Source organism: Salvelinus namaycush, unplaced genomic scaffold (genome assembly GCF_016432855.1).
Source record: "Salvelinus namaycush isolate Seneca unplaced genomic scaffold, SaNama_1.0 Scaffold219, whole genome shotgun sequence".
NCBI lineage: Eukaryota > Metazoa > Chordata > Actinopteri > Salmoniformes > Salmonidae > Salvelinus > Salvelinus namaycush.
This window is the reverse complement of record NW_024058997.1, coordinates 141,065-285,243: the sequence shown is the minus strand read 5'-3', so window position 1 is coordinate 285,243 and position 144,179 is coordinate 141,065. Positions and strand designations below refer to the sequence as shown.

At 46.6% G+C, this 144,179-nt stretch overlaps 1 protein-coding gene across 1 annotated transcript; it reads right to left on the bottom strand.

Annotated features, from left to right (window-relative positions):
* Positions 1 to 30,177: 30,177 nt before the first annotated feature.
* On the bottom strand, positions 30,178 to 135,172 carry mapkap1 (MAPK associated protein 1). The gene is made up of 12 exons (XM_038984162.1): positions 134,993 to 135,172; positions 123,136 to 123,649; positions 118,089 to 118,178; positions 117,548 to 117,696; positions 103,065 to 103,237; positions 92,941 to 93,117; positions 83,163 to 83,272; positions 64,796 to 64,903; positions 63,999 to 64,139; positions 52,804 to 52,941; positions 34,236 to 34,333; positions 30,178 to 31,807 (listed from the first exon to the last, which is right to left on the bottom strand). Exons 2-12 carry the CDS (start codon positions 123,413 to 123,415, stop codon positions 31,694 to 31,696), a joined length of 1,578 nt encoding a protein of 525 aa, XP_038840090.1. The 5' UTR covers positions 123,416 to 123,649; positions 134,993 to 135,172; the 3' UTR covers positions 30,178 to 31,693.
* Positions 135,173 to 144,179: the final 9,007 nt, after the last annotated feature.

Below are 144,179 nucleotides of genomic sequence, written 5' to 3'. Positions count from 1 at the left end.
TGTTACCCTAGTCTCAACCCTGTTACCCTAGTCTCAACCCTGTTACCTAGTCTCAACCCTGTTACCCTAGTCTCAACCCTGTTACCCTAATCTCAACCCTGTTACCTAGTCTCAACCCTGTTACCTAGTCTCAACCCTGTTACCCTAGTCTCAACCCTGTTACCATCTTCAACCCTGTTACCCTAGTATCAACCCTGTTACCCTAATCTCAACCCTGTTACCCTAATCTCAACCCTGTTACCCTAGTCTCAACCCTGTTCCGACCTGGGCCGGATGTTATGTACTGTAGATATGAGGTTTGGTTTGGGCCAGGTGGTATGTAGGTATGAGGTTGGTTTTGGCTAGGTGGTATGTAGATATGAGTTGGGCTGGGTGGTATGTAGGTATGAGGTTGGTTTGGGCTGGGTGGTATGTAGATATGAGTTGGGCTGGGTGGTATGTAGGTATGAGGTTGGTTTGGGCTGGGCGGTATGTATGTATGAGGTTGGTTTGGGCTGGGTGGTATGTAGGTACGAGGTTGGTTTGGGCTAGGTGATATGTAGGTATGAGGTTGGTTTTGGTTAAGTGGTATGTATCAAATCAAATCAATTGTCATTGGTCACATACACATGGTTAGCAGATGTTAATGCGAGTGTAGCGAAATGCAAGTAATCTAACAATTTCACAACTACCTTATACACACACACACAAGTGTAAATGACTGAATAAGAATATGTACATATAAATATATGGATGAGCGATGGCTGTGTGGCATAGGCAAGATGCAGTAGATGGTATAGAGTACAGTATATACATATGAGATGAGTAATGTAGGGTATGTAAACATTATATAAAGTGGCATTGTTTAAAGTGACTAGTGATACATTTATTACTTCTAATTTTTAATTATTAAAGCGGCTAGAGATTTGAGTCAGTACATTGGCAGCAGCCACTCAATGGTTTGGGCTAGGTGGTATGTAGGTATGAGGTTGGTTTGGACTAGGTGGTATGTACTGTAGGTATGAGGTTGGGCTGGGCGGTATGTAGGTATGAGGTTGGTTTGGGCTGGGTGGTATGTAGGTATGAGGTTGTTTGGGCTGGGCGGTATGTAGGTATGAGGTTGGTTTGGGCTGGGCGGTATGTAGGTATGAGGTTGGTTTGGTTTGGGCTGGGTGGTATGTAGGTATGAGGTTGGTTTGGGCTGGGTGGTATGTAGGTATGAAGTTGGTTTGGGCTAGGCGGTATGTACTGTAGGTATGAGGTTGGGCTGGGTGGTATGTAGGTATGAGGTTGGTTTGGGCTAGGTGGTATGTAGGTATGAGGATGGTTTGGGCTAGGTGGTATGTACTGTAGGTATGAGGTTGGGCTGGGCGGTATGTAGGTATGAGGTTGGTTTGGGCTAGGTGGTATGTAGGTATGAGGTTGGTTTGGGCTGGGTGGTATGTAGGTATGAGGTTGTTTTGGGCTAGGTGGTATGTAGGTATGAGGTTGGTTTGGGCTAGGTGGTATGTAGGTATGAGGTTGGTTTGGGCTAGGTGGTATGTAGGTATGAGGTTGGTTTGGGCTAGGTGGTATGTAGGTATGAGGTTGGTTTGGGCTGGGTGGTATGTAGGTATGAGGTTGGTTTGGGCTAGGTGGTATGTAGGTATGAGGTTGGTTTGGGATAGGTGGTATGTAGGTATGAGGTTGGTTTGGGATAGGTGGTATGTAGGTATGAGGTTGGTTTGGGATAGGTGGTATGTAGGTATGAGGTTGGTTTGGGCTAGGTGGTATGTAGATATGAGGTTGGTTTGGGCTAGGTGGTATGTAGGTATGAGGTTGGTTTGGGCTAGGTGGTATGTAGATATGAGGTTGGTTTGGGCTAGGTGGTATGTAGGTATGAGGTTGGTTTGGGATAGGTGGTATGTAGGTATGAGGTTGGTTTGGGCTAGGTGGTATGTAGCTATGAGGTTGGTTTGGGCTAGGTGGTATGTAGGTATGAGGTTTTAGGGTCTTGTGGGTGGATGTTATTGGTATTCTTTACACCATTTCACTTCAATTGAGGAAGACAAATGTTTTGTGTTGTAAATACATTTTTGTAGAGGAAATATAATTTCAAGCTTCTCTCATATTTACACTCTCACACCAACGTCAATCACAGCACTCTTGCTAAGACATTTTACTTGCCTCAGAACTATTCAAACTGGTCTCATTTCTTCTTGTGGTGCGGTTGAAGCACACATCAGGGAGACAGTCTTTAATGTTTACAAAGGAACAAAGAGTAGCACAGCAAGCGGTTACCTTCAGACTTCTCAGATGGACCGCGGCCCACGAGTCGATGTTTGAATTAACAGCTTGGGCCCTTCACAAAGACAAGGGGTTATTAGACAAGGGGCTGTTAGACATGGATCTACACCAACGAGCCCAGGTCATTTCCATAACCCTTTGTGTGACGGAGATGATTTCATATGGTCTATTGCGACAATCTTTCAGGGCTAGAGACTTCGAGCTGATTAGTTCACTCTTAGAATAAAGGGTTCCAAAAGGGTTCTTCAGCTGTCCCCATTGGAGACAGGGTTCTACCTGGAACCAAAAAGGGTTCTTCAGCTGTCCCCATTGGAGACAGGGTTCTACCTGGAACCAAAAAGGGTTCTTCAGCTGTCCCCATTGGAGACAGGGTTCTACCTGGAACCAAAAAGGGTTCTTCAGCCGTCCCCATTGGAGACAGGGTTCTACCTGGAACCAAACAGGGTTCTTCAAAAGGTTCTGCTATGGGGACAGCCATATAACCATGTTTTTCTATGAGTGTTGAAGGTATTAGAGAGACTGTGGAAGGTGCAGCCCACTGGAGCGACTTGGCTCAAGAACCATCAATTTCAACTTTAGGGGTTATGGAGGTGATGACTAAGGTGACTACACGATGTGGAAATCAGAAGTTTAGGCCTAGTTTAAATCCGTATTGCGGAAGATTTAAAGGCAACGCTCCCGCGTTCCTGGAAACTGCATTCACTGTAAGCGCTGCATGTCGGCTCATTCGGACATTACCTTTAAATTGCGCTAATAACGCAAATATTCTGTGATACGGACTGAATCTAGTCTTTAATGTGTAATGGTTTGGTTTGGGAGAAAAGTAAGGCCTATTGCACCATCAGTGCCAGTTTGAAAAAAAGTTGACTTTTATCCCCTAGATGGCAGGCTTGCTATTCGTGAACATAGGAATGTATTCATGAACAATGCTCTGATACAGTATGAGAAAATGTTTTGTTTTAATAGCAAAGATATTTTCACAGGAATCAGTAAATAGTAGTGTACTGTTGGGCATCACTGTAATAGTGTTCAACTGAAATGGAACAATGACATCAACAGATGTGGAAACATGCAAGCTACAGTCTGATCTGGGAAGCTATTTCAAAGGGGCAATCTGCAGTTCAAACAATAACAAAACGGACAACCTGCCACTTTTTTTTTTTTTGTTGGTAAACAGCCGAGTGAAACGTAATCACTCAAACTCATAGACAGAGTTGTGGATGCAAGGATTGACCACCAATGATACAGAAATTAGACCTAGATTCAATCAGATCAGCGTTATCTTGCGGTAACCGTCAACGGCATAGGATATTGTTTTTGTTTAGGCAACGAGGAAGACGTTACTGCGTTGGAGCTGTCAAATCCATCCGTTATACCATTACCACTGAACGCACAGAGTCACATGAATAGAAATCCCATGCAGCTGTGTTACGAGTTTGAACACCAGCATGTGTGATGTAATCTACACCTCAGGCTGATAGAATTCCTTATTATTTAGTTCCCCAGCCCCATCCCAAAGCTGTATACCTGGTCTGCCATTTTGCAACAACAAAATAGATCTTTAATGTTATTTTTAATGTCAGTTCAATGTCAGTCAAAATGGACCTCAGTAGGAAGTGGTGCTTTGGAACATTACGAATGGAGCCACATTTCTGGAATTCACTTTGAATGTCTCTTGATTCGCAACAAGTGAATAATGATTTGGCGTTCACTATTCATCAATGGTGGCTCGCCATCAAAGGTGGCTCCCCATTTTGGAATGTCTACATGGTAATTAATAGTGACGCTGACAATATACAGTGTGAATGTACAAAACTGACATAGTACCGAGTAGAATCCTGTGTTAAAGCTGAACTGACATTGTGGCACTGAGAATGTGTACCAACACCTAACTGACATGGCCTGGAGAATGTACGTGGTAGCTTAGAATGAGTGTGTGAACAGTGTGTTTGCTATGACAGAGCTGGTTTGCCAGAGGTGACGAGAGATGTTAGCAATGATAAGACAACAGATGGAACCTGAGAACAAGAGAACATGAGAACAAGAGAACAAGAGAAACTGAGAACAAGAGAACCTGAGAACAAGAGAACCTGAGAACAAGAGAATAAGAGAAACTGAGAACAAGAGAAACTGAGAACAAGAGAACAAGAGAACCTGAGAACAAGAGAAACTGAGAACAAGAGAACCTGAGAACAAGACAACAAGAGAACCTGAGAACAAGAGAACAAGACAACCTGAGAACCTGAGAAACTGAGAACAAGAGAACCTGAGAACAAGAGAACCTGAGAACAAGAGAACCTGAGAACAAGACAACAAGAGAACCTGAGAACAAGAGAACAAGACAACAAGAGAACCTGAGAACAAGAGAACCTGAGGACAAGAGAACCTGAGGACAAGAGAACCTGAGAACAAGAGAACCTGAGAACAAGAGAAACTGAGAACAGGAGACAGAATATTTTTGGTGTTACACTGGGATGAGAGAAAAACTGTCCTTTTTCTAGATCCATGAGTTGTCATTGTGCATTACTGTAACGGTCTGAGGACATTTCAGGGATATTTTCAACTGTGCTCTGCGTCTGTCTTACAATAGAACATAAGACCTTAACTCATCCAAAGGGTTCACATCCAAACCAATGTTAAGCTGTATTAAATAAAACATCACATTTCATCATATTGTATCCTATCATTGTGGTATGATGGAACACTTTCTGTTATTATGGGAGTAGTCCAACGACCAGAAGAGATGGCAACCCACGCTTTGGGTTTGCATACAAAATAACGGCAGCATGGACTAAACTGTCTGCCAATAATAATCACCTCACAGTGACAAAAATCTGCGCTCCCTTACACATTCGCAAATGATAATCCACATCAAAGCTTTTATTTTGTGATTTTTGCAGTTTAACCGGTTAATTCATACAACTACAGAGATGACAGGGATGTGGATAAAGCCCAGCAGAGGAGGAAAAATACCTATTCTCCTCTCTTTCCCTCCTCCTCTGCAGGTATTTCACATGTTAACACTCCTTTCCACTGCACTGCTGCCCACTGAACCTTACCAACCTCACACCGAACCTTTCCAGCTTTACAAGGAACATTACCAGCCATACGCCGAACCTTACCAACCTCACGCCGAACCTTACCAACCTCACGCCGAACCTTACCAGGCGCACGCCGAACCTTACCAGCCTCACGCCGAACCTTACCAACCTCACGCCGAACCTTACCAACCTCACGCCGAACCTTACCAACCTCACACCGAACCTTACCAGCCTCACACCGAACCTTACCAACCTCACACCGAACCTTACCAGCCACACACCGAACCTTACCAGCCTCACACCGAACCTTACCAGCCTCACACCGAACCTTACCAGCCTCACACCGAACCTTACCAGCCTCACGCCGAACCTTACCAGCCTCACGCCGAACCTTACCAGCCTCACGCCGAACCTTACCAGCCTCACGCCGAACCTTACCAACCTCACGCCGAACCTTACCAGCCTCACGCCGAACCTTACCAGCCTCACGCCGAACCTTACCAGCCTCACGCCGAACCTTACCAGCCTCACGCCGAACCTTACCAGCCTCACGCCGAACCTTACCAACCTCACACCGAACCTTACCAGCCTCACACCGAACCTTACCAACATCACACCGAACCTTACCAACCTTACCAACCTCACGCCGAACCTTACCAACCTCACGCCGAACCTTACCAACCTCACGCCGAACCTTACCAACCTCACGCCGAACCTTACCAACCTCACGCCGAACCTTACCAACCTCACGCCGAACCTTACCAGCCTCACGCCGAACCTTACCAACCTCACGCCGAACCTTACCAACCTCACGCCGAACCTTACCAACCTCACGCCGAACCTTACCAACCTCACGCCGAACCTTACCAACCTCACGCCGAACCTTACCAACCTCACGCCGAACCTTACCAACCTCACGCCGAACCTTACCAGCCTCCCGCCGAACCTTACCAACCTCACGCCGAACCTTACCAACCTCACGCCGAACCTTACCAACCTCACGCCGAACCTTACCAACCTCACGCCGAACCTTACCAACCTCACGCCGAACCTTACCAACCTCACGCCGAACCTTACCAACCTCACGCCGAACCTTACCAACCTCACGCCGAACCTTACCAACCTCACGCCGAACCTTACCAACCTCACGCCGAACCTTACCAACCTCACGCCGAACCTTACCAACCTCACGCCGAACCTTACCAACCTCACGCCGAACCTTACCAACCTCACGCCGAACCTTACCAACCTCACGCCGAACCTTACCAACCTCACGCCGAACCTTACCAACCTCACGCCGAACCTTACCAACCTCACGCCGAACCTTACCAACCTCACGCCGAACCTTACCAACCTCACGCCGAACCTTACCAACCTCACGCCGAACCTTACCAACCTCACGCCGAACCTTACCAACCTCACGCCGAACCTTACCAACCTCACGCCGAACCTTACCAACCTCACGCCGAACCTTACCAACCTCACGCCGAACCTTACCAACCTCACGCCGAACCTTACCAACCTCACGCCGAACCTTACCAACCTCACGCCGAACCTTACCAGCCTCCCGCCGAACCTTACCAACCTCACGCCGGACCTTACCAGCCGCACGCCGAACGTTACCAACCTCACGCCGAACCTTACCAACCTCACGCCGAACCTTACCAACCTCACGCCGAACCTTACCAACCTCACGCCGAACCTTACCAACCTCACGCCGAACCTTACCAACCTCACGCCGAACCTTACCAACCTCACGCCGAACCTTACCAACCTCACGCCGAACCTTACCAACCTCACGCCGAAACCTTACCAGCCTCACGCCGAACCTTACCAACCTCACGCCGAACCTTACCAACCTCACGCCGAACCTAACCAACCTCACGCCGAACCTTACCAACCTCACGCCGAACCTTACCAACCTCACGCCGAACCTAACCAACCTCACGCCGAACCTTACCAACCTCACGCCGAACCTTACCAACCTCACGCCGAACCTAACCAACCTCACGCCGAACCTTACGAACCTCACGCCGAACCTTACCAGCCTCACGCCGAACCTTACCAACCTCACGCCGAACCTAACCAACCTCACGCCGAACCTAACCAACCTCACGCCGAACCTTACCAACCTCACGCCGAACCTTACCAACCTCACGCCGAACCTTACGAACCTCACGCCGAACCTTACCAACCTCACGCCGAACCTTACCAGCCTCACTCCGAACCTTACCAGCCTCACACCGAACCTTACCAACCTCACACCGAACCTTACCAGCCTCACGCCGAACCTTACCAACCTCACGCCGAACCTTACCAACCTCACGCCGAACCTTACCAACCTCACGCCGAACCTTACCAACCTCACGCCGAACCTTACCAACCTCACGCCGAACCTTACCAACCTCACGCCGAACCTTACCAACCTCACGCCGAACCTTACCAACCTCACGCCGAACCTAACCAACCTCACGCCGAACCTTACCAACCTCACGCCGAACCTTACCAACCTCACGCCGAACCTAACCAACCTCACGCCGAACCTTACCAACCTCACGCCGAACCTTACCAACCTCACGCCGAACCTAACCAACCTCACGCCGAACCTTACCAACCTCACGCCGAACCTTACCAGCCTCACGCCGAACCTTACCAACCTCACGCCGAACCTAACCAACCTCACGCCGAACCTAACCAACCTCACGCCGAACCTTACCAACCTCACGCCGAACCTTACCAACCTCACGCCGAACCTTACGAACCTCACGCCGAACCTTACCAACCTCACACCGAACCTTACCAGCCTCACACCGAACCTTACCAGCCTCACACCGAACCTTACCAACCTCACACCGAACCTTACCAGCCTCACACCGAACCTTACCAACCGAACCTTACCAACCTCACACCGAACATTACCAGCCTCACACCGAACCTTACCAGCCTCACACCGAACCTTACCAGCCTCACGCCGAACCTTACCAACCTCACGCCGAACCTTACCAACCTCACGCCGAACCTTACCAACCTCACGCCGAACCTTACCAACCTCACGCCGAACCTTACCAACCTCACGCCGAACCTTACCAACCTCACGCCGAACCTTACCAACCTCACGCCGAACCTTACCAGCCTCACGCCGAACCTTACCAACCTCACACCGAACCTTACCAGCCTCACACCGAACCTTACCAACCTCACACCGAACCTTACCAGCCACACACCGAACCTTACCAGCCTCACACCGAACCTTACCAGCCTCACACCGAACCTTACCAGCCTCACACCGAACCTTACCAGCCTCACACCGAACCTTACCAGCCTCACACCGAACCTTACCAGCCTCACACCGAACCTTACCAGCCTCACACCGAACCTTACCAGCCTCACACCGAACCTTACCAGCCTCACACCGAACCTTACCAACCTCACACCGAACCTTACCAGCCTCACACTGAACCTTACCAACCTCACACCGAACCTTACCAACCTCACACCGAACCTTACCAACCTCACACCGAACCTTTACCAGCCTCACACCGAACCTTACCAGCCTCACGCCGAACCTTACCAGCCTCACGCCGAACCTTACCAACCTCACGCCGAACCTAACCAACCTCACGCCGAACCTTACCAACCTCACGCCGAACCTTACCAACCTCACGCCGAACCTTACCAACCTCACGCCGAACCTTACCAACCTCACGCCGAACCTTACCAACCTCACGCCGAACCTTACCAGCCTCCCGCCGAACCTTACCAGCCGCACGCCGGACCTTACCAGCCGCACGCCGAACCTTACCAGCCGCACGCCGAACCTTACCAACCTCACGCCGAACCTTACCAACCACACGCCGAACCTTACCAACCTCACGCCGAACCTTACCAACCTCACGCCGGACCTTACCAGCCGCACGCCGAACCTTACCAACCTCACGCCGAACCTTACCAACCTCACGCCGAACCTTACCAACCTCACGCCGAACATTACCAGCCTCACACCGAACCTTACCAGCCTCACACCGAACCTTACCAACCTCACACCGAACATTACCAGCCTCACACCGAACCTTACCAGCCTCACACCGAACCTTACCAGCCTCACACCGAACCTTACCAGCCTCACGCCGAACCTTACCAACCTCACGCCGAACCTTACCAACCTCACGCCGAACCTTACCAACCTCACGCCGAACCTTACCAACCTCACGCCGAACCTTACCAACCTCACGCCGAACCTTACCAACCTCACGCCGAACCTTACCAGCCTCACACCGAACCTTACCAGCCTCACACCGAACCTTACCAACCTCACACCGAACCTTACCAGCCTCACACCGAACCTTACCAACCTCACACCGAACCTTACCAGCCACACACCGAACCTTACCAGCCTCACACCGAACCTTACCAGCCTCACACCGAACCTTACCAGCCTCACACCGAACCTTACCAGCCTCACACCGAACCTTACCAGCCTCACACCGAACCTTACCAGCCTCACACCGAACCTTACCAGCCTCACACCGAACCTTACCAACCTCACACCGAACCTTACCAGCCTCACACTGAACCTTACCAACCTCACACCGAACCTTACCAACCTCACACCGAACCTTACCAACCTTACCAACCTCACACCGAACCTTTACTAGCCTCACACCGAACCTTACCAGCCTCACGCCGAACCTTACCAGCCTCACGCCGAACCTTACCAACCTCACGCCGAACCTAACCAACCTCACGCCGAACCTTACCAACCTCACGCCGAACCTTACCAACCTCACGCCGAACCTTACCAACCTCACGCCGAACCTTACCAACCTCACGCCGAACCTTACCAACCTCACGCCGAACCTTACCAGCCTCCCGCCGAACCTTACCAGCCGCACGCCGGACCTTACCAGCCGCACGCCGAACCTTACCAGCCGCACGCCGAACCTTACCAACCTCACGCCGAACCTTACCAACCACACGCCGAACCTTACCAACCTCACGCCGAACCTTACCAACCTCACGCCGGACCTTACCAGCCGCACGCCGAACCTTACCAACCTCACGCCGAACCTTACCAACCTCACGCCGAACCTTACCAACCTCACGCCGAACCTTACCAACCTCACGCCGAACCTCACCAACCTCACGCCGAACCTCACACCGAACCTTACCAGCCTCACGCCGAACCTTACCAACCTCACGCCGAACCTTACCAACCTCACGCCGAACCTAACCAACCTCACGCCGAACCTAACCAACCTCACGCCGAACCTTACCAACCTCACGCCGAACCTTACCAACCTCACGCCGAACCTTACCAACCTCACGCCGAACCTTACCAACCTCACGCCGAACCTCACACCGAACCTTACCAGCCTCACGCCGAACCTTACCAGCCTCACGCCGAACCTTACCAACCTCACGCCGAACCTAACCAACCTCACGCCGAACCTTACCAACCTCACGCCGAACCTTACCAACCTCACGCCGAACCTTACCAACCTCACGCCGAACCTTACCAACCTCACGCCGAACCTTACCAACCTCACGCCGAACCTTACCAACCTCACGCCGAACCTTACCAGCCTCCCGCCGAACCTTACCAGCCGCACGCCGGACCTTACCAGCCGCACGCCGAACCTTACCAGCCGCACGCCGAACCTTACCAACCTCACGCCGAACCTTACCAACCACACGCCGAACCTTACCAACCTCACGCCGAACCTTACCAACCTCACGCCGGACCTTACCAGCCGCACGCCGAACCTTACCAACCTCACGCCGAACCTTACCAACCTCACGCCGAACCTTACCAACCTCACGCCGAACCTTACCAACCTCACGCCGAACCTCACCAACCTCACGCCGAACCTTACCAACCTCACACCGAACCTTTACCAGCCTCACACCGAACCTTACCAGCCTCACGCCGAACCTTACCAGCCTCACGCCGAACCTTACCAACCTCACGCCGAACCTAACCAACCTCACGCCGAACCTTACCAACCTCACGCCGAACCTTACCAACCTCACGCCGAACCTTACCAACCTCACGCCGAACCTTACCAACCTCACGCCGAACCTTACCAGCCTCCCGCCGAACCTTACCAGCCGCACGCCGGACCTTACCAGCCGCACGCCGAACCTTACCAGCCGCACGCCGAACCTTACCAACCTCACGCCGAACCTTACCAACCACACGCCGAACCTTACCAACCTCACGCCGAACCTTACCAACCTCACGCCGGACCTTACCAGCCGCACGCCGAACCTTACCAACCTCACGCCGAACCTTACCAACCTCACGCCGAACCTTACCAACCTCACACCGAACATTACCAGCCTCACACCGAACCTTACCAGCCTCACACCGAACCTTACCAACCTCACACCGAACATTACCAGCCTCACACCGAACCTTACCAGCCTCACACCGAACCTTACCAGCCTCACACCGAACCTTACCAGCCTCACGCCGAACCTTACCAACCTCACGCCGAACCTTACCAACCTCACGCCGAACCTTACCAACCTCACGCCGAACCTTACCAACCTCACGCCGAACCTTACCAACCTCACGCCGAACCTTACCAACCTCACGCCGAACCTTACCAGCCTCACACCGAACCTTACCAGCCTCACACCGAACCTTACCAACCTCACACCGAACCTTACCAGCCTCACACCGAACCTTACCAACCTCACACCGAACCTTACCAGCCACACACCGAACCTTACCAGCCTCACACCGAACCTTACCAGCCTCACACCGAACCTTACCAGCCTCACACCGAACCTTACCAGCCTCACACCGAACCTTACCAGCCTCACACCGAACCTTACCAGCCTCACACCGAACCTTACCAGCCTCACACCGAACCTTACCAACCTCACACCGAACCTTACCAGCCTCACACTGAACCTTACCAACCTCACACCGAACCTTACCAACCTCACACCGAACCTTACCAACCTTACCAACCTCACACCGAACCTTTACTAGCCTCACACCGAACCTTACCAGCCTCACGCCGAACCTTACCAGCCTCACGCCGAACCTTACCAACCTCACGCCGAACCTAACCAACCTCACGCCGAACCTTACCAACCTCACGCCGAACCTTACCAACCTCACGCCGAACCTTACCAACCTCACGCCGAACCTTACCAACCTCACGCCGAACCTTACCAACCTCACGCCGAACCTTACCAGCCTCCCGCCGAACCTTACCAGCCGCACGCCGGACCTTACCAGCCGCACGCCGAACCTTACCAGCCGCACGCCGAACCTTACCAACCTCACGCCGAACCTTACCAACCACACGCCGAACCTTACCAACCTCACGCCGAACCTTACCAACCTCACGCCGGACCTTACCAGCCGCACGCCGAACCTTACCAACCTCACGCCGAACCTTACCAACCTCACGCCGAACCTTACCAACCTCACGCCGAACCTTACCAACCTCACGCCGAACCTCACCAACCTCACGCCGAACCTCACACCGAACCTTACCAGCCTCACGCCGAACCTTACCAACCTCACGCCGAACCTTACCAACCTCACGCCGAACCTAACCAACCTCACGCCGAACCTTACCAACCTCACGCCGAACCTTACCAACCTCACGCCGAACCTTACCAACCTCACGCCGAACCTTACCAACCTCACGCCGAACCTCACACCGAACCTTACCAGCCTCACGCCGAACCTTACCAGCCTCACGCCGAACCTTACCAACCTCACGCCGAACCTAACCAACCTCACGCCGAACCTTACCAACCTCACGCCGAACCTTACCAACCTCACGCCGAACCTTACCAACCTCACGCCGAACCTTACCAACCTCACGCCGAACCTTACCAACCTCACGCCGAACCTTACCAACCTCACGCCGAACCTTACCAGCCTCCCGCCGAACCTTACCAGCCGCACGCCGGACCTTACCAGCCGCACGCCGAACCTTACCAGCCGCACGCCGAACCTTACCAACCTCACGCCGAACCTTACCAACCACACGCCGAACCTTACCAACCTCACGCCGAACCTTACCAACCTCACGCCGGACCTTACCAGCCGCACGCCGAACCTTACCAACCTCACGCCGAACCTTACCAACCTCACGCCGAACCTTACCAACCTCACGCCGAACCTTACCAACCTCACGCCGAACCTCACCAACCTCACGCCGAACCTCACACCGAACCTTACCAGCCTCACGCCGAACCTTACCAACCTCACGCCGAACCTTACCAACCTCACGCCGAACCTTACCAACCTCACGCCGAACCTTACCAACCTCACGCCGAACCTTACCAACCTCACGCCGAACCTTACCAACCTCACGCCGAACCTTACCAACCTCACGCCGAACCTTACCAACCTCACGCCGAACCTTACCAACATCACACCGAACCATACCAACCTCACACCGAACCTTACCAACCTCACACCGAACCTTACCAACCTCACACCGAACCTGACCAACCTCACGCCGAACCTTACCAACCTCACACCGAACCTTACCAACATCACACCGAACCTTACCAACATCACACCGAACCTTACCAACATCACACCGAACCTTACCAACCTCACACCGAACCTTACCAGCCTCACACCGAACCTTACCAACCTCACACCGAACCTTACCAACCTCACACCGAACTTTACCAACGTCACACCGAACCTTACCAACCTCACACCGAACCTTACCAACCTCACACCGAACCTTACCAACCTTACCAACCTCACACCGAACCTTTACCAGCCTCACACCGAACCTTACCAGCCTCACACCAAACCTTACCAACCTCACACCGAACCCAACCAGCCACACACCGAACCTTACCAGCCTCACACCGAACCTTACCAGCCGTACACCGAACCTTACCAGCCTCACACCGAACCTTACCAGCCTCACACCGAACCTTACCAGCCTCACACCGAACCTTACCAGCCTCACACCGAACCTTACCAGCCTCACACCGAACCTTACCAGCCTCACACCGAACCTTACCAACCTCACACCGAACCTTACCAGCCTCACACCGAACCTTACCAGCCTCACACCGAACCTTACCAGCCTCACACCGAACCTTACCAGCCTCACACCAAACCTTACCAGCCTCACACCGAACCTTACCAACCTCACACCGAACCTTACCAGCCTCACACCGAACCTTACCAGCCTCACACCGAACCTTACCAACCTCACACCGAACCTTACCAGCCTCACACCGAACCTTACCAGCCTCACACCGAACCTTACCAACCTCACACCGAACCTTACCAGCCTCACACCGAACCTTACCAACCTCACACCGAACCTTACCAACCTCACACCGAACCTTACCAACCTTACCAACCTCACACCGAACCTTTACTAGCCTCACACCGAACCTTACCAGCCTCACGCCGAACCTTACCAGCCTCACGCCGAACCTTACCAACCTCACGCCGAACCTAACCAACCTCACGCCGAACCTTACCAACCTCACGCCGAACCTTACCAACCTCACGCCGAACCTTACCAACCTCACGCCGAACCTTACCAACCTCACGCCGAACCTTACCAACCTCACGCCGAACCTTACCAACCTCACGCCGAACCTTACCAGCCTCCCGCCGAACCTTACCAGCCGCACGCCGGACCTTACCAGCCGCACGCCGAACCTTACCAACCTCACGCCGAACCTTACCAACCTCACGCCGAACCTTACCAACCTCACGCCGAACCTTACCAACCTCACGCCGAACCTTACCAACCTCACGCCGGACCTTACCAGCCGCACGCCGAACCTTACCAACCTCACGCCGAACCTTACCAACCTCACGCCGAACCTTACCAACCTCACGCCGAACCTTACCAACCTCACGCCGAACCTCACACCGAACCTTACCAACCTCACGCCGAACCTCACACCGAACCTTACCAGCCTCACGCCGAACCTTACCAACCTCACGCCGAACCTTACCAACCTCACGCCGAACCTTACCAACCTCACGCCGAACCTTACCAACCTCACGCCGAACCTTACCAACCTCACGCCGAACCTTACCAACCTCACGCCGAACCTTACCAACCTCACGCCGAACCTTACCAACATCACGCCGAACCATACCAACCTCACACCGAACCTTACCAACCTCACACCGAACCTTACCAACCTCACACCGAACCTGACCAACCTCACGCCGAACCTTACCAACCTCACACCGAACCTTACCAACATCACACCGAACCTTACCATCACACCGAACCTTACCAACATCACACCGAACCTTACCAACATCACACCGAACCTTACCAACCTCACACCGAACCTTACCAGCCTCACACCGAACCTTACCAACCTCACACCGAACCTTACCAACCTCACACCGAACTTTACCAACGTCACACCGAACCTTACCAACCTCACACCGAACCTTACCAACCTCACACCGAACCTTACCAACCTCACACCGAACCTTTACCAGCCTCACACCGAACCTTACCAGCCTCACACCAAACCTTACCAACCTCACACCGAACCCAACCAGCCACACACCGAACCTTACCAGCCTCACACCGAACCTTACCAGCCGTACACCGAACCTTACCAGCCTCACACCGAACCTTACCAGCCTCACACCGAACCTTACCAGCCTCACACCGAACCTTACCAGCCTCACACCGAACCTTACCAGCCTCACACTGAACCTTACCAACCTCACACTGAACCTTACCAACGTCACACCGAACCTTACCAACCTCACACGAACCTTACCAACCTTACCAACCTCACACCGAACCTTACCAACCTTACCAACCTCACACCGAACCTTTACCAGCCTCACACCGAACCTTACCAGCCTCACACCGAACCTTACCAGCCTCACGCCGAACCTTACCAGCCTCACGCCGAACCTTACCAGCCTCACGCCGAACCTTACCAACCTCACGCCGAACCTTACCAACCTCACGCCGAACCTTACCAACCTCACGCCGAACCTTACCAACCTCACACCGAACCTTACCAACCTCACACCGAACCTTACCAGCCTCACGCCGAACCTTACCAACCTCACGCCGAACCTTACCAACCTCACACCGAACCTTACCAACCTCACGCCGAACCTTACCAGCCTCACGCCGAACCTTACCAGCCTCACGCCGAACCTTACCAACCTCACGCCGAACCTTACCAACATCACACCGAACCATACCAACCTCACACCGAACCTTACCAACCTCACACCGAACCTTACCAACCTCACGCCGAACCTGACCAACCTCACGCCGAACCTTACCAACCTTACCAACCTCACACTGAACCTTACCAACCTCACGCCGAACCTTACCAACCTCACACCGAACCTTACCAACATCACACCGAACCTTACCAGCCTCACGCCGAACCTTACCAACCTCACACCGAACCTTACCAACATCACACCGAACCTTACCAACCTCACACCGAACCTTACCAGCCTCACACCGAACCTTACCAACCTCACACCGAACCTTACCAGCCTCACACCGAACCTTACCAACCTCACACCGAACCTTACCAGCCTCACACCGAACCTTACCAGCCTCACACCGAACCTTACCAGCCTCACACCGAACCTTACCAACCTCACAACGAACCTTACCAGCCTCACACCGAACCTTACCAACCTCACACCGAACCCAACCAGCCACACACCGAACCTTACCAGCCTCACACCGAACCTTACCAGCCGTACACCGAACCTTACCAGCCTCACACCAAACCTTACCAGCCTCACACCAAACCTTACCAACCTCACACCGAACCTTACCAACCTTACCAACCTCACACTGAACCTTACCAGCCTCACACCTTACCAACCTCACACCGAACCTTACCAACCTTACCAACCTCACACTGAACTTTACCAACGTCACACCGAACCTTACCAACCTCACACCGAACCTTACCAACCTCACACCGAACCTTACCAACCTTACCAACCTCACACCGAACCTTTACCAGCCTCACACCGAACCTTACCAGCCTCACACCGAACCTTACCAGCCTCACACCGAACCTTACCAACCTTACACCGAACCTTACCAACCTCACACCAAACCTTACCAACCTCACACCGAACCTTACCAGCCTCACACCGAACCTTACCAACCTTACCAGCCTCACACCGAACCTTAACAGCCTCACACCGAACCTTACCAACCTTACACCGAACCTTACCAGCCTCACACCAAACCTTACCAACCTCACACCGAACCTTACCAACCTTACACCGAACCTTACCAACCTCACACCAAACCTTACCAGCCTCACACCGAACCTTACCAACCTTACCAACCTCACACCGAACCTGACCAACCTCACGCCGAACCTTACCAACCTCACACCGAACCTTACCAACATCACACCGAACCTTACCAACATCACACCGAACCTTACCAACATCACACCGAACCTTACCAACCTCACACCGAACCTTACCAGCCTCACACCGAACCTTACCAACCTCACACCGAACCTTACCAACCTCACACCGAACTTTACCAACGTCACACCGAACCTTACCAACCTCACACCGAACCTTACCAACCTCACACCGAACCTTACCAACCTTACCAACCTCACACCGAACCTTTACCAGCCTCACACCGAACCTTACCAGCCTCACACCAAACCTTACCAACCTCACACCGAACCCAACCAGCCACACACCGAACCTTACCAGCCTCACACCGAACCTTACCAGCCGTACACCGAACCTTACCAGCCTCACACCGAACCTTACCAGCCTCACACCGAACCTTACCAGCCTCACACCGAACCTTACCAGCCTCACACCGAACCTTACCAGCCTCACACCGAACCTTACCAGCCTCACACCGAACCTTACCAGCCTCACACCGAACCTTACCAACCTCACACCGAACCTTACCAGCCTCACACCGAACCTTACCAGCCTCACACCGAACCTTACCAGCCTCACACCGAACCTTACCAGCCTCACACCGAACCTTACCAGCCTCACACCAAACCTTACCAGCCTCACACCGAACCTTACCAACCTCACACCGAACCTTACCAGCCTCACACCGAACCTTACCAGCCTCACACCGAACCTTACCAACCTCACACCGAACCTTACCAGCCTCACACCGAACCTTACCAGCCTCACACCGAACCTTACCAACCTCACACCGAACCTTACCAGCCTCACACCGAACCTTACCAACCTCACACCGAACCTTACCAACCTCACACCGAACCTTACCAACCTTACCAACCTCACACCGAACCTTTACTAGCCTCACACCGAACCTTACCAGCCTCACGCCGAACCTTACCAGCCTCACGCCGAACCTTACCAACCTCACGCCGAACCTAACCAACCTCACGCCGAACCTTACCAACCTCACGCCGAACCTTACCAACCTCACGCCGAACCTTACCAACCTCACGCCGAACCTTACCAACCTCACGCCGAACCTTACCAACCTCACGCCGAACCTTACCAGCCTCCCGCCGAACCTTACCAGCCGCACGCCGGACCTTACCAGCCGCACGCCGAACCTTACCAACCTCACGCCGAACCTTACCAACCTCACGCCGAACCTTACCAACCTCACGCCGAACCTTACCAACCTCACGCCGAACCTTACCAACCTCACGCCGGACCTTACCAGCCGCACGCCGAACCTTACCAACCTCACGCCGAACCTTACCAACCTCACGCCGAACCTTACCAACCTCACGCCGAACCTTACCAACCTCACGCCGAACCTCACACCGAACCTTACCAACCTCACGCCGAACCTCACACCGAACCTTACCAGCCTCACGCCGAACCTTACCAACCTCACGCCGAACCTTACCAACCTCACGCCGAACCTTACCAACCTCACGCCGAACCTTACCAACCTCACGCCGAACCTTACCAACCTCACGCCGAACCTTACCAACCTCACGCCGAACCTTACCAACCTCACGCCGAACCTTACCAACATCACGCCGAACCATACCAACCTCACACCGAACCTTACCAACCTCACACCGAACCTTACCAACCTCACACCGAACCTGACCAACCTCACGCCGAACCTTACCAACCTCACACCGAACCTTACCAACATCACACCGAACCTTACCAACATCACACCGAACCTTACCAACATCACACCGAACCTTACCAACATCACACCGAACCTTACCAACCTCACACCGAACCTTACCAGCCTCACACCGAACCTTACCAACCTCACACCGAACCTTACCAACCTCACACCGAACTTTACCAACGTCACACCGAACCTTACCAACCTCACACCGAACCTTACCAACCTCACACCGAACCTTACCAACCTCACACCGAACCTTTACCAGCCTCACACCGAACCTTACCAGCCTCACACCAAACCTTACCAACCTCACACCGAACCCAACCAGCCACACACCGAACCTTACCAGCCTCACACCGAACCTTACCAGCCGTACACCGAACCTTACCAGCCTCACACCGAACCTTACCAGCCTCACACCGAACCTTACCAGCCTCACACCGAACCTTACCAGCCTCACACCGAACCTTACCAGCCTCACACTGAACCTTACCAACCTCACACTGAACCTTACCAACGTCACACCGAACCTTACCAACCTCACACGAACCTTACCAACCTTACCAACCTCACACCGAACCTTACCAACCTTACCAACCTCACACCGAACCTTTACCAGCCTCACACCGAACCTTACCAGCCTCACACCGAACCTTACCAGCCTCACACCGAACCTTACCAGCCTCACGCCGAACCTTACCAGCCTCACGCCGAACCTTACCAACCTCACGCCGAACCTTACCAACCTCACGCCGAACCTTACCAACCTCACGCCGAACCTTACCAACCTCACACCGAACCTTACCAACCTCACACCGAACCTTACCAGCCTCACGCCGAACCTTACCAACCTCACGCCGAACCTTACCAACCTCACACCGAACCTTACCAACCTCACGCCGAACCTTACCAGCCTCACGCCGAACCTTACCAGCCTCACGCCGAACCTTACCAACCTCACGCCGAACCTTACCAACATCACACCGAACCATACCAACCTCACACCGAACCTTACCAACCTCACACCGAACCTTACCAACCTCACGCCGAACCTGACCAACCTCACGCCGAACCTTACCAACCTTACCAACCTCACACTGAACCTTACCAACCTCACGCCGAACCTTACCAACCTCACACCGAACCTTACCAACATCACACCGAACCTTACCAGCCTCACGCCGAACCTTACCAACCTCACACCGAACCTTACCAACATCACACCGAACCTTACCAACCTCACACCGAACCTTACCAGCCTCACACCGAACCTTACCAACCTCACACCGAACCTTACCAGCCTCACACCGAACCTTACCAACCTCACACCGAACCTTACCAGCCTCACACCGAACCTTACCAGCCTCACACCGAACCTTACCAGCCTCACACCGAACCTTACCAACCTCACAACGAACCTTACCAGCCTCACACCGAACCTTACCAACCTCACACCGAACCCAACCAGCCACACACCGAACCTTACCAGCCTCACACCGAACCTTACCAGCCGTACACCGAACCTTACCAGCCTCACACCAAACCTTACCAGCCTCACACCAAACCTTACCAACCTCACACCGAACCTTACCAACCTTACCAACCTCACACTGAACCTTACCAGCCTCACACCTTACCAACCTCACACCGAACCTTACCAACCTTACCAACCTCACACTGAACTTTACCAACGTCACACCGAACCTTACCAACCTCACACCGAACCTTACCAACCTCACACCGAACCTTACCAACCTTACCAACCTCACACCGAACCTTTACCAGCCTCACACCGAACCTTACCAGCCTCACACCGAACCTTACCAGCCTCACACCGAACCTTACCAACCTTACACCGAACCTTACCAACCTCACACCAAACCTTACCAACCTCACACCGAACCTTACCAGCCTCACACCGAACCTTACCAACCTTACCAGCCTCACACCGAACCTTAACAGCCTCACACCGAACCTTACCAACCTTACACCGAACCTTACCAACCTCACACCAAACCTTACCAACCTCACACCGAACCTTACCAGCCTCACACCGAACCTTACCAGCCTCACACCGAACCTTACCAGCCGCACACCGAACCTTACCAACATCACACCGAACCTTACCAGCCGTACACCGAACCCTACCAACCGCACACCGAACGTTACCAGCCGCACACTCACAGGGCCAAGGAATTCTGCCTGTCAATGTTCTCCTGGGTGAGGATAGTAGTAGTAGAGTGATTCATTTAGGGTCAAGCCCATTACATGTCCAGACAGTATGCCATCAGGGACTACATGTGAATGTGTGTTCTCACTTTCCGGTATTTTTGTATTGCATAGCGTACTGGGTGTTGTTTTGTATGTTGACCTCAAACTAATATATTTCTCTGAAAATGGACAATAACGTTAACGTATTGTGATTGAGTCCCTAATAGGGGTGAACCACATGACTCTAGTGGGTTAAGGTTAGGGATCCATTTGAAATGGATCTACTGTGCTGACCTGTGTGTGAACTGGACTTGAGCAGTGCCACCCTTGTTCTGTTATTGCATTAGGTCTGACATTACAGACCTGTGATAAAGCTCTATGCAGGCATGCTGTAGAATCTCAATCTCCCCACCTTTCTAGTGTGCATGTACGATTACCAGTTAATATAGATTACCAGTAAATTTAGATAACTGGTAATCTGTATTGATTCATAATCTAGATTTACCAGTAAATATACACTACCAGCTACTATACAGTGCATTTGGAAAGCATTCAGACCCCTTGACTTTTTCAACATTTTGCTACGTTAAAGCCTTATTGTAAAATTGATTAAATCGTTTTTCCCCCCTCATCAATCTACACACAATGACAAAGGAAAAACTTGTTTTTAGATTTTTTGCAAATTTATAAAAAAATAAATACTGAAATATCACATTTACATAAGTATTCAGACATTTTACTCAGTACTTTGTTGAAGCACCTTTGGGAGTGATTACAGCCTCGATACTTTTTGGGTATGACGCTACAAGCTTTGCACACCTGTATTTGGGGAGTTTCTCCCATTCTTCTCTGCAGATCCTCTCAAGCTCTGTCAGGTTGTGTGGGGAGCGTTGCTGCACAGCTATTTTCAGGTCTCTCCAGAGATGTTCGACTGGGTTCAAGTCCGAGCTCTGGCTGGAATACTCAAGGACATTCAGAGACTTCAGAGCCACTCCTGCGTTGTCTTGGCTGTGTGCTTAGGGTCGTTGTCCTGTTGGAAGGTGAACCTTCAACCCAGTCGGAGGTCTTGAGCACTCTGGAGCAGGTTTTCATCAAGGACCTCTCTATACGTTGCGCCATTCATCTTTGCCTCGATCCTGACATGTCGCCCAGTCCCTTGCCGTGTGAAAAACGCCCCCACAGCATGATGCTGCCACCACCATGCTTCACCGTAGGGATGGTGCCAGGTTTCCTCCAGATGTGACGCTTGGCATTCAGGCCAAAGAGTTCAATCTTGCTTTCATCAGACCAGAGAATCTTGTTTCTTTTGGTAAACTCCAAGCGGGCTGTCATGTGCCTTTTACTGAGGAGTGGCTTCCGTCTGGCCACTCTACCATAAAGGCCTGATTGGTGGAGTGCTGCAGAGATGGGTGTCCTTCTGGAAGTTTCTAGCAATCTCCACTCTGGAGTTCTGTCAGAGTGACCATCAGGTTCTTGGTCACCTCCCTGACTAAGGCCCTTCTCCCCTGATTGCTCAGTTTGGCCAGGTGGCCAGCTCTAGGAAGAGTCTTGGTGGTTCCAAACTTCTTCCATTTAAGATTGATGGAGGCCACTGTGTTCTTGGGGACCTTCAATGCTGTATACTTTTTTGGTACCATTCCCCAGAATTGTGCCTCGACACAATCCTGTCTCTGAGCTCTACGGACAATTCCTTTGACCTCATGGCTTGGTTTTTGCTCTGACATGCACTGTCAACATTTTACATTTACATTTAAGTCATTTAGCAGACGCTCTTATCCAGAGCGACTTACAAATTGGTGCATTCACCTTATGATATCCAGTGGAACAACCACTTTACAATAGTGCATCTAAATCTTTTAAGGGGGGGGGGGGTTAGAAGGATTACTTTATCCTATCCTAGGTATTCCTTAAAGAGGTGGGGTTTCAGGTGTCTCCGGAAGGTGGTGATTGACTCCGCTGACCTGGCGTCGTGAGGGAGTTTGTTCCACCATTGGGGTGCCAGAGCAGCGAACAGTTTTGACTGGGCTGAGCGGGAACTGTACTTCCTCAGAGGTAGGGAGGCGAGCAGGCCAGAGGTGGATGAACGCAGTGCCCTTGTTTGGGTGTAGGGCCTGATCAGAGCCTGAAGGTACGGAGGTGCCATTCCCCTCACAGCTCCGTAGGCAAGCACCATGGTCTTGTAGCGGATGCGAGCTTCAACTGGAAGCCAGTGGAGAGAGCGGAGGAGCGGGGTGACGTGAGAGAACTTGGGAAGGTTGAACACCAGACGGGCTGTGGCGTTCTGGATGAGTTGTAGGGGTTTAATGGCACAGGCAGGGAGCCCAGCCAACAGCGAGTTGCAGTAATCCAGACGGGAGATGACAAGTGCCTGGATTAGGACCTGCGCCGCTTCCTGTGTGAGGCAGGGTCGTACTCTGCGAATGTTGTAGAGCATGAACCTACAGGAACGGGTCACCGCCTTGATGTTAGTTGAGAACGACAGGGTGTTGTCCAGGATCACGCCAAGGTTCTTAGCACTCTGGGAGGAGGACACAATGGAGTTGTCGACCGTGATGGCGAGATCATGGAACGGGCAGTCCTTCCCCGGGAGGAAGAGCAGCTCCGTCTTGCCGAGGTTCAGCTTGAGGTGGTGATCCGTCATCCACACTGATATGTCTGCCAGACATGCAGAGATGTGATTCGCCACCTGGTTATCAGAAGGGGGAAAGGAGAAGATTAATTGTGTGTCGTCTGCATAGCAATGATAGGAGAGACCATGTGAGGATATGACAGAGCCAAGTGACTTGGTGTATAGCGAGAATAGGAGAGAGCCTAGAACAGAGCCCTGGGGGACACCAGTGGTGAGAGCACGTGGTGCGGAGACAGATTCTCGCCACGCCACCTGGTAGGAGCGACCTGTCAGGTAGGACGCAATCCAAGCGTGGGCCGCGCCGGAGATGCCCAACTCGGAGAGGGTGGAGAGGAGGATCTGATGGTTCACAGTATCAAAGGCAGCCGATAGGTCTAGAAGGATGAGAGCAGAGGAGAGAGAGTTAGCTTTAGCAGTGCGGAGCGCCTCCGTGACACAGAGAAGAGCAGTCTCAGTTGAATGACTAGTCTTGAAACCTGACTGATTTGGATCAAGAAGGTCATTCTGAGAGAGATAGCAGGAGAGCTGGCCAAGGACGGCACGTTCAAGAGTTTTGGAGAGAAAAGAAAGAAGGGATACTGGTCTGTAGTTGTTGACATCGGAGGGATCGAGTGTAGGTTTTTTCAGAAGGGGTGCAACTCTCGCTCTCTTGAAGACGGAAGGGACGTAGCCAGCGGTCAAGGATGAGTTGATGAGCAAGGTCAGGTAAGGGAGGAGGTCTCCGGAAATGGTCTGGAGAAGAGAGGAGGGGATAGGGTCAAGCGGGCAGGTTGTTGGGCGGCCGGCCGTCACAAGACGCGAGATTTCATCTGGAGAGAGAGGGGAGAAAGAGGTCAAAGCACAGGGTAGGGCAGTGTGAGCAGAACCAGCGGTGTCGTTTGACTTAGCAAACGAGGATCGGATGTCGTCGACCTTATTTTCAAAATGGTTGACGAAGTCAACTGTGGGACCTTATATAGACAGGTGTGTGCTTTTCCAAATCATGTCCAATCAATTGAATTTACCACAGGTGGACTCCAATCAAGTTGTAGAAACATCTCAAGGATGATCAATGGAAACAGGATGCACCTGAGCTCAATTTTGAGTCTCATAGCAAAGGGTCTCAATACTTATGTAAATAAGGTATCTATTTTTTTACTTTTAATACATTTGCAAGAATTATTCTAAAAAACTGTTTTTGCTTTGTCATTATGGGGTATTGTGATGTCACTATGTGGTATTGTGATGTCACTATGGGGTATTGTGATGTCACTATGGGGTATTGTGTGTAGATTGATGAGGAAAAAATGAATTTAACAAATTTTTGAATAAGGCTGTAATGTAACGAAATGTGGAAAAAGTCAAGAGGTCTGAATACTTTCCGAAGGCACTGTAAATTACCAGTAAATGGAGACTACAAGTAAATACAGATTACCAGTAAATATAGATTACCAGTAAATAGAGATTACCAGTAAATAGCGATTGCCAGTAAATAGATTACCAGTAAATAGAGATTACCAGTAAATATAGTTTACCAGTAAATAGAGATTACCAGTAAATATAGATTACCAGTAAATAGAGGTTGCCACTAAATAGAGATTGCCACTAAATAGAGATTACCAGTAAATAGAGATTGCCAATAAATAGAGATTACCAGTAAATATAGATTACCAGTAAATATAGATTACCAGTAAATAGAGATTGCCAGTAAATAGAGATTGCCAGTAAATAGAGATTACCAGTAAATATAGATTACCAGTAAATAGAGATTGCCACTAAATAGAGATTACCAGTAAATAGAGATGACCAGTAAATAGAGATTGCCAATAAATATAATTGACCAGTAAATAGAGATTACCAGTAAATAGAGATTACCAGTAAATAGAGATTGCCAGTAAATAGAGATTACCAGTAAATAGAGATTACCAGTAAATACAGCTGAAGTCGGAAGTTTACATACACTTATTGAGGTTGGAGTCATTAAAACTAAATTTTCAACCACTCCACAAATTTCTTGTTAATTAATACTTTTGGCAAATTGGTTAGGATTTATGCATGACACAAGTAACAAGTAACTGTTTACAGACAGATTATTTCACTTATAATTCACTGTATCACAATTCCAGTGGGACAGAAGTTTACAAACACTAAATTGACTGTGCCTTTAAACAGCTTGGAAAATTCCAGAAAATTATGTAATGGCTTTAGAAGCTTCTGATAGGCTAATTGACATCATTTGAGTCTATTGGAGGTGTACCTGTGGATGTGTTTCAAGGCCTACCTTCAAACTCAGTGCCTCTTTGCTTGACATCATGGGAAAATCAAAAGAAATCAGCCAAGAAAAAAAAATGTAGACCTCCACAAGTCTGGTTCATCCTTGGAGCAATTTCCAAACGCCTGACGGTACCACGTTCATCTGTACAAACAATAATACGCAAGTATAAACACCATGGGACCATGCAGCCTTCATACCACACAGACAGTGTCACCAGCAAAGCACCCCACACCGTAACACCACCTCCTCCATGCTTTACGGTGGGAAATACAAATGCGGAAATCATCTGTTCACCCACACTGTGTCTCTTACGAACCAAAAATGTCCAATTTGGACTCCAGACCAAAGGACACATTTCCACTGGTCTAATGTCAATTGCTCGTGTTTCTTGGTCCAAGCAAGTCTCTTCTTCTTATTGGTGTCCTTTAGTAGTGGTTTCTTTGCAGCAGTTCGACCATGAAGGCCTGATTTCACACAGTCTCCTCTGAACAGTTGATGTTGAGATGTGTCTGTTACTTGAACTCTGTGAAGCATTTATTTGGGCTGCAATTTCTGAGGCTGGTAACTCTAATGAACTTATCCTCTGCAGCAGAGGTAACTCTGGGTCTTCCTTTCCTGTGGTGGTCCCCATGAGAGTCAGCTTCATCATAGCGCTTGATGGTTTTTGCGACTGCACTTGAAGAAACTTCTTGAAATTTTCTGTATTTACTGACCTTCATGTCTTAAAGTAATGATGGACTGTCATTTCTCTTTGCTTATTTGAGCTGTTCTTGCCATAATATGGACTTGATCTTTTACCAAATATGGCTATCTTCTGTATACCACCCCTACCTTGTCACAATACAACTGATTGGCTCAAACGCATTAAGGAAAGGAATTCCACAAATTAACTTAAGGCACACCTGTTAATTAAAATGCATTCCAGGTGACTACCTCATGAAGCTGGTTGAGAGAATTGCAAGAGTGTCCAAAGCTGTCATCAAGGCAAAGGGTGGCTATTTGAAGAATCTCATATCTTTAGATTTGTTTAACACTTTTTTGGTTACTACATGATTCCATATGTGTTATTTCATAGTTTTGATGTCTTCACTATTATTCTACAATGTAGAAAATAGTAAAAATAAAGACAAACCATTGAATGAGTAGGTGTTCTAAAACTTTTGCCCAGTAGTGTAGATTACCAGTTAACTAGTAAATAAGAGATTACCAGTAAACAGAGATTACCAGTAAATATATATTACCAGTAAACAGAGATGACCAGTTAACAAGTAAATAGACATTACCAGTTAATAGAGATTACCAGTAAACAGAGATTACCAGTAAATGGAGACTTCCAGTAAATATAGATGACCAATTAATAGATTAGTAGTAAATATAGATTACCAGTTAATACAGATTTACAGTAAATATAGATTACCAGTTAATACAGATGACTAGTAAATATAGATTACCAGTTAATACAGATTTACAGTAAATATAGATGACCAATTAATAGATTACTAGTAAATATAGATGACCAGTTAATACAGATTTACAGTAAATATAGATTACCAGTTAATACAGATGACTAGTAAATATAGATTACCAGTTAACTGCTGTATTTTCACATATTTCCCATCCTATGTCTCAAAACGTTGGATCCCCTTAACATTATTTTGTTCCTTTCTACCAATAACCAGTAGTGTTGTGCGAAGTGGATTTGCTCACCATGACAACTATACAGCATTACCCATCTGACTCCAAAAATAAAATGGACATAGCCATTTTTGTCACGCTGCTTCATACAGTGCCCAGTGTGATGGCAATTTGGTGCTCTGTGGAACATTTGGTTGCCCTCTAGCCTAAGAGTCACTTCCTGGAGAGAGAGAGTTGATCAGAATTGATCAGAGTGACATGGAGGATTTGTGGGACTGGGCATCACCCGAAAACCGCCTCAGGTGAAATGTTAGCCGCTGCTCCTGGTCTACACGAGAAAAAAACACACACACACACACCTATATGTGGGCCCCGTGTGGCTCAGTTGGTAGAGCATGGCGCTTGCAATGCCAGGGTTGTGGGTTCGATTCCCACGGGGGGCCAGTACAAAAAAAGTATGAATGTATGTACTTGTAAGTCGCTCTGGATAAGAGCGTCTGCTAAATGACTTAAATGTAAATGTTAAATGTATATAAGTCACAGGTCGCTAGAAATTTGTTTTTCATAAATGACACCAACTGTATTTTGTTTTCATGGTCGAATTAAAAGCAAACCAATAATTCTCCTGTCTGTTAGCAACAGCAAATGACACGGTATGTACAATAACTAATGTTTCAAATACCTTCTCCATATCTGGTAAATTGTATTTATTCTGCGTAAAGAGACAGTTCAGACCTTTTTAGAAATGTGTTTTCTTTTCAGATTGCTCTTGCCAATGGAATAGTCCCAAAAGTGCAAACCGTACCCATCTTGCATTACAAGGCAGGCTTAATCAAAAGCTCAAAAGTAAAATGTCAAATTCTACTTAAACCAAAGTCTGGTAGGGATAGCGAGAGGCGTTCCAGCTGGACTGTGTTGACCTCCTGTGATCCTGGCTGGGAGCATCAGCTGTGACCTCCGAATCCCCAGGGGTCTGACAATCACATAACATAGCTATCTTAAACCAAACAATAAACAACATTATATAAACAGCAACTGCTATCATTCTTTTCCTGTCAGGCGCATGCGGAGCAACTTCAAGCAAAGTGACCCTACAAAAAGCTATGGTAAATTTATTTTGAGAGGAAAAATGTTTGCAACCCTCATACAATTCAATTCCAATATGTTGTTAAAGCCACAATCTATAAAAAATGTTAATATACACATATGTAGAAGTTTTAGAAATTACTAGAAATCTAGACTGTGACTAAATAAGATCAATATTTGGACTACTCGGGTAAGTTAATCAAGGATCTGTCTGTCCACAAAATATATTAATGAGAAAAGGACAAGATAGGCCTAACACTAGTACAATAGGCAACACTTAAAACTCCAAGATATTCTGAGCCGGACAACTTGCAACTTCATCAACATTGGGAGTTTATCCTCGGTGGAGGGTGGGGAGGGACGGGGGACAGATTTACTGTTGCAGCCACTTCAGGAGCCACTGAGTCATCAGCTTCGTACCGCATATTTCCTGGGCTGGAAAGTGACAGGCCGGTTTGTGTTAGAGCCCCCAGGAGCCCCATTCATTAAACATCACTTATACACCATGCCGAGAGGAGAGAGAAACCCGACACCTGGCCCCATCCTCCACATCGCCTCCCATGAAAAAGGGACAGATTTGTGGTTTGCTTTAAGATGGGAGGTTGGGACTGAATATGTTGAGAAGACAGCTTGAAGCTTGCCACACAACAACTCCAGTGTATGATGGGAAGTCTCCTTTTTCTCCCCATGTGATATTTTGGTATTTTTTATACCCTGCACCGGTGAGATCTGATGCTTACACCACATGACCGAATTGTGCCTTGTGGATTATTAAAGTTGTATTGAATTTGAATTTAGAATGGGTGGAAAGCTCTGCTATACACTTCTAGCAGCAACGTTGCCCTGCTTTGTGTCTTCTGATCGTATCCCAGAGGCACTTCACGCCGTTCTGTTGCAGATGACGCTATAAGACACGTGGTTAAAAAAGGGGAGAGAAAGACGACAAAGGCAACAACATATGAGCAGAATTTATATAATGTCATTGTATTAACAACATCAACAAAATGCTGTAAAAAGTCATACATTCCCTATGTGCCTCACATCGGGACAGTCTGAACAAACATGATCTGTTCAACAGACAGTGCTTCATTAATTATTTTACAGTCCATAGATACAACGCAGAAAGAAAAAATTTTTGTATAGGGTCACAGTAAAAAGTACAGGTAATAATTACATTTTTTTTGTTTGTTTGAAATCATAAAAATCTGTCAGGTCGTACCCCTTCCTAACCCCTTGCTACCTTAGTACACAAGAAGTAGTTTTGAGAGTTTTCTTTCAGACTCAAAAGTATGGAAATGCCTTCCTTATGTACTCGTCTTGCTCGTGTTTTTAAAAACCCTCACAGCACCTCAGCAGCACTGGCATTGATTGGTAGTGAGCCACTATTTTAAAGGTTTCAGGCACTGAATGTACTATGGCCAAAGCAGGTTTCATCATATCATTTAATTAACCCTGAATGTAATCGTTATCTATATACAAATAAAAATGTAAGGATGTTCCCTTTACATACCAATGTACAACATAAGTCTGATTAAGTTTACATCTTCATACATAGAGAAGAAGCGGGGGATTTAGTATTTTCATTGTCCTGATGGCTTCGGTTTTCACTCGAGCCATCGGTATGCATTCAACTCTCAAATGTAGAATTGATTTGTAGGCAGTGGATGAACAAGGTTTCGTTGATTGACACTGGTGTTAAAGCAACACCGTGGTCCTCTGATCCATCCAGAGTTCATGGGATTGACAATAACAGGGGGGTGAGTTGTATTCCTTCATCTCCTTCAGAATAGGGATTACAAGTCCCGCCTTTTCTTGTTTTCTATGTCTGTGTATTCCTAAAAGGACAAAGGGCAGGCAGAGAACTTTAGCTCTGATATGGCTGACGAGTGGAGACCCTTCTGTGAAGACATGGGAGTTTAGGAGGCAGCTCTTAATTATCTAGGATCAAGATGCATCTCCCTCATAGCCGCGAGAAGTAAGGGTGTCGAGGGTGCTACAGCGCCCCCTGATGAATCTAAATAAAATATATTTTTCCCACAAAATTTGTTAACTAGGCCTTTACTGTATGAGCAGAGAACAAAAAAACATCTTCCTGCGGCCTTGATCTCCCTCTCTTTTTATTTCTCATCATCTCTGACTCTTATTATATTGCTGACTGTGACACTCTTCACTCTCTCTCCATCCCTCTCTCCCTTGGCCCTCTGCTGTGAGAGTGAAGTCAGTCAGGGTCCAGACAGTGGCTCCACGGTCCGGGCTTCAGACAGTGGCTCCACGGTCCGGGCTTCAGACAGTGGCTCCACGGTCCGGGCTTCAGACAGTGGCTCCACGGTCCGGGCTTCAGACAGTGACTCCAGGGTCCAGACAGTGGCTCCAGGGTCCAGACAGTGGCTCCAGGGTCCAGACAGTGGCTCCAGGGTCCAGACAGTGGCTCCAGGGTCTAGACAGTGGCTCCAGGGTCTATCCTCTACTTCTTCTCCTTCTGGAAGCTGAAACTGGTGCGCCGGCTCAGTTTACGCTGCTTCTGGGCAAAGTAGTCCGCCCGCGACGTGCTGGCCCGAGACTCCAGGATGTAGTTCACCTGAGAATGAAAAACAAGGGATTGTGGGAAGTGTTTCAATCACAATATGTAGAAACATATGTATACTACGCTACATAGCTTGTACAACTGGTTATTTTGTCACAGAGAAAAAAACATATTGCTGTTGAAATTTCAACTAGTCACAATTAATAAACAATTAGAAAATCCAATAGCAGGACATATTGCTTTTTCAAGTGGCATGGGAAACCAGATGACTGACAGTCAGAATGACACACTCATGTCTCGTTACATCCAGTAGATGTCACTAAACGGGAACATATGTTACTTTAAGGAGAAACATGGACAGACGTAAGAGCAGGGACGGCGGAGGTGATGATAACGTTGATCATTTTAATGGAGGTTTAATGCCTAGACCTGAGATATAAAAAGCTAAGCCTTTGGCCTTAAAGAGAGAAGGGATACTTAAAAAAACTAGTTTTAAAGACAGAATTACCACGCCCTGTGGGATCCTCCTCATCCATGCTGTTTTATGGGTAAAGGCATAAACATGCTGTCAATAATTTCATGGCTAGTAAAATCCTTGGCATTCACATGGAAACCCTGTGCTTTGACCAAAACATTCACACTCAGGTTTTTTTTTTTTATATGGTCTGGTGTTTGGTTATAATGTGCCTCAAGGGCACAGCTGTGATGTGTGTGTGTGTGACTACAACTTTTATGATGACGGGAAGCGAGGCGGCCTACTCAAACGAGAGAGGTATGAGTTTGGATCAGATGAACATTCAAAATAGAGAATAGAGAAATATTGTTGCTGTAAATATATCAACCATTTAAAAAAAAATGTAAGTACCATGTTTGTTTCCCTCACCTAATGTCCTCTCCTCATCTGCTTTATACAGAGGTATAAATATATTTATAAATATATTGCCCTTCTTTTTCGACCCCCCCAAGCCACATTGGCTTGTAGTAATGAAAGCATTATTCCCTGCAATGTGTGATCACGCTCAAGAGGAATACCCCAGGGGTCAACTCTGGGCCCACTGAAATTTCGAGATGGAATCATCAGGATAAGGACACTCATGGTTCACAACTGCCAACCCCGGTTGACATGCCTCCACCGAGCCACACCGATGACACGCTACTTAAAGCCCTGTCCCCTGAGAGTAGGGGACTAGAGTCCTCGCAATTACCTGCAATTTCACCCTACCTTCTCTGGCCTTCAACCTTCACCTCACCTGCCCTGGCCTTCAACCTTCACCCCACCTGCACTTCAACCTTCACCCCACCTGCCCTTCAACCTTCACCTCACCTGCCCTTCACCCCACCTGCCCTGGCCTTCAACCTTCACCCCACCTGCCCTGGCCTTCAACCTTCACCTCACCTGCCCTTCAACCTTCACCTCACCTGCCCTTCAACCTTCACCTCACCTGCCCTTCAACCTTCACCTCACCTGCCCTTCAACCTTCACCCCACCTGCCCTGGCCTTCAACCTTCACCCCACCTGCCCTGGCCTTCAACCTTCACCCCACCTGCCCTGGCCTTCAACCTTCACCCTACCTGCCCTGGCCTTCAACCTTCACCCTACCTGCCCTGGCCTTCAACCTTCACCCCACCTGCCCTGGCCTTCAACTTTCACCCCACCCGCCCTTCAACCTTCACCCCACCTGCCCTGGCCTTCAACCTTCACCCCACCTGCCCTGGCCTTCAACCTTCACCCCACCTGCCCTTCAACCTTCACCCCACCTGCCCTGGCCTTCAACCTTCACCCCACCTGCCCTGGCCTTCAACTTTCACCCCACCCGCCCTTCAACCTTCACCCCACCTGCCCTGGCCTTCAACCTTCACCCCACCTGCCCTGCCCTTCAACCTTCACCCCACCTGCCCTGCACTTCAACCTTCACCCCACCTGCCCTGGCCTTCAACCTTCACCCCACCTGCCCTGGCCTTCAACCTTCACCCCACCTGCCCTGGCCTTCAACCTTCACCCCACCTGCCCTGCCCTTCAACCTTCACCCCACCTGCCCTGCACTTCAACCTTCACCCCACCTGCCCTGGCCTTCAGGAGATGCTTTCCCATGCTCCACTTTCAAGACTTATTACGGAAAGGTCCTTAAAAGTAAATTAATCATCATTAATGCTAATTAAAGAGAGTATCATTATCTTCCGTATTTTAATGGTTACAGTTGAATTATCATACGCCGATGTGGTAAAAATGCCTCACGGCCTTAATCTACATTTTTAATAGGATATTTCATATTTGCATCTCTGAGTGCACATACAATTAGGTTTTTAACCCTACGGGTATGTGGGAGACTGCATAATAATATAGTCAAACTGTCAATATCTGTCAATAGTGACTTGTACCCTGCAGACCTGACTTTGTAAAGTAGATGAAGTGGCTGCTAAAACAACATATTTCCATGTGATACGGAGGCAAAAGGGTACATGGACCCACCCTATTACTCACCTTAAGCACGATCTCATTGACAGTAGCAGCATCAGACTCAAAGTACAGGGGCTTGTAGTCGTGGTTGCTGAGGTATGTGAGCTTGAATATTGCATGACCTGCAACACAAAGGAGGAAGAGGAAGTTAAATACAAGACAGTAAAACAAGGAATTTACACAAACCAAGAGACTGTAAAATCATTGTCCCCAAAGCTGAGATAAGGCTCACCTTTATATTACAGTCAAGGGACAGGGCCTAGACCTTTATATAAGTATTCAGACCCCTTGACTTTGTCCACATTTTGTTACGTTATTCTAAAATGGATTCAATTGTTTTCCCCCCCATAATGACAAAGCAAAAACAGCTTTTTTTTTTTTTTTTTTTGCAAATGTATTAAAAATCAAATATTTAAATATCACATTTAAATAGGTATTCAGACCCTTTACTCAGTACTTTGTTGAAGCACCTTTGGCAGCGATTACAGCCTTGAATCTTCTTGGGTATGACGCTACATGCTTGGCACACCTGTATTTGGGGAGGTTCTCCCATTCTTCTCTGCAGAATCTGTCAGGTTGAATGGGGAGAGCCACTGCACAGCTATTTTCAGGTCTCTCCAGAAATGCTAGATCGGGTTCAAGTCCGGGGATGGCTGAGCCACTCAAGGAGAGTGAGACTTGTCCCGAAGCCACTCCTGCGTTGTCTTGGCTGTGTGCTTAGGGTCGTTGTCCAGTTGGAAGGTGAACTACCCCAGTCTGAGATCCTCAGCGCTCTGGAGCAGGTTTTCATCAAGGATCATTCATCTTTCCCTGGATCCTGACTAGTCTCCCAGTCCCTGACGCTAAAAAACATCCCCACAGCACGATGCTGCCACCACCATGCTTCACCGTAGGGATGGTGCCAAGTTTCCTCCAGACGTGACACTTGACATTCAGGCTAAAGAGTTCAATCTTGGTTTCATCAGACCAGAGAATCTTGTTTCATGATCTGAGTCCCTTGGGTGCCTTTTGGCAAACTTCAAGAGGTCTGTCATGTGCCTTTTATTAAGGAGTGGCTTCCGTCTGGCCACTCTACCATAAAAGGCCTGATTGGTGGAGGGCTGCAGAGATGATTGTTCTTCTGGAAGGTTCTCCCATCTCCACAGAGGAACTCTGGAGTTCTGTCAGAGTGACCATCGGGTTCTTGGTCACCTTCCTGACCAAGGCCCTTCTCCACCGATTGCTCAGTTTGGCCAGGCGGCCAGCTCTAGTAAGAGTCTTAGTGGTTCCAAACATGTTACATTTAAGAATGATGGAGGCCAATGTGTTCTTGGGGACCTGCAATGCTACAGAAATGTTTCGGTACCCTTCCCCAGATCTGTGCCTCGACACAATCGTGTTTCGGCGCTCAACGGACAATTCCTTCAACCTCATGGCTTGGTTTTTGCTTTGACATGTACTGTCAATTGTGGGACTTATATAGACAGGTGTGCCTTTCCAAATCATGTCCAATCAATTGAATTTACCACAGGTGGACTCCAATCAAGTTGTAGAAACATCTCATGGATGATCAATGGAAACATTATGCACCTGAGCTCAATGTCGAGTCTCATGACAAAGGGTCTGAAACCTTATGTAAATAAGGTAATTCTGTTCTAAAAAAAATGTTATTGCTTTTTCTTTATGGGGTATTGTGATGTCACTATGGGGTATTGTGATGTCACTATGGGGTATTGTGATGTCACTATGGGGTATTGTGTGTAGATTGATGAGGAAACATTTATATTTAATCCATTTTAGAATAAAGCTGTAACGTAACAAAATGTGGAAAAAGTCAAGGGGTCTGTACACTTTCCGAATGCAATGTGTCACTGGAGAGTGGACGCTGCTGTTCACTTGAATTAGAACGCCATGTTTTTAAAAATCGTTATAGTTACCGTCCTTGATGTGGACGGCCCTTTAGGGTCCTTCTAACAATGGTTTCAGACAATAAAGAACATTTTCATTTTGTAGAGGCTATCCCTGAGGTAAACTGATTGGGTGTCTGTCCGCACCCAGACCTGGTTAAATAAAGGTGAAATAAAAATAAGAAACATGAGAAAGGCCTACGCGTTGTTTTTTGTGTGTACCAAAAGTTTATGGCAAATTCTTAGGTTATAATGAAGAAAAAGACCTCGAGAACCTCAAATGTGATCTATTATTGATATCACAAGATTTATTTTTATTGTCTTTTGTGAAGTTTATAAATTAGGCTACACTTTCAATGTTTATTTCAAAACAAGTTGCTGAAAAATACATTATTACTTTGATCAGTGCATATATTGCATATTTCTACTTTGCGTAGCTAGCCTATAAATTCTTGCTACATCATCATGAAGATAATGACATTCATATCCATAATTAGGCTTTCCGAATGCACTGTATTACAGTCAAGGGACAGGGCCTAGACCTTTATATTACAGTCAAGAGACAGGGCCTAGACCTTTATATTAGTCAAGGGACAGGGCCTAGACCTTTATATTAGTCAAGGGACAGGGCCTAGACCTTTATATTACAGTCAAGGGACAGGGCCTAGACCTTTATATTACAGCCAAGGGACAGGGCCTAGACCTTTATATTACAGTCAAGGGACAGGGCCTAGACCTTTATATTACAGTCAAGGGACAGGGCCTAGACCTTTATATTACAGCCAAGGGACAGGGCCTAGACCTTTATATTACAGTCAAGGGACAGGGCCTAGACCTTTATATTACAGTCAAGGGACAGGGCCTAGACCTTTATATTACAGCCAAGGGACAGGGCCTAGACCTTTATATTACAGTCAAGGGACAGGGCCTAGACTGTGGGAGCACTACAGAGTACCACATCTATTAATGGGAAAAGTGCTTTTAGTCAAATAAAAGCCAAGGTGAAGCAGTAAACCCCCAAGGTGAAGCAGTAAACCCCCAAGGTGAAGCAGTAAACCCCCAAGGTGAAGCAGTAAACCCCCAAGGTGAAGCAGTAAACCCCCAAGGTGAAGCAGTAAACCCCCAAGGTGAAGCAGTAAACCCCCAAGGTGAAGCAGTAAACCCCCAACGTGAAGCAGTAAACCCCCAACGTGAAGCAGTAAACCCCCAAGGTGAAGCAGTAAACCCCCAAGGTGAAGCAGTAAACCCCCAAGGTGAAGCAGTAAACCCCCAAGGTGAAGCAGTAAACCCCCAAGGTGAAGCAGTAAACCCCCAACGTGAAGCAGTAATCCCAACGCACAAATCAATAACATCTACTGGTAGTTCAATGTGCGTATGATAAATAAATAAAAAGGGGATGGCTACACACAGTACTGTACACACAAACATCAGATTCTACTACACACGTTGTCCAAGAGTGAACGGTAGAGGTTCCTCATTTAAGGAACATTACTATGGTAATGCTTTCATGCTATGTCGTTACTGATTGATGGAGGGGGGGGGGGCTTTTAATTCAGCTTCCTTGAGCATATCTGTGCAATCCACAACAATGAAAGTTTACATCAACTGAGTGAATTCTGTTGGATGTTCTCCTGCTTGGCTACGTTACCTCGTCTCTACCCCTCCCTTGTCTTTTGGTCTCTCCTGTAGGCGTTTCTGATTTCATGGCTAACCTTGTGCTCTGAACAACCCATTCATTACTGTTAATGCATTGCCATCTCATGTAAATCAACCAGGGGGCTCAATAAGCAAGTGAAGGCTAACATATGCAGATGTACAATTCCCAAAAGTATCACCCCCCCCCCCCCCCCCCAACTCCATATATCTGAGAGTCTAGCCAATTAGCCACAATCAATTCTGGGGGATTTAAGTGGCTGGTATTAATTCATTTTTCTGCCCGCAACTTTCCTCAAAAAGAGGTCTGGTCTACGAAGAACAGGACACTAGAATCATGCATCTTGGGCAATAAAAATCTGTGCAAAGACAGCATGTCAAAGCTGGGGAAAAATGGCTCTTGCTAATGGATTCTCAACAGAAAATAGCTTTTAAGTAATCAATCTTTAAGTTTTTTTTATTCAAGAAAAAAACAAATTTTTCTCATTAAAGGAGCTGGGTGTCATGGCCTCTTTGTGGCTATATGGCGTAATGAAGACGGCATTACCATTGATCACAATTATAAGGGCTCATGCTGATATCCCGTCGATTACCACACCACTTCCTTGTTTCACTAACAAATACGTAAACAGATTAATTTCAACTCCCTTGCAAGCCACTCTGAAATACACATTTTGAATTATACCCAAGATAGGAAAAAGAACGATTAACATACACTGAACAAAAATATAAATGCACCATGCAACAATTTCAACAATTTCAAAGTTCATATTAGGAAATCGGTCAATTTGAATAAATTCATTAGGCCCTAATCTATGGCTTTCACGTGACTGGGCAGGGGCGCAGCCATGGGTGAGACTGGGAGGACATAGGCCCACCCACTTGGGAGCTATGCCCAACCAATCAGAATTCGTTTTTCCCCACAAAAGGGCTTTTTTTACAGACAGAAATAGTTTCTGTTTCATCAACTGTCCAGGTGGCTGGTCTCAGACGATCCCGCAGGTGGAAGGATGCGTAGGTCCTGGGCTGTCGTGGTTACACGTGGTTTGTGGTTGTGAGGCTGGTTGGACTTACTGACAGATTCTAAGGTGGCTTATGGTAGAGAAATTAACATTCAAATGTCTGGCAACAGCTATGGAGAACATTCCTGCAGCCAGCATGCCAATTGGACGCTCCCTCAAAACTTGAGACATCTGTGGCATTGTGTTGTGTGACAAAACTGCACATTTTAGAATGGCCGTTTATTGTCCCCAGCACAAGGTTCATCTGTGTAATGACCATGCTGTTTAATCAGTTTCTTGATATGCAACACCTGTCAGGTGGATGGACTATCTTGGTAAAGATAAGCTTTCTGTGCGTATAGAACATTTCTGGGATCTTTTATTTCAGCTCATGAAACATGGGACCAACACTTTACATGTTGCGTTTATATTATTGTTCAGTATAGTAATCATTTAAATAATTTTATCCTTTTAAGACGCATTTAGAAATTATACTTCTCATTGTGAGAAGAGTGGTCGACCCCCACGCGTCAAAGAGATGTCAAGAGGTTAATCTGTAACTATTGAGGATTATTCTAGTCAGGCATCAAAGAGATGTCAAGTGGTTAATCTGTATCACCCTCAATGCCATTGGTAGACACTGCATGTAGTGTTCGCACATCGCTATGTCCCAACACCAGAATCTCTTCTATATAAAAAGGAAAGTGACTCGGCCTCCTATCAGACACCAGTACTCTACCAGAGACTATTATCTAGTGGAACCGGTGACGTGGAACAAATGTCTCGCCCAAAGTGAGGACGGCAGTGCAGGGAGGAAGACAATGGAGGAGGCGCACTGTGGCTTTCTTCCCTCGACGTGTGTCTGCAGACAGGAGCAAGGCCTTCATTAACTCTGACATCGGCTCTTAAGTATCCCTTTATTCGGGGGGGTAAGAATAGAGACTCTTATGTATCCCTTTATTTGAGGGGCTGTTCATTGACTACAGCTCAGCATTCAACACTATAGTACCCTCCAAACTCATCCTTAAGCTTGAGACCCTGAGTCTCGACCACGCCCTGTGCAACTGGGTCCTGGACTTTCTGGCCGGCCGCGCCCAGGTGGTGAGGGTAGGAAACAACATCTCCACCCCGCTGATCCTCAACACTGGAGCCCCACAAGGGTGCGTTCTCAGCCCTCTCCTGTAGTCCCTGTTCACTCTTGACTATGTCGCCATGCACGCCTCCAACTCAATGATCACGTTTGCAGACGACACTACAGTGGTAGGCTTGATTACCAACAACAACGAGACAGCCTACAGGGAGGTGGTGAGAGCCCTCGGAGATTGGTGGACTTCAGGAAACAGCCGAGGGAGCCCCCAAATATCCACCGACGGGACAGTAGTGGAGAAGGTGGAAAGTAGAGGTCGACCAATTAATCAGCATGGCTAACAATGGGTAATCGGCCTTTTTGGATGCCGATTATGGTCGATTACATTGCAATCCACGAGGAGACTGCGTGGCAGGCTGACCACCTGTTACGCGAGTGCAGCATCAGAAGGACCTTGTGGCTGCAAGGAGACAAGGTAAGTTGCTAGCTAGCATTAAACTTATCTTATAAAAAACTATCAATCTTCACATAATCACTAGTTAATTAACACATGGTTGATGATATTACTAGGTTAACTAGATTGTCCTGAGTTGCATATAATCAATGCGGTGCCTCAAATCACAGCCTACTTCAACTTCGCCAAACAGGTGATGATTTAACAAAAGCGCATTCGCAAAAAAACACAATCGTTGCACAAATGTACCTAACCATAAACATCAATGCCTTTCTTAAAATCAATACACAGAAGTATATTTCTTGAAACCTGCATATTTAGTTAAAATAATGTTAGTACAATATTAACTTGGGAAATTATGTCACGTCTCTAGCGTTCAGTGCAAGCAGAGTCAGGGTATATGCAGCAGTTTGGGCCGCCTGGCTCGTTGCGGACTGTGTGAAGACCATTCCTAACAAAGACCGTAATTAATTTACCAGAATTGTACATAATTATGACATAACATTTAAGGTTTTGCAATGTAACAGCAATATTTAGACTTAGTGTTGCCACCCATTCGATAAAATATTCACTGAAAGAATAAACATTTTGTTTTCGAAATTATAGTTTCCGGATTTGACCATATTAATGAACTAAGGCTTGTATTTCTGTGTGTTTATTATATTATAATTAAGTCTATGATTTGATATTTGATAGAGCAGTCTGACTGAGCGGTGGTAGGCAGCAGCAGGCTCGTAAGCATTCATTAAAACAGCACTTTACTGCGTTTGCCAGCAGCTCTCAGCAATGCTTGAAGCACAGCGCTGTTTATGACTTCAAACCTATCAACTCCCGAGATTAGACTGGCAATACTATAGTGCCTATAAGAACATCCAATAGTCAAAGGTATATGAAATACAAATGGTTTAGAGGGAAATAGTTGACGCGTCATAAATCCTATAATAACTACAACCTAAAATTTCCTAACTGGGAATATTGAAGACTCATGTTAAAAGGAATCACCAGCTTTCATATGTTCTCATGTTCTGAGCAAGGAACTTAAACATTAGCTTTTTTACACCGCACATATTACACTTCTACTTTCTTCCCCAACACTGTGTTTTTGCATTATTTAAACCAAATTGAACATGTTTCGTTATTTATTTGAGACTAAATTGATTTTATTTATATTAAGTTAAAATAAAAGTGTACATTGTTCATTCAGTAGTGTTGTAATTGTCATTATTACAAATATATATATAAAAATCTGCCGATTAATCGGTATCGGCTTTTTTTGGTCCTCCAATAATCAGTATCGGTGTTAAAAAAATCATATTCGGTCGACCTCTAGTGGAAAGTTTAAAGTTCCTCGGCGTACACATCATGGGCAAACTGAAATGGTCCACCCACACAGACAGCGTGGTGAAGAAGGTGCAACAGCGCCTCTTCAACCTCAGGAGGCTTAAGAAATGTGGCTTGTCACCTAAAACCCTCACAAACTTTTACAGATGCACAATTGAGAGCATCCTGTCGGGCTGTATCACCGCCTGGTACGGCAACTGCACCGCCCTCAACTGCAAGGCTCTCCAGAGGGTAGTGCAGTCTGCACAACGCATCACTGGAGGCAAACTACCTGCCCTCCAGGACACCTACACCACCCGATGTCACAGGAAGGCCAAAAAGATAATCAAGGACAACAACCACCCGAGCCACTGCCTGTTCACCCCACTATCATCTAGAAGGTGAGGTCAGTACAGGTGCATCAAAGCTGGGACAGAGTCCCCGAAAAACAGCTTCTATCTTAAGGTCATCAGACTGTTAAAACAGCCATCACTAACATAGAGAGGCTGCTGCCAACATACAGACTCAAATTACTGGCCACTTAAATAAATGGATTTAATAAAGGTATCCCTAGTCACTTTAAATAATCCCACTTTAATAATGTCTACATATCCTACATTACTCATCTCATATGTATATACTGTATTCTATTCTATACCATCTACTGCATCTTGCCTATGCCGCACAGCCATCGCTCATCCATATATTTATATGTACATATTCTTATTCCATCCCCTTACATTTGTGTGTATGGTAGTCGTTGTGAATTTGTTAGATATTACTGCACTGCCGGAACTAGAAGTACAAGCATTTCTCTACACTCGCATTAACATCTGCTAACCATGTGTATGTGACCAATAACATTTGATTAGAACAATATAGACTCTTTTGTATCCCTTCATTAGGGGTGTAAGAATAGAGACTTATGTATCCCTTCATTAGGGGGGTATGAATAGAGACTTATGTATCCCTTCATTGGGGGGGGTAAGAATAGAGACTTATGTAATCCCTTCATTAGGGGGGTAAGAATAGAGACTTATGTATCCCTTCATTAGGGGGGTAAGAATAGAGACTTATGTATCCCTTCATTAGGGGGGGTAAGAATAGAGACTTATGTAATCCCTTCATTGGGGGGGGGGGGGGGGGGGGGGGTAAGAATAGAGATTTATGTATCCCTTCATTAGGGGGGGTAAGAATAGAGACTTATGTAATCCCTTCATTGGGGGGGGGGGGGGGGGGGGTAAGAATAGAGACTTATGTATCCCTTCATTAGGGGGGGTAAGAATAGAGACTTATGTATCCCTTCATTAGGGGGGTAAGAATAGAGACTTATGTATCCCTTCATTGGGGGGGGGGGGGGGGGGGGTAAGAATAGAGACTTATGTATCCCTTCATTGGGGGGTAAGAATAGAGACTTATGTATCCCTTCATTAGGGGGGGTAAGAATAGAGACTTATGTAATCCCTTCATTAGGGGGGTAAGAATAGAGACTTATGTATCCCTTCATTAGGGGGGGGTAAGAATAGAGACTTATGTATCCCTTCATTGGGGGGGGTAAGAATAGAGACTTATGTATCCCTTCATGGGGGGGGGGGGGGGGGGGGGGGGTAAGAATAGAGACTTATGTATCCCTTCATTGGGGGGGGGGGGGGGGGTAAGAATAGAGACTTATGTATCCCTTCATTAGGGGGGGGTAAGAATAGAGACTTATGTATCCCTTCATTAGGGGGGTAAGAATAGAGACTTATGTATCCCTTCATTGGGGGGGGGGGGGGTAAGAATAGAGACTTATGTAATCCCTTCATTAGGGGGGGGGGGGTAAGAATAGAGACTTATGTATCCCTTCATTAGGGGGGTAAGAATAGAGACTTATGTATCCCTTCATTGGGGGGGGGGGGGGGGGGGGGTAAGAATAGAGACTTATGTAATCCCTTCATTAGGGGGGTAAGAATAGAGACTTATGTATCCCTTCATGGGGGGGGGGGGGGGGGGGGGGTAAGAATAGAGACTTATGTATCCCTTCATTGGGGGGGGGGGTAAGAATAGAGACTTAAGTATCCCTTCATTAGGGGGGGTAAGAATAGAGATTTATGTAATCCCTTCATTGAATAGAGAATAGAGATTTATGTAATCCCTTCATTGAATAGAGAATAGAGACGTATGTAATCCCTTCATTGAATAGAGAATAGAGATTTATGTAATCCCTTCATTAGGGGGGTAAGAATAGAGACTTATGTAATCCCTTCATTGGGGGGTAAGAATAGAGACTTATGTATCCCTTCATTGAATAGAGAATAGAGACTTATGTAATCCCTTCATTGAATAGAGAATAGAGACTTATGTATCCCTTCATTGAATAGAGAATAGAGATTTATGTAATCCCTTCATTAGGGGGGTAAGAATAGAGACTTATGTAATCCCTTCATTAGGGGGGTAAGAATAGAGATTTATGTAATCCCTTCATTGAATAGAGAATAGAGATTTATGTAATCCCTTCATTAGGGGGGTAAGAATAGAGACTTATGTAATCCCTTCATTAGGGGGGTAAGAATAGAGACTTATGTAATCCCTTCATTGAATAGAGAATAGAGACTTATGTAATCCCTTCATTAGGGGGGTAAGAATAGAGACTTATGTAATCCCTTCATTGGGGGGTAAGAATAGAGATTTATGTAATCCCTTCATTGAATAGAGAATAGAGATTTATGTAATCCCTTCATTGAATAGAGAATAGAGACTTATGTAATCCCTTCATTGAATAGAGAATAGAGACTTATGTAATCCCTTCATTGGGGGGGGTAAGAATAGAGACTTATGTAATCCCTTCATTGAATAGAGAATAGAGACTTATGTAATCCCTTCATTGAATAGAGAATAGAGACTTATGTATCCCTTCCTTGGGGGGTAAGAATAGAGACTTATGTAATCCCTTCATTGGGGGGTAAGAATAGAGATTTATGTAATCCCTTCATTGGGGGGTAAGAATAGAGACTTATGTAATCCCTTCATTGGGGGGTAAGAATAGAGACTTATGTAATCCCTTCATTGGGGGGTAAGAATAGAGACTTATGTATCCCTTCATTGAATAGAGAATAGAGATTTATGTAATCCCTTCATTGAATAGAGAATAGAGACTTATGTAATCCCTTCATTGGGGGGTAAGAATAGAGATTTATGTAATCCCTTCATTGAATAGAGAATAGAGATTTATGTAATCCCTTCATTGAATAGAGAATAGAGACTTATGTAATCCCTTCATTGAATAGAGAATAGAGATTTATGTAATCCCTTCATTAGGGGGGGTAAGAATAGAGACTTATGTAATCCCTTCATTGGGGGGTAAGAATAGAGACTTATGTATCCCTTCATTAGGGGGGGGGGTAAGAATAGAGACTTATGTATCCCTTCATTAGGGGGGGGGGGTAAGAATAGAGACTTATGTATCCCTTCATTAGGGGGGGTAAGAATAGAGACTTATGTAATCCCTTCATTGAATAGAGAATAGAGACTTATGTAATCCCTTCATTGAATAGAGAATAGAGATTTATGTAATCCTTTCATTAGGGGGGTAGGAATAGAGACTTATGTAATCCCTTCATTGGGGGGTAAGAAGAGACTTTTGTATCCCTTCATTAGGGGGGGGGGTAAGAATAGAGACTTATGTATCCCTTCATTAGGGGGGTATGAATAGAGACTTATGTATCCCTTCGTTGGGGGGGTAAGAATAGAGACCTATGTAATCCCTTCATTGAATAGAGAATAGAGACTTATGTAATCCCTTCATTGGGGGGTAAGAATAGAGACTTATGTATCCCTTCATTGGGGGGGGGGGTAAGAATAGAGACTTATGTATCCCTTCGTTGGGGGGGTAAGAATAGAGACTTATGTAATCCCTTCATTGGGGGGGTAAGAATAGAGACTTATGTATCCCTTCATTGGGGGGGGGGGGGGGGGGGGTAAGAATAGAGACTTATGTATCCCTTCATTGGGGGGGGGGGGGGGGGGTAAGAAAAGAGACTTATGTATCCCTTCATTGGGGGGGGTAAGAATAGAGACGTATGTATCCCTTCATTAGGGGGGTAAGAATAGAGACTTATGTATTCCTTCATTGGGGGGGGTAAGAATAGAGACGTATGTATCCCTTCATTAGGGGGGTAAGAATAGAGACTTATGTATCCCTTCATTGGGGGGGGGTAAGAATAGAGACGTATGTATCCCTTCATTGGGGGGGTAAGAATAGAGACTTATGTATCCCTTCATTAGGGGGGTAAGAATAGAGACGTATGTATCCCTTCATTAGGGGGGTAAGAATAGAGACTTATGTATCCCTTCATTGGGGGGGGGTAAGAATAGAGACGTATGTATCCCTTCATTAGGGGGGTAAGAATAGAGACTTATGTATCCCTTCATTGGGGGGGGTAAGAATAGAGACGTATGTATCCCTTCATTAGGGGGGTAAGAATAGAGACTTATGTATCGCTTCATTGGGGGGGGTAAGAATAGAGACGTATGTATCCCTTCATTGGGGGGGGGGGGGGGGTAAGAATAGAGACTTATGTATCCCTTCATTGGGGGGGGGGGGGGTAAGAATAGAGACTTATGTATCCCTTCATTAGGGGGGTAAGAATAGAGACTTATGTATCCCTTCATTAGGGGGGTAAGAATAGAGACTTATGTATCCCTTCATTGGGGGGGTAAGATTAACTCTGACACCGGCAAGAATAGAGTCTGGTTCCAAAGAGTGGGTCGCTAAGCCGTAACTGACGCAGCCGTGTGGAAAATCTTTGTGGGAGTGTGTCATGACACTATTCTGCACACCCCTTAGTTCCATCCTATCAGAAATCAGTCAATTTTACCACAGAACGAACTCCTTTATACTTGCTAAGTTGAATGCAGGAAAACTGAAATCTGTTTTACCTAATTTCGTCCAGCATGTCACCTGTGCAATTAGAGGTGTAAAAAAAAATCTAAATTACTTTTACTCCACATGCAGAGACTTATAAAAAGCAAAAACACACAAATTACCAGTGACGTGCTTAATTTGGATGTGGTCCGATGAAGTGTAACATAAACCCACAGGACTGTTTTGCTAGCACTTCCTGGAATATGTTCCAGGATTAATCTGATAACAATGAGGAGTATTTACCTTAATAACATGTATTGTTCATTTACCACATCAGTCACCAGCTTCATTAATAAGTGCATCGTCGTCCCAACAGTGACCGTACGTACATATCCCAACCAGAAGCCATGGATTACAGGCAACATCCGCACTGAGCTAAAGGTTAGAGCTGCCACTTTCAAGGAGCGAAACACTAACCCAAACGCTTATAAGAAATCCCACTACGCCCTCCGACGAACCATCAAACAGGCAAAGCTTAACACAGGACTAAGATCGAATCCTGCTACACCGGCTCTGACGCTCGTCAGATGTGTCAGGGCTTGCAAACTATCATGGATTACAAAAGGAAACCCAGTGACACAAGCCTACCAGACGAGCAAAATGCCTTCTATGCTCGCTTCGAGGCAAGGAACACTGAGCCATGCGTGAGAACACCAGCTGTTCAGGACGACTGTGTGATCACGCTCTCCGTAGCCGCTGTAAGACCTTTAAACAGGTTAACATTCACAAGGCCGCAGACAGATTACCACTATGCGTACTTAGATCATGCGCTGATCTGGATCCTGGACTTCCTAACGGGCCGCCCCCATGTGATGAGGGTAGGCAGCACACATCCGCCACAACACATCCTCAACACGGGGCTCCTCAGGGGTGGGTGCTGAGTCCTGTCCTGTACTCCCTGTTGACCTAGGACTGCATGGCCGGCGCACGACTCTCAAAATCATCATTGAGTTTGCCGACGACTTGACGGTGGTCGGCCTGATCACCGATGAGACAGCCTATAGGGAGGAGGTCAGAGACCATGTGGTGCCAGGATAACAACCTCTCCCTAAACATTAGCAAGACAAAGGAGCTGACCGTGAACTACAGGAAACGGAGGGCCGAGCACGCCCCCATTCACAGGGCTGTAGTGGAGTGGTTATTTTGTCTTGCCCGTTCACCCTCTGAATGGCACACATACACAATCTATGTCTCAAGGCTTAAAATCATTCTTTAACCTGTCTCCTCCCCTTCATCTACACTGACTGAAGTGGATTTAAAAAGTATTCCGAAATGCATTTGGGGAATTTGTTCAGTTAAAATCAACTGGCACTGCGTGAAAATATACTATAAAGTGGCGACGACACCATATAAAACTGGACATGGCTTCTGGTGTCTTTTATCACAAACCTAATCAAACCTGCACGAGACCTTAGTTGCACTCTTATTCCCCAGAGGCTCTGGAGTACCTCAGGGCTCAAAACCAAGACCTCCTGAAATGACCCAGGATATCTCCGCCTCCCTCCCCCTTCTACTCCCCCTCCCTGGAGAGGGACCCAGGCGGTCGACCCCCCCCCCCCATTTTGAGGAGCAGTTGATGAATAGATCAGAGGAGCGATGAGCACCTCTTGCGACGCTCGCCAACCGCGACTCCCTTTCACCGTCTGCACCTCATTAATCACGCTATTGTCTGATTTGAAAGGCAAGCCATGTAAGTGTCATATCCACTCAAAGCCGAGGAGAGGCCTAGCCGAGGGGATGCGTACACCATCCAAATAGACAAAATCTTCAATATAAACCAGACATAGGTCCTTAGTTACTAAAAGGTCTAGGGATTGGTTCGTTAATGAGCCGAGGTAAAGCTGTACCATCTAATTGGGCAAAATAAGCTGTCAGAATTTATTTTTCATTTAATAGGTTAAAGTGGGGAAAAATATATAAATATTATTCAATTTCTGCACTTTATTTTTTATAACTACGATTGCATAGCACCAGGCCAACATCAGCATAAACTGGTGTTGATAACATGCTTTCTGCCGTACTTGTGGACTGGGAAAAAACAAAAAAAAACAGAATGTCATATTTGTACTTCCCTGCAGGCGAAATAGGCTATCCTTGTCAGGTGCCACAGAGTGCACACAAAAACATATGCACGGGTTACGTTTGTCAAGAGACTTGGAGGAAAAAAAGTGATTGAGTGGGGTGGGCAGCAGAGGTGGGGGGGGGGGGGGGGCTGGCTGCTTGTTTGGTGTGATACTGATTATGGGAACATGATACTTTTGGGGTCTTTCATAGCCACACATGCTTCCCATTTAAAGTCAATAACTCCATTCTTCCCCCCTGCTTGGCGATGTGACAGTGAACGCTTGTCCCAAGTTCAAGGTTCATTGTAATCATTTACACACTCCCTCCCCTGCAAAACCCCCTTTTCAAATGAAGAGAAAAGTCTACTTTGGTCACTGCTGTTCTCGTCCATCCGTCCCCCCCCCCCCCCCACATGTGCACACACACACATACCCAACCCCCCCCCACACACACACACCCAACCCCCCACACACAGACCCAACCCCCTCCCACACACACACACCCAACCCAACCACCCCCCACACACACACACACATACCCAACCACCCCCCACAAACACACATACCCAACCACCCCCCACAAACACACAGACCCAACCCCCTCCCACACACACACATACCCAACCCCCCCCCCCCACACACCCAACCCCCCACACACACACCCAACCCCCCACACACACCCAACCCCCCACACACACATATCCAACCACCCCCCACAAACACACAGACCCAACCCCCTCCCACACACCCTAACCCCCCACACACCCTAACCCCCACACACACCCAACCCACCCCCCACACACACCCAACCCCCCACACACACACCCAACCCCCCACACACACCCAACCCCCCACACACACACCCAACCCCAACCCCACACACACCCAACCCCAACCCCACACACACACCCAACCCCAACCCCACACACACACCCAACCCCAACCCCACACACACACCCAACCCCACACACACACACAACCCGGTGAGTGAACGTGACACAAAGACTCCTTTACTACACTGTTCCCCACGGAACTCAAAGAGAAAACCTAACAGATCCTCAAAAAGTTCTACAGCTGCACCATCGAGAGCATCCTGTCCGATTGCATCACCGCCTGGTATGGCAACGGCTCGGCATCTGACCGTAAGGCACTACAGAGGGTAGTGCGTACAGCCCAGTCATCACTGGGACCAAGCTTCCTGCCATCCAGGACCTCTATACCAGGCAGTGTCAGAGGAAGGCCCTAAAAATTGTCAAAGACTCCAGCCACCCCAGTCATAGACTGTTCACTCTACTCCCGCACGGCAAACGGTACCGGAGCGCCAAGTCTAGGTCCAAAAGGCTCCTTAACAGCTTCTACCCCCAAGCCATAAGAATGCTGAACAAATAATCAAAATGGCCACCAGGACTATTTACATTGACCCCCTCCATTTGTGTTTACACTGCTGCTACTCGTTTATTATCCATGCATAGTCACTTCACCCCCACCTACATGTACAAATCACCTCTGACCTGTACCCCCGCACACTGACTCAGTACCGGTACACCCTGTATATAGTCTCGTTATTGTTATTTTATTGTGTTCTTTTTTATAATATTTTCTTAACTCTTTCTTGAACTGCACTGTTGGTTAAGGATTTGTGCTGTAAGTAAACATTTCACGGCAAGGTCTACACCTGTATTCGACGCATGTGACAAAGTTTGATTTGATTTTGATTCGATGACGTAGAAAACCTGCAGAACTCTATCCATCGCATTGCCTTACAAACAGGCACTGGTTAGCCACGAAGCAAACATGTCAAGGACACGACAACACAACGGAATTAGTGGATTACATAACAACAATATGTAACAGAGGCAATGAAAGAGACACTGTGACAACTGCAGTTCTAACTTCCACTCAGTGGAGGTGTCGAAAAGCAGCATTCTCCCCTTCTCCTTCCCCCCTTCTCCCCTTCCTCCTTCCCCCATTCTCCTTCCCCTCTTCTCCTTCCCCTCTTCTCCTTCCCCTCTTCTCCTTCCCCTCTTCTCCTTCCCCTCTTCTCCTTCCCCTCTTCTCCTTCCCCTCTTCTCCTTCCCACTCATCCCCCTTTCACTCCTGCATTAGCCGGCCTTCATTAATCTTCGTGCAGTCTTCTTTACCTAGTCATGTAGAACCGCTCGATAGAGAGAGAGAGAGAGAGAGAGAGAGAGCTGGGCCCCTGTGCCAATTACCAGGTCAACGGAGTGTTGAGCCCCAGCGACGCAGAGGAATGAGCTCTTAGAGGGAGACGTGGGTTAGCCGGGGGAGACGCGGGTTAGCCGGGGGAGACGCGGGTTAGCCGGGGGAGACGCGGGTTAGCCGGGGGAGACGCGGGTTAGCCGGGGGAGACGCGGGTTAGCCGGGGGAGACGCGGGTTAGCCGGGGGAGACGCGGGTTAGCCGGGGGAGACGCGGGTTAGCCGAGGGTTAGCCGGGGGAGACGCGGGTTAGCCGAGGGAGACGCGGGTTAGCCGAGGGAGACGCGGGTTAGCCGAGGGAGACGTGGGTTAGCCGAGGGAGACGTGGGTTTAGCCGAGGGAGACGTGGGTTTAGCCGAGGGAGACGTGGGTTTAGCCGAGGGAGACGTGGGTTTAGCCGGGGGAGACGTGGGTTAGCCGGGGGAGACGCGGGTTAGCCGGGGGAGACGCGGGTTAGCCGGGGGAGACGCGGGTTAGCCGGGGGAGACGTGGGTTAGCCGAGGGAGACGTGGGTTAGCCGAGGGAGATGTGGGTTAGCCGGGGCCAATATCGATGGACACGGGTGGGAGAAGAGAAGAGGTAAGCAGGGGACGTGGGAGGGAGAGGATAGGGGGCATAGGTCCTTAGGGGTGGATGCTGTCTATGTGAGGGAGAGATGGACACTGGGTATTGGTAAAGCAGTGTGAACAGAGGGGGAGAGATGCAGACTGGGTATTGGTAAAGCAGTGTGAACAGAGAGGGAGAGATGCAGACTGGGTATTGGTAATGTAGTGTGAACAGAGAGGGAGAGATGCAGACTGGGTATTGGTAATGCAGTGTGAACAGAGAGGGAGAGATGCAGACTGGGTATTGGTAAAGCAGTGTGAACAGAGGGGGAGAGATGCAGACTGGGTATTGGTAATGCAGTGTGAACAGAGGGGGAGAGATGGAGACTGGGTATTGGTAATGCAGTGTGAACAGAGGGGGAGAGATGGAGACTGGGTATTGGTAAAGCAGTGTGAACAGAGAGGGAGAGATGCAGACTGGGTATTGGTAATGCAGTGTGAACAGAGAGGGAGAGATGCAGACTGGGTATTGGTAATGCAGTGTGAACAGAGGGGGAGAGATGCAGACTGGGTATTGGTAAAGCAGTGTGAACAGAGAGGGAGAGATGCAGACTGGGTATTGGTAAAGCAGTGTGAACAGAGAGGGAGAGATGCAGACTGGGTATTGGTAATGCAGTGTGAACAGAGGGGGAGAGATGCAGACTGGGTATTGGTAAAGCAGTGTGAACAGAGAGGGAGAGATGCAGACTGGGTATTGGTAATGCAGTGTGAACAGAGAGGGAGAGATGCAGACTGGGTATTGGTAAAGCAGTGTGAACAGAGAGGGAGAGATGCAGACTGCCAGGCTGATTAAAGCAGCCTCTACAGCGGACGGTGATTGAAGCTCGGGCGGCGGACGCTCGGGGAGAAAAGAGAGGAGGTCTTCGACTACAGGACTTTATTACAGATGGCAGGAGATGATGGTGGGTTAACAGAGATAGGCTAACACACACACACACACACACACACACACACACAGTTCTTTCAGCCTGGTGGACGTGTAGGGGGGGAGACCGTTGTAGAAATGCTAGGCAGCTTCAACGGTTACAATCTGTATTTGATGTCAGTTAAAATAAGACATCTGCTTCGTCGCAAAGTACAATCTGAAGAGAGATCACTGAATCCAGTACCCCCATTGACTTGTAATATAGGCTATTTTTACTTCTGGTGTTTTACAGCCACTTATGGAAGGTCTCAGCACTGCTGAGTCAAACCAGAGGAATATACAGTCAAAGATGACTATGATCCCGAGAAAAATGAGTGCTTTCAGTATGAGGGGGGGATGTGTGTTTACCAGTCAGTGACCTTGTGTGTTACCACACACACACACACACACACACACACACACACACACACACACACACACACACACACACACACACACACACACACACACACACACACACACAACGATGGTACTCACTGGGGCTCCTCTCCTCCACAAGGTCACAGGCACAGAGGTGGTCTGAATCGATGGAGATAGGTTTCTGTCGGATCCAGAACTTGGTGCTGGTCTTCTGGTTGGTGACGGGGTCAATCTCCACCTTCTCCCCCGAGATGCCTGCATGAGGGACAGGGAGTGAGAAAGGAGGAGAAAGAGTGGAGGGGGGGGGGGGGGGGGGGTAGAGAGAGAGAGAGATGGCAGAGGTCAAATCATGTACTCCGTACCGAATGGTCTCTCCATCCTCCATTTTGTTGTGGGACACAACAGCATCTCCCGTGGATTGTCACTGTGTAAAGCGTCGGCCAGAATCCGTTTTTTTTGTTGTTGTGTGAAAATGATGGTGCTGTGTGCCGTTAATGGTCATTCACAGTGCTAATCTGTTATCACTGTCGCCCGGCCCCTGCTGCTGCTGGCTGTGCACACATATATACCCACACACACAGTCAAATGGATGCTGGAGATGTCCATAGACCTAGAGATCTGACACAGTAGATTAAGTACAGACAGATTCCCCAGGAGGGGGGGGATCTATAGTGGCTCCTATTCAATCAAAATCGCTAACCAGGTATACGGGACAAACAATATTCCTCACACATTGCGAGAAAGCAGGTTTGAAATTAAAGGTTCAATTGTTTTTTTGGGACTTTTAAATGAATGATATTACCCATTGATTCTTGAAGAATATGACTTATAGGATACCTCATCGGCTTAATTCAACTGTCGTTACTCCTACAGAACCCAAAATAAAAGCTTGCAGCGTCATTTTACCTTTTTTTTTTTTTTAAAGGTTTCTGTTCAGTCAGTAAGTTCTTCCTAAATAGCCGTTAGAAAAGATGTGGCGGCTCCACCAACACTCGTTCACCAATAAAAAAAACGGAACGTTTTATTTAAGCAAAGTTAAAAATCTTGACGTTTCTGCCATTAACGGCCTTTATTCCAGAATCGATGCCCCTTCATAAAACGCCCCTTTGATAAACAACTTGGTAACCAAAGCAACAACGTCATAAAAGTGAGGACATTTAGTGTTGATGTTTGTCATTAGGCTGAGGAAACGTATTTTAAAACGCTAATCTATTGAATTACTGTTTATTTTAACTGCTGTGCCGGTACATGGCCATAAAAATAGCACCTTAAATTCCCTGAACGGGATGACTCGACAGAATGGGGACATCTCGGGCTCTTGCAATACCTCCAATGGAGACAGGTTTGGTATACTTTGTGTGTTTCTCTCCTGTTTTGTTAATGTTTTCATTTGGTTATCAGGCAAGCCAGTGGGTTGGATGACAACTGCTTTTTGATGCTCTCTATAAAGGTAATGGAGGATAGGCTAGACACACACACACACACACACACACACACACACACACAGAGAGAGAGAGAAAGAGAGTGGGGCCTATGGTCTATGACAGATGTGTCAGCTGTCAATCAGAGCGGTTAATGTGAGGCAAAAGGGGGGGCGGAGAGATGAACCCAGGGATTCGTTTGGCGTTGAAATCCTTGGGCAGGCCACACTGAAAATACATTGGAAAAACACTTTCAGTGTTAAACTTCAACGACTAAACAAGATAAACAATGTAGAAAAAAAATAATGGATCTATATATTTTAACAATCACCAAAATAAAAGCTAGATAGTCAGGGAGAACTGAAAATTCCCAAAACAATAATAATAATAATAATAAAACAATTAATTAATTAATTATTATTATGTTTGAGCAAAAGAACACAGCATTAGCCATGGCAGAATATGTAGAATTGCAGGGAATTTGCTATAAAACTGAAACAATTAATCTCCTCTCCATGGAGAAATGTGTAGAATTACAGGAAATTACCTTAAATATATATATATATTTTTTTCAATCTCTACACTGCCAAGATGGGGTGGGGGCTCAAAAATGATCTGAAATCCAGCACCCATTGTCACGCCCCTGCCACACCCATTACCTAAGCCACTTTTAATATCCAGAAAAAACACTGGAAGCCGGCTGTCAATCAGAGCGGTTAATGTGAGGGAGTGCAGGCAAAAGGGCAGAAAGATGATTCCGGCTGTCAATCAAACGATGGTCACCATTCCACAGGGAACAGAAAGATCCTCTACCGCGTCTCAAATGGCTCCCTATTCCCTATTTAGTGCCCCTCTTTTGGCCAGAGCCCTATGGTCAAAAGTAGTGCACTATTAGTGAATAGGGTGCCATTTTGGGACGCATACCCAATCGCAGCCACACAGAGTACTGGGTTGAAAACATGGAGACAACATGGAGTACTGGGAGACAAATGGGACTGCTTTGATGGAGGAAGTCTGTTTTTTGTCTGTCATCATTGAAAATAGAGGTCGCTTTCCTTCACCCCTTATTCTTCTCTTTAAGGTTGAGTTTTCTGTAAAAATCTCAGTTTGGATTTTAGAGGTAAGGCATTCGAGGCCACTAGTGCCTCTTCCATTGCCTCAATTTAAAAAGCCCAAAATGAGTCATTTTGACAGATTCAAATTCGAAAAGTGTTGCGTTTTGGTGTACATGGCACCCCCTCCTCCAAAATGTATGTTCATGTGCAAGTTTCACGTTGGTAAATAGTGTGTCATCCTAAGTGTATACAACTTAGGCAAATCACATTAATTACCCGGATAAAATATCTGATTAAAGATTTATTTTTTTTCCCCCTTCTTCTGCTCTACAGGATTGACAATTACAGATCACCACTAAAGGGGAATCAGAAGGATCCCGGCAGATTCTCACTTCCACTCTATACATCACAGCCACTGATGTAATATGGACTCAGTCACTTGTATTGATGATAATGGTTATTAAATTGCCACCCTATTTTTCCTTGGCCACATGGAATTGGTTGCTATAACAAGCCCTAATCCAATTCCGTGACAGAGGCCTCGCCTAATGCTATGTGAAGGGGGCAGATTGAGCATCACCATTGAGGGTTATTAGAAAAATTAAGATGGGGGGCTGGCACCCCCAGACCCCCCTGTCTTACACGACTACCCCCCCCCCCCCTACCTCCTCTAACTGCCTTCCAGGGCCATCAGCCCATTCTCTTATAGGGGGAGAAGAGAAGACCGCCGACCATCTGTGAGTGAGTTGTTCCAAACTGTAACGAGAGACGACACTTTTCCAATAACCGCCCCGGTAATTCGACCCATTCATTTCCCTCACCGCGGTTAACAAGCTTTATTAAACCAGCAGCATTGCATGGCTGCCGCCACCATCTTTTCTCATTTGCATCAATTAGGAAGAAGCCCAGAGCTGGGCTCTCTGGGTGGAGGTGGACCCCAGCAGTGACGCTGGGCAGAGTATTCTGTCACGGAGGTGGTCTTTTGTGGGAAAAGCAGCTAGATCCAGTGTCGTCAGTCAAAGAGACAACAGTGGGACGCTTGGTGCGGCAAGAATCCCGATGTCACAGGAAGGTCAAAAAGATCATCAAGGACAACAACCACCCCGAACCCACTGCCTGTTCACCTTGCTACCATTCAGAAGGCGAGGTCAGTACAGGTGCATCAAAGTTGGGACCGAGAGACTGGTAAAACAGCTTCTATCTCAAGGCCATAAGACTGCTAAACAGCCATCACTAAACTCAGAGAGGCTGCTGCCTACATAGACTCACGAGTCACTTTAAACAATGCCACTTTAATTATGTTACCATATCTTACATTACTCATCTCATATGTATATACTGTATTTTATACCATCTTGCCTATGCCGCTCGGTCATTGCTCATCCATATATTTATATGTATCCATTCTTATTCCCTCCCTTTTGATTTGTGTATATTAGGTAGTTGTGAAATTGTTAGATTACATGTTAGATATTACTGCACTGTCGGGAACTAGAAGCACAACCATTTTTGCTACACTCGCATTAACATCTGCTAACCATGCGTATGTGACCAATAACATTTGATTTTATTTGAATCTGAAGCCCTGAGGAAGAAGTGGACCAGTCAGGAGAGAGAGAGGATACCCAACACTATGAAGTGGACCAGTCAGGAGAGACAGAGGATACCCAACACTATGAAGTGGACCAGTCAGGAGAGACAGAGGATACCCAACACTATGAAGTGGACCAGTCAGGAGAGACAGAGGATACCCAACACTATGAAGTGGACCAGTCAGGAGAGACAGAGGATACCCAACACTATGAAGTGGACCAGTCAGGAGAGACAGAGGATACCCAACACTATGAAGTGGACCAGTCAGGAGAGACAGAGGAAACCCAACACTATGAAGTGGACCAGTCAGGAGAGAGAGAGGAAACCCAACACTATGAAGTGGACCAGTCAGGAGAGACAGAGGATACCCAACACTATGAAGTGGACCAGTCAGGAGAGACAGAGGAAACCCAACACTATGAAGTGGACCAGTCAGGAGAGACAGAGGATACCCAACACTATGAAGTGGACCAGTCAGGAGAGACAGAGGAAACCCAACACTATGAAGTGGACCAGTCAGGAGAGACAGAGGAAACCCAACACTATGAAGTGGACCAGTCAGGAGAGACAGAGGAAACCCAACACTATGAAGTGGACCAGTCAGGAGAGACAGAGGATACCCAACACTATGAAGTGGACCAGTCAGGAGAGACAGAGGAAACCCAACACTATGAAGTGGACCAGTCAGGAGAGACAGAGGATACCCAACACTATGAAGTGGACCAGTCAGGAGAGACAGAGGAAACCCAACACTATGAAGTGGACCAGTCAGGAGAGACAGAGGATACCCAACACTATGAAGTGGACCAGTCAGGAGAGACAGAGGATACCCAACACTATGAAGTGGACCAGTCAGGAGAGACAGAGGAAACCCAACACTATGAAGTGGACCAGTCAGGAGAGACAGAGGATACCCAACACTATGAAGTGGACCAGTCAGGAGAGACAGAGGAAACCCAACACTATGAAGTGGACCAGTCAGGAGAGACAGAGGAAACCCAACACTATGAAGTGGACCAGTCAGGAGAGACAGAGGAAACCCAACACTATGAAGTGGACCAGTCAGGAGAGACAGAGGAAACCCAACACTATGAAGTGGACCAGTCAGGAGAGACAGAGGAAACCCAACACTATGAAGTGGACCAGTCAGGAGAGACAGAGGAAACCCGACACTATGAAGTGGAAGGTCTTGGTCTACAAGCTTGGTTGCGCCACAGGGAGTTTGGCAAAGATAAAGTCAAGCCCACCTCTCTAGCCTCCCTCTCTGCCCCTTACATGCTGACCACACTGCACGTGTTGCTTCTATTTGTGACGCCGAACGCGATGGTGTGGGGGGAACAAAATCTATTTGCGCACGATGGCGGACTTTGGACATGGTGTTAGTGCTGAGCGAAATGTTGGTTATTTTTCGTTTTTTTAAACAACTAATTGACCAATGTTGGTTCAATTATTTGAATTCCATTTTGTTCTGGGTTTTCTCTGTGAGATCAATGCATTGCAGTTTCTCTAGTGATAAATCAGAACATCATGCCTGAACTGTGTGATGGAGTTGTAGTTTCCAACAGGCCAGTGTTCTACACAGTTTAGTGAGGTAAAAATGTGATAATTAACTACAATGACCATAACCCATTGCGCGGCTACTTGTCAGGCATGTGACAGAAGAATGCGTGATCAAGAGGGGATACATAGAGACCAGTTTCTTCACGAGGTATCTCTACCTGAAAATACATGATCTAAATGATTGATAGTTGGTATTCAGCAGTTATAATAGTATGCCTTATTTACTTTGAAGAACTACTAAAATACTGATTTTGTCAGACAGCATAGACAGCAGCTCTATAGAGATGAGATGATGGAATGAAATAATAAAGTCATCAAATAAAACTAATGTAATATACACAACAACTGAAATATTTAATTAAAGTAATGTGAATAAATGATGGTTAATAAGCGGTAATAAACATTCACTACCTTCATGGGACTTTTATTCATTGTTATATTCTGTGTTGTTACAGCATTAAACCCAAAGAATGAATAGTGCATTTCATGTTTAAAAAAAAATAAAAAAAATTGTGATGATTTTTTTTTATAATCGCACTGAAACGACCTCAAAAAGCACTAATCGCTCAGCACTACTACCCCTAAAACAGCTTTCCTCCCTGACAACCATCTGTCTTCCTTCTTCAACCTCAGGAGGCTGAAAACATTTGTCTTGTCACCCGAAAGCCCTCACTAACTTTTACAGGTGCACAATTGAGAGCATCCTGTCGGGCTGTATCACCGCCTGGTATAATAACGGCACCGGCCACAACCGCAGGGCTCTCCAGAAGGTGGTGCGGGTCTGCACAACGCAACACCGGGGGCAAACGACCTGCCCTCCATGACACCTACAGCACCCGATATCACAGGAAGGCCAAAAAGATCATCAAGAGCAACAACCACCCGAGCCACTTCCTGTTCACCCCGCTTCCATCCAGAAGGCGAGGTCAGTACAGGTGCATCAAAGCTGGGACAGAGAGATTGAAAAACAGCTTCTATCTCAAGGCCATCAGACTGTTAAACAGCCACCACTAGCACAGAGAGGCTGCTGCCTACCGACAGACTTGATATCATTGGCCACTTTAATACATGGAACACTAGTCAGTTTAATAATGCCACATCCAAGAATGTTAACATATCTCACATTACTCATCTCATATATATAGTGTATACTGCATCCTACACTATCTATTCTTTACTATCTATTGCATCTTAGCCGCTCTGTCACTGCTCATCCATATATTTTATATTTATATATTCACATCCCATTCCTTTATTAGATTGTGTGTATTAGGTTTTGTTGTGGAATTTGTTAGATATTAGGTTTTGTTGTGGAATTGTTAGATATGACCTGTTAGATACTGCTGCACTGTCGGATCTAGAAGCACAAGCATTTCACAACTCTCGCAATAACATCTGCTAACCATGTGTATGTGACCAATAACATTTGATTTGACATGCCGCGGCCCCTCCCACATTTGACAGTGTCCAGATACAAGCACACACAGACAGAGATTTTGCAGACTTGTGCACACTGTCTGGTACTAATGCCTCTGGCTCAATCCACATAAATCCTAGAGCTATGGGACCCTGGGACATTCCTGCCTCTGTGAATCTGGACTTTCCTCCCCCGGTGTTGACATTAAGTAACATCAGTTTGTACCACTAGCTAGAAACACAGGACACTGCCCAACCACTTTCCACCCTAAACATCTCTCCTGATTAGTTTTTTTACTTGTTGGGGGGGGGGGGGGGGGGGTCAGCTTTAATATTGCTGATAGATAATGTAATTGTCTGCATCATTTCCAATCCCCCATATATATATATATATATATATATATATATATATATATATATATATATAAAATATATATATATATATATATATACAGTTCAAGTCGGATGTTTACATACACCTTAGCCAAATACATTTAAACTCCGTTTTTCACAATTCCTGACATTAATTCCTAGTAAATCCCCTGTCTTAGGTCAGTTAGGATCACCGCTTTATTTTAAGAATGTAAAATGTCAGAACAATAGTAGAGAGAATTATTTATTTCAGCTTTTATTTCTTTCATCACATTCCCAGTGGGTCAGAAGTTTACCTTCCACAAGCTTCCCACAATAAGTTGGGTGAATTTCGGCTCATTCCTCCTGACAGAGCTGGTGTAACTGAGTCAGGTTTGTAGGCCTCCTTGCTCGCACACGCTTTTTCAGTCTGCCCACACATTTTCTATGGGATTGAAGTCAGGGCTTTGTGATGGCCACTCCAATACCTTGACTTTGTTGTCCTTAAGCCATTTTGCCACAACTTTGGAAGTATGCTTGGGGTCATTGTCCATTTGGAAGACCCATTTGCGACCAAGCTTTAACTTCCTGACTGATGTCTTGAGATGTTGCTTCAATATATCCACATAATTTTCCTTCTCATGATGCCATCTATTTTGTGAAGTGCACCAGGCCCTCCTGCAGCAAAGCACCCCCACAACATGATGTTACCACCCCCGTGCTTCCCAGTTGGGATGGTGTTCTTCGGCTTGCAAGCATCCCCCTTTTTCCTCCAAACATAACGATGGTCATTATGGCCAAACAGTTAAATTTTTGTTTCATCAGACCAGAGGACATTTCTCCAAAAGGTACGATCTTTGTCCTCATGTGCAGTTGCAAACTGTAGTCTGGCTTTTTGATGGCGGTTTTGGAGCAGTGGCTTCTTCTTTGTGAGCGGCCTTTCAGGTTATGTCGATATAGGACTCGTTTTACTGTGGATATAGATACGTTTGTACCTGTTTCCTCCAGCATCTTCACAAGGTCCTTTGCTGTTGTTCTGGGATTGATTTGCACTTTTCGCACCAAAGTACGTTCATCTCTAGGAGACAGAACGCGTCTCCTTCCTGAGCGGTATGACGGCTGCGTGGTCCCATGGTGTTTATACTTGCGTACTATTGTTTGTACAGATGAACGTGGTACCTTCAGGTGTTTGGAAATTGCTCCCAAGGATGAACCAGACTTCTGGAGGTCTACAATTTTTTCCCCTGAGGTCTTGGCTGATTTCTTTTGATTTTCCCATGATGTCAAGCAAAGAGGCACTGAGTTTGAAGGTAGACCTTGAAATACATCCACAGGTACACCTCCAATTGACTCAAATGATGTCAATTAGCCGATCAGAAGCTTCTAAAGCCATGACATAATTTTCTGGAATTTTTCAAGCTGTTTAAAGGCACAGTCAACTTAGTGTATGTAAACTTCTGACCCACTTGAATTGTGATACAGTGACTTATAAGTGAAGTAATCTGTCTGTAAACAATTGTTGGAAAAATTACTTGTGTAATGCACAAAGTAGATGTCCTAACCGACTTGCCAAAATTATAGTTTGTTAACAAGAAATTTGTGGAGTGGTTGAAAAACGAGTTTTAATGACTCCAACCTAAATGTATGTAAACTTCCGACTTCAACTGTATATATTTAGATTTGTATATATATAAATTTTTTTTAAATATATTTCCCGTCTTTATTATTTTCCCCTAACCCTGCCACCCCTCCCCTAATTGGAGTAAACTAATGGACAACAAAACTTGGGCTTCTACTTCCAGCTTATACATACTATATACATTTTACAGACACAGTATATTTTACATGAGTTATCTTTTGTTTGTTTTTAATCCCATCCTTCAGTTCCCATTAAACCCCTCCCATCGATCTCATCCAGTTCTGATTTATATTTGCCATTGAAATTTTTGCAACTGTGCTGTTCTGAACCTTCCTATTCTCATAGTTTCTACAGATAGTGGAAAAAGTTAAACTCTTTCATTTACAAAGAGTATTATTATTATTATATTATTGATCGAGTGACTATGCGTTTTCAAGTTGGCCAGCAGTGCTATTTGCAGAGTTAACTCCAGGTAAATGTTACAATTCTTCAGCCATTCCTGAACCTGCGACCACAAACAAGCTACATATGGACAGTACCAAAAATAAGTGACCTAATGATTCCACCTCTCCTTCTTTTTCTCCAGAGCTTTGGACTGTAATAGATTCCCTCCGATGTCATCATACAGTCAGAGTGGAGTGCCCTCTTGGAAAATACATCATGACGCTAAAGGCATGGGTAGGAGGTGTGGGATGGTTTTGAAAAAGCCAAACCCCACAGCCTTTACAAAACCCCTCAATGGTTTGTCAGCAAGGCTTAGGGCCAACCCCCCCCCCCTCCTCCCCGCCCCCCCCCCTCCCCGCCCCACCCCCGCATTTTCTGCTCTTCTCCAACTATGTTTAATCTGACACGCCGAACGCATCTGTTGGCGGTTAAGCCGTGGTGTTTGCTAGCTGCCGTCGCCTCTGAAACCCCAGGAAACCCCCTATCTCTGAGAAACACTGGGGAGAGCATCCGACAGGTCTTCTGGTTTAAGAACCCGTCCTCTGTCAGCCTAGGGAGAGGAGGCTCCACAAAGCTGGCAGCCTGGTTTCAATTCAATAGTATCAGCATGAATGCAACAACAACAACAACAAAAAACGGCTAAAATATGTTAAAATGCGAGGTGTTGTCGTTACATGTGTCTGACAGCTGATGGGTAACACTGTGAACGAGATAAATAATTCATTTGAATATGAAACATTTGCCCAAAAAAATGCCAATAGTTGATGGGTTGGCAAAGCCTCAGGTTGAGTGTTTTATCAAACCTGAAACATCAGTATTACTATTCATTCTATTTTACAAATACAGCTCAATAAAATGATCATCAATTTGCTATTGGCAGTGACAGAGAGGGGTTAACAGGTGGGCTGTAATGGGCTGTGACAGAGAGGGGTTGACAGATGGACTGTGACAGTGAGAGGGGTTAAGAGTAGAGGATATTTGTCTCGTGTGCTACGGTAGTTATGACCAGAGTAACAGTATCCTAATGCACATGTAAAAACTTCACGACTAGAAAAGATAGAGACTTTGATTCAAATCTCAGTTCCAAAATAGTGCAAGTACAACTGTGAACAAGGACTGTGTGGTTTGAGCATGTCTCCGGTACAGCGGACATGTTCCCGCTCATGGACATCAGTCAGACCAGGAGGAGACACACCGCTTCCCAAACGCCATCCTATTCCCTATACAGTGTACTACGTTTGACCAGAACCCTATGGGCCCTGGTCAAAAGTAGTACACTAAATAGGAAATATGGTGCAATTTGGAACGTAGCCGGTCTCCTCCTGGTCTGAATTAACGCTCATTACCAAAGCCAACGGGCCAGTGGGGGGGAGGTACAGAGGTTACCATGGCAGATTGTTGTAAACAACAAGATTGATCCTGCTTTCCAGGAAGTGACCCGGTGACCCTGGTCTGACCTGTGGCAACGTGATTGGAGGGGAGATTTAGTTGCTTTCTCATGCCGTACCTACGTCCTCCGACTGAAACCTAACCTGCGGTAAACGACTGCCTGACTAATTCAAAACAGAGAGACCCAACTTAGAAAACTATTAAGGTATAAACAGCATTTCATAGCATCACCAGATGTTTAACCTTAATGTACATTAAAGTCAAAAAGGTCTCTATTTTTTTTTTTATAATGCCTTGGAAGGCTGGACCAACGTGTTGTCTGTGGGCTCCAAAGGACAGAATGGAGAGCAGGGTCGGGCCAGTGTGGGGTGGGGGGAGCAGGGTCGGGCCAGTGTGGGGTGGGGGGGAGCAGGGTCGGGCCAGTGTGGGGTAGGGAGTATTTACCGAGCTGTACGTCAGTGGTGAAACGGAGCTTGTGGATCATGCTGATCTTGAAGGACTTGTAGCGGTGGCTACTCAGCATGTCCTGCACCGTGGTGATGTCCATGGGAGGATCCTCCTCTGAACTGTCCTCTCCTCTGGAGCCTGACAGAGAGACAAACGGGGTGGGAAAGAGAGAAACGGGGGGTGGGAAAGAGAGAAACGGGGTAGGAAAGAGAGAAACGGGGTAGGAAAGAGAGAAAGGGGGGGTGGGAAAGAGAGAAAGGGGGGTGGGAAAGAGAGAAAGAGGGGGGTGGGAAAGAGAGAAAGGGGGGTGGGAAAGAGAGAAACGGGGGGTGGGAAAGAGAGAAACGGGGGGTGGGAAAGAGAGAAACGGGGTAGGAAAGAGAGAAACGGGGTAGGAAAGAGAGAAAGGGGGGTGGGAAAGAGAGAAAGAGGGGGGCGGAAAGAGAGAAAAAGAGGGAGTCGGAGAGAGAGAAAGAAAGAAAGAGGGAGTGGGAGAGAGAGAGGTGAAGAGAGAGAGGAGGAGAGAAAAAACAGAGACTACTTTCAAAACCAAGAGTAGGTGAAACCTTGCATTGAAGAAAAAATTAAGCACAGACTATAAAAATATGTTCAGATGAGAGATATTCAGGCCATTACTGGTATTGACTCTACCCAGGAGGATCCTCTGTGTAGGGTGAAGTTGCCCTTAGATGCTGATCTTGGGTCAGTGTTTGAATTTCTGTCACTAATTGTTAAGGGCTACGGTTGGGGAAAGGTGAAGCTGATCCTCGATCACACCGGCGCAGAATACTCACTGTTTTCCCTGACCAGGCAGAACTCCAGGGTGCTCTGGCTCTCCAGGCTACAGTCCAGATCCACGGGCACGTTGGGCTCCGTCTGCCTCTCCAGACGGTACATGGGACCTGTGGCACAGCGAGCACAGGGTCAAACGCAATGCAACAACTGACTCCACAGAGACCCATGGATTACCATATACAGTCGACTGCTAGGGCCATCTGTATACCTATACACCGGCTTTTAACAAGGAAGTAGAAATAACGGACAATACTTTTAACATCTTTTAAAGTTTAAACTACGGTGTGATTTAGAATAGTTTATGTTTTGTATACGTGCGTTTGTCCGACGTAGACGAAAAGAACCGAACCAAGACACGGGGAAACGGGAGAAAGGGATGAGGGCAGGCAGACAGAGGAAGAGGAGGTGGAGTTAGGGGAATTAGCGGGGACAAGCAACAGAGATGCTCTTTGGCTCCCGCCACACTCGTCAAGACCAAGGCCACAGGGGTCACAGCTCCTCTCTTCTTCCTATACCCACAATACCATCCCATCCCCATCCTGGGCACTCCTTTGGTTCAGCTCAAACAAAAGGCTGCATTCAGCCTCTCTCTCCCTCTCCCCTCTCTCTCTCTCCCTGTCCCCTCTCTCTCTCTCCCTCCCTCCCCCTCTCTCTCCTTCTCTCTCTCTCTCTCCCCCTCTCTCTCTCCCCCCCCTCTCTCCCCTCCCTCTCCCTCTCCCCCTCCCTCTCCTCCCCCCAGTCTCTATTCATCTCTGGCTCCAGGCATGTCAAGGTCGGCGCTCCACCGACGTATTTAGACGACCGTAACCGGGAGCCCAATTAGATTCGCAAACCTTTTCTTTTCTTTGTGGCGACTCTTCCATAATGGGGACCCATTTTTAGGTGACCTCTTTGGGCCCAGGAGATGCAATTATATCCCCCTCGGAAAACAACCAACAAAGAAATAAAGTCAAACTGTACGGCGGTAACAGAAGAAACGATACTAGATCGAGGGACAGGGAGTTGGCGTCCGCTACCCCTGCTTTGCTGTTACTCTTTAGAGTTTGACTGGGCTGGCTCTCTTCAGCGCAGGCATGCAAGAGCAGAAAATGTTACATTTACAGACGCAAAAGTACACATTGAGATAAAGCACAACCGAAAATGTCCACTGAAGTTAGGTGACATTTTGCATTCTGTCTGCATGGCCAAAAAAATGCACTCAACCAGTGATCAGTCAACCAGTGATCAGTCAAGCGGGAAATAATTCATTTATGATATGTAGATGTGGTGATGTCATAGCTTTTTAACAAAAACCAGAGAGTCTTTAAAAGAAGTATCAGCGACAAAAGAGAGATTGAATTAACAAGTAACTGGTGATGTGGAACAGGCACATCGAATTATATCTAAAGATATAATTTTAATCAAATTTGTCCTTCTTTATCAATACATGTTGCTTGATGAAAGATGGCACAGGATGTAGACATTTCGGGTGGTATCTCTATCTGAAAGCCCCTCGCCGTCCAACCACCCAGCAATCCTCCCGTGTTATGTAAGGTGGCCTAATAAAAAAATCCACCAGGAAGAGGGGGGTGGAATGCATTTTCAATTCTTCTCTTGCTTTCTTTCTCACAAAAAAAAAAAAAAAAAATGAGGGAAAAAAATCCATAATAAAAGCAGCAAAAAAGTCTAAGTCGGGGAAAAGACTTTGGGCAATATTTACCCTTTCTCAAATACCGCGGGTTTCCAAAATGTCACCCGAGCCTGAGCGAGCCATCAAAAGAATATGCCTTGAAGTCCTGGAGCGTATCGTGAGTTCACAAGGTAAACAAACAGGCTAAGAACGTGCTAGAACCAGCTGTATCGCACAGTGGTGAGTCAAATATTGTAATGTTATACTAATAATTTGCTCTAATCACTGTTTGACTGAGGGTAGCGAAATCTTCGCTAGATGTGTAGAATACGCTAGAAGGTACAGGAGAATTCTACCTCAGTGTCTGCGGTAGAGGCCGCGAACCTCGAGGGAGGTCACTGCTTAGATGTGGAGTCGGAGGGAGGGCGAAAGAGTGTGACTAATGGTGAACACGGAAAATGACCTTTTCGAATCCTGCCTGACGCGGAGCACGATGGTGAGCGGCTGGGGCGAGCCTTGATAAAGGACATGACGTGACCACCAGGATAAAAAAAATGCCAAAGCCCTCCCGACAAAAAACATATGCTGAGAGGAAAAGATGCCCTGCCTTGGTGTGTGTGTGTGTATATAATACATTTGTTACTGTGTGTGTGTGTGTGTGTGTGTGTGTGTGTGTGTGTGTGTGTGTGTGTGTGTGTGTGTGTGTGTATAATACGTTTGTTACTGTGTGTGTGTGTATAATACGTTTGTTACTGTGTGTGTGTGTGTGTATAATACGTTTGTTACTGTGTGTGTGTGTGTATAATACATTTGTTACTGGGTGAATGTGTGTGTGTGTGTGTATATAATATGTAACACACACACACACACACACACCACCTCCTCCTCCCGAGCTTCAGACCTCATCTGCAGTTCAGACACACGTGTCGTCCTAGGCCCAGCCATCACCTCCTCCCGAGCTTCAGACCTCATCTGCAGTTCAGACACACGCGTCGTCCTAGGCCCAGCCATCACATCCTCCCGAGCTTCACACCTCATCTGCAGTTCAGACACACGTGTCGTCCTAGGCCCAGCCATCACCTCCTCCCGAGCTTCAGACATCATCTGCAGTTCAGACACACGCGTCGTCCTAGGCCCAGCCATCACCTCCTCCCGAGCTTCAGACCTCATCTGCAGTTCAGACACACGCGTCGTCCTAGGCCCAGCCATCACCTCTTCCCGAGCTTCAGACCTCATCTGCAGTTCAGACACACGTGTCGTCCTAGGCCCAGCCATCACCTCCTCCCGAGCTTCAGACCTCATCTGCAGTTCAGACACACGCGTCGTCCTAGGCCCAGCCATCACCTCTTCCCGAGCTTCAGACCTCATCTGCAGTTCAGACACACGTGTCGTCCTAGGCCCAGCCATCACCTCCTCCCGAGCTTCAGACCTCATCTGCAGTTCAGACACACGTGTCGTCCTAGGCCCAGCCATCACCTCCTCCCGAGCTTCAGACCTCATCTGCAGTTCAGACACACGTGTCGTGCTAGGCCCAGCCATCACATCCTCCCGAGCTTCAGACCTCATCTGCAGTTCAGACACACGCGTCGTCCTAGGCCCAGCCATCACCTCCTCCCGAGCTTCAGACCTCATCTGCAGTTCAGACACACGTGTCGTCCTAGGCCCAGCCATCACCTCCTCCCGAGCTTCAGACCTCATCTGCAGTTCAGACACACGCGTCGTCCTAGGCCCAGCCATCACCTCTTCCCGAGCTTCAGACCTCATCTGCAGTTCAGACACACGTGTCGTCCTAGGCCCAGCCATCACCTCCTCCCGAGCTTCAGACCTCATCTGCAGTTCAGACACACGCGTCGTCCTAGGCCCAGCCATCACCTCCTCCCGAGCTTCAGACCTCATCTGCAGTTCAGACACACGTGTCGTCCTAGGCCCAGCCATCACCTCCTCCCGAGCTTCAGACCTCATCTGCAGTTCAGACACACGTGTCGTCCTAGGCCCAGCCATCACCTCCCCCCAAGCTTCAGACCTCATCTGCAGTTCAGACACACGTGTCGTGCTAGGCCCAGCCATCACCTCCTCCTCAAATGTCACCACAGTTTGCTCGATAACGTGCTCGAGCCCCATTCAATACCCCCTTATCTTCTGGCACAGACCCACCCGTTTTATATCCCCCCCCCCCCCCCCCCACCTTCACACACCACGTCATATTTCATAGCATTTGAGCGTCCACGTCGGGCCACTTCATTCCGTTTACCCTTTTATACACGTCGGGTTGCTGGGTGATTTTGTTTCTTCATGTGATATTTTGGGGTACGTTTGAGTGTTTTTTCGAACGTCTTTATGGACTGGGTCCCCATCTGATTATAAGCACATTTAGTGGAGGGGAGAGGGGAGTGGAGAGAGGGGAGTGGAGAGAGAGGGCTGTCGGTGATAAGCACTCTGCCCTTAAGGAAGGAGAGGTCGTGTCACCTTGCAGAGTACCGAGATGAATTTCATACATAAAATGGCCGCATGGCTACATTCAATTGGATCCCGGGTCTGTCTAGACGAATTCTGAACAGCACGTTATGATGAAGTATGTTTGGTTCCTGGCAATTCTTCACTGTTGCTGTTGGTTTGACCTAACGGGTGTTTGGTAGAACTGGGATTAACACGATCAGTCAAGGAGAACACATTTATGTTAAGCACCCGCTATAGAAAAAATGAATAGAAAGATGCTACTATACAAAAGGATTCGGTGAAAAAGGTCACTTCATCAGCCAATGAAACCTAAAATGGCCAATACCAGTATTTTTTGGGAGCAAACTCAGACCGTTGATCCCATTCTATTCGGAAACCACTGGAGGTAAAAAAATGTTTTTTTTTAAATAAACATTTTTAAACGCAAGGGTAAAAATTATCATTCAAGCACGGCAAGATGGCGAGACCTTGAACTCTTATTGTGAAAAGAAAGCGAAGGAGAGATTGAAAGAGAGCATGAGAGACAAAGAAGATTGGAAAAGAGTCTCACTCTAGTGAGTAAATAAATAATCAATACTCATCTAAATGTAAATGAGAGAGTAGCCCTCTCTTGATGGTGTGTGTGTGTGTGAGAGAGAGCGAGAGAGGTGGTGTTTGGGGTTATCAACCAGACCATTTTCCACAGACACTGGGGCCACAACCTAATCACCATCACTCAGGTTCCTGGACTGCAAAATGGATCTAGAAATAAATCCAAAGCATCACCTGAGCTCTCCCACCATGCTAGCCAGGCCAGGCAAGGAGGCCACGCTTCACTGGACTCAAAGGGTTCTCTCTGTGAGATTTGGTGGGTGTCTGTGTAGACGTATGGCAGCTTTGGTAATGGCACCAGATAGAGCAGGTACTGAGTGAAAATGAAAAGGGGACCGGGACTAAGCCCTATGGTACTCCATTGTATCTCTTTACAGAAGAGGCATACTTCAACCTTTGACCCCTGTCTGTTTGCAAATTGCTTGTGTTGGAATTCCCTATGAAAAGGATCAGAAGTTCCACTGCTCAGGGAAGATGACGTTGAGGTCTCAGGCAAGGTTACTCAGCCGGTATAGTTCACCAAACACACCTCCGCAACACTACAAACATTTTAGTCTAACATGAACATTTAGAGCGAATAATTAAAAAAAAAAATAATAATAATTTGGGCAGACTGGAAAAAAAACAACATAAAAGCGCGTGTTTTTGTGAGAACATCTGTGGATGACTACACCGCCGAGAGGAACACATTGGTTTTCCTCAAACTTCTTAAAAACAAGGAGAAAAAGACCATAGAGAAAGGTGGTAGGCTGAGTTGACACCTGGATGGGAGGATGGGAAATGTTCCACGTTCTAGAAGAAAAAGAAACGCACACCTATTTAGGCGAGGTGCTGGCTAGCGGAGTAGAACACCTATTTAGGCGAGGTGCTGGCTAGCGGAGTAGAACACCTATTTAGGCGAGGTGCTGGCTAGCGGAGTAGAACACCTATTTAGGCGAGGTGCTGGCTAGCGGAGTAGAACACCTATTTAGGCGAGGTGCTGGCTAGCGGAGTAGAAAACTTGAAAATAAAGGAGAGCCGCACACTCTAGGAGCTCAGATGCAAATATTTAATTACCAACGTTTCGACAGGCAAGCTGTCTTCATCAGGGTATAATCACAAACACTGCGGGATGACTCGTTTATATAGTGTCAAAAGACACACAGGTGTCTGTAATCATGGCCAAGAGTGGCCTAATATCATTGGTTAATTCTCAAATATTAAAATGGCATACAAACAGCGTACAAAAAACAAATGGATAGCATACGATCATAGATTAATTTTAGACTACACAAGCTTACAAACAATTACAATGGCAAAAGTCACAAGAATGGCTTCAGATCAAAGTCTACGTTGAGACCGAAGGGAGCAAGGGTCTTTAAGTTAAAGATCCAGGCAGCCTCTCGTTTTAACAATATATTATCAAGGTCACCCCCTCTCCCAGGAAGGGTGACATGTTCGATGCCAATATAAGGCAGAGATGAACTCGAGTGGTTTGCTTCCAAAAAGTGGGCCGCAACTGGGTAAGTCAAGTTTCTGCACCTAATGGTGCTACGATGCTCTGAGATACAAAGCGTGAATTAAAAGTACGTTTTACCCACATAATGTTTTACCACAAGGACAAGTTATAAGACAAATAACTGCCTTAGTGGACCAAGTAATAACACCTTTGATTGGGATCGATTTCCCTGTTTGTGGGTGTTTGAAGGATCTACATTTATAAGTGACATTGCATTGAGCACAGCCATTACACTTGTAATTTCCATCCAGTAGGGGCGCAAATAGAAATATCTTGGGGTGGTAAATCAGAGTGTACCAATTGGTCGCTGAGAATTCTGCCCCGCGAGAATACGACTAAGGGAAGGTACAAAAACACATTACAGAGACTATCAAATGTTCCACGTTCACCACAAGTGTTCAATCCCTCACGTTGTCATCTCAGACCGAGACAGATACTCTGGGATGCCCCCATGAAGCAAGTACACAAACACATGTAGAGAAGACATGTAGCTTAAATTGACAGGGAACACTTAAAAGAGGACATGTGCTCAAAAGTAGCTAGATACAGTATAACTTCAAGCTATACAGTATGTCCTAGAAGATATGGTGTGTCTGACCAACAGAGAGCCAGAGTGTTGGTGTGTCTGACCAACAGAGAGCCAGAGTGTTGGTGTGTCTGACCAACAGAGAGCCAGAGTGTTGGTGTGTCTGACCAACAGAGAGCCAGAGTGTTGGTGTGTCTGACCAACAGAGAGCCAGAGTGTTGGTGTGTCTGACCAACAGAGAGCCAGAGTGTTGGTGTGTCTGACCAACAGAGAGCCAGAGTGTTGGTGTGTCTGACCAACAGAAAGCCAGAGTGTTGGTGTGTCTGACCAACAGAGAGCCAGAGTGTTGGTGTGTCTGACCAACAGAGAGCCAGAGTGTTGGTGTGTCTGAGTGTGGTATAGTGTCCTCTGAGCTCACTGTTATTGTAATGATTATCTGTTATTATCGTTAATCGCTGGCACATTACACAGTCAGTGTCATATTACCCACAAGGAGGAAGATTCTCCATTAAAAATGGCTGCCTTGCTTGGCATAGCTAAACATTCAGAAATACTCTGTCTTCTCTTTCCATTGTGCACTCCTTCGCACTTAACCTATTCAATTCTCAGAGGAACTGGCAACCCTCTGGTTCTATTCACAGGCAGCTCTCACCTGAAATGAGAGCTAAAAGTGACACTTTTGAAGACGTAAAAGGCAAAATCTGGAAACGTTACAGGGATAATGGCCCCCCACTCAGTAGCCGTGGAAGAGCTCCCCCCTGCTGCTGGAAGGTCGGGGAGCTGGTGATGTAGTTTACCTCAGGAGACCGTGAGGTATTTCTCGACACATTTATCCTTCGCCAAGGCACTGCAGAGGGGCTTTCAAGATTAAACAAGTTCAAGTTTATTTTTCTTTCCGTCAAATGAGCAATTGGGAACGCTTTGATGAATTAGATCATTTCAAACACTTCTGTGGGAAGAACTCTCATTGGGCACTGTGTGTGTGTGTGTGTGTGTGTCTGTCTTATGCGCGAGCATGAACATCTGTGTCTTAAGGGTAGGGGACTGTAGAATAATATTTATTCCCGTAGCCATTGAGGCAATTTCAGTCAAATTGGGGACAGGTTCCAGTTGCAATCCAAGAGGTTTCCTCTGGCCCCAATTCTCATAACTATTCCCGTAACTATGACTTCACACTTCAAGCAAAAAGTCCCCAGAAAGTGAAAAAGTAGTCCTCCTTTATACTAGGGATGCACGATATATCGGTGAACGTATCGGAATTGGCCGATATTAGCTAAAAATGCCAACATCGGTATCGGTCGATGTCTATTCTTATCCGTATTGTTTTTAAAACTGCACTGTTGGTTAGGGGCTCGTAAGTAAGCATTTCACTGCAAGGTCTACATCTTGCTTGTATTCGGCGCATGTGACTAATACCATTTTATTTGATGTCTAGTTTAACGTTGATGTTAAAGGTACCGTTCATACCTATATAACGTAGGTACATGACGTAATAATGCCACGTAATATTTTGCGCTACACGTGCAACACAGTATTTGGAACCTAGTCCACACAATGTCTGCTGTGTGAATCGAGCAGTCAACAAGTCCAGCAGTCATTTCAAAGAGTAAGAACATTTCAGGGAGACAACTCTAAGGCGAAATCCATTAAAAGCCAAGATAATGGAATTCGTTGCCCTTGACAATCAACCGTTCTCTGTCGTGGGTGATGTTGGCTTTCGCCGACTGGTCGAGCACCGGTACACACAACCGAGTGCGCTATTTTTCAGATGTTGCCCTACCGGAGTTACACAGTAATAGCGTCACTGCTATTAGCTTCACGAAATACATACTATGGAACGCCGTTTGGGTCTTTGTGTGTCAAAACAAGATACAGTAGCACTGTTAAAGCTGTACAAAATAGTCTGAAAATAAGCCAACACTGGCCACGAACGATGTGTTTACAATACAACATCAGTAAGACCTATTCAGTCTGTCTACAAACAGGCTCTCAAAGTGCTTGATAGGAAGCCCAATAGCCATCATCACTGTCACATCCTCAGAAAGCATGAGCTCCTGAGTTGGGAAAATCATGTGCAATACACTGATGCATGTCTTGTATTCAAGATCCTAAATGGCTTGGCTCCCCCTCCACTCAGTATTTTTGTTAAACAGAAAACCCAAACATATGGCAGCAGATCCACAAGGTCTGCCATGAGAGGTGACTGTGTAGTTCCCCTAAGGAAAAGCACCTTAAGTAAATCCGCTTTTTCTGTGAGAGCTTCCCATGTCTGGAATACACTGCCATCAGACACACATAACTGCACCACATATCACACTTTCACAAAATGCTTGAAGACATGGCTAAAGGTCAATCAGATTTGTGAACATGGTCCCTAGCTGTGTGTTGCCGCTTTCCATGTCTGTTGTCTGTAACTTGTGAGGTGTGGAAACACTTTGTTGCTTTTATGAATTTTGTCTTGCTGCTTTTTGTTCTATGTTGCTCTGTCTGTATGCTACGTCTTGCTTGTCCTATGTTGCTATGTCTGTATGCTATGTCTTGTTCTATGTTGCTATTGTCTTGATTGTAATTGTTTTTAATAACCTGCCCAGGGACTGCGGTTGAAAATTAGCCGGCTGGCTAAAACCGGCACTTTTACTGAAACGTTGATTAATGTGCACTGTCCCTGTAAAAAATAAACTCAAACTCAAACATACCGCGTTGGTAATAAAGCTGTTCGACCGCAACTTCTGGGGTAGTTAGCTTTAGCTTGGTATTACCTAGCTAGCACCAATACAACCAGATTGAAAACAATGACTCGTAGAAACTGCAGTCATTTTCATTATTCTTAGCAATGATTTAGGAATCCTTGTAACTATTAGCTAGGTTGCCACTTGTTGTTCGCCTATTGAAATTGAACTTCAGTTCATGACAATAAATAGCTAGCCAGCTACTTAAGCCTGTTGCCCAAAGCTAACGTTATAAGCAGCCAACTAGCTTCATCTGGCTAGTGAGGCCCGACCGGACTGGTTTATGTGTTGTGAAGCTAGCCACAATAAGGATTAGGCACAATAGCGGAATTTCCATTTTGCCTTCAAAATAAAAGTATGTAATTGACAGTGATGCAAATTAATACAAATGGCAGAATTATGCAATACTTTTATTTTGAAGGCTAACCGCAAAGTCCACTATTATGGCTAATCCTTATTGTGGCTAGCTTCACATAAATGGGTCCGACAACTATTAATCAAATAAGAACGGTCTTATAAATTAGGGTTATTTTAGATGACACCTAGCTATATAGTTAGCTAGCTAACTATAGCTACTGAAACAAATTATGTTGTGTTATTTGACATGTATCTTTTTTGACACGCAAAGACCCAAACGGCGTTCCATAGAGGACTAATACGGTGGGTATAAAAGAGGACTAATACGGTGGGTATAAAAGAGGACTAATACGGTGGGTATAAAGGAGGACTAATACGGTGGGTATAAAGGAGGACTAATACGGTGGGTATAAAGAGGACTAATACAGTGGGTTTAAAAGAGGACTAATACGGTGGGTTTAAAAGAGGACTAATACGGTGGGTTTAAAAGAGGACTAATACGGTGGGTATAAAGGAGGACTAATACGGTGGGTATAAAAGAGGACTAATACGGTGGGTATAAAGGAGGACTAATACGGTGGGTATAAAGGAGGACTAATACGGTGGGTATAAAGAGGACTAATACGGTGGGTTTAAAAGAGGACTAATACGGTGGGTTTAAAAGAGGACTAATACGGTGGGTATAAAGGAGGACTAATACGGTGGGTATAAAGGAGGACTAATACGGTGGGTATAAAGGAGGACTAATACGGTGGGTATAAAGGAGGACTAATACGGTGGGTATAAAGGAGGACTAATACGGTGGGTATAAAGGAGGACTTATACTGTGGGTATAAAGGAGGACTAATACTGTGGGGTATAAAGAGGACTAATACGTTGGGTATAAAAGAGGACTAATACGGTGGGTATAAAGGAGGACTAATATAGTGGGGTATTAAGAGGACTAATACGGTCGGTATAAAGAGGACTAATACGGTGGGTATAAATGAGGACTAATACGGTGGGTATAAAGGAGGACTAATACGGTGGGTATAAAGGAGGACTAATACGGTGGGTATAAAGGAGGACTTATACTGTGGGTATAAAGGAGGACTAATACTGTGGGGTATAAAGAGGACTAATACGTTGGGTATAAAAGAGGACTAATACGGTGGGTATAAAGGAGGACTAATATAGTGGGGTATTAAGAGGACTAATACGGTCGGTATAAAGAGGACTAATACGGTGGGTATAAATGAGGACTAATACGGTGGGTATAAAGGAGGACTAATACGGTGGGTATAAAGGAGGACTAATACGGTGGGTATAAAGGAGGACTAATACGGTGGGTATAAAGGAGGACTAATACGGTGGGTATAAAGGAGGACTAATACGGTGGGTATAAAGGAGGACTAATACGGTGGGTATAAAGAGGACTAATACGGTGGGTATAAAGGAGGACTAATACGGTGGGTATAAAGAGGACTAATACGGTGGGTATAAAAGAGGACTAATACGGTGGGTATAAAGGAGGACTAATACGGTGGGTATAAAGGAGGACTAATACGGTGGGTATAAAGGAGGACTAATACGGTGGGTATAAAGGAGGACTAATTTAGTGGGGTATTAAGAGGACTAATACGGTGGGGTATAAAGAGGACTAATACGGTAGGTTATTAGACCAAAGTTTACGACAACAGTTACCCTGACAAGACTGAATCTCATTACACTGTTGATGTTATGTGCATTTTACATTTACTGTACTTTTTGCCACATTTGTCGATAACGAAACCTGAAAATACTCTGGATACATTGGGACATGATAAATGTGTGGTAGGTGCAACATAAGACAAAACAAATGACAAGGGTTTGAGTGAGAGGACTAAACTAGTGTTTCCAAGTGGACACACACCTCTCCAAAGTGGGCACAGTTCCTAAGTCATTTCAATGAGTTTATATGACTCAAAGAAGACTGTTCAACTATAAGGTGGTTATTTGAGCTCTCCTAGCTGTGCCGTTGAGGAGCTACAGCAAGCACACTTCCAGGTGTTTTGATCACAACTCTGCATCCCCGTCATCACACAATTACTGGTGTTTATACTCAATCCAAAAACGGCCCATTATACATCACAATCTGGGTCAGGTGGGCATCGTTTTAAAAGTTTGTTCTATTGCCAACATGACAAGCTAAGTCATAAAATACGATGTTACAGTGTTAGGCTTTCACAATGCAGTTCAGAGAAACAGATTGTAATTTTGATGAGCATAGAAAGAGGTCATCTGTGCATTCAGGTGCCGTGTTCCGCAGTGAATTTATCACAATACATCAAACAGGCTCATTCTGTTCAGAACGACCCAGGGTATGACGCCATGTCATCTGGTAACTGTACATCAAACAGGCTCATTCTGTTCAGAACGACCCAGGGTATGACGCCATGTCATCTGGTAACTGTACATCAACCAGGCTCATTCTGTTCAGAACGACCCAGGGTATGACGCCATGTCATCTGGTAACTGTACATCAAACAGGCTCATTCTGTTCAGAACGACCCAGGGTATGACGCCATGTCATCTGGTAACTGTACATCAACCAGGCTCATTCTGTTCAGAACGACCCAGGGTATGACACCATGTCATCTGGTAACTGTACATCAACCAGGCTCATTCTGTTCAGAACGACCCAGGGTATGACGCCATGTCATCTGGTAACTGTACATCAAACAGGCTCATTCTGATCAGAACGACCCAGGGTATGACGCCATGTCATCTGGTAACTGTACAACAAACAGGCTCATTCTGTTCAGAACGACCCAGGGTATGACGCCATGTCATCTGGTAACTGTACAACAAACAGGCTCATTCTGTTCAGAACGACCCAGGGTATGACACCATGTCATCTGGTAACTGTACAACAAACATCGTCTCATTCTGTTCAGAACGACCCAGGGTATGACACCATGTCATCTGATAACTGTACAACAAACAGGCTCATTCTGTTCAGAACGACCCAGGGTATGACGCCATGTCATCTGGTAACTGTACATCAAACAGGCTCATTCTATTCAGAACGACCCAGGGTATGACACCATGTCATCTGGTAACTGTACATCAAACAGGCTCATTCTGTTCAGAACGACCCAGGGTATGACACCATGTCATCTGGTAACTGTACATCAAACAGGCTCATTCTGTTCAGAACGACCCAGGGTATGACACCATGTCATCTGGTAACTGTACATCAAACAGACTCATTCTGTTCAGAACGACCCAGGGTATGACACCATGTCATCTGGTAACTGTACAACAACCAGGCTCATTCTGTTCAGAACGACCCAGGGTATGACACCATGTCATCTGGTAACTGTACATCAAACAGGCTCATTCTGTTCAGAACGACCCAGGGTATGACACCATGTCATCTGGTAACGGTACATCAAACAGACTCATTCTGTTCAGAACGACCCAGGGTATGACACCATGTCATCTGGTAACTGTACAACAACCAGGCTCATTCTGTTCAGAACGACCCAGGGTATGACACCATGTCATCTGGTAACTGTACCTCAAACAGACTCATTCTGTTCAGAACGACCCAGGGTATGACGCCATGTCATCTGGTAACTGTACAACAACCAGGCTCATTCTGTTCAGAACGACCCAGGGTATGACACCATGTCATCTGGTAACTGTACAACAAACAGGCTCATTCTGTTCAGAACGACCCAGGGTATGACGCCATGTCATCTGGTAACTGTACAACAAACAGGCTCATTCTGTTCAGAACGACCCAGGGTATGACACCATGTCATCTGGTAACTGTACAACACCCAGGGTATGACACCATGTCATCTGGTAACTGTACAACAACCAGGCTCATTCTGTTCAGAACGACCCAGGGTATGACACCATGTCATCTGGTAACTGTACATCAAACAGACTCATTCTGTTCAGAACGACCCAGGGTATGACGCCATGTCATCTGGTAACTGTACAACAACCAGGCTCATTCTGTTCAGAACGACCCAGGGTATGACACCATGTCATCTGGTAACTGTACATCAACCAGGCTCATTCTGTTCAGAACGACCCAGGGTATGACTCCATGTCATCTGGTAACTGTACATCAACCAGGCTCATTCTGTTCAGAACGACCCAGGGTATGACTCCATGTCATCTGGTAACTGTACATCAAACATAGTGATCATAAACGTTGAACTATATATTCCATTAGTTTTATGAAGTGCACATTTGGACTCACGGGTGATTGGCTTGTTTGTATGACATCAACGCGGTATTTATTATAATCCTCAACGTCTCATCTTTCAAAATACATAGAGTCGCCTAATTTACAGCATTTCCCTCCCTCAGACAACAAAACACTTGCCAAAGTTGCCTAATTAGCGGGTGGGTTGTGGGCAACTGCTTGTCACACAGTGCTCAAGTTTCAGGAACGTCTTTCATTCAAAACTCATACAGAGCTGTGAAGCGCAGAGCCTGAACTCTGACCTCATTTATAGCAGGCTGTACTGTACAGCCACTGCGTTCCAATTTGGGCGATTATCAGTGACCAAATCTGCCATTTCCAACCTGTATACGGATACGAGTCGAAAGGGTACATTTTTTCAGAGGAGTATATGGCATTGGTGTGATATCAAGTCTTCGGACTTGTCGATTGGCATTTCTAACGGGTGGAGATTTTTTAAATGAGGGGGTTGAAGGTGGGAACATTTGTACCCCCGCAACATTTATGGACAGAGGTAGCCGACACAAGGAATTTGTGTTGAAAAACAGAATTTCACTCCCCCATATTTCAGGTGATATGTTCAAATTCTAATAGAAACAGATTGGTTCATTTAAAAAAAAAATAAAAAAAAAAATAAACAAAAATCAATTTAGAAATGGTACATCAAGAAGCTCTTCAACAAAGTGCCCCTGTACTTTTTAGAAGCAGGGTGCTGAAATGAAAGATTCAGTCATCGGCAACATCCACTTCAACTCACTTAGCAAAGCATGTCCCGAGAACAGGGGTTCATTCAATTTTCATGGAGTTAAATGGAACTCTGCTTTTAGCAGCCAGAGGCTATGCATACTATTACATTCCTAAAGAAGGCTTTTAGCACAAATTGCATTTATAATAGGATATAAGTTCAAGACACAAACTTCTTCTTCTTTAACTTCTACTAATAGCTGTGTAGCACTGCATTTTGGGATATATATATATATTTTTTTTTTCTTTCTCCAACTCGGCCCAATCTGAGAAGACAAAGACGACAAGGTGGTTGTCTTGGTGCAAGGACATTGTACACGATATCCCCAAGAAAAAAACACTACAACCAAAAGGGGTAGAACCAAGCCACTGGCAAGGTTAGTGTTGTGGAGAGGTTAGCTCCGTTTGAGGGAGCTAGTTAGGGGATTGCTAATGTCTTCATCACTCTAGGCCCTGGTAGACAGTCGGCTGAGGTCTCAAGCAATACAAAAGAAAATAGGCAGACATGCCATAGCCTTGTCCAGTCTAAAGGGATCGTCGCCATCATCACCATCATCATCATCATCAAACATTGTCTTCAGTGGTTGTGACAGCAAGCCACGGAGGATGGAGGAGGTCATTAGAACGGGGGGTGCAGGGGCACGCTGGTGATCAGGTGGGGGCAGATAAAAAGGGACAGCCAGTTGTAGTACAAGCCGGAGAGGAGGGGGGAGGCCAACAAGAGAGAATAGACCTCCTCCCTTCCACACCCCTCTCCACTCAGTAGGCGGGGCTGCCCTCTCCACTCAGTAGGCGGGGCTGCCCTCTCCACTCAGTAGGCGGGCTGCTCTCTCCACTCAGTACGTGGAGCTGCCCTCTCCACTCAGTAGGTGGGCTGCTCTCTCCACTCAGTAGGTGGGCTGCTCTCTCCACTCAGTAGGTGGAACTGCTCTCTCCACTCAGTAGGTGGAACTGCTCTCTCCACTCAGTAGGTGGAACTGCTCTCTCCACTCAGTAGGTGGAACTGCTCTCTCCACTCAGTAGGTGGAACTGCTCTCTCCACTCAGTAGGTGGAACTGCTCTCTCCACTCAGTAGGTGGAACTGCTCTCTCCACTCAGTAGGTGGAACTGCTCTCTCCACTCAGTAGGTGGAACTGCTCTCTCCACTCAGTAGGTGGAACTGCCCTCTCCACTCAGTAGGTCGAACTGCCCTCTCCACTCAGTAGGTCGAACTGCCCTCTCCACTCAGTAGGTCGAACTGCCCTCTCCACTCAGTAGGTCGAACTGCCCTCTCCACTCAGTAGGTCGAACTGCCCTCTCCACTCAGTAGGTCGAACTGCCCTCTCCACTCAGTAGGTCGAACTGCCCTCTCCACTCAGTAGGTGGAGCTGCCCTCTCCACTCAGTAGGTGGAGCTGCCCTCTCCACTCAGTAGGTGGAGCTGCCCTCTCCACTCAGTAGGTGGAGCTGCCCTCTCCACTCAGTAGGTGGAGCTGCCCTCTCCACTCAGTAGGTGGAGCTGCCCTCTCCACTCAGTAGGTGGAGCTGCCCTCTCCACTCAGTAGGTGGAGCTGCCCTCTCCACTCAGTAGGTGGAGCTGCCCTCTCCACTCAGTAGGTGGAGCTGCCCTCTCCACTCAGTAGGTGGAGCTGCCCTCTCCACTCAGTAGGTGGAGCTGCCCTCTCCACTCAGTAGGTGGAGCTGCCCTCTCCACTCAGTAGGTGGAGCTGCCCTCTCCACTCAGTAGGTGGAGCTGCCCTCTCCACTCAGTAGGTGGAGCTGCCCTCTCCACTCAGTAGGTGGAGCTGCCCTCTCCACTCAGTAGGTGGAGCTGCCCTCTCCACTCAGTAGGTGGAGCTGCCCTCTCCACTCAGTAGGTGGAGCTGCCCTCTCCACTCAGTAGGTGGAGCTGCCCTCTCCACTCAGTAGGTGGAGCTGCCCTCTCCACTCAGTAGGTGGAGCTGCCCTCTCCACTCAGTAGGTGGAGCTGCCCTCTCCACTCAGTAGGTGGAGCTGCCCTCTCCACTCAGTAGGTGGAGCTGCCCTCTCCACTCAGTAGGTGGAGCTGCCCTCTCCACTCAGTAGGTGGGCTGCTCTCTCCACTCAGTAGGTGGGCTGCTCTCTCCACTCAGTAGGTGGGCTGCTCTCTCCACTCAGTAGGTGGAACTGCTCTCTCCACTCAGTAGGTGGAACTGCTCTCTCCACTCAGTAGGTGGAACTGCTCTCTCCACTCAGTAGGTGGAACTGCTCTCTCCACTCAGTAGGTGGAACTGCTCTCTCCACTCAGTAGGTGGAACTGCTCTCTCCACTCAGTAGGTGGAACTGCTCTCTCCACTCAGTAGGTGGAACTGCTCTCTCCACTCAGTAGGTGGGCTGCTCTCTCCACTCAGTAGGTGGGCTGCTCTCTCCACTCAGTAGGTGGGCTGCTCTCTCCACTCAGTAGGTGGGCTGCTCTCTCCACTCAGTAGGTGGGCTGCTCTCTCCACTCAGTAGGTGGGCTGCTCTCTCCACTCAGTAGGTGGGCTGCTCTCTCCACTCAGTAGGTGGGCTGCTCTCTCCACTCAGTAGGTGGGCTGCTCTCTCCACTCAGTAGGTGAGCTGCTCTCTCCACTCAGTAGGTGGGCTGCTCTCTCCACTCAGTAGGTGGGCTGCTCTCTCCACTCAGTAGGTGGGCTGCTCTCTCCCCTCAGTATGTGGGCTGCTCTCTCCCCTCAGTATGTGGGCTGCTCTCTCCCCTCAGTATGTGGGCTGCTCTCTCCCCTCAGTATGTGGGCTGCTCTCTCCCCTCAGTATGTGGGTTGCTCTCTCCACTCAGTAGGTGGGCTGCTCTCTCCACTCAGTAGGTGGGCTGCTCTCTCCACTCAGTAGGTGGGCTGCTCTCTCCACTCAGTAGGTGGGCTGCTCTCTCCACTCAGTAGGTGGGTTGCTCTCTCCACTCAGTAGGTGGGCTGCTCTCTCCACTCAGTATGTGGGCTGCTCTCTCCACTCAGTATGTGGGCTGCTCTCTCCACTCAGTATGTGGGCTGCTCTCTCCACTCAGTATGTGGGCTGCTCTCTCCACTCAGTATGTGGGCTGCTCTCTCCACTCAGTATGTGGGCTGCTCTCTCCACTCAGTATGTGGGCTGCTCTCTCCACTCAGTATGTGGACTGCTGTGTGTTGTCTTCTCTACTGTGCTCTGTGCCTCCGTTGCTTCCCGACATGATCCCTTTCAGGCCTTTATCTCTGGCTGGGGGGTGGGGTTGAGAGAGAGCGCCAGCCCCACCCGTGCCGCTCCAGTTTCATCTGTGTCCTGGCGTCGGGAGAGGCGATCGGTTCCGTCTGACTTTTGTATTAAAACCTCAGTTGCTATCAGATCCCCAGGTGATCTGGGCATGACAAATTAAACACTGTATGGCAGCGCTATTAGAGATTGCACCCTGATGGTTTTTCTGGAGGGGTGGGGGGGTTGTGGAAATGCTTTGTGTGAAGACAGCAACACATAAGGGAAGGCGTCCGCAAATTCAAGTACACACACACTTGTGCATGCACTCGCACACTCAAATATATGAAGCACACTACTTACTAACACATGCTACTTTCATTGTTTGGGTGCTTCACAATGGGGTTAATAGGATTTTCATGTAATAAAGCATCTACCCCCCCCCCCCCCATACCAGAGCCTTTCTGAGAGCCTTTCCTCTTCTTCAGCGCCTTCTGCAGGATCTCCTTCATGGTCACCTTCAGGCTGTCCACTGGGATGAGAGAGAAACCATGGACAGCATTTCTGTAGGAAAAAAAACAGGAGAGAGCGAGAGAGAGGGACGGAAGGGGAGAAAGAGAGAGAGAGAGAGAGAGAGAGAGAGAGAGAGACAGCGAGAGAGAGACGGAGGGGGAGAGAAAGAGAGAGACAGACAGCGAGGCGGAGGGGGAGAGAGAGAGAGAGAGACAGACAGCGAGACGGAGAGGGAGAGAGAGAGACAGCGAGATGGAGGGAGAGAGAGAGAGACAGCGAGATGGAGGGAGAGAGAGAGAGACGGAGGGGGAGAGAGAGAGAGTGACAGAGAGAGAGCGAGAGAGCGAGAGAGAGAGAGAGAGAGAGAGAGAGAGAGAGAGAGAGAGAGAGAGAGAGAGAGAGAGAGAGAGAGATAGGGACCGAGGGAGAGAGACGAAGGGGGACAGAGACGGAGGGGGACAGAGAGAGGGAGAGAGAGGGACAGAGAGAGAAAGAGAGGGACAGAGAGACAGGGACAGAGAGACAGAGAGAGAGAGAGACGGAGGGGGAGAGAAAGAGAGATATTAGTTATATAAGTGCAGAAATAATACATCTGCAGACACAGTGACAACAAAGCGCCCGTCTCAGCAGAAGTGAAACAAATATCAGTAGGCTCTCTCTCCAGTTGACTCGGGGACACAAACACCTGATTCGTTATCCTAAAAGCGTCACGTCGCATTTATCGGATTGTTAGGGCCAATAGCACACTTATTTACTACCACCGCTTGGAACACTTCATTTTAGGCACTTTCAAAAGATAGGAGCGCTATTTATGATGCCATTAAAGCAGGCGAGTGGGAAGCGGTCTCACAAAACAGTTTAGTCAAAAGAAAGCCCTTGTTCTATTGGATAAGGGCTCCGCAGATTTGTTTTTTCCGCTATCCATCAATCATGCAGATGCCGTGTCATAACCCAATTACACATGAGGGTATGACGTCATAACAATCACAGTAGTAAATTCAGGAAGGTTAACCTGCTACTGTTCTGAGTGAATTGGAATGCGTCACCTCCCTAAAAGTAAATGATGATGTGGAAAACGATGCGAAGGAAGGATTTAAAGTAGTATAAAGTCAGCATAAAACAAGTGCACAAAGTTAGACCGACAAAATGGAACACGGAAAACTAGACAACATTAAGGCTCCCGAGTGGCGCAGCGGTCTCAGTGCTAGAGGCGTCACTGCAGACGCTGGTTCGATCCTGGTCTGTATCACAACCGGTTGTTATTGGGAGTCTCATAGGGCGGAGCACAATTGGCCCAGCGTTGTTCGGGTTTGGCCAGGGTAGGCCGTCATTGTAAATAAGAATGTGTTATGTATTTTATACATTTTTCTCTCCCCAATTTTGTGGTATCCAATTGGTAGTTACAGTCTTGTCCCATCGCTGCAACTCCCATACGGACTCGGGCGAAGGTCGAGAGCCGTGCGTCCTCCGAAACACGACCCCGCCAAGCCGCACTGCTTCTTGACACAATGCCTGCTTAAACCGGGAGCCAGCCGCACCAATGTGTCGGACAAAACACCGGACACCTGGCGACCATGCGCCCGACACGCCACAGCGTGAATGCGCCCGGCCCGCCACAGGAGTCGCTAGAGCGCGATGGGAAAAGCACATCCCGGCCGGCCAAACCCTCCCCTAAACCGGACAACGCTGGGCCAATTGTGTGCTGCCCCATGGGTTGCTGGGTCTGCGGCCAGCTGCGACAGAGCCTGGACTTGAACCAAGATCTCTAGTGGCACAGCTAGCACTGCGATGCAATGCCTTAGACCATTGCACCACTCGGGAGGCCATAATAATGTGTTCTTAACTTGCCTAGTTAAACAAAGGTTATATAAATAAAACAGTCCTCCGTCCTGGTTTCAGTCAGGTCTACACAGAACAGTCCATACACCCAGCTTTCAGTCAGGTCTAGACAGAACAGTCCATACACCCAGCTTTCAGTCAGGTCTGGACGTAACAGTCCACCTGCCCAGGTTTCAGTCAGGTCTGGACAGAACAGTCCATCCACCCTGGATTCAGTCAGGTCTGGAGAGAATTGTCCTATGTCCTGGTTTCTGTCAGGTCTAGACAGAATAGTCCATCCGCCCAGGTTTCAGACAGAACAGTCCATCCGTCCTGGATTCAGTCAGGTCTGGAAAGAATTGTCCTCCGTCCTGGTTTCAGTCAGGTCTGGAAAGAACAGTCCTCCGTCCTGGTTTCAGTCAGGTCTGGAAAGAACAGTCCTCCATCATGGTTTCAGTCAGGTCTTCAGTCAGGTCTGGAAAGAACAGTCCTCCAACCATGATGGAGGACTGTTCTTTCCAGACCTGACTGAAACCAGGACGGAGGACTGTTCTTTCCAGACCTGACTGAAACCAGGACGGAGGACAATTCTTTCCAGACCTGACTGAATCCAGGACGGATGTACTGTTCTGTCTGAAACCTGGGCGGATGGACTATTCTGTCTAGACCTGACAGAAACCAGGACATAGGACAATTCTCTCCAGACCTGACTGAATCCAGTCCTCCGTCCTGGTTTCAGTCAGGTCTGGAAAGAACAGTCCCCTGTTCTTGTTTCAGTCAGGTCTGGAGAGAATTGTCCTCCGTCCTGGTTTCAGTCAGGTCTGGAGAGAACAGTCCATCCACCCAGGTTTCAGTCAGGTCTGGAGAGAATTGTCCTCCGTCCTGGTTTCAGTCAGGTCTAGAGCGAACAGTCCTCCGTCCTGGTTTCAGTCAGGTCTGGAAGGAACAGTCCCCTGTTCTGGTTTCAGTCAGGTCTGGACAGAACGGTCTAGACAGAACAGTCCATCCGTCCTGGTCACAGTCAGGTCTGGATAGAACAGTCCATCCGCCCTGGATTCAGTCAGGTCTGGATAGAACAGTCCCCTGCTATCTGCCTGGGCCTGTCCTCTTCCTAAGGTTGAGCCTTCCAACTGCAGCAACTGGCTGGCTGGCCTTGGTTGTGTGGTCAGAGGTCTTCTTGCTGACCACAGACCAGCTTTCAGGTCAGTCTGGGAGTCTCCCCTTCACACCTTGTCCCTCTTTCTTCCCCCCTTGTCCATGTCATCTTAATTATTGTGATTTAAAAAATAAATGTAAAAAACTCGATTGATACATATGGTCCTTGACGTACCTCACCCTAGCAGGGATGGGGCCAGGCCCAGAGTGGTGCATACTGAACCCTCACAGCACCATGTACTGAGACAAGAGACATATTCCTATTCACGCCACCCCCCCCCCCCTTCCTGAAGTGTACAACCATTCATTCCCTTCACACTCTATAGATAGGGCTGAGCATCCCTCACACTGCTTTACTGCTCAACCAGGGCAATGATCCAGAGCCAAGCTTGAAGCTTGGGTTTAGCCTAGCCACCAGATGAAGCGACTAAAGGGCCCAGCTAGCCTAGCCACCAGACGTAGCGCTTAAAGGGCCCAGCTAGCCTAGCCACCAGACGTAGCGCTTAAAGGGCCCAGCTAGCCTAGCCACCAGACGTAGCGCTTAAAGGGCCCAGCTAGCCTAGCCAGCCAAGCCACCTGACGAAGCGTTTAAAGGACCCAGCTAGCCTAGCCACCAGATGAAGTGCTTAAAGGGCCCAGCTAGCCTAGCCACCAGACGTAGCGCTTAAAGGGCCCAGCTAGCCTAGCCACCAGACGAAGCGCTTAAAGGGCCCATCCAGCCTAGCCTAGCCACCAGACGAAGCGCTTAAAGTGCCCAGCTAGCCTAGCCACCAGATCAAATCAAATTTTACTTGTCACATGCGCCAAATATGGAGCGCTTACAGAGCCCAGCTAGCCTAGCCTAGCCACAACTAACATGGGGTGAACAGCTGCAGCGATTGTTATCAATCCAATAGCATAGGCAGTGAGACAGACCTGCACAGCAGCTCCGACTTTGTTTACATAAAACAACACTTTGCTCATTGTTTTACTACAGAAATACTGCACCAAACACCTTTTTAGACGTAAAATGTATCAACTAAAACATCCTCAGCAAAAACATCAATAAATTACAGATTATTATCTTATCTTAGATTAGATTAGATTAATTCTGGGTATTGTAAAAAGTGAAATCGGCTCATGGGGTACAAACATCATTAACCAAATGCTTACTCAGTCAGGAAACACACTTCCAAGACTGAAATCTCGTATTTCTAATGAGCAACAGAAAAACAGACATGCCAATCAGCGTGTTCTGTGGCTCTTTAAAATGTCCAGCTAGTCTAGCCATCAGACGGAGCGCTTAAAGAGGCCCTATGGGGGAATCAGTGGATAAAGAGCAGGCTTTTTGGGCCCAGGCCAAATGGTAATATACAGGAGTGCAGGTCTGTAAAGCAGAACCAGGGGGGCTCTGTGATTTAGGCTATAACACACACACACACACATATATTTACCAACACACACACTTTAACACTTGTATACACAAACAAGGACCCAGGAAGACGCACACACAGCCTGAATCTCTGGCCATCATTGAGTGCCAACTTCTCCCTGGCAGAGGCAGCCTCTCCAAACCCGATTAGCAATTAAAATGAATAGGAGCTCCTTAAAAAGCTCTCTCCGATAAATTAACACAACAAACTGATTAGAGTACAGTCCCTGGGCACAACACAGGGAAAAAATGCTTTAACTGGAGGCAAACTGCTCTAACTGGAGGCAAACTGCTCTAACTGGGGGCAAACTGCTCTAACTGGGGGCAAACTGCTCTAACTGGGGGCAAACTGCTCTAACTGGGGGCAAACTGCTCTAACTGGAGGCAAACTGCTCTAATTGGAGGCAAACTGCTCTAATTGGGGGCAAACTGCTCTAACTGGGGGCAAACTGCTCTAACTGGGGGCAAACTGCTCTAACTGGGGGCAAACTGCTCTAACTGGGGGAAAACTGCTCTAACTGGAGGCAAACTGCTCTAACTGGGGGCAAACTGCTCTAACTGGAGGCAAACTGCTCTAACTGGGGGCAAACTGCTCTAACTGGAGGCAAACTGCTCTAACTGGGGGCAAACTGCTCTAACTGGGGACAAACTGCTCTAACTGGGGACAAACTGCTCTAACTGGGGGCAAACTGCTCTAACTGGAGGCAAACTGCTCTAACTGGGTGCAAACTGCTCTAACTGGGGACAAACTGCTCTAACTGGGGGCAAACTGCTCTAACTGGGGGCAAACTGCTCTAACTGGAGGCAAACTGCTCTAACTGGGGGCAAACTGCTCTAACTGGGGGCGCCGGGGGAGATGGCAGCCGTTTTACAGGCTCTCAACCAATTGTGCTAATGTGTGTTTTTTCGCGTTATTTGTAAATTATTTTGTGCATAATATTTCTGCCACCATCTCTTATGACATAAAATAGCTTCTGGATATCAGGACAGCGATTACTCACCCCGTACTGGACAAAGATTTTTTTCTTTAACGAGTCGGACACGCAGGATTTACTTCAGATACCCGACAAGGCCCTCATCCCCGTCATTCGCAGGAGAAAGAGATGGAGATGTCGGGGAAGTAGTTGGGGGTGCCTTGTAAGGATCCGACAGTGAGTTGGTAATCTGCCTCTACCATCAGTCCTATTAGCCAACGTACAATCATTGGATAACAAAATAGACGAGCTACGATCACGTATATCCTACCAACAGGACATTAAAAACTGTCATATCTTATGTTTCACAGAGTCTTGGCTGATCAACGACATCGGGGTTTACGCTGCATCAGCAAGATAGAACAGCTGCCTCCGGTAAAACAAGGGGTGGCGGTCTGTGTATATTTGTAAACAACAGCTGGTGCACGAAATCAAATATTAAGGAAGTCTCGAGGTAATGCTCGCCTGAGGTAGAGTATTTCATGATAAGCTGTAGACCACACCATCTACCAAAAGTGTTTTCATCTATATTTTACTAACTGCAGCTCTTTGTTAAGTGTTGCAGTTATTTCAGTCGCTGTAGTAGCTGAAGTGTATAGTGTTGAGTCATCCGCATACATAGACACTCTGGCTTTGCTCAAAGTCAGCGGCATGTCGTTAGTAAAAATTGAAAAAAGGGGCCTAAACAGCTACCCTGGGGAATTCCTGATTCTAACTGGATTATATTTGAGAGGCTTCCATTAAAGAACACCCTCTGTGTTCTGTTAGACAGGTAACTCTTTATCCACATTATAGCAGGGGGTGTAAAGCCATAACACATACGTTTCTCCAGCAGCAGACTATGATCGATAATGTCAAAAGCTGCATTGAAGTCTAACAAGACAGCCCCCACAATCATTTCATCATCAATTTCTCTCAGCCAATCATCAGTCATTTGTGTAAGTGCTGTGCTTGTGTGGTGTGCTTGTCACAAGGCCGCGGGGCCAGACGGATTACCAGGACGTCTACTCCGAGCACGCGCTGACCAACTGGCAAGTATCTTCACTGACATTTTCAACCTGTCCCTGACTGAGTCTGTAGTACCAACATAGTCCCTGTGCCCAAGAACACTAAGGTAACCTGCCTAAATGACTACAGACCCGTAGCACTAACGTCTGTAGCCATGAAGTGCTTTGAAAGACTGGTCATGGCTCACATCAGCACCATTATCCCAGAAAGCCTAGACCCACTCCAATTTGCATAGCGCCCCAGCAGATCCACAGATTATGCAATCTCTATTTCACTCCACACTGCCCTTTCCCACCTGAACAAAAGGAACACCAACGTGAGAATGCTATTCATTGACAATAGCTCAGCGTTCAACACCACAGTGCCTTCAAAGCTCATCACTAAGCTAAGGACACTGGAACTAAACCCCTCCCTCCGCAACTGGATCCTAGACTTCCTGACGGCCGCCCCCCAGGTGGTAAGGGTAGGTAACAACATCACCAACAAACTATCATGGTCCAAACACACCAAGACAGTCGTGAAGAGGGCCCGACAAAACCTATTCCCCCTCAAAAGTTGGCACAAGTCCTCATATCCTCAAAAAGTTCTACAGCTGTACCCTTGAGAGCATCCTAACTGGTTGCATCACTGCCTGGTATGGCAACTGCTCGGCTTTCAACCGCAAGGCACTAGAGAGGGTAGTGCATACGCCCAGTACATCACTGGTGCCAAGCTTCCTGCTATCCAGGACCTCTATACCTATAAGGCATTACATGGGCTTGCTCCTACCAATCTCTCCGATTTGGTCCTGCCGTACATACCTACACGTACGCTACAGTCATAAGACACAGGCCTCCTTATTGTCCCTTGAATTTCTAAGCAAACTGCTGGAGGCAGGGTTTTCTCCTATAGAGCTGCATTTTTATGGAATGGTCTGCCAATCAATGTGAGAGACGCAGACTTGGTCTCGACCTTTAACTCTTTATTGAAGACTCATCTCTTCAGTAGGTCCTACAATTGAAGGGGGGGGGGGGTAAACTGCTCCAGCTGGGAGGTAAATTGCTCCAACTGGGGGGTAAACTGCTCCAACTGGGGGGTAAACTGCTCCAACTGGGGGGTAAACTGCTCCAACTGGGGGGTAAACTGCTCCAACTGGGGGTAAACTGTTCCAACTGGGGGTAAACTGTTCCAACTGGGGGTAAACTGTTCCAACTGGGGGTAAACTGTTCTAACTGAGGGTAAACTGTTCTAACTGAGGGCAAGGAAAACAACAAAAAACAAGATCGTTGATGGAACAATCAGAGAAAGTTGAGGGCAGATCTGAAAATGCCTATTGACATCAGTATGGTTGAGAATGAGGAGGCTAGAGCTAATCTTGGATTGGTTAATCTCGATTTCAAAACATCCATTCAAAGTTTATAGAAGTTTTCAAAGGCAAGTTCGATGCTATCGTCTTTAACAGTTCATGAAGGGCTGACCAAAATTCTCCACAAACCAAAGCAAATCACTCCTTCCACATAAAATCACTCCTTCCACAGCCTTTAATAAATACCTGAAATTGATTCCAAAGAACCAAGAGAGACGTTTTCCATGTACTTGACAGCGGAAAAGATGACCACATGTCGGGCTGAGGTTGTGTCACTTCAGCTGGCTTAATACTCACAGAGATTAACATCTCCTAGACCCACTCTCACACAGATATATCCTAGACCCACTCTCACACAGAGATTAACATCTCCTAGACCCACTCTCACACAGAGATTAACATCTCCTAGACCCACTCTCACACAGAGATTAACATCTCCTAGACCCACTCTCACACAGAGATTAACATCTCCTAGACCCACTCTCACACAGAGATTAACATCTCCTAGACCCACTCTCACACAGAGATTAAAATACAACAACGCATCTAAACATCAATGTCAAAGCATTTCGCCTGACAATTCAGTAACAAAATCTACCTTGATAACTAAGGCCTGATATAACCATGTCATACTTATTGCCTAGCCAATTCATTTATTCAATTCAATAAACAAAGTGTTCCTCAGGAGGAGGGAGAGAAAAGGGAGACTGGTTTCCAGACAGGGTCCTCTGCCAAAAAGGAAACCGAGTCAGAGTTGAAAAATTTAGAGCGTAATACAACGTACAACACAAGTTTACAGCTTGACATCTGGATTTGAATCATTGCGATTGCTGTGATGAATATTCAGGGAAAATAAAGGGTGGTGGGAGAGGAGGAGGAGGAGACTTGGTGATGGGGAGGTGGTTGTTCCCTTTCCTGGATTTGCGACTGACGAAATACACATTTCTCATTGGTTAGGAGGGTTATTTATTATTTTTTTTGTATTGGCTTTCACTTTTTCATTTTGGCAATGCTTTCAGAATTCTTAGGCCTTTACACTTTTCCTCTGCTGAAAAAGGGAGGCTAAGAGGGAAAAAAAATTAAAAAGGTATGTGAAAGTGAAAAGCTTTTGAAATTGAAAACGGCCTATAATTATACGCTGGAGGAAATGCATAATCAGAATCTGATTGCTGGTTTTAATCAGACTGTCATTATGGACTGGTTATCGGACGGACAAAACCTTTTATTCGGACGCTGCTTACAAATTGCTTGACAAATGGTCTTATGAGAAAAATACATATTGGATAAATATGTCCAACCGGGTTAACAGCATTTCATCGTCACCATGTATGTGGCTCTTGGTTATGGGGCATAATAACTGTGTGTGTGTGTGTGTCTGTGTGTGTGTGTGTGTGTGTCCAAATGTTTTTGTGTGCACAATCAATCAGTGAAGGTTTGACAGGTGGAATCTAGAGATCAACTGTATTACAAAGACTGGCTAAAATCTCATATTGTTGTGTTGTTTAACAGTTAATATGGAGGCCACATGTTCCCTTATAATGCTCCCTTCGCCAGCAGTATGCTTTGCTCCAAGAAAAGCACCATGTGAATTGCATGCTGTTTGAGTGGAAATAGACCCTAAAAGGATTGCCTTGTACTGTTTTCCTTCCCCCTTAACAATCTTTACTCAGTCTCAAGATAAAAAGTAGGTGTTGAAATCTATGGATGTCACAAATCTAGGGATGGAAACAGTTGAATATTTTTTTTAATTTTTTTTAAGTACATCCACGTCATTAGCAGCCGGAGAGTAGTTGTTGTTGGGGGTTAACTTCCTTGCTCAAGGGCAGAACGGCACATATTCTACTTTTGCCGGCTTTGGGATTCGAATCTGCGACCTTTCAGTTACTGACCCAACTCTCTTAACCGCAAGGCTACACGCCCTGAACCCAGAACCCTAGCGTTGCTAGCGCCATGCACTCCCAACTGAGCCACAGGAAGGACTATGTTATGGTTGCTTTATAGGACTTACATTCGGACAAAGAGGGACTGCTTGGCGGCCAGGCCGGGGGACGAGTACTTCTCGACCAGGGCCAGAGTGCTGAAACCAAACTTGTGGATGGGCTCATTGGAGTCCAAAGGGGGGAAGTCCGTGTCCACCTCCCCGTCATCCTCTGCTATGTGGAGGCAGTACGCATTCACGTTCTCACTGGAGGAGAGAGAAAAAAAAAACAGGGGGGAGAGAGAGAGGAAGGATAGGAGAGAGAGGCAGAGGGTTGGGAGAGAAAGAGGGAGGATAGGAAAGAAAGAGAAACAGAGAAAGATAGAGACAGAGGAGAGAACGAAAAGCAGGATATGAGAAGGAGGTAGGAAGGACAGAAACAGGGAGGATGAGAAGGAGGTAGGAAGGACAGAAACAGGGAGGATGAGAGGGAGGTAGGAAGGACAGAAACAGGGAGGATGAGAGGGAGGTAGGAGGGACAGAAACAGGGAGGATGAGAGGGAGGTAGGAGGGACAGAAACCGGGAGGATGAGAGAAAAAGGGAGTGACAATATTTAATATTTATTACATCAGTGAATAAAGAATAGATCTGCTAGCAAAGTGACCGTGAAGCCAAACTCTGTTAAAGTGAAATGGAGTTCAGTGCATGCATGCATTTGTGTATGTACTTTTGTGTGTGTGTGTGTGTGTGTGTGTGTGTGTGTGTGTGTGCGTGCGCGCACTTTAAAACAGTCCGCGCAATCCTGTCAGCAACACTGTCCATAACCTCTCTCTCTGCGAGCATCTCAGTGCTAGAGGCGTCACTAGAGACCCTGGTTCGAACCCAGGCTGTATCTCAACTGGCCGTGATTGGGAGTATCATAAGGTGGTGCACAATTGGCCCAGCGGCGTCCAGGTTTGGCCGGTGTAGGCTGTCATTGTAAATAAACATTTGTTCTTAACTGACTTGCCTGGTTAAATAAATGTAAAAAAAAAAATGTTATAAAAAACAAAACAATAGAGTCCACACCCCCTAGTCCCTTCTCTCCGCCCCACTCCACCCCCTAGTCCCCTCTCTCCGCCCCACTCCACCCCCTAGTCCCCTCTCTCAGCCCCACTCCACCCCCTAGCCCCACTCCACCCCCTAGTCCCCTCTCTCAGCCCCACTCCACCCCCTAGTCCCCTCTCTCCGCCCCACTCCACCCCCTAGTCCCCTCTCTCCGCCCCACTCCACCCCCTAGTCCCCTCTCTCCGCCCCACTCCACCCCCTAGTCCCCTCTCTCCGCCCCACTCCCTAGTCCCCTCTCTCCGCCCCACTCCACCACCTAGTCCCTTCTCTCCGCCCCACTCCACCCCCTAGTCCCCTCTCTCCGCCCCACTCCACCCCCTAGTCCCCTCTCTCCGCCCCACTCCACCCCCTAGTCCCCTCTCTCAGCCCCACTCCACCCCCTAGTCCCCTCTCTCCGCCCCACTCCACCCCCTAGTCCCCTCTCTCCGCCCCACTCCACCCCCTAGTCCCCTCTCTCCGCCCCACTCCACCCCCTAGTCCCCTCTCTCCGCCCCACTCCACCCCCTAGTCCCCTCTCTCCACCCACTCCCTAGTCCCCTCTCTCCGCCCCACTCCACCACCTAGTCCCCTCTCTCCGCCCCACTCCACCACCTAGTCCCCTCTCTCCACCCCACCCCCTAGTCCACTCTCTCCGCCCCACCCCACCCCCTAGTCCCTTCTCTTTCCACCCCCACCCCACCCCCTCTCTTTCCACCCCCCCCTAAAGAGTACCCTCTCTTTCCACCCCCACCCCCTAGTCCCCTATCTCCGCCCCCCACCCCCTAGTCCCCTCTCATTCCGCCCCCACCCCCTAAAGAGTACCCTCTCTCCGCACCCACCCCCTAAAGAGCACCCTCTCTCCGCACCCACCCCCGAGTCCCCTCTCTGCCACCACCCCCTAAAGAGTCCCCACACTCTGCCCTACCCCAACCCCCTGAAGCACCGTCTTGGCATCCATTCACGGTTTCCATGAAAACCATACAGAGGGGCTACGACCGACCCCAGCTTTGGAAAGTAACAATGACAGACACTGAACAAAACAAACAGCGACACGATTTACGCCGTCGGGGCAATTAAAAGAGAGGGTAATTAAAATGGAGACAACAGAGAGGGGCTTGTTCTAGTGGGGTGTATAGAATAGAACAACTTGGGGGTCTGGGAATGCAGAGAGCTCTGTGTGTATCCCTCCAAAAGCCTTTCTTCCATCACTTCAGAATCAGACTCACCAAGTACATTTACACATACTCAGAATGTTACCTGGTGATATGGTGCTGCTAGTGGTAGACAACATACTCAGAATGTTACCTGGTGATATGGTGCTGCTAGTGATAGACAACATACTCAGAATGTTACCTGGTGATATGGTGATGCTAGTGATAGACAACATACTCATAATGTTACCTGGTGATATGGTGCTGCTAGACAACATACTCAGAATGTTACCTGGTGGTATGGTCTGCTAGTGTTAGACAACATACTCAGAATGTTACCTGGTGATATGGTGCTGCTAGACAACATACTCAGAATGTTACCTGGTGGTATGGTCTGCTAGTGTTAGACAACATACTCAGAATGTTACCTGGTGGTATGGTGATGCTAGTGATAGACAACATACTCAGAATGTTACCTGGTGATATGGTGATGCTAGTGATAGACAACATACTCATAATGTTACCTAGTGATATGGTCTGCTAGACAACATACTCAGAATGTTACCTGGTGATATGGTGCTGTTAGTGATAGACAACATACTCAGAATGTTACCTGGTGATATGGTGCTGTTAGTGATAGACAACATACTCAGAATGTTACCTGGTGATATGGTGCTGTTAGTGATAGACAACATACTCAGAATGTTACCTGGTGATATGGTGCTGCTAGTGATAGACAACATACTCAGAATGTTACCTGGTGATATGGTGCTGCTAGTGATAGACAACATACTCAGAATGTTACCTGGTGATATGGTGCTGTTAGTGATAGACAACATACTCAGAATGTTACCTGGTGATATGGTGCTGCTAGTGATAGACACCATACTCAGAATGTTACCTGGTGATATGGTGATGCTAGTGATAGACAACATACTCAGAATGTTACCTGGTGATATGGTGCTGCTAGACAACATACTCAGAATGTTACCTGGTGATATGGTGCTGTTAGTGATAGACAACATACTCAGAATGTTACCTGGTGATATGGTGCTGTTAGTGATAGACAACATACTCAGAATGTTACCTGGTGATATGGTGCTGCTAGTGATAGACAACATACTCAGAATGTTACCTGGTGATATGGTGCTGCTAGTGATAGACAACATACTCAGAATGTTACCTGGTGATATGGTGCTGATAGTGATAGACAACATACTCAGAATGTTACCTGGTGATATGGTGCTGCTAGTGATAGACAACATACTCAGAATGTTACCTGGTGATATGGTGCTGTTAGTGATAGACAACATACTCAGAATGTTACCTGGTGATATGGTGCTGATAGTGATAGACAACATACTCAGAATGTTACCTGGTGATATGGTGCTGCTAGTGATAGACAACATACTCAGAATGTTACCTGGTGATATGGTGCTGTTAGTGATAGACAACATACTCAGAATGTTACCTGGTGATATGGTGCTGTTAGTGATAGACAACATACTCAGAATGTTACCTGGTGATATGGTGCTGCTAGTGATAGACAACATACTCAGAATGTTACCTGGTGATATGGTGCTGCTAGTGATAGACAACATACTCAGAATGTTACCTGGTGATATGGTGCTGTTAGTGATAGACAACATACTCAGAATGTTACCTGGTGATATGGTGCTGTTAGTGATAGACAACATACTCAGAATGTTACCTGGTGATATGGTGCTGCTAGTGATAGACAACATACTCAGAATGTTACCTGGTGATATGGTGCTGCTAGTGATAGACAACATACTCAGAATGTTACCTGGTGATATGGTGCTGTTAGTGATAGACAACATACTCAGAATGTTACCTGGTGATATGGTGCTGCTAGACAACATACTCAGAATGTTACCTGGTGATATGGTGCTGTTAGTGATAGACAACATACTCAGAATGTTACCTGGTGATATGGTGCTGTTAGTAATAGATAACATACTCAGAATGTTACCTGGTGATATGGTGCTGCTAGTGATAGATAACATACTCAGAATGTTACCTGGTGATATGGTGCTGTTAGTGATAGACAACATACTCAGAATGTTACCTGGTGATATGGTGCTGCTAGTGATAGACAACATTTAGAGTTTCATTCCAAAACACTATATATCCATTTTCAAATGTTGATGAATTAGCTTTTATTGTTTAAGGAAATTATGAAAGAGATTGGTGTGCTTTTTCACTATCTAATCATGGAATGGGGTTGTTCAATGACAGACGTGTATTTGTTTAAAATCTATCACTTGATAGTTTTATTTCAGAGACAAATAATTATGTATTTTTGCTATATATCCACCTCACTCTCAGAAAAATAAGTGTACTGCTAGGTTTCACACAGTCAACTGGAACAAATAACTACATATTTAATAGAGAACTGTACAAATGATACATTTATGATATCAATATTAAAACAATGTTTAAAAAAACAATAATTCAATATAGTAATATGAGATCTGTATGTAAAACATGAGATTTTTGTCATTTAGCAGATGCTCATCCTGTGAGCCAGTCTGGTGGTGCTGGTCCTAACAGTCAAGACATCCTGTCAGCCAGTCTGGTGGTGCTGGTCCTAACAGTAAAGACATCCTGTCAGCCAGTCTGGTGGTGCTGGTCCTAACAGTAAAGACATCCTGTCAGCCAGTCTGGTGGTGCTGGTCCTAACAGTAAAGACATCCTGTCAGCCAGCCTGGTGGTGCTGGTCCTAACAGTAAAGACATCCTGTCAGCCAGTCTGGTGGTGCTGGTCCTAACAGTAAAGACATCCTGTCAACCAGCCTGGTGGTGCTGGTCCTAACAGTAAAGACATGCTGTCAGCCAGTCTGGTGGTGCTGGTCCTTAACAGTAAAGACATCCTGTCAGCCAGTCTGGTGGTGCTGGTCCTAACAGTAAAGACATCCTGTCAACCAGCCTGGTGGTGCTGGTCCTAACAGCAAAGACATCCTGTCAGCCAGCCTGGTGGTGCTGGTCCTAACAGTAAAGACATCCTGTCAGCCAGCCTGGTGGTGCTGGTCCTAACAGTAAAGACATCCTGTCAGCCAGTCTGGTGGTGCTGGTCCTAACAGTAAAGACATCCTGTCAACCAGCCTGGTGGTGCTGGTCCTAACAGCAAAGACATCCTGTCAGCCAGTCTGGTGGTGCTGGTCCTAACAGTAAAGACATCCTGTCAGCCAGCCTGGTGGTGCTGGTCCTAACAGTAAAGACATCCTGTCAGCCAGTCTGGTGGTGCTGGTCCTAACAGTAAAGACATCCTGTCAGCCAGCCTGGTGGTGCTGGTCCTTAACAGTAAAGACATCCTGTCAGCCAGCCTGGTGGTGCTGGTCCTAACAGTAAAGACATCCTGTCAGCCAGCCTGGTGGTGCTGGTCCTAACAGTAAAGACATCCTATCAGCCAGCCTGGTGGTGCTGGTCCTAACAGTAAAGACATCCTGTCAGCCAGCCTGGTGGTGCTGGTCCTAACAGTAAAGACATCCTGTCAGCCAGTCTGGTGGTGCTGGTCCTTAACAGTAAAGACATCCTGTCAACCAGTCTGGTGGTGCTGGTCCTTAACAGTAAAGACATCCTGTCAGCCAGTCTGGTGGTGCTGGTCCTAACAGTAAAGACATCCTGTCAGCCAGCCTGGTGGTGCTGGTCCTAACAGTAAAGACATCCTGTCAGCCAGCCTGGTGGTGCTGGTCCTTAACAGTAAAGACATCCTGTCAGCCAGCCTGGTGGTGCTGGTCCTAACAGTAAAGACATCCTGCCAGCCAGCCTGGTGGTGCTGGTCCTAACAGTAAAGACATCCTGTCAACCAGTCTGGTGGTGCTGGTCCTAACAGTAAAGACATCCTGTGAGCCAGTCTGGTGGTGCTGGTCCTTAACAGTAAAGACATCCTGTCAGCCAGCCTGGTGGTGCTGGTCCTAACAGTAAAGACATCCTGTCAGCCAGTCTGGTGGTGCTGGTCCTTAACAGTAAAGACATCCTGTCAGCCAGCCTGGTGGTGCTGGTCCTTAACAGTCAAGACATCCTGTCAGCCAGTCTGGTGGTGCTGGTCCTAACAGTAAAGACATCCTGTCAACCAGCCTGGTGGTGCTGGTCCTAACAGTAAAGACATCCTGTGAGCCAGTCTGGTGGTGCTGGTCCTAACAGTAAAGACATCCTGTCAGCCAGCCTGGTGGTGCTGGTCCTAACAGTAAAGACATCCTGTCAACCAGTCTGGTGGTGCTGGTCCTAACAGTAAAGACATCCTGTCAACCAGCCTGGTGGTGCTGGTCCTTAACAGTAAAGACATCCTGTCAGCCAGCCTGGTGGTGCTGGTCCTAACAGTAAAATACATCCTGTCAACCAGTCTGTCACCCAGACAGACAGAGAGACAGAAAGAGAGAGCAGGTGGAGCGAGGGAGGCAGGGAGGGAGAGAGGGTGGAGGAGAGAGAGGGCAATAGAGAGGGTGGGGAGACAGGGTGGGACGTAGAGAGAGAGATGAAAGAGATGTGGGGAGACGGGAAAATTGCAAACCCACCCGACAAGTCAGTTTCCCCACCAAACACCGACTGTACCACAATTATCCCTGTACCGCTTTCCCTCTGTCTTTTCTCTCGCTCCTCCCACCTCTTTCAGTCACTCTCACAACACATTGTCTCGTCTGGTTCCCTGTCGTACACACACTCACTGTTTCCCGAAAGACAAGAGAATAAAGACAAGCATCCCTCGAGCCACAAGTCACAAGTACAGTTCTAGAGATTAGAAGGTAAGTACAGAAATACAAAACTTTAAAACAGACTGGATATTCTATTTGCGACCATCTAGTCTCAAGGGCCTTTGTGCTCCGCCTACATTCGGAGAAACACATCTTCCACTAATAGCGCTCTTCATGAACGTGGCGTATTGATTCACACAAGCTTAACAAACAAACAAGCTTTTATCATTTACCAGTTTTGTAAAACAACAATCACTCCACCTCATCCCTTCAGTCTTTCTTTATTCTGCAATTTGGTGGTGGTGATGGGGGGGGTCAAAGGTCATGTCATTTCCACAGAAGGGAGGGGTGATTGTACCCTCTATCTGTACCTCTTCGATCCTTCTCATCTCCACTCCTCCCTTCTTCTTCTCTGTATGTGACAGGGCCCTCCAGGGGACCAAGGGCTCATTTGATACCTTCTTTTAAATATCAAACACTTTTGCATTGGAATGGCCAGCATGTCAATTTCATGTAGACGTGCCAAGTTAATGAAGGACTTTCTAATTTGCACCCAATATAAAGAGCGACTTGGTCTTTTTTTTTTTCTTCTAATATGAATATTTAATTAAGAATCCCTCCAAAAGAACACTGGCGTAGCGAGCGAATAACGCCTTGTAACCACTCAGCACTCTCAGGGTTCATCTACGCACTGCATCTCAGCACCTAGAGCTCTCCACTGTCTCCAGCCTTCATCAGATCCGTTACCATAGTGGCCCAGGGCTCTTCCCTAGGGACAAGAACTGCTTTAGGTGGGGGGGGGGGGGGGGGGGGTTCAAAGGTCATGTCATTTGTACAGAAAGGAGGGGTGAGTGTACCCCCTATCATCCTTGATCTGTACCTCTTCTCTCCTTTTCATCTCCTCTCGTCCCTTCCTCTTCGCTGTGTGTGGCAGGGCCCTCCAGGGGACGAAAGGCTCATTGCTATGCCACTCATGTCCCACCTCAACCTCCCAACTGTCCACATTGGGCTTTGTGCTGGCTGGCTGGGTGTTTTGTTGTTGTTTTGTTACACCCCCCCCCCCCCCCCCCTCTCTTCTTATGCATTCTTTCTCTGTCCCCCCTCCCCTCCAAACAGTATCCACTTTCAGACTGGCTATCTAATAAATCCTGATGTTGTGCCACGGACCGAGGAGTTGCATTCTTCCACTGTTGATTGTGTGAACCGTGGAGACTATTCAAGAAGGTGGCGTCAAATAAACAAGGGGAAAAATCTTAGTGTTATGATGATGAGACTGACGCTGGCGATCGATAGGGGAACACATTAGACCGGATATCATAGACAGATGATTATCCGAAAGAAAGTATTTTCTGTTCAAATCAGGGTTGGGGTCAATTCCATTTTAAATTCAGTGAATTCAGCAAGTAAAACCGAAATGACAATATTCCTCAATCTTTTGGAATTTCAGTTTCTGCGCTGACCCCAACCCTGGCTCAAATACATCCACTAGTTCGTATTGTTATTATATTGTCATTTTTGTGTTTGTATTGTCGTAAATGATTTTGGTGTATTTATGTTTGAGTGGTCACTACTTCCCACAAGTCTAAAACCATTGAATTGCTGGAAGCATAGGCTAGGGCAGGGGTCCCCAACCTTTTCCACCATTAGAGATACTTAAAAAAAAATAAAAACACTATTTGCGAGCTGTAATTTTATTTCAAATAGGCATATACTTCTCTACCATGCTACTCTTTCCTGAGGCCTTGGTGTACAAGAGACATGTTTTCTTTTAATATACCTTGTCAAATAATGGACAATAAAAAACTAAGAGGCCCCATAAAATTATATTTTGTATTTTCAGGAATTCTGTTTTCTCGGTTTTATTTTTTCCAGGTTTGGGTTTTTTGTTCAAAAAAATTTGACTCTCAATATTACAATTATTCATAGAGAAACAATTCAAATTTATGTTCTGAGTCCATGTCAATGCCTAAATCACATCAGAAGACCAATTTTGGGGGTGTATTTAGAAAGAGGAACGTGTCGTTCTAGCGATGTTTCTGTTAGGCCGACCGCTGCAGCACACGTCATGGCAGAATTTGCAAAACAATGGCCACCTAATCCATACAAATATTCATGATGTCTTTCTGTCAGGTAAGTCTACTTTGGAGTTAATATTTAATTGAGAAGGTTTTGGGGAAAGTCTCTGTCTACCCATAAGATGGTCATCATTACTAGCATCGATAGACAAGTGTGCACCCCTAGAGGCTAGAGGGAGATCTACCTGTTGGAAACCCCTGGTCTAGAAGGAGATCTACCTGATGGAAACCCCTGGGCTAGAGGGAGATCTACCTGTTGGAAACCCCTGGGCTAGAAGGAGATCTACCTGATGGAAACCCCTGGGCTAGAGGGAGATCTACCTGTTGGAAACCCCTGGTCTAGAAGGATATCTACCTGATGGAAACCCCTGGGCTAGAAGGAGATCTACCTGATGGAAACCACTGGGCTAGAGGGAGATCTACCTGTTGGAAACCCCTGGTCTAGAAGGAGATCTACCTGATGGAAACCCCTGGGCTAGAAGGAGATCTCCCTGTTGGAAACCCCTGGGCTAGAAGGAGATCTACCTGTTGGAAACCCCTGGGCTAGAAGGAGATCTACCTGATGGAAACCCCTGGGCTAGAGGGAGATCTACCTGTTGGAAACCCCTGGTCTAGAAGGAGATCTACCTGATGGAAACCCCTGGGCTAGAAGGAGATCTACCTGATGGAAACCACTGGGCTAGAGGGAGATCTACCTGTTGGAAACCCCTGGTCTAGAAGGAGATCTACCTGATGGAAACCCCTGGGCTAGAAGGAGATCTCCCTGTTGGAAACCCCTGGGCTAGAAGGAGATCTACCTGTTGGAAACCCCTGGGCTAGAAGGAGATCTACCTGATGGAAACCCCTGGGCTAGAGGGAGATCTACCTGTTGGAAACCCCTGGTCTAGAAGGAGATCTACTTGATGGAAACCCCTGGGCTAGAGGGAGATCTACCTGTGGGAAACCCCTGGTCTAGAAGGAGATCTACCTGATGGAAACCCCTGGGCTAGAAGGAGATCTACCTGATGGAAACCCCTGGGCTAGAAGGAGATCTACCTGTTGGAAACCCATGGGCTAGAAGGAGTTTACACCATAGTTCTTATGTCAGTAATTTATATTCAAATCAGAGAAAGATAGTGAACAAGTGCACACTTTGGGGGGGGAAGGATAGATAATTGGGACAGGCCATACTGTCAATGGACACTCACTTGAGTTTGGGTTCGCGGCCCTCGCTGGTGTACTGCCAGCAGATGAGGCCAATGAGGTCGTGGACCCGAGCGTTGGCGATGGTCACCACCATCATGGGATGCAGTTTCTCCTGTGCAGACTGCATCGAGAGGTAGACGTCAATTTTTTTGGTTGCGGTTGTACCTACGTGGCCCTGCAGGAGAGAAGGGGGGGGGAATACAGGTACATAAAACGTCATATTCACTTATTGGTCAAATTCTAGCTGAGGATATCTGCCTAACTGAAAATAAGTATATTACTGCCATTTAAATGCATGCAAAATGCTGATGTTAAATCTCAGGTTCAAATTGTTGGCCTTGATAATGAAAAGATTCCCCTGACATGAATGCACTGTGGACCAATAAGTTACTCTAAATAATTGCTGGTGGTAAGGTCCTCCAGCCTTTCTTTGGCAGACTACCTTCATTGAATACATTATAGTTGCTTGTGGCTTTTTTTTAAAGACGCAATATAATTTACATTTGTCCTCGTATCAGGAACACAGGGTACATTATAATTCAGCCTCTGTGTGTTTATCGCTCCAAGGGGCTTGATACATGACGTTCTTTAAGTGTCAGGCTAATTTATCTGGCAGAAGATCAGCATAGAAGATATCGCCATAAACATACAGGTGGACATACTGAAGGTGGATTTCTACACAGAACACTAACAAAATAGTGGTAAGCCTGCTGCTTAGTTAAAGCCCAGACCAAGCCTCCGCTGAAAATGTCTATATGATATGATTGGGTAGACTAGCTGAGATAAAGATCAAGAATCCCATATATGCATGTCTGTTAATTCATACGTTGAAGCTCATCTCTTCGGGCAGCCAAGACAAGCCAGTAATTAGAAAGAATACACAGTATAGTGTCCCTCCCATGCCTAGGAATGAGCCGGTTGAACACAATAGCAGAAAGTGTGACATCATAGGGAGTTAGAGCAAGAAAAGGAAGGAAGACAATAGTTAGATCAATTTAATTCAAAAGGAAAATAGCACCCCAGTGCTTGCATGAAATGATGCACAATGACAAATCTACAAGGTAAAACCGTAAGCTGTCAGAAAATGAAAGAGGAGGCTATTTGCGATGCTGAAAACAGGTAGAACTTTGAGGGCCAAGGTGTGAGGAGGACCCAGGGCTGAATTTAATACGCGGTGGCAGCACGGTTCAATAAGCTGAGGCCTGGAAATTAATTTGACCCCAGGAGATTTTTGCCAAGTGTCTGAAGAGGAACAGACAACAAATACAGAGATCTCTTCTAGCAGTTTCTCACAGGATTTTTCCCATCTGAGGAAATGCTTATAACATTTGATCAACCAGTATTTTAAACTGTCCACATTAGTTGACCTACTACCTGTATATCTATATGTGTATCAACTTGTGTATCTATGTTTTGTAAAGGATTAAGCACAATAAAAATGTCGACCTCAACGAGCTACATACAGCTCCTACTATGAGTTACTAGTCCTACTGAAAAGTGATACTGTTGAAATCTGATTTTTGCACAAACGGATCAGACGGTAGGTTTTATACCATTTATTTATCATTTCCACATGCAATCAGAAAGGGAAATCGAGAACAAGTTCTCATTTCCAAATGGTACTTCATTAAATCGGAGCCAGAAATCAGTTCTGCTGGAACAATACATTAGAGGGAAATAGGACGTAATACATTACTGTATTTGGAGAGAAAAAACAACCTCCCTTCAGTGCCAAGCTGCATTCAATAAATTCCACAATTTATTTATTAAATTACTAAAATTATTTTTTGGGGTAAAGGCCTTTCATTAGCTCCTCCACATAATGGGTTTTATGCACGCATCGTGCTTCCCGTTGACAGCGGCAATTTCTTAAATGACGCATTTATAGTTTTTTAATCATGCCAGAAAGCCCGAGTTGCAGGCACTTTTCTACTGACCCGCGAATAATGATGCATCAAGCGTTTCGACTGACTGGAAGTGCCAAATTATAGAGTCATTTGGACCAAAAACGTAATTTTTCCCATCAAAGGGCCCAGATGTTTTCAGAGGCTCCAGTGGTCACGGGGCAGCTGAGAGAGGAGCGAGTGGCGGCGTCATCGGCATGGTGATCATCACAACCGCGCCGCCAGGCTCCATCTCTGCTCCGCGCTCAGGCCCGTGTTTTCTCCTGACCCTGCATTTGATAAAGGACTTCATTACACAACAAAAGAAAAGCATAAAAGATAAGCAGTCACCGTCTAGCCTGGAGTCTATCCTCTTGTCTTTACTAAGGAGGAAGAATTCAATATCTACTGGCATATTTCAACTCTGGGGAAAACATAGCAGCACTAAACTTTGAAAGGGAACTCAAATATAATTTCAGGTGGAATAAATAAATGTTGACATCAGATTTTCTGTCCACAAAATGGTGCTGTGCACTTACCTTAATTAAATACAAAACAAGACACTGCGTATGCTCTCGAGGTTCAAGACATATTTCCTAGGTGTACCAGACCACAATTCTGTCAGTTGCTAAGTAAAAGCCATTCTATTGTCACAACAATTACATTATACAATTGCCCTCTAACTGTGATGTATTACACAGAGAGGGGCGATAAGTTTAACCTCCATGGGTCTATCAATTTAATCTTATGGGTTTTAGTATGGCATACAGTGCTTCCGAAAGTATTCGTACCCAATGTTCCCTCTAAACTGCATAGCCCCGAGACTGCAGCGCAGCTCCCCCAGGACTGCTGCGCATTACAAATATCACAAGGAGAGAAGGATGAGATTGAAATTCACTCAACTTTCTAGAGTTTTCCCTCTTAGTTGACACTATCAACGTTTCCCTTTAGTGTGGCAATTGCGATCGAATCAACTCAATATTTGCCACTTTCAACGCAACATACAGAAACAAAACGAACTATGCAAGACTTAGTGTGCAAAACTATGCAAGATATTTTTTGTTATAGGCAGAATGCATCGGAGTATGACTCAGCACGTACACTACCGTTCAAAAGTTTGGGGTCACTGAGAAATGTCCTTATTTTTGAAAGAAAAGCAATTTTTTTTTGAAATACAGTGAAGACATTGTTAATGTTGTAAATTACTTTTGATGCTGGAAACGGCTGATTTTCTATGGAATATCTACAGAGGCCCATTATCAGCAACCATCACTCCTGTGTTCCAATGGCACGTTGTGTTTGCCAATCCAAGTTTATCATTTTAAAAGGCTAATTGATCATTAGAAAACCCTTTTGCAATTATGTTAGCACAGCTGGAAACTGTACCTGCAAAACACCAGAATGGTACCTGCAAAACACCAGTCTCAACGTCAACAGTGAAGAGGTGACTCCGGGATCCTGGCCTTCTAGGCAGAGTTCCTCTGTCCAGTGTCTGTGTTCTTTTGCCCATCGTAATCATTTTTTTATTGGCCAGTCTGAGATGTATTTTTCTTTGCAACTCTGCCTAGAAGGCCAGCATCCCGGAGTCGCCTCTTCACTGTTGATGTTGAGACTGGTGTTTTGCGGGTACTATTTAATGAAGCTGCCAGTTGAGGACTTGTGAGGCGTCCGTTTCTCAAACTAGACACTCAAATGTACTTGGCCTCTTGCTCAGTTGTGCACCAGGGCCTCCCACTCCACTTTCTATTCTGGTTAGAGACAGTTTGCGCTGTTCTGTGAAGGGAGTAGTACACAGCGTTGTAAGAGATCTTCAGTTTCTTAGCAATTTCTCGCATGGAATAGCGTTCATTTCTCACAACAAGAATAGACTGATGAGTTTCAGAAGAAAGGTCTTTGTTTCTGGCCATTTTGAGCCTGTAATCGAACCCACAAATGCTGATGCTCCAGATACTCAACTAGTCCAAAGAAGGGCACTTTAATTGCTTCTTTAATCAGAACCACCGTTTCCAGCTGTGCTAACATAATTGCAAAAGGGTTTTCCAATGATCAATTATCCTTTTAAAATGATAAACTTGGATTAGCTAAGACAACGTGCCATTGGAACACAGGAGTGATGGTTGCTGATAACGGGCCTCTGTACGCCTATGTAGATATTCCATAAACAAATCAACCATTTCCAGCTACAATAGTCATTTACAACATTAACAATGTGTACACTGTATTTCTGATCAATTTGATGTTATTTTAATGGACAACAAAATTCTTTTAAAAACAAGGACATTTCTAAGTGACCCCAAACTTTTGAACGGTAGTGTATGTGAGAATGCTGTTCATTGACTACAGCTCAGCGTTCAACACCATAGTGCCCACAAAGCTCATCACTAAGCTAAGGACTCTGGGACTAAACACCTCCCTCTGCAACTGGATCCTGGACTTCCTGACGGGCCACCCCCAGGTGGTAAGGGTAGGCAACAACACATCTGCCACACTAATCCTCAACATGTGGGCCCCTCAGGGATGCGTGCTTAGTCACCTCCTGTACTTCCTGCTCACCGACGACTACATGGCCAAGCACGACTCCAACACCGTCATTAAGTTTGCTGACGACACAACAGTGGTAGGCCTGGTCACCGACAACGATGAGACAGCCTATAGGGAGGAGGGCAGAGACCTGGCAGTGTGATGGCAGGACAACGACCTCTCCCTCAATGTGAGCAAGACAAAGGAGCTGATCGACGGGGATGTAGTGGAGCGGGTCGAGAGTTTCAAGTTCCTTGGTGTCTACATCACCAACAAACTATCATGGTCCAAACACACCAAGACAGTCGTGAAGAGGGCACGACAACACCTTTTCCCCCTCAGGAGACTGAAAAGATTTGGCATGGGTCCTCAGATCCTCAAAAAGTTAGACAGTTGCACCATCGAGAGCATCCTGACAGGTTGCATCACTGCCTGCTATGGCAACTGCTCGGCATCCGACCATAAGGCGCTACAGAGGGTAGAACTCACGGCCCAGTACATCACTGGGGCAATAAAAAGACTCCAGTCATAGACTGTCCTCTCTGCTACCCCTCAACAAGCTGTACCGGAGCGCCAAGTCTAGGACCAAAAGGCTCCTTAACAGCTTCTAACCCCAAGCCATAAGACTGCTGAACAATTAATCAAATGGCTACACGGACTATTCACCCCCCCTTTGTTTTTACACTGCTGCTACTCGCTGTTTATTATCTATGCATAGTTCCTTTACCCCCTACCTACATGTACAAATTACCTCGACTAACCTATTCACCTGCACATTGACTCGGTACCCCCTGTATATAGCCTCATTGTTATTTTATTGAGTTACTTTTTATTAAATGTTTTACTTTAGTTTATTTAGTAAATATTTTAACTCCATTTCTTGAATTGCATTGTTGGTTAAGGGCTTGTAAGGAAGCATTTCACGGTAAGGTTGTATTCGGCACGTGAGAAATAAAATTTGAATTGAAGTCGGGCTAACGTAACAGCATGGAGTCGGGCTAACGTAACAGCATGACGTCGGGCTAACGTAACAGCATGACGTCGGGCTAACGTAACAGCATGACGTCGGGCTAACGTAACAGCATGACGTCGGGCTAACGTAACAGCATGGAGTCAGGCTAACGTAACAGCATGACGTCGGGTTAACGTAACAGCATGGAGTCGGGCTAACGTAACAGCATGACGTCGGGTTAACGTAACAGCATGGAGTCGGGCTAACGTAACAGCATGACGTCGGGTTAACGTAACAGCATGGAGTCGGGCTAACGTAACAGCATGACGTCGGGCTAACGTAACAGCATGGAGTCGGGCTAACGTAACAGCATGGAGTCGGGCTAACGTAACAGCATGGAGTCGGGCTAACGTAACAGCATGGCGTTGGGCTAACGTAACAGCATGGAGTCGGGCTAACGTAACAGCATGGAGTCGGGCTAACGTAACAGCATGGAGTCGGGCTAACGTAACAGCATGGAGTCGGGCTAACGTAACAGCATGGAGTCGGGCTAACGTAACAGCATGACGTCGGGTTAACGTAACAGCATGGAGTCGGGCTAACGTAACAGCATGACGTCGGGCTAACGTAACAGCATGGAGTCGGGCTAACGTAACAGCATGACGTCGGGTTAACGTAACAGCATGGAGTCGGGCTAACGTAACAAAATGAAGTCGGGCTAACGTAACAAAATGAAGTCGGGCTAACGTAACAAAATGGAGTCGGGCTAACGTAACAAAATGAAGTCGGGCTAACGTAACAAAATGAAGTCGGGCTAACGTAACAAAATGGAGTCGGGCTAACGTAACAGCGTGGAGTCGGGCTAACGTAACAAAATGAAGTCAGGCTAACGTAACAAAATGAAGTCGGGCTAACGTAACAGCGTGGAGTTGGGCTAACATAACAAAATGAAGTCAGGCTAACGTAACAAAATGAAGTCAGGCCCCCCAAGGCATTTGTATGTGATTTGAGAACCTGCACACTGGCCAAAAATAGTCTAGTTGTATAGCGTATAGACAGCCTTAGTGGTGAAGTGTCTGCTTTAATCAGTTAACACAGTACCTTGAAGTTTAACAACTGGGCATTGAGAACAAACAGTTTACAGTGCATGCCAGGGTATAGCCACTCATATCATATCACAACCACTCATCCAATCAACGAGTGGACTCATCCAATCGATATGCTCCACAACAAAACATCTTGAAATCACTACACATGGGTTCATTTCTCAAGTGATGCAAATCTTCAACCAAAAAAGAAAGGCCCTCAAACTGTCTCTGATGCAAAATGAAAAGAACCTGGATGGATGGCGGCCACCACTGAAGAGAAATATGCATCGGTGCCACCATCAATTAATCCTTAAGAAGTCTCGAGAGGTATTTGTTCTGTTAATAGTGATTGTGATGTTTTCTGTCTCCATGGTGATGATGAATCAAATACACAGACGCCATTCCACTAATCATCACCGTAATTAGTTGGTCCCTGTGTCGCCGGGCTTCAGTCTCCGGGTGGTTGCTATGGTAATGTCAGGATGGGGAAGCTGGATGCCTTGATGTATTTTTTGGGGGGGGCGGGGGGGAGTTTGGTGTCTGGGCCTTTGACTATGGGTCTGGGGGGGGGGGGGGGGGGGAGTAGACGAGCAACCCCACCCCCAGGCGGACGATGCCGTGTGCACAGGTGCCGATGTCATCTAGAATATGACTCTAGCTGTTCAGGGAAAGCAACAATTATCTATTATTTTTTGCTGCTTGCTTTCTCTTTTTACGCAGTCTTCCTCCCGTCGATGGAGCAGAGTGGGGTGTCAGTTGGTCAGTGCGTGTTTCCAACTCCTGGGATGTCCTTGACAAACCAGGTCCCACTAAAAAGTCATTGTTATTGGTGCAGACAGAAGGTAAGAGAAGTATAAACGACAAACCTAATTCTGCCAAAGTTATTGAAAGATAACCTTTTTAAAATGTAGCAGGGAAATTTGCCTATACAACCCATATTTCAGTTGATTTCCAACTCCGGCAGTAAATTCTAAAGAAATGACTTATCGTTAGCTTTTTTCTCCATCCCAAACAAACAGATATTGCCTCATTTTTGCCTACCCTCCATATCTTTTCAACAGGTCTAAATTCCTTTAAATCTTCAGCCACTGATTGTGTTCCCATAGAATATCTCAAACTTTTCCAGTTAATGAGAGTCACCTGTAGTATTGAAATGGAGGATGTCAGTTCCTCTTTGGCTGCTGTTATTCCAGATGGGAGATATCTATTTCACTCAGGCATCAGGCATTCACAGCTCATTGAGACAAACGAAGAGGTTCTGGACAGATTACATGGCAAAAGAGTTGGGTGTATTCTCTATTTTCTAAAGTAACAGACCAGCTTCATGGAGCTCTGCTCTACTCGTGTGCAGAGGGACCAGCTTCATGGAGCTCCTCTCTACTCGTGTGCAGAGGGACCAGCTTCATGGAGCTTTTCTCTACTCGTGTGCAGTGGGACCAGCTTCATGGTGCTTTTCTCTACTCGTGTGTGCAGAGGGACCAGCTTCATGGAGCTCCTCTCTACTCATGTGCAGTGGGACCAGCTTTGGAACCCATTCGACACCTAGGTAGACCAAAAGATAGGAAACTAGACAGGTGAACTGTTCCATTTTTCCCAACTCCCATCTGACGAAAGGTCCTTGAAGCTAGCTGCCACCCTGCCATGTAGCAGCTTCATTTCAGTCCTTCGTTAAAGGGAAGAGTTGGTGCTGTTAGGTAATGAGCAGATCAATTCTCCCCGTCTGACAGGCGGAGCTTTGGGTTCTGTGCCTTCGTACCGAGCCACCACCTCTGAACGATGACAACGTGTGATCAACTGTAGGTCAGAGGTACTCTGAGGCCTCCTTTGGAAGTGACAGTCTTAAGTGGTGGGTCTCTTACAGCCCCTGGGGGCCTCTCCACACGCCTTCGGCCTGTTGTTTCCACTGGCCGTGGTTCATAATATCCAATGAACTTAGCGTCGGGCTAGCCGGTAGTTTTGGTGGCTATTAACCCCTCCTCGAGGGCAAATGATACATTTCTGTTTGGAGGTGTAGTTATTGTTGAGGACATATTAGCTAGGGGGCTGGTTGGGAGGAAGGAGGGTACATAGGTCTGGTTGGGAGGAAAGAGGGTACATAGGTCTGGTTAGGGAGCTGGTTGGGAGTAAGGAGGGTACATAGGTCTGGTTAGGGGGCTGGTTGGGAGGAAGGAGGGTACATAGGTCTGGTTAGGGGGCTGGTTGGGAGGAAGGAGGGTACATAGGTCTGGTAAGGGGGCTGGTTGGGAGGAAGGAGGGTACATAGGTCTGGTTAGGGGGAAGGGGGGTACATAGGTCTGGTTGGGAGGAAGGAGGGTACATAGGTCTGGTTAGGGGGCTGGTTGGGAGGAAGGAGGGTACATAGGTCTGGTTAGGGGGCTGGTTGGGAGGAAGGAGGGTACATAGGTCTGGTTAGGGGGCTGGTTGGGAGGAAGGAGGGTACATAGGTCTGGTTAGGGGGCTGGTTGGGAGGAAGGAGGGTACATAGGTCTGGTTAGGGGCTGGTTGGGAGGGAGGAGGGTACATAGGTCTGGTTAGGGGCTGGTTGGGAGGGAGGAGGGTACATAGGTCTGGTTAGGGGGCTGGTTGGGAGGGAGGAGGGTACATAGGTCTGGTTAGGGGGCTGGTTGGGAGGAAGGAGGGTACATAGGTCTGGTTAGGGGGCTGGATGGGAGGAAGGAGGGTACATAGGTCTGGTAAGGGGGCTGGTTGGGAGGAAGGAGGGTACATAGGTCTGGTTAGGGGGAAGGGGGGTACATAGGTCTGGTTGGGAGGAAGGAGGGTACATAGGTCTGGTTAGGGGGCTGGTTGGGAGGAAGGAGGGTACATAGGTCTGGTTAGGGGGCTGGTTGGGAGGAAGGAGGGTACATAGGTCTGGTTAGGGGGCTGGTTGGGAGGAAGGAGGGTACATAGGTCTGGTTAGGGGCTGGTTGGGAGGGAGGAGGGTACATAGGTCTGGTTAGGGGCTGGTTGGGAGGGAGGAGGGTACATAGGTCTGGTTAGGGGGCTGGTTGGGAGGGAGGAGGGTACATAGGTCTGGTTAGGGGGCTGGTTGGGAGGAAGGGGGGTACATAGGTCTGGTTAGGGGGCTGGTTGGGAGGGAGGAGGGTACATAGGTCTGGTTAGGGGGCTGGTTGGGAGGAAGGAGGGTACATAGGTCTGGTTAGGGGGCTGGTTGGGAGGGAGGAGGGTACATAGGTCTGGTTAGGGGGCTGGTTGGGAGGAAGGAGGGTACATAGGTCTGGTTAGGGGGCTGGTTGGGAGGAAGGAGGGTACATAGGTCTGGTTAGGGAGCTGGTTGGGAGGAAGGAGGGTACATAGGTCTGGTTAAGGGGCTGGTTGGGAGGAAGGAGGGTACATAGGTCTGGTTAGGGGGCTGGTTGGGAGGAAGGAGGGTACATAGGTCTGGTTAGGGGGCTGGTTGGGAGGGAGGAGGGTACATATGTCTGGTTAGGGGCTGGTTGGGAGGGAGGAGGGTACATAGGTCTGGTAAGGGGGCTGGTTGGGAGGAAGGAGGGTACATAGGTCTGGTTAGGGGCTGGTTGAGAGGGAGGAGGGTACATAGGTCTGGTTAGGGGGCTGGTTGGGAGGAAGGAGGGTACATAGGTCTGGTTAGGGGGCTGGTTGGGAGGAAGGAGGGTACATAGGTCTGGTTAGGGGCTGGTTGGGAGGAAGGAGGGTACATAGGTCTGGTTAGGGGGCTGGTTGGGAGGAAGGAGGGTACATAGGTCTGGTTAGGGGGCTGGTTGGGAGGAAGGAGGGTACATAGGTCTGGTTAGGGGGCTGGTTGGGAGGAAGGAGGGTACATAGGTCTGGTTAGGGGGCTGGTTGGGAGGAAGGAGGGTACATAGGTCTGGTTAGGGGGATGGTTGGGAGGAAGGAGGGTACATAGGTCTGGTTAGGGGCTGGTTGGGAGGAAGGAGGGTACATAGGTCTGGTTAGGGGGCTGGTTGGGAGTAAGGAGGGTACATAGGTCTGGTTAGGGGCTGGTTGGGAGGGAGGAGGGTACATAGGTCTGGTTAGGTGGCTGGTTGGGAGGGAGGAGGGTACATAGGTCTGGTTAGGTGGCTGGTTGGGAGGGAGGAGGGTACATAGGTCTGGTTAGGTGGCTGGTTGGGAGGGAGGAGGGTACATAGGTCTGGTTAGGTGGCTGGTTGGGAGGGAGGAGGGTACATAGGTCTGGTTAGGTGGCTGGTTGGGAGGGAGGAGGGTACATAGGTCTGGTTAGGTGGCTGGTTGGGAGGGAGGAGGGTACATAGGTCTGGTTAGGGGGCTGGTTGGGAGGGAGGAGGGTACATAGGTCTGGTTAGGGGGCTGGTTGGGAGGGAGGAGGGTACATAGGTCTGGTTAGGGGGCTGGTTGGGAGGAAGGAGGGTACATAGGTCTGGTTAGGGGGCTGGTTGGGAGGGAGGAGGGTACATAGGTCTGGTTAGGGAGCTGGTTGGGAGGGAGGAGGGTACATAGGTCTGGTTAGGGGCTGGTTGGGAGGGAGGAGGGTACATAGGTCTGGTTAGGGGGCTGGTTGGGAGGGAGGAGGGTACATAGGTCTGGTTAGGGGGCTGGTTGGGAGGGAGGAGGGTACATAGGTCTGGTTAGGGAGCTGGTTGGGAGGAAGGAGGGTACATAGGTCTGGTTAGGGAGCTGGTTGGGAGTAAGGAGGGTACATAGGTCTGGTTAGGGAGCTGGTTGGGAGTAAGGAGGGTACATAGGTCTGGTTAGGGGGCTGGTTGGGAGGGAGCAGGGTACATAGGTCTGGTTAGGGGGCTGGTTGGGAGTAAGGAGGGTACATAGGTCTGGTTAGGGGGCTGGTTGGGAGTAAGGAGGGTACATAGGTCTGGTTAGGGGCTGGTTGGGATGGAGGAGGGTACATAGGTCTGGTTACGGGGCTGGTTGGGAGGGAGGAGGGTACATAGGTCTGGTTAGGGGCTGGTTGGGAGGAAGGAGGGTACATAGGTCTGGTTAGGGGGCTGGTTGGGAGGAAGGGGGGTACATAGGTCTGGTTAGGGGGCTGGTTGGGAGGGAGGAGGGTACATAGGTCTGGTTAGGGTGCTGGTTGGGAGGGAGGAGGGTACATAGGTCTGGTTAGGGGGCTGGTTGGGAGGGAGGAGGGTACATAGGTCTGGTTAGGGGGCTGGTTGGGAGGGAGGAGGGTACATAGGTCTGGTTAGGGAGCTGGTTGGGAGGAAGGAGGGTACATAGGTCTGGTTAGGGAGCTGGTTGGGAGTAAGGAGGGTACATAGGTCTGGTTAGGGAGCTGGTTGGGAGTAAGGAGGGTACATAGGTCTGGTTAGGGGGCTGGTTGGGAGGGAGCAGGGTACATAGGTCTGGTTAGGGGGCTGGTTGGGAGTAAGGAGGGTACATAGGTCTGGTTAGGGGGCTGGTTGGGAGTAAGGAGGGTACATAGGTCTGGTTAGGGGCTGGTTGGGATGGAGGAGGGTACATAGGTCTGGTTACGGGGCTGGTTGGGAGGGAGGAGGGTACATAGGTCTGGTTAGGGGCTGGTTGGGAGGAAGGAGGGTACATAGGTCTGGTTAGGGGGCTGGTTGGGAGGAAGGGGGGTACATAGGTCTGGTTAGGGGGCTGGTTGGGAGGGAGGAGGGTACATAGGTCTGGTTAGGGTGCTGGTTGGGAGGGAGGAGGGTACATAGGTCTGGTTAGGGGGCTGGTTGGGAGGGAGGAGGGTACATAGGTCTGGTTAGGGGGCTGGTTGGGAGGGAGGAGGGTACATAGGTCTGGTTAGGGGGCTGGTTGGGAGGGAGGAGGGTACATAGGTCTGGTTAAGGGGCTGGTTGGGAGGGAGGAGGGTACATAGGTCTGGTTAGGGGGCTGGTTGGGAGGGAGGAGGGTACATAGGTCTGGTTAGGGGGCTGGTTGGGAGGGAGGAGGGTACATAGGTCTGGTTAGGTGGCTGGTTGGGAGGGAGGAGGGTACATAGGTCTGGTTAGGGGGCTGGTTGGGAGGGAGGAGGGTACATAGGTCTGGTTAGGGGGCTGGTTGGGAGGGAGGAGGGTACATAGGTCTGGTTAGGGGGCTGGTTGGGAGGGAGGAGTGTACATGGGGAAAAGAAAGGCCATCGTGCGTGCCACAGGTACACATCAATAGAGTCAGACACACTGTCGGGATGAGGCTACCCTAAATATAGCTCTGTGGCAAAGAGACTACCCAAGTGCTCCCTAACCATATAAAAAGGGCTACATTATGTGGAGAGATTAGTCAAAGCGAATAAGAGTCTTATGTAACCATGTAAAAAGGGCATTGATGGTCAACAAGTCAGGTTACATCAACAAGTCAGGTTACATACAGTATGTCTTCACATCTTTATAGGTTTCTTTTCTAGAGAATATCAATAGTCCCCCTCGCAACCATTATCCTGTCACCACCACAAAACGGTATAAAAACGGGGGTCGGGGGGTATTATTTCTGAGCAATTGAACAGCGTGTTCGATTATTTCCTGAGATAGCCTCATTTGCATTTTCAAGGCTTAATGATCGCTTCTCTCTCTTGCTCTCTCCCATTTTCCTTTTAATCTCTACAATCATTTTTCTCCACTGACAAAAGAACCAGGGGATTAAAAAAAAAACTGTCCATCTTTTCTATGATTCAGTATTACTGGAAACTAGTATAATAACAGCTGCAGTCGAAAGAAAGACTTCATTTACTTCCATTGCTCTTGGGGATTTACTCCCTAGTAAACAGTTCTAGGAAGACCTTCCTCCAGGAAATGCAAAGAATGGGTTTAAAAACACTGGGTGGGGTGGGGTAAAAAGAAGCCCATCGCTCTTTGCTCTACCTGTCTACACATTAATCTTAAAACGCAGTTTAATTCGATCTGTGTCCTCCTCCCTGACGCGGCCCGCCACGAGATTCGATTACGGTGACTATACTTTTTAACTGCTGTCAGAGCCGGGCAGGCGAGGTCTGTGTAAACATCTGCCCGAGCACATGGACGCCTCTCATTACCCGGGCATTAAATCAAACCGCCGCAATGAATCTTTATCTACGACCGACGCCACCCGGCTTCGTACACGTCGACCCAAATGAACGCAAGCCGTATTAAAAACGCTCATCTTCCCGCTCCAAAAAGTGCAACTGTAAACGTGACGTCTTCGCGACCGGTGAAAAAACCCAGCTGTTATTGTTACTGGTGACGGGAGAGACGTGTCTTTGAGCGAACTTGGCTAATCTGCAACCAGATGTCTTGGAGAGACAAAAAGTGACACACCGACTACCTCATTGCTGAACGAAAATAACGTATCAATGAAAAAAAGTGGAGGTGGATTTCTGATGAATCGTTAACAGCTCATAAACCGATATAGAAAACTGGAGACAAGAGATGGGAGCGGTGGATTATAAAAGGTAATCTGTAATGTAAATATTATTTCTAATATTGGGGGATATTGCAGAGGCTAGGGCAGGCTCGTCCCCTGGTTCCTTCAGCAGAGGCCGTCTTTGGCATGAATCAAAGGCTATTTGTTTAATCTGAGCCACCAGGTTGTCTGCGAGCTGCCAAGGCACTTTGCCGCGACCTTTGCTCTTTTCCACAAATCCCTGTAAAAGGCCCGAGCAATTCACCCTGACATTTATTCGACACACAATTCTCCCAGTCTGCTCTTTTCTCTGGATCATGCGAGTCTAAGAGCAAAATGACAGAAATAAGGTCACCAAGCCTTCAGAGACTTTCGCCTGTGCCATTAGCGATGAGAAGCTGCTCCAAAATTGCAATATACATTCGGAGATGGTTTCCAAGTTTTGGAATTACTGCCTAAGTGCTTGTAAATGACATTGCCATAGCAGGGAAAAGGCCTGATGCATCTGGGGAGGAATCAGAAAAAGAAGCAAAATCTTTAGTTTAGAGAGCAGGAGCGAACGGTTGCTAGTTTTTTTTATGTATGCACGTGAAACATGGCACCGGTTGGCATCAAACTTGATTTGTCTTTCTTTGCGGCACAAAAAACATTTTCAAGATTTCGAGATACATTAAGTAATTCGGCATAGTTTTATACCAGAATCAGATATATATTACCAGACATCTGGGAGCACCTACCTTGCCGTCGAATTTGGAGTATTCGTTGAAAGGGTTGTTGAGCTGCTGGGGACATTGCTCGAGCCGGAGAGAGAGGGTCGACTTGGTACCAGTGTTCCTGGGTCTATCTTTAAAGTCCCTCTTCTCAAACAGGGAACCCAGGTCCTCCGCTGTGACAGAAACGACCGGAGACAGAAAATGAAGCGGAGACATTGGCGGAAATCCATAGTGATTGAACAACTTACTTATATTCTCTGATGTTATTGATTGTGCCAGGATTTCAAGTCAAACAGGACTTTAGCATTAGGCCTAGCTATTGTACAGTATTACATTTCATTATATACAGTAGGCTAGGTTTGACCGTTTCTGGAACATGCTATCGGATGTTGTAACATCACGTGGAGATTGATCAATGCAAAATAACCATTTCCTGGTTCCATGAGAATTCCCTATGCAGCACTGTAATTGTCTGAGATCAGTGAAAAAGAAAGGACAATTGAAGCTTTTGCTTCATTGAAACTCCTATCAGCAAATATTTCTGGAGAGGAGAAATGTAGCGTACCTGATTGCGAGGACGACCTCTCCTTCCATTGAATGTTTTTGCATTTGATCTGATTCTGTCGCTCCTTCCTTAACCGTTCAAGTCTTTGAGCTTTAAAATAAGAAAATAAAACAGTGCTTACAAGTAATGAAACAACGATTTTAAAAAGCCAGATCAACAAAGTATTTCTTGTCATTTTTGACCATTGTCATTGGTCAGGGTCATTTTTTTACCTTTGTCAGGGTCATTTTTTACCATTGTCATTGGTCAGGGTCATCTTTTACCTTTGTCAGGGTCATTTTTGACCATTGTCATTGGTCAGGGTCATTTTTGACCAGGGCCATGCAGCCACACATTTACAAAAGGAGAATGACAAGAGAAACGGAAGTTTATTTAAAGTACATTTGACACAGAGGAACACTCTCCCGGTGGACACTGATGGTAAACAACATCTTGGGAGGTGTGAGATATGCTAAGAGGAACACTGGAGGGGACTAGAAACACTCGCTGGGCCGTGTCAAACCTGTCCGCCCAACACAGATGACCACCCCCACCCGACCCAATGTTTTTTCCAGCAGCGATGGCAGTTACCTGGACGGTGGTCTTCCTGGGGCATACATCTACATTATAGAATAAATAAAAAACATAGATATATACAGCTACATGACAGAAATAAAACAAATCAAATCAAATTGTATTTGTCACATACACGTGGTTAGCAGATGTTAATGCGAGTGTAGCGAAATGCTTGTGCTTCTAGTTCCGACAATGCAGTAATAACCAACGAGCAATCTAACCTAACAATTCCACAACTACTACCTTATACACACACAAGTGTAAAGGGATAAAGAATATGTACATAAAGATATATGAATGAGTGATGGTACAGAATGGCATAGGCAAGATGCAGTAGATGGTATAGAGTATAGTATATACATATGAGATGAGTAATGTAGGGTATATAAACATAAAGTGGCATAGTTTAAAGTGGCTAGTGATACATGTATTACATAAAGAACTACACACAACTACACACTTCAGGCACTCTTGAGTCAAACAGTCACAACATTTTATACCAGGTTTTATACAGACTTGTGTCCCCCCCCCTTATATTTTGATTCTTACCAGCCACCCCTGGTTTCTCGCGCCTTTCTTGTTGACGTCCTGGTGAGACAGTCAGCCACTTCAGGTGAAGTCTCGGCAGAAGAACACTCAGTCCCCAAAACACCACTGCTTCCCCAAACACAACAAGAGCCAAGGGAGCCAAAAGGAGATCGTCTACTAGCCAGACTTCAGATGGCCTTTGGACTCCCTCTGATTCTGGCAGTAACCCCAAGCACCTCACAATAGATCAAATTGTGCTCCAGACATTTGAACTCTCATTGGTTCCCCAGTTAATTCCATACAAAGCCACCTTGCACACCTCTGCCTTTGAAGGGGATTCATAGCACACAAGCATCCTCCTGACTCAAGTGAACCCACATCATGGAAATCGTGGAGGTTTACGGGCTAGCCTATAGTGCATAGTGTGTACGAGTAACACATCATTCGCTTAGCGAGCTACATAACCTTGAGGGTCACGTTTGAAACAAATTTCCCATCAATTTGGTGGGCTGACTAGATTCTCCGTTCAATAAAAATGGGTTACTGTAGCCTATCCCTGTAAGGTTGAATACACAATATCATAGGCCTGAATCTCACTCCATCAATTGTGTTATCATAAAAACGTACCTTCATTGAATAACAGAGGATTCTCCATGACTAGTCAATAACATGTTATCCATGGCTAGTCAATAACATGCAGTACATTATCCATTAGCCTACCTTTACAGATAACACTTCATTGATAAGCCCTTCCAAGGTCCTCAAGAGCTGATGTCCATGAGTGAAAGGGTTAACAACAAAAAGGCAGGTCCTTTTTCATTTGGGCAACAGAGCGAACAAAAAGGCATAATTCACATTTACATACAAATCAAGCCCCGGCAACCCCCCGATTGGCTTCTGCCCACAACTGCTGTGCCAACCGTCCGTAAAATCAAGAGAAGAAGAAAGCCTTAAATAAAAACTAAAAAACTATGACATGAAGAAAAACGTCGTAGACCATGAAGGCGTGCCTCGGGAGCCGTGAACCCAAACTTTAATTTGTTCCAAGAAAACATATTATTGTCCGTTTGATTTTCAGACACAACCAATCAGCATTCACTGTACCAAGTACAGCGTGGTTTAATTTCTTGGATAATAAGTTCCTGAGACCTGAACTTGAAACCTACCAAGAGGAAGGCCACAGGTCCAATACACTCCTCCTTACTTCACAACGGCAGCTAGACTAGTGGTTAGAGCGTTGGACTAGTAACTGAAAGGTTGCTGGATCGAATCCCCGAGCTGACAAGGTAAAGAAATCTGTCGTTCTGCCCCTGAACAAGGCAGTTGTTAACCCACTGTTCCCCTGAACAAGGCAGTTTAACCCACTGTTCCCCTGAACAAGGCAGTTTAACCCACTGTTCCCCTGAACAAGGCAGTTTAACCCACTGTTCCCCTGAACAAGGCAGTTTAACCCACTGTTCCCCTGAACAAGGCAGTTTAACCCACTGTTCCCCTGAACAAGGCAGTTTAACCCACTGTTCCCCTGAACAAGGCAGTTTAACCCACTGTTCCCCTGAACAAGGCAGTTTAACCCACTGTTCCCCTGAACAAGGCAGTTTAACCCACTGTTCCCCTGAACAAGGCAGTTTAACCCACTGTTCCCCTGAACAAGGCAGTTTAACCCACTGTTCCCCTGAACAAGGCAGTTTAACCCACTGTTCCCCTGAACAAGGCAGTTTAACCCACTGTTCCTAGGCCGTCATTGTAAATAAGAATTTGTTCTTAACTGGCTTGACGAGTTAAATAAAAGGTTAAATAAAAATACATTTTTAAAAACATCCTGACCCAAACAATTAAAACATTGCCGTGAAATCGTTCACAAAATAAGAATCCTTCTCAGTATAGTGGTGTTTTGTTGACTGTACTAAAGTGGCACTGCAAACCAAACACAATGTATCGCTTCAAGCACTGGGCGAAGCACAAATATATCGGCAGCGGGCACCCTTGCACTTTTCTAAAATAATTCCCTATTTCTTGTGGGCTCCCGAGTGGTGCAGCGGTCTAAGCCACTGCATCTCAGTGCTAGAGGAGTCACTACAGACCCTGGTTCGATTCCAGGCTGTATCACAACTGGCAGTGATTGGGAGTCCCATAGGGCGGCACACATTGTCCAGGGTTTGGCCGGGGTGTAGGCCGTCATTGTAAATAAGAATGTGTTCTTAACTGACTTGCCTAGTTAAATAAAGGTTCAATTAAAAATAAATAAATACAATTCTCCTCAAATGAGTTGAAATTTTAAAAACCTTTTTGTCTCTACACATTGGTATTGGATTGTCAAGACTACAGAAATTTGTTTTTTCGGGGTCACTTAAGATTACAATTAGAATTTAGAAAATAAAAACCAATGATATTGACAAAATGATTGGCAACCAATAGCTAATACTTGGTTCAACAGCCTTTGCTGAAGACAACTGCAGACAAATGCTTCTTGTAGCCATCAAAGTGCATGCTGAAGCTTTCTGCTGGCCAATTTGGCCCACTCTTTAGCTGCAAACTGCTATCAATTTGGCCCACTCTTTAGCTGCAAACTGCTATCAATTTGGCCCACTCTTTAGCTGCAAACTGCTATCAATTTGTCAATGTTTGAGTGGTGCCTTCTGACTGTTGTTTTCAACTCTGAACTCATCGCTGGTCACTCCAGAACAGGCCAGTGTTTATTCTTCAACCATTCATGGGTGCTTTTTTGATGTTTGTTTGATGTCCTGCTGGAAGGCCCAAAATCCTAGACCCAGTTTTAGAACACTGGGTTGAAAATTGCACTCAAAAAATATCTTGATAATTTCCTAATGTCTTGCACACGTTCAAGGCCCCCAGTACCAGAGGCAGCAAAGCAACCCCACAGTATTACCAAACCTCCCCATGTTTGATTGTAGGGAGGGTGTTATTTTCAATGAAAGCTTCATTTTGTCATTGGTAAACACTGCTGAAAGGGACAAGAAAACAACCCCCCCCCCCCCCCCCCCATTTGAACTTTACGAAAACCCATCGAAACAAGTCTAAATGGGGAAATGTTATGTGGACCAATGAAACAAATTTAGAGCTCTTTGGCAATAGAAAGATCAATGCTAAGTTTACCAATGACCAAATGAAGCATTCAAAGTAAACGTGTAAATATCTAAACGACCACCTCTGAAAATCACAAGCCCAGGGACATTAAATGAGCAGCGTGTACCAAGCAGCCTCTGTCCAACACCACTTTCACAGCCACTAGGCCCAACTGAGTTCTGCTCGGTGCACCCAACCAACAGAATTCCTCTGGGGTAACATGGTCAATAAACCCCAAGCCTGGGTTCAAATAGTATTTGTTTTATTTCAAATACTTTAGCGCTCGATTGAGCTTGCCTGATGCAAGGGAACAAATGGAATAGTTCCAAAAGTGTAAACCCCACCCACCTAGCACTCCAAGCAGGCTTGCTCAAACACAAAGTACTCGTAAGAAAACAAAATACTTTTGAAACCCACGTCTGATTAACACCAGGCTTTTGTCAGAGATAAACTTTTATTTAGTCTAATTGTATAATTATTTACAACATTCATATTTCCCTGGTGGTTTATATAAGCGTGTTCATGGGGTAATACATGTGATTTTCAAAGACAGACTTTACAGCATTGCTGGGGTCAATTCTATTCCAATTAATTCAGGAAGAGAATGACATATTGACCACTATTTTCTATGTGGACTTCTGCAATTCATTCACAAGGCTAATTAGGAAGTGACCCCAGCCTGCTTAGTAGTCTCTTTACTAAACGTACTGCATTAACCTGTTGTATTGCTGCCTTCTATAACAAAAAGCACCACACCACTGGCCAACTAGCCTCTGTGAGTAAACCACTGATCTGGATTCCACACGGCAGGCCCCAACAAACAAGCTCGCTCGTCCACTAACTGGTTCTCCTGCCACAGTCAGAGCCCCCTATTGTTTACCTGTGTTGGAGCGCCGGCGGATGCCAAAGTCCCAGCTGGAGGTGATGTCCAATGACTGGGAGAGGTCGCAGCCCGGGTTCTCCCCTCCGCTGCCCCCTTCGCCTAGGGAGCCCGAACCCAGTGAACCCCCGCTGCTGCCGGGCACCGAGGCCAGCTGCCACTTCTCCAGGTCCACGTCGTGGTCGATTAGCACCATCTCACACATGCCCGTGTCATCGCTGGTCACATGGGACTGCCGGATGTGGGCCAAGATAATGGCTGGGTTGTCCAAGAAAGCCATTGTTTGCTCGTTTCACTGCTTTGTTTCTGTTTCCCCCTCTTTCCCCCTTCGATCTTTCCTTACCTCCTCCTCCTTACACTCTCCCTCTGTCTTTATTACCCTCTATCTCTCTCTCTCTCTCTCTCTCTCTCTGAGGGTGCTTGATCACTTTAGGAGCCGGGCAACAGAGACGTCTTCTTTTTCCTTCTCCTCTTCGGGGTTATTTTCTCCTCTCCATGGGACATGTGTGCCGGCCTGTTGGGGCAGAGTTAGGAGAGATTAGTGTCTGACCACAATATGCAATACAAGGACGGGAAATTATATATTCAGTTCATTAGCCACGTTCTCCATATTTCTTCTGACTAAACACCAGTTTAAGAGCGAAGCATTTACACCAGTTTCTTTCTTAGAGCAGGGGTGAGCAGTTGGTCGACAGACACACCTTTTTGTAGGCCTGTGGATCAATACTTTGTTGTTTTTTTAGGAACTCAGTCAGGGTCTCAACTGACTGTTGAGAATTAGAATACTAGAATACACAAGGTGCAATCTGGCAATGTGGTTTTTCATCAGCAGTTCTAATGTTATGACAGTCACTGACAGTCATTCAATTAGCCCATTTCAGCAAAACATTTTTAGATTGGTAAGTTAGTCTAGCAACCAGCTACATTACATGACCAAAAGTATGTGGACACCTGCTCGTGGGCATTAATATAGAGTTGGTCCCTCCTTTGCTGCTATAACAGCCTCCACTCTTCTGGTAACATTGCTGCGGGGACTTGCTTCTATTCAGCCACAAGAGCATTAGTGAGTTTGGACAGTATGTTGTGCGATTAGGCGTGGCTCGCAGTCGGCCTTCCAATTCATCCCAAAGGTGTTTAACGGGGTTGAGGTCAGGACTCTGTGTTATTCCACACTGATCTCGACAAACCATTTCTGTATGGACATCGCTTTGTGCACGGTGTCATTGTCATGCTGAAACAGGAAAGGGTCTTCCCCAAACTGTTGTCAAAGTTGGAAGCACAGAATCGTCTAGAAAGTCATTGTATGCTGTAGCGTTAAGATTTACCTTTACTGGAACTAAGGGGCCTAGCCTGAACCATGAAAAACAGCCCCAGACCATTATTCCTCCTCCACCAAACTTTACAGTTGGCACTATGCATTCAGACAGGTAGTGTTCTCCTGGTTTCCGCCAAACCCAGATTCGTCCATCAGACTGCCAGATGGTGAAGAGTGATTAATCACTCCAGAGAACGCGTTTCCACTGCTCCAGAGACCAATGGCGGCGAACTTTACACCACTCCAGCCAACTTACGGCATTGCGCATGGTGATTTTAGGCTTGTGTGCGGCTGCTCGGCCATGGAAACCCATTTCATGAAGCTCCTGATAAACAGTTATTGTGCTGACGTTGCTTCCAGAGGCAGTTTGGAACTCGGTAGTAAGTGTTGCAACCGAGGACACAGATTTTTCGAGCTACGCACTTCAGCGATCCCGTTCCGTGAGCTTATGTGGCCTACCACTTCACGGCTGCACCGTTGTTGCTCCAAGATGTATCCACTTCGCACTTACAGTTGACCGGGGTCAGCTCTAGCAGGGCAGAAATTTGACAAACTGACTTGTGCCACATTGAAAATTAAGCTCTTCAGTAAGGGCCATTCTACTGCCAATGTTTGTCTATGGAGATTGCATGGCCGTGTGCTTGATTTTAAACTCCTGTCAGCAACGGGTGTCGCATACTTTTCAATATATAGAAAAGTAACTGAACTTGGATTAAGCATGGTCGAATTTCCGACTAGGGGGTGGGCCCCATTGATAATCAGATATCAGCCATTTTCTCTCTCTGCCCCACAACAAAAATTGAATTGCATGAAATGAGTTTGAAAATGGCAAAATCTTCTCTCCACCTCATGGAAAAATGTGTAGAATTGCAGGAAATTAACTTTAAAAACGTTCAAATATTTGTTGTCGTTGTTGTCTTCACTGTCAAGAGGGGAGCTGCTAAAATGTTTTGCTCCAAGATGAGTTCAGATGTTTTGTGAACCCCTCCCACCGCCATCAAAGTTGCCCATGCCTGTTCTAGAGGAAATTAGAAAAAAAGGTGGGAACCAGATGTAAAATAAAGATAAGACATTAGGTAAAGAGAGTAAATATTTGTTTTTGATTCCCTTCTGAATCTGAATACAAAGGGAAAATGTTTACTAGGCCTAAAATCTGGTGAAAAGATATGAGCACTAACAGAAAGGATGGTTGATGGAGATGGGGTTATGGATGGAGCCTAAGTCTAGAGCCTAATGCAAGGAAAACGTGCTGCACGCCAACTAAAACCCAATCTGTCCATGGTTACATAACTCTGATCGGCAGTTTCATCTCAAACGGCCTCAGATCAAGTAGAAGACACCCCAAATAGAACAAAGGGAGCAGGCACGGAGACAGAGTTCTAGGTGGAATACAATAAGAATTCCTTCAGCACCCACGAAACAGTCTGAGAATCCAAAACCTGCAATATGTTAGCTTCTAGTATCAAAACACAACTGTTAATCTAGCCTACTACTCCAGCACCATCTCACTTAGACTGGCACATAGCATTACATAACTATAGAGCAATGCTAATTGGCTAATTAAAAAGGTAATTAAATAATTATGGCTTTGCTGAGGGATGCCTTGGTGAAATATGACAACACCTCTCCCGCTTTCTGTGGAACCTGTGCGTCCCTCAAGATGTCACTGCGAAAACCCTCTAGCAGTCGTAAGCAGTGGTGTCAATTGCAAACTTAAGTCTTATCAGACAGACCGCCCGGCCTTAGAAGTCCTATCATGATGTGGAAAGGGAAGAGGAGAACACAGAACAGCCTATGTCAGGGGTCTCCAACCCTGTTCCTGTAGAACTGCCCTCCTGTAGGTTTTTGCTCCAACCCCAGTTGTAACTAACCTGGTTCAGCTTATCAACCAGCTAATTATTAGAATCAGGTGTGCTAGACTAGGGTTGGAGTGAAAACCTACAGGACAGTAGCTCTCCAGGAACAGGGTTGGAGAGCCCTGGCCTATGTCATCTGTAAACCACGAAGGAAGCAAAAAATACCTAGGCTAGAATACGTTCACTCCGCCTGATCAATACCTAGGCTAGAATACGTTCACTCCGCCTGATCAATACCTAGGCTAGAATACGTTCACTCCGCCTGATCAATACCTAGGCTAGAATACGTTCACTCCGCCTGATCAATACCTAGGCTAGAATACGTTCACTCCGCCTGATCAATACCTTGGCTAGAATACGTTCACTCCGCCTGATCAATACCTAGGCTAGAATACGTTCACTCCGCCTGATCAATACCTTGGCTAGAATACGTTCACTCCGCCTGATCAATACCTAGGCTAGAATATGTTCACTCCACCTGATCAATACCTAGGCTAGAATATGTTCACTCCGCCTGATCAATACCTAGGCTAGGATACGTTCACTCCGCCTGATCAATACCTAGGCTAGAATACGTTCACTCCGCCTGATCAATACCTAGGCTAGAATACGTTCACTCCGCCTGATCAATACCTAGCCTAGGATACGTTCACTCCGCCTGATCAATACCTAGGCTAGAATACGTTCACTCCGCCTGATCAATACCTAGGCTAGGATACGTTCACTCCACCTGATCAATACCTAGGCTAGAATACGTTCACTCCGCCTGATCAATACCTAGGCTAGAATACGTTCACTCCACCTGATCAATACCTAGGCTAGAATACGTTCACTCCACCTGATCAATACCTAGGCTAGAATACGTTCACTCCACCTGATCAATACCTAGGCTAGAATACGTTCACTCCGCCTGATCAATACCTAGGCTAGAATACGTTCACTCCGCCTGATCAATACCTAGGCTAGAATACATTCACTCCACCTGATCAATACCTAGGCTAGAATACGTTCACCTTGTCTGATCAATAGATGGTAATAGGGCTACAGGATATGGGCAAAAACTCTAATTATGATTTTTTTAAATCTAAATATTGCGATTTCAATTGCGTTTTAGATCAAAACACTTGGGTCTCCAGGATCGTGAGTTGGATTCCCGAGATACCCAATATGTAAAAACAAAAATGCGCACATGACTATAAGTTGCTTTGGATAAAAGTGTCTGCTAAATGGCATATATATAATTATATGATTGGTGTTGTTTGGCATGACAACGAATAAAAAGCCAGGTATAAGAGTTGTTGTGACAGGGTACTAGGAACCAAAGTGTTGGTCAGTGTTTCCCAGGGGACCCTCATTACATTTTAATTAATGTTACATTCAGACAAAGGTTTTAGAATATGCTTGCACTCTCAGAACGTTGTTGCACAAACAACATGCTGGCACCACTAGAGCTAACATTTGGTGCACAAACAACATGCTGGCACCACTAGAGCTAACATTTGTTGCACAAACAACATGCTGGCACCACTAGAGCTAACATTTGGTGCACAAACAACATGCTGGCACCACTAGAGCTAACATTTGGTGCACAAACAACATGCTGGCACCACTAGAGCTAACATTTGTTGCACAAACAACATGCTGGCACCACTAGAGCTAACATTTGGTGCACAAACAACATGCTGGCACCACTAGAGCTAACATTTGTTGCACAAACAACATGCTGGCACCACTAGAGCTAACATTTGCTAGACAGATTTCCCCTCCTAGCTCCATAATATTTGCAAGTTTTGTGCATTTATTTAGCCAGTTAGCTAGTTAGAGATAAGCATGAGATTTTCTTTTAAGCACATGTGGATCTTGCTAAGACTAACTAGCGTTTTGCAGAGATAAATGTACACCAACCAATAGTATAATACAGAAAACGTTGATTTATAGGAAGAAGCAAAGTTGAAAACAGCTTTGTTTTTGTTTATTGACTGCATGCAATGGCTAACAGAAGCATGAAGACTCACATTGAGAGACTGAATTACAACAGTCAAGCCAACTATGCCTGCTTGAGTGACAAGGGACGGGGTTTGGTGTGTGGGAAAGCAGTGAGGAGACGAAAAACAGAATAAACTATAAAAACGGACTGTGTAGCGTTCCCCTCAACAAAAAAATCACAGCATCTGTTATATGGATATCGCAGGTCAATAACACAAAATGTCAATAAAAATGTGATGAATTGTGCAGCCCTAGATGGTAATAGTGTAGCTAAGTCAGGGAAAGCAGGAATGTATAGGTACGCAACAGAAGCAAACGGGGCAAAACTGGAAGGGACCTACCTGAATTTCTCAAATTAGAAACTCTAGTTTTCGTTGCAAAACCTTTTAATGTTGTAAAATGTTTTGCCACGGTTTGCACTAAAAAAATACACCCCAGAACCAGGAGTTGAACCTGTGCACATTTACACACCTTAATCAAAGGGCAATTCCACGCTAACAGAATTATGCAGAGACTTAGATTTTATTAGGATCCCCATTAGGAAAGGGATAGGGAGATACCTAGTCAGTTGTAAAACAATGCATTCACCTGAAATGTGTCTTCCGCATTTAACCCAACCCCTCTGAATCAGAGAGGTGCATTAGCCAACGGTGACAGCTAGTCTGCCTGGGGTACGAGACATTACAGACAAAAATACTTTCCAATTCATATACATTTAAAAACATTAACATAGAAATTAGACTTAAATATACACAGTATGTATATAAAGAAACTACAACAACTAAACACAGACATTTTTTAAAAATCTGATAAAAATAAAGAAATACTAAAGAATAATGTGTGTGTAGAGTGTGTGTGTGTGTGTGTAGTAGAGTGTGTGTTTGTGTATGCGTATCTATCAGTTACATATACATGTCAGTACATACTAGGGTTGAGCTGTATTCATATCGTCATACAATCCTTCTCTCATCCCGGGATTTATCCTATTACTGGCTTAGTACACAAGGGTGCGCCAAAAAAAAGCTAAGAAAGCCCATTGGGCATCTATTACCAGAATTCTAACAAAATGAGCACAAGTAATAGTGAATTTCCACTGAGGCTGCAAGCCAAATATGATAATGTGCACAAATGAAAATAAACTAAATTGCAAAGACAGACAATCCAGATCATAAAGCTACCGAATGTCATTTTTGTTGTATTTGAACATTTACATGCGAATGTGAACGAGAGACATTGTGCAAATGAAAAAAGTTGCCGCATGCTTGTCTGAAGGAAGAACAGCACTGGCGTCTGGAGTCGCTAGGACAACGGACCTGCCTGCTCTGCTTGGCGAAGAGGGGGGAGGAGCAGACTTGTCAAGAACAGACAGGAGAAAAAATGCAAGGAAATCAAGCAGTGGCAGCTGTACAGATATTTCATCCAAAGGGCTTTGACTTCTCAAACACAACAGGAAGCTAACAATATGATGCCCCTTCACCTTATTAATTCAGCCACTTGCTTAGATAACTAGTAAGTTAAAAACTTAGTAGAAGTGCTGCAGAGATGGTTGTCCTTCTGGATGGTTCTCCCATCTCCACAGAGGAACTCTGGAGCTCTGTCAGAGTGACCATCAGCTTCTTGGTCACCTCGCTGACCAAGGCCCTTCTCCCCTGATTGCCCAGGCGACCAGCTCTAGGAAGAGTCTTAGTGGTTCCAAACTTGTTCCATTTATGAATGATGGAGGCCACTGTGTTCTTGGGGACTTTCAATGCTGCAGACATTTTTTGGTACACTTCCCCCAGATCTGTGCCTCGACACAATCCTGTCTCGGAACTATATGGACAATTCCTTAAACCTCATGGCTTTGTTTTTGCTCTGACATGCACTGTCAACTGTGGGACCTTATATAGACAGGTGTGTGCCTTTCCAAATCATGTCCAATCAATTGAATTTACCACAGGTGGACTCCAATCAAGCTGTAGAAACATCTCAAGGATGATCAATGGAAACAGGATGAACCTGAGCTCAATTTCGAGTCCCATAGCAAAGGGTCCATTTACTTATGTAAATAAGGTATTTCTGTTTTTAATACATTTGCAAAAAAATTCTAAAAACCTGCTTTCACTTTGTTATTATGGGGTATTGTGTGTGGATTGATGAGGGGGGGATTTATCAATTTTAGAATAAGACTGTAAAGTAACAAAATGTGGAAAAAGGGAAGGGGTCTGAATACTTTCCGAATGCAATGTAACTACAAAAATTGTGGATACTATAGCTAAACCCCCCCCCCCCCGATACAACGTCAACAACCAATCAAAAACATGTTCTATTGAAGCGCTCTAGGTTCTAGGTGCACGAGGAATAGCCACTCGAAGGGGAGAGGAGAGGCAGAGCGCACAGTGAGCTTTCCTTAGTAACTGGTAAGACTTGAGAGACAGATGATCCATGACAGACAGAGTCAGAAGGAGCCCACTTGCAAACCACTTGAGCAACGAGGCAAGCAATGACATGATGTAAAAATGTAAAAGATGCACAGGCTGACCGGCCGCCCCCAGGTGGTAGGTAACAACACATCTGCCACACTGATCCTCAACACTGGGGCCCCTCAGGGGTGCGTGCTCAGTCCCCTCCAGGAACTCCCTGTTCACCCATGACTGCATGGACAGGCACGACTCCAACACCATCATTAAGTTTGCCGACAACACAACAGTGGTAGGCCTGATCACCGACAACGATGACACAGCCTATAGGGAGGAGGGCAGAGACCTGGCAACGACGAGACAGCCTATAGGGAGGAGGGCAGAGACCTGGCAACGACGAGACAGCCTATAGGGAGGAGGGCAGAGACCTGGCCGTGTGATGGCAGGACAACAACCTCTCCTTGAAAGTGATCAACACAAAGGAGATGATTGTGGACTACAGGAAAAGGAGGACCGAGCACGTCCCCCATTCTCATTGACGGGGCTGTAGTGGAGCAGGTTGAGAGCTTCAAGTTCCTTGGTGTCCACATCACCAACAAACTATCATGGTCCAAACACACCAAGACAGTCATAAAGAGGGCATGACAAAACCTATTCCCCCTCAGGAAACTGAAAAAAATTGGCATGGGTCCTCAAATCCTCAAAAAGGTCTACAGCTGCACCATTGAGAGCATCCTGACTGGTTGCATCACTGCCTGGTATGGCAACTGCTCGGCGTCCGACCGCAAGACACTAAAGCGGGTAGTGCGAACTGCCCAGTACATCACTGGGGCCAAGCTTCCTGCCATCCAGGACCTCTATACCAGGCGGTGTCAGATGAAGGCCCTAAAAATTGTCCAGACACCCTAGTCATAGATGTATCTCTGCTACCGCACGACAAGCGCTACCGGAGCACCAAGTCTAGGTCCAAAAGGCTTCTTAACAGCTTCTACCCCCAAGCCAGACTCCTGAACAGCTAATCAAATGGCTACCCAGACTATTTGCATCGCCCCCCCCCCCTCTTTTACACTGCTGCTACTCTCTGTTTATTATCTATGCATAGTCACTTTAACTCTACCTACAAGTACAGATTACCTCAATTACCTCAACTAACCTGTGCCCCTGCACATTGAATCTGTACTGGTACCACCCTGTATATAGCCTCGCAACTGTTATTTTACTGCTGCTCTTTAATTATTTATTACATTTTTTACTTAACTTCTCTAGGGTAGGGGGCAGCATTCGGAATTTTGGATGAAATGCATGCCCAAATTAAACTGCCTGCTTCTCGGGCCCAGAAGATATGATATGCATATAACTGGTATATTTGGATAGAAAACACTCTAAAGTTTCCAAAACTGATAAAATAGTGTCTGTGAGTATAACAGAACTGATTTGGCAGGCGAAAACCTGAGAAAAATCCATTCAGGAAGTAGTTTTTTGAATTCTGAAAAATGAAGAAGTAAGAGCAGTCTGAATGAGTGGACCGTAAAGTGTCACAGAGCTTTTTCATGCGCGAGACCGAGGCAGTGCGTTTCTTGTTTACCTTTTAAATTGACGATGTTATTGTCCGGTTGAAATATTATCGATTATTTAGGTTAAAAACAACCTGAGGATTGAATATAAACATCGTTTGACATGTTTTTATGAACTTTACGGATACAATTTGGATTTTTTTATCTTCCTGTTTTGACTGCGTTTGAGCCTGTGGATTACTGAAGAAAACACGCGAACAAAACTGAGGTTTTTGGATATAAAGAGACTTTATCGAACAAAAGGAAAATTTATTGAGTAAATGAATGTCTGCTGAGTGCAACCATATGAAGATCATCAAAGGTAAGGAATTAATTTTATCTCTATTTCTGATTTGTGTAACTGTTCTACTTGGCTGGTTACTGTTTGTAATGATTTGTCTAGTGGGCTATGTTCTCAAATAATCGTAAGGTATGCTTTCGCCGTAAAGCATTTTTTAAATCTGACACCGTGGTTGGATTCACAAGAAGTTAATCTTTAAACCTATGTAAAATATGTTTTGTTTTCTGAATTTTTATAATGAGTATTTCTGTATTTGAATTTGGCGCCCAGCAGTTTCACTGGCTGTTGAAGAGGTGGGACGCTAACGTCTCACGTACCCAAGAGAGGTTAACACTTATTTTTCTTAAAACGGCATTGTTCGTTAAGGGCTTGTAAGTAAGCATTTCTCTGTAAGGTCTACATCTGTTGTATTCAGAGCATGTGACAAATAAAATGTTATTTAATAAGCTGCGTTTGTTGTCGAATTGCTACATTTAAATATGAGTTTCTATCTTATTTTTCATTACATGTACATTGAAGTATTATTTGTAGTTGTCACGATAACAAAACACTGAATGGTCTGTTTCCCTACATTATTAATAGACCTACAGCGTGCAGTAGGATAGTTGATCAATTGATTGACAGGAGCACAGTAGAACGTTAAACTGTCCTCTAGTGCGAATGCTCGCCAACGTTTTATAGTTATGTATAGTTTAATCGGTATAGTTATCGTTACAGTTATCGTCCTTGGTGTGGACGGCCCCTTTACTGTGTCAGTGACCTCTTGAATAATGGAGACAAATTCCTTTCTGTCCTTTTTTTTTGCAGAGGTGAGCAACAGGTTATGGCATCACTCTCCTCCACCGCATCCTACTTGTGCTAAATATGCCCCAATATACCCAACAACAACGAAGTCTCCACTTTTTTTGGGGAGCAGAAGATGAAGATTCTGTTTATAGTAGGCTAAATGGAAAGAGATGGGGGGGGGGGGGGGGGGCTCATAGGTAAGTGTCAGTCAGAGGCGGGAGAGGTGCTATTATCTGGAGCGAGAGAGAGACTTCTACTGTACTACATACACAACACTAGCTATGCCAGATTGTTAGCAGCTGCTTACTTTGTAACGTTCAACAACAAAAAAATGCAACCTTCTTTACAGTCAATAACTGAACTGAAAACCTGTTTCACAGCCTGAGTGTTGACATCCTAAACATGCACCAGAAAAGATGGTGCAAACGTGTCACCGGTGTCTTGCATTGCCACAAAGTGTGTACATTTGTTTTGTCTGCTAGCTAGCTGATAACCACCCACAGTTCTGACATCCTAGCTATGGGTCAATAGTATCAGGGTGGAAACTTTGAGCTGGGGGGGGGGGGCTCAACTTACTGTCACCAATGTCAGCTAACATTTTTTAGATTGGTAAATTTGTTTAGCAGCCAGTTGTAGTGATCAAGGTCGAATTACGGACCCGGGTCTCCAAGGTCGAATTACGGACCCGGGTCCCCCCCCTGATTGATAGTAACTCTCACTCAGATATCATTAAAAACTGCAAACATTTCTTTCCAACCAATGGCAAAATTGCAGGAAATTTGTTGTAAAACTGCTCATTTTAATTTCTCCGCCCCATGGGAAAATGAGAAGAATTACATTAAATGAGTTATTCAATTGCTAAATCTTCTGTCCACCCCTGTCAAAATTAGTAGAATTGCTGAAAACTTGCTTTAAAACTGCAACATTTTCTCTACTGCCCATAGCAAAACATGTAGAATTGCTGAAAATTAACAAAAAAGGGGATCCCCTAAAGTGTTTTGCTCGCAAGGTGGTGGGGGGGGGTGCAAAGGCCCCCCAAAAGGCTAAGGCCGGTTCTGACTGCATGTGTGTGGGTATGCAGATCAGCAAGCCACTGCGGCCTATTATCAAAGTTGCCCATCCCTGAGTTCGATAATACGAACGAAGCAGACAACTCAAGCTTCCTCGCGTGCTTGTAGCTAACTGGCTACAAACCCACTGCACACTGTCTAGGCAGCAACGTTAGCAAGCTAACAGCAGCATCATCATCATCATCATTTGTGCAAAACACGGCAGTAACCACGATAGCCGGTAGAAGATAGTAAGTTAGTAAATTATCTAGCAAATTGGGTATAGTACCTATCTACTATGTTGTTTGGTGGTGATGCCAGGGGTTTAGCCAAGGTAAGTTAGCGACTCGCGCCCTAACTAGCTAGCTACCTACATATATTTAGGTTACTTTAGCTAGGTAGCTATCTAGATGGAGCTTGTCGAAATAACCAAAATATGTAAACGAGCAAGCGTAAACACTTATCTAACTACTGTAGTTCTATAAATCCTAATAAACAGAGGCTAAACTAGCTAGCTAATGTTAATCTTACTCTAACTAGCTAACGTTAGCAAGGCCCTGGCTTGCGCTAGCTACTATTAGGTATTTGTGCCTTACAAACCTGCTAACCTACCGTTATGCATGCCTTATCCGAGGAAGCGAAAGTTCCGAGATACACTGTACCATCTGTGCATACGTCCAGTTACAGTGTCTCATTTCAATAACGCTAAAATAAAAACTTTAACTCTTAGAAAATCAACAATAAACTCCATGACAATGTATTTCCTCTGTTGACAGTGTTGATGCAGTTCCTACACACCGGAAGTGGAGTGTCAAAGCAAGGTGGGAGGGACCCATCCCCAAACACAACACCCCAGACAAAACTTGACAGACGTTTGGCTAAACCAATAATATTTAAGGAAATAATCAAAGCGCTCACCTATAGCCAATTAATAAATTGCAATGAACAGTCACAGAGAATTGAACAACTTTGCATTTTCTTTACAATTAGGTTTGAAATTCATAGTGTAGATTGCAGCAAATTTTCTTTAATATTTATATTTTTTCTTTAATATTTATATAGTGTGCAAACTTATCATCACATACATTTGTTAAGAGACAGTATGTATGATGAGAGAAATAGGCATATGTGTGAATGCAAGCTTGTCTGTCCATAGCATTATACAGTACGTGCTTATGAGAGTGTTTTGCATGTGTGTAGGTAGGCTAACCATCTTTGGTGTGAGTGTTCATGCATTTTTTTGTTTATGTTTATGCATGTGTGTAGGTAGGCTAACCATCTTTGGTGTGAGTGTTCATGCATTTTTTTGTTTATGTTTATGCATGTGTGTAGGTAGGCTAACCATCTTTGGTGTGAGTGTTCATGCATTTTTTTGTTTATGTTTATGCATGTGTGTAGGTAGGCTAACCATCTTTGGTGTGAGTGTTCATGCATTTGTGTCATGCAATAGTGTCTGTGTTTGTGCCTGCATGCATACATACATCATTTGCATAGGGTATTCAATCCATAACAACAAGGAATAACTTCTATATTGCATATGACACAAAAATGTCATGTGGTAACTAACCATCCACTCACAGCCCTCTGACTGGGGCTCCGTTTACTCTGTAGGCTACCTGGGAACTCATACAGGCTCTGTGGATATAGAGTGGGGTTTTGACAGGAGCATATTTCAGTGATGAATGCTACATCCATTACTAGGAGCTCCTCTCTCCCTCAACTCCTGGGAGTGGTACGCTGCTACTTCAAGGTCAAGTGAAAAGAGAGTGTCATCGTATAGCTCAAGGGGGGACAAGTCAGAAAAACATTCCACCCCGCACCTCTGCAACAGTTTCAGAGGGATTGCGAGAGTATCAACAAAGAGTGTCTGTCCTTACTTGGGAATAGGCCTCTCGCTTGAAACCGTGGCAACATTAAAGTGGAAATATTTACAAAATGTTCAAATGATTTAATGATTTAATGTTGGAATGTTGAATCAGGCACAGGGCTAAAAGCTCTCAGTTGTATTTTTTCCCTGCTGTGTTATGACACGATAGACATACTGTATAGAAAAAAATATGATTTTAATACTGTATTAGCCAGACTTTTACCCAAGTCAAACGGACTGGATAATTACAGTACCTTTCCCAGTGTAAAGGATATGGTCATAATGAACATGGTCCTGAAATCTGGATTTACAACCAAATTGTATGGGAGCGAAATATAATTAAGCAATAAGGCACAATATACCACAACAAATGACTGTTCATAAGCACGACGCAACACGGAGTGCCTGGATACAGCCCTTAGCCGTGGTATATTGGCCATATATACCACATTACCAACATAATTAGAGCAGTAAAAATACATGTTTTGTCATACCCGTGGTATACGGTCTGATATACCACAGCTGTCAGCCAATCACCATTCAGGGCTCGAACCCTCCAGTTTATTTCAGTGCTTGGGATATGGAAAAACCAAATATAATTAATTATATTTCAGTGGTTGGGATATGGCAAAACCAAATATAATTAATTATGTTTCAGTGGTTGGGATATTGCATAACCATTGAATGCATATTAAAAAGGAGATTATTCATTTGATTGCAGAATTCAACACCACATTATTCAAAACCAATATTTGTACTGTAATTTGAAACCTGAATGGGAAAGACACAATAAATATGTGTCATTGTATTATCAAACTCAAGTGATAATGTGCTATAACATCATGCTATTCTCCTCTGCAGTGGGAAAATAAATTACATGCAGATTGTAAATCTCATCAGGAAGTAACTCATTCTATATTTGAGATTGACAAACAACAGGTGAAGGTGAAATGCATTATTATTTTTCAGGCCATAGAAACAGAAAAAAAGTTACGTACCATGACTGATATATGGTTCACACATCGTACAAAAGCATTTAATCAATGACTTCAAGTGTTATACCAATAAATATCAGTAATATTTTCCAAGCACACTGACTACAATGAATCCCATATAGCTGACGTGTATGATGTATAATTCTCTCTGCATGTGTGGTTTATGGTATCTCTTTACTGTCAACCTGCCCATAAACAACAATGTTGATTCACATGCTGATATATGTAATATGTTATGTTAAGCAATTAGGCCTGAGGAGGTTTGGTATATGTCCAATATACTGTACCACAGCTAAGGGCTGTTCTTAGGCACGACGCGACATATACGGTCTGATATACCACGGCAACTGGATTACGTTCATATAAAAATAACAAAAAGACATAACAACTCCATTGCGTCTCTGGCAACCTAACCGATGGAATGAATGGCCAGCAAGCTTGGCTAGCAACCATAGATGTGTCTGATTAGGCCTGTATTTTCATTAAGGGATGAAATAATAGCCTATGAATACATGTATTAAAATAAAGATTTTTATTTAGTTGGTAACCTTTTGTAGAACAGCAATTGTACACTCAAGGTTGTGCAAAACCACTTTTTTTTAGCATGGCTGTGCTGATCTACGGTACTCGTCTCCACCTCGTACCTACACTGCATTTCGTAAAGTATTCAGACCCCTTGACATTTTCCACATTTTGTTACGTTACAGCCTTATTCTAAAATGGATTAAATAAAACATGTCCTCATCAATCTACACACAATACCCCATAGTGACATCACAATACCCCATAATGACAAAGTGAAAACAGGTTTTTACATAAGTAAATAGACCCTTTGCTATGAGACTCGAAATTGAGCTCAGGTGCATCCTGTTTCCATTGACCATCCTTGAGATGTTTCTACAACTTAATTGGGGTCCACTTGTGGTAAATTCTATTGATTGGACATGATTTGGAAAGGCACACACCTGTCTATATAAGGTCCCACAGTTGACAGTGCATGTCAGAGCAAAAACCAAGACATGAGGTCGAAGGAATTGTCATAAGAACTCTGAGACAGGATTGTGTCGAGGCACAGATCTGGGGAAGGGAACCAAAAAAATTCTGCAGCATTGAAGGTCCCCAAGAACACAGTTGCCTCCATCATTCTTAAATGGAACCACCAAGACTCTTCCTAGAGCTGGCCGCCCGGGCCAAACTGAGCAATCGGAGAAGAAGGGCCTTAGTCAGGGAGTTGACCAAGAACCCGATGGTCACTCTGACAGAGCTCCAGAGTTCCTCTGTGGAGATGGGAGAACCTTCCAGAAGGACAACCATCTCTGTAGCACTCCACCAATCAGGCTTTTATGGTAAAGTGGCCAGACAGAAGCCACTCCTCAGTAAAAGGCACATGAAGTCCCACTTGGAGTTTGCCAAAAGGCACCTAAAGACTCTCAGACCATGAGAAACAAGATTCTCTGGTCTGGTGAAACCAAGATTGAACCTGAATGCCAAGTGTCACATCTGGAGGAAACCTGACACCATCCCTACGGTGAAGCATGGTGGTGGCAGCATCATGCTGTGGGGCTGTTTTTCAGCGGCAGGGACTAGGCGACTAGTCAGAATTGAGGGAAAGATGAACGAAGCAAAGTACAGAGAGATCCCTGATGAAAACCTGCTCCAGAGCACTCAGGACCTCAGACTGGGGTGAAGGATCAAATCAAATGTTATTGATCACATACACATGGTTAGCAGATGTTAATGCGAGTGTAGCGAAATGCTTGTGCTTCTACTTCCGACAGTGCAGCAATATCTAACAAGTAATCTAACAATTCCACAACAACTACCTAATACACACAAATCTAAGTAAAGGGATGGAATAAGAATATAGACATATAAATATATGGATGAGCTTCCAACAGGACAATGACCCAAAGCACACAGCGAAGACAACACAGGAGTGGCTTCGGGACAAGTCTCTGAATGTCCTCGAGTGACCCAGCTAGAGTCCAGACTTGAACCTGATCGAACATCTCTGGAGAGACCTGAAAATAGCTGTGCAGGGACGCTCCCCCGTTCAACCTGACAGAGCTTGAGAGGATCTGCAGAGAAGAATGGGAGAAACTCCCCAAGTACAGGTGTGCCAAGCATGTAGCGTCATACCCAAGACGACTCTAGGCTGTAATCGCTGCCAAAGGTGCTTCAACAAAGTACTGAGTAAAGGGTCTGAATACTTATGTAAATGTGATGTTTCAGTTTGACATTTTTTATAAATTTGCAAAAAATTCTAAAAACCTGATTTTGCTTTGTCGTTATGGGGTATTGTGTGTAGACTGCTGAGGGTGAAAAAAACGATTGAATCAATTTTAGAATAAGGCTGTAACGTAATAAAATGTGAAAAAAGTAAAAGGGTCTGAATACTTTCCGAATGCACTGTATGACCGCAGCACAGCAGTGCTAAAAACAAGTTGTTTAGCACTCCCTCTCTTGTCAAATTACTTTAATATTACCATGGATATGTCCCAAAAATAGTTTTTTTACTGTTCTATCTATGTTGCTAACCAGTATATAATACCAATTTGGAACTTCGGTTTTGTGGCATATGACCCAATATACCATGGCGAAGGGCTTTATTCAGGCACTCTGCTTTGGGTCGCGCATAAGAACAGCCCTTAGCCGTGTTATGTTTAAGCAAAATGGCCCGAGGATGTGTGGTATATGGCCAATATACCACACGGAGTGTCTAGATACAACCCTTAGCCATGGTATATTGGCTATATACAGATAACTGCCAAAATAAAGGAAACACTTGAGTAAATGAGGGATATACAGTATATGGAGAGCAGAAGGTTCCACACAGGTGTGAATCCTGAGTTAATTAAACAATTAACATCCCATCATGCTTAGGGTCACGTATAAAAATTCCCAGTTGCCCAAAATTTCTCATGGAATAATCCACAGGCGGGCAGGTATCCTAGTGGTTAGAGCGTTGGGCCAGTAACTGAAAGGTTGCTAGATCGAATCCCAGACCTTTACAAGGTAAAAATCTGTCGTTCTGCTCCTGAACAACGCAGGTAACCTGTTCCTAGGCTGTCATTGTAAATAAGAAATTGTTCTTAACTGACTTGCCTAGTTAAATAAAAAATCTCTCCAATAGAGTTCCAGACACTTGTCGAATCTATGCTGAGGCACATTGAAGCTGTTCTGGTGGAGCCTATTGGGCGTTGGGCCATCTCAGGGGTTTTTGGTACAGGTAAAGGAGTGTGTCCTTTATTTTGTCAGTTACCTGTACCAAAAACCCCTGAGGTGCCTTATTGTTATTATAAACTGGTTAGCAACATAATTCGTAATTCTTTGTCATACTGTGGTATATTTAAGCAATAAGGCACTTACTGCTATTTTAAACTGGTTACCAACGTAATTAGAGTCGTAAAAATAAATGTTTGTATCACAGTGTCTCCTGACCCCTCCTGTCTCAGCCTCCAGTATTTATGCTGCAGTAGTTTATGTGTCGGGGGGCTAGGGTCAGTTGGTTATATCTGGAGTACTTCTCCTGTCTTATCCAGTGTCCTGTGTGAATTTAAGTATGCTCTCTCTAATTCTCTCCTTCTCTCTTTCTTTCTCTCTCTCGGAGGACCTGAGCCCTAGGACCATGCGTCAGGACTACCGGGCATGATGGCGCCTTGCTGTCCCCAGTCCACCTGGCCTTGCTGCTGTTCCAGTTTCAACTGTTCTGCCTGCGGTTATGGAACCCTGACCTGTCCACCGGACGTGCTACCTGTCCCAGACCTGCTGTTTTCAACTCTTAATGATCGGCTATGAAAAGCCAACTGACATTTATTCCTGATTATTATTTGACCATGCTTGTCATTTATGAACATTTTGAACATCTTGGCCATGTTCTGTTATAATCTCCACCCGGCACAGCCAGAAGAGGACTGGCCACCCCTCATAGCCTGGTTCCTCTCTAGGTTTCTTCCTAGGTTTTGGCCTTTCTAGGGAGTTTTTCCTAGCCACCGTGCTTCTACACCTGCATTGCTTGCTGTTTGGGGTTTTAGGCTGGGTTTCTGTACAGCACTTCGAGATATTAGCTGATGTACGAAGGGCTATATAAAATAAACTTGATTTGATTTGATTTTGTCATACCCGTGGTATACAGTCTGATATACCACGGCTGTCAGCCAATCAGCATTCAGGGCTTGACCCACCCAGTTTATAACGTCTGATATACCACAGCTTTCAGCCAATCAGCATCCAGGAACCAAACTACTTGGTTTATAATGGCCAATATACACTGAGTATACAAAATATTAAGAACACCTGCTCTTTCCATGACATGCCTTTGAACGGGGTATGGTAGTAGGTGCCAGGCGCACTGGTTTGTGTCAAGAACTGCAACACTGCTGGGTTTTTCACGCTCAATAGTTTCCCGTGTTTATCAAGAATAGTCCACCACCCAAAGGATATTCAGCCAACCTGTGGGAAGCACTGGAGTCAACATGGGCCAGCATCCCTGTGGAACGCTTTCGACACCTTGTAGAGTCCATGCTGCAACAAATTGAGGCTGTTCTGAGGGTGAAAGGTGGAGTGCAACTCAATATTAGGAAGGTGTTTCTAATGTTTGGTATACTCAGTGTATACCGTACCCCCTCGGCCCATTTCTTAATTGACTGAGTATATGGAACACGTCATTATGGGGTATTGTGTGCAGACTAAGGCTGTCACATAACAAAATGTGTAAAAAGTCAAGGGTTCTGAATACTTTCCGAACAAAGTGTATAAAGCTCTCCCTCGCCCTCCATTTGGGAAATCTGACCATAATTCTATCCTCCTGATTCCTGCTTAAAAGCAAAAACTAAAGCAGGAAGTACCAGTCACTCACACAACACGGAAGTGGTCAGATGACACGGATGCTACGCTACAGGACTGTTTTGCTAGCACAGACTGGAATATGTTCTGGGATCCATCCAATGGCATTGAGGAGAATACCACCTTAGTCACCATCTTCATCAATAAGTGCCTCGACAACTTCATCCCCACAGTGACCGTACGTACATATCCCAACCAGAAGCCATGGATTACAGGCAACATCCACACCAAGCTAAAGGCTAGAGCTGCCGCTTTCGGACACTTATAAGAAATCCCGCTATGCCCTCCGACAAACCATCAAACAGGCAAAGCATCAATACAGGACTAAGATTGAATCCTACTACACCGTCTCTGGCGTTCATCGAATGTGGCAGGGCTTGCAAACTATTACGGACTACAAAGGGAAGCCCTACTGCGAGCTGCCTAGTGACACAAGCCTACCAGACGCCTTTTATGCTCGCTTCGAGGCAAGCAACACTGAAGCATGCGCATGAGAGTACCAGTTGTTCCAGACAACTACGTGATGACGCTCTCCATAGCCGATGTGAGCAAGACCTTTAAACAGGTCAACATTCACAAGGCTGCGGGGCCAGACGGATTACCAGGACGTGTACTCAGAGCATGCGCCGACCAACTGACAAGTGTCTTCACTGACATCCCCAACCTCTCCGAGTCTGTAATAGCTACATGTTTCAAGCAGACCACCATAGTCCATGTGCCCAAGAAAGCGAAAGGTAACCTGGCTAAATTACTACCGCCCGGTAGCACATATGTCAGTAGCCATGAAGTGCTTTGAAAGGCTGGTCATGGCTCACATCAACACCGTTATCCCAGAAACCCTAGCCCCACTCCAAATCGCATACCGCCCCAACAGATCCACAGAGGACGCAATCTCAATCGCACTCCACACTGCCCTTTCCCACCTGGACAAAATAAACACCTACGTGAGAATGCTGTTCATTGACTACAGCTCAGCGTTCAACACCATAGTGCCCTCAAAGATCATCACTAAGCTTGTGGTAGTTATATAGAGAAATTGTTAGATTGTGTCAATAGTTTATCTGCCACATTCAAGCAAACGTTGGGACTGTTCCATTTAAATCAAATAAAATCTAACTTTATTGGTCACATGCGCCGAATACAACAGGTGTTTTCGGCTCATGTGACAAATAAAGTTAGATTTGATTTCCCAACATTTGTTTGAATGTGGCAGACACAGGTGAAAGTTAAGAAAAAACCATTGACACAATCTAACAATTTGTCTATATACCCTACCACATGCTGATATATGACATATTTCAATCAACACATCGTAACTAATCTGCTGTTCATAAAACCGAACTAGCTTTATGGAAGTGAGGTTGAGGCCTAAAAGAAACAGTTTGGGCTTACTTCTTTTCTTGTCAAAATGACTCAAAACAATTACAAGAAAAACATCCATAGTGAAATGCCCAAGTAAAATATATATCTCATTGGTTGACTAAAAAGTGTGATTGTTCAGATTGCTCAAGGGCCTTACACACTCAAAGGGAAAACACAGGTAAAGCCGTCTACACCTAGGCTACAGTGGATCAAAAATCTTGAAAATGCAGGCAGCACAGAAAGTGGCTAACATGACACCTCTGGGTTAGGTCTATCCACCCAAGAAAACAGGATCCAGCCAGCCCCCTTGTTCCCTGTGCATGCAACGGGCGGCAGCTGACGTCCCTCCTCGTGCCGCTGCCGCCAGGGTTAGAGGCAAATCTGCTGCTAGCTTTACACAGAAGACAATGGAGGCGGCTGCGTTGGCTGTGTGTGTAAGCGGATTCCGGTATTTCCAATCATGGCGAAGGCAATAAGCAAATAACAGGCCGATTCAGTGTCTCAATTAGGCTATGTAGGCTTAACACACAATTCAGTCTAAACTCGCATTGTATAAATCCATATTTCTGTATGTGTTTTGATTTGTTTAACTTATGCATTTTTGCACGTGGAAGCGGACTCTTCCAATGGAGATAAGTTTGTACCTCATTTGAATATCCATTCATTCAAATGCCATTACTCTCATGTTGCCTACAGGAGGCTAAGGAGGGGATCATTGGAAGGCCAAGGT

What these genes read in the sequence shown, in the direction of transcription:
- mapkap1 (XM_038984162.1), bottom strand. Translation starts at nt 123,415, where the DNA reads ATGGCTTTCTTGGACAACCCAGCCATTATCTTGGCCCACATCCGGCAG. An exon ending in ACTCCAAATTCGACGGCAAG is followed by an intron (nt 103,238 to 117,547) that starts GTAGGTGCTCCC and finishes TCTCTCCTGCAG; the next exon opens with GGCCACGTAGGTACAACCGC. An exon ending in TCAATGAGATCGTGCTTAAG is followed by an intron (nt 31,808 to 34,235) that starts GTGAGTAATAGG and finishes TTTCATTCTCAG; the next exon opens with GTGAACTACATCCTGGAGTC.